General features: G+C 45.9%; 2 protein-coding genes across 4 annotated transcripts; one reads left to right on the forward strand and one right to left on the reverse strand.

Annotated features, from left to right (window-relative positions):
- Nucleotides 1–8,705: 8,705 nt before the first annotated feature.
- Nucleotides 8,706–28,636, reverse strand: LOC144821608 (uncharacterized). 2 transcript variants are annotated; one of them, XM_078678839.1, is made up of 2 exons: nucleotides 28,525–28,636; nucleotides 8,706–12,734 (listed from the first exon to the last, which is right to left on the reverse strand). In XM_078678839.1, exon 2 carries the CDS (start codon nucleotides 11,484–11,486, stop codon nucleotides 9,495–9,497), a length of 1,992 nt encoding a protein of 663 aa, XP_078534965.1. In that variant the 5' UTR covers nucleotides 11,487–12,734; nucleotides 28,525–28,636; the 3' UTR covers nucleotides 8,706–9,494. The 2 variants fall into 2 exon arrangements, with proteins under 2 accessions (XP_078534965.1, XP_078534966.1); XM_078678840.1 differs by having other exon boundaries at nucleotides 28,477–28,617.
- A 295-nt stretch (nucleotides 28,637–28,931) lies between these two features.
- On the forward strand, nucleotides 28,932–78,375 carry LOC144821610 (uncharacterized). 2 transcript variants are annotated; one of them, XM_078678843.1, is made up of 2 exons: nucleotides 28,932–29,510; nucleotides 73,269–78,374. In XM_078678843.1, the coding sequence occupies exon 2, from the start codon at nucleotides 74,517–74,519 to the stop codon at nucleotides 76,170–76,172; it is 1,656 nt and encodes a 551-aa protein (XP_078534969.1). In that variant the 5' UTR covers nucleotides 28,932–29,510; nucleotides 73,269–74,516; the 3' UTR covers nucleotides 76,173–78,374. The 2 variants fall into 2 exon arrangements, with proteins under 2 accessions (XP_078534969.1, XP_078534970.1); XM_078678844.1 differs by lacking the exon at nucleotides 28,932–29,510 and having other exon boundaries at nucleotides 74,321–78,375.
- Nucleotides 78,376–144,179: the final 65,804 nt, after the last annotated feature.

The raw sequence follows: 144,179 nt of genomic DNA on the forward strand, positions 1-144,179 counted from the left end.
GGTTCTTCAGTCGGGGCGGCTTCCGTCGGGGCGGTGGCCCGGGCGGCCATGGATCGGGTGGTCGCACAGACCCACTCGGGAAGGCCTAGTATCCCCAGATGCTCTCTCTGCTCGACGTGGGCCCAGGGGGAACTTTCTAGGTCGTTCCCGAGGAGGCAGTCCACGGGGGCATCGTCCCGGACGGTCACTTTCAGCATGCCCTACAGTCCTCCCCACTCGAAGGGGATACGAGCCATTTGGCACAGGTTCTCAGAATTGTCCGCCGACCGTACTGGGCACAGCACATTGGGCAGGATTTGGTCGGGGGTCACCAAGTGGCAACGGACGGTCGTTACGCTGGCTCCGGTGTCGCGGAGGGCTTCCGCCCGGTGTCCATTAATGGTGACCCAGTGGCGGTACTTCTGAGTGTTGCCCGGGATCGGGGCCCGGGGGGATCAGGTCTCTTTCTCCTAGGCATACTAGGGACATAGCAGCGGGCTCCCACTCGCTCTGATCGTGGTCGTAGTTTTCTTCTTCGCGCCTTTCTTCTCCCAGGGCGGCGGCAGCGATCTGGCGGTTGGGAGGGCCGGTGGTGCTGGGTCGTTGATTCATCGGGCAGAGGGGGTCATTAGCATAGTGACCAGGCCGCTGGCATCTGTGACAGGTAACGTTCGGGCGGGGCCCCGGCCGTGCTGGGGGGCCCCTCTTCTGGCCAGGGATGGCGAAGTGGAGGTTGGGGGCAGCCCCGCGGGGAAATCCCTGGTCCTGGTCTGGCCTCCTCCGCCGCCTCGCGGGCGGTGGTTCCCCGGAGGACCTCGGCTGTAGTCTCCCATCGGGCTCCGGGGGACCCGGGTGCTCACCCATCGATCGGCCTCGACGGCGAGTTTACGTGGCTCGGTCAGTTTGCTGTCGAGGAGATGCTGCCGGAGTTCGATGAAACAGTTGTTGGAGAGGTGTTCCCATACAATGAGGTTGAACAGCTGCTCGTAGGTGGTGACCTGGCTGCCTTTGATCCACCCCTCTAGGGCTCTGCTATAGAAGTTCACGTACTCCACCCATGTAGTACCGGGGATTTTCTTACAGTCTCGGAATCGCTGCCGGTACATCTCGGAGGTGAGTCCATAGCGAGTAAGGAGGGCAGCTTTCATGTGTTCATAAGAGGTCATCTCGGCATCTGGGAGCTCTAGCAGGGTGTCTCTCCCTTCGTTGACGAACTTCCCCCACAAGCCGGCACCCCAGTCTTTCGGGGGGACTCGATGAGAGGTCATGGCTACCTCGTAGGCCTTAAACCATTGTTGGATGTCGTCGTTTTTGTAGTATTCTTTGACGTGATCCTCGGGAATGTGGACCTTATTGTCTGTAGGAGGAGGCGGGCTCCGGTTCCCGGAGGCGCTGGCCTCACTATTTTTGGCCTGAATCTCAAGTTCTTTTAAGCCACACTCGTGCTCGAACGTGAGCTTCTTCTCCTCTAAGTCTCGCTGCCTTCGTTTCTCCTCCAGGTCTCCTTGCAGTCGTAGTTGCTCAAGGGCTATCTTCTTCTCGGCTAGCTGTAGTTCTCCGTCCAGATGGAGTCGGGCGAGCTCCAATTCGTGGAGCCGGCTCCTTTCTCGCTCTCAGGCGTCTTCGTGGGAGAGGCCCATGTCTACGTTGGTATTTCTTTCCACCGCTGTGGTTGCGAGGTTTCCCCGGTGCACATCTGGGACCGTGTTTTCTTCGCCCTGGGGTGGCATGGCTCCTGCCTCCACCCATGTTTGTAGGGCTAGCTTAAAATCTTCCTTTGTGCTTAGTCCAGTGGTAGCGATGCCCAGGTCCTTGCAGAATTGTTTCAATTCTTTATGATTATAATCTTCCATCCGTTCCTTCTGGAATTCCGCGGTCGGTCCGGTTTCTTAGGTAGTCATGGTTGCGGTGTGTTTCTGTCAGTAGTGGGTGAGTCACTATCTGTACGATTTGCGTCGGTTCGGATCCCACCGCTGCCACCAATGTTAGAAAGGCGGTCCCTGGGGAGGCAGAAGATGTCTGACTGACCACCCCAAGACCCCTCTCTCCGTATAGAGTTGGCCGAGCGCCGTCAAGAGGCCTCCTGGGTGAGGCTCCTCTCCTAGAATCGTAATAGCAGAGCAATCTCACCACTACAAAGGGACACCACACAAGAGGATCACTTCTTAGAATCTTTATCAGCAATACTGGTTGGTTCTCTCGGCAATATGTACAAAGGGATCGAGGGATCCTTAAAGTCTCGGTAACTGAGGGTTAGGGGTAGCGGGACAGTCTTAGGACCGGCAAGGTCGAGCCGCGGCAGCGCGAGCAGGCTCCAGAGGTGGTTTCAGCGAGGACGGGCCGCGGCAGCGCCAGCAGGCTCCGAAGATGGTTTCAGCAAGGTTGGGCCGCGGCAGCGCCGGCAGGCTTCGAAGATGGTTTTTAGCGAGGTTGGGCCGCGGCAGCGCCAGCAGGCTCCGAAGATGGTTTTAGCGAGGTTGGGCCGCGGCAGCGCCAGCAGGCTTCGAAGATGGTTTCAGTGAGGTTGGGCCGCGGCAGCGCCAGCAGGCTCTGAAGATGGTTTCAGCGAGATTGGGCCGCGGCAGCGCCAGCAGGCTCCGAAGATGGTTTCAGCGAGATTGGGCCGCGGCCGCGCCAGCAGGCTCCGAAGATGGTTTCAGCGAGGTTGGGCCGCGGCAGCGCCAGCAGGCTCCGAAGATGGTTTCAGAGTTCAAAGCAGCGAGTTCTTCTCGGGGTCAGCCGTGTCAGCGTCAGCAGGGCTCTCGACTCCAGGATCCAACTGCTGACCCATTCCAGAACTGCCCCAGATATAGGTCTGGAGTCCTTTGATGTCCGGACCCTCGCGCCTGAGGGCCAGAGGGGCTGGGATGAGAGTGTCCAGACACCCAGCAGGGGGGTGGAGCCAGCGCCCAGGGCGTCCGGGGGGCGATCAAAACCAGGCGTCCGGGGACGGTTGGGGGGCCATCGAAACTCCCCTCCTCCTTGATCTGTCAAGTGGCCGTTTTACCACCTGGTCGGATGTTGGTGCCTCGATGTCGGGGCTTCGCTGGGGTTGCGGCCGTGGACGGGCCGAGGCCACGTGGTCAGGACGTGGAGGTTCCAAGATGGAGTCGGGGCCTGAGATGGCGGCCCGGGGAGGCCAGGACCAACAGCGTGGGGCAAACAGGGGTCGCCAGGTCCCAGAGGGGGAGAGCCGGGGGTTGCCAGGAGGGGCGGCTCTCGTTGAAGGTTGGAGAGGTAGTTTCATCGGGGAGGACAGGGGCTGCTGCTGTCCAGGGCCCATCATGTGGGGGGAATGGGACCACGCCACGAGGCCGGGTCCAACACTACCTCTCCCTTGAAGCCCGAAAACAAGTCGCAGTGGCCCTTATAGCCTCCAGGCTGGACTACTGCAATGAACTTCACCTAGGCATTAACATCGGCTTGGTCCATCGCCTACAAATTGTGCAAAATGCAGCGGCCCGGTTTGTCATGGATGCCCCGAAACACTCTTCTGTTTCGGCCATCAGGAAGAACCTGCATTGGCTCCCCATGCAGGCTAGGATAAACTTCAAGGCCCTCTGCCTTACGCACTGTGCCTTGAATGGCACTGGGCCCGAAGACATTCGGTCACTTGTGTCCCCCTATGTCCCGGGCAGAGCACTTCGCTCCTCCAATAAAAATCTGCTCGTTGTTCATCGAGTCTCCAAGGCCAGATGGGGCGGAAGGGCCTTCCGAGCTCTCGCCCCCAGACTCTGGAACACCCTCCCTGATGACCTTAAGGGACTCGCCTCCCATACCCTTTTTCGCAAAGCACTTAAGACCTGGCTCTTTTAGGAAGCTTATCAATAACCCGCTCCCACTCCTCCTCTGACCAAACAGTTTTACCATCCTAAGCGCCTTGATGCCTTCGGGTTTAGTTACGCTCTACAAATGTATTTTCATTCATTCATTCATTCTAGAAGAATCCTACCTTCCTGCACCCACCCTCCATTTTGCTACTTCTATCAGGATCTTCTGTCTCTCATGTGCTTCTTCTCCTTTAGTGCTCCTTGTTTCTCTCCCCTCATCTGCTTCTTTGCCCTCCTCCCCAACCCAGGAAAAACATTTGTTTTATTTACTGATCCAAGTGGCATCCACCATCTTGGATAGTAAAATTAAAAAAACAAAAAAAAGAAAATGGTGACCACTTCATTCCGCTGGCACACATATGCCATCACACCATCTCATCTTTCTGTTTTTTCCAATGCTGTACATCGCCTAAAAGTACTTTTTTTCCCATTGCCGTAAAACATCAGGAAAAAGCACGGGAAAAGCCAATAGTCAACAAGGTGAGACCCATTGGATTGCCCAGTGCCTGTTTTCTTAGAATTATTTACAACAAGGGGTGGTGAGGGACAGAGTCTCTGAATTAAGCAGAATACTCTCACCCAGTCAAGAGATCAGGGCTAGATCCAACACCGTTTTTTAGCTCATTGCACCATCCCAGTTTCAGAACCTGGCTGTATGCAAATTGGTCTGTTCCTGTCCCAGTGCATGATGGGAACAGGGCAAACCAAACTACAAAAGCCAATTCTTACACTGGGAAGGAAACAAGCTTCCGGGGACCGGTTTCTGGCATTACAGCCGTCTTCGGCCCGGCTTGCTTGAATCCTGATGGTGCAATGAGCAAGGGACTCATGTCTGAGTATACCCTTCCACGCTTAGGGTGGACAAAATTATTTACAACAAGGGGTGGTGAGGGACAGAGTCTCTGAATTAAGCAGAATACTCTCACCCAGTCAAGAGATCAGGGCTAGATCCAACACCGTTTTTTAGCTCATTGCACCATCCCAGTTTCAGAACCTGGCTGTATGCAAATTAGTCTGTTCCTGTCCCAGTGCATGATGGGAACAGGGCAAACCAAACTACAAAAGCCAATTCTTACACTGGGAAGGAAACAAGCTTCCGGGGACCGGTTTCTGGCATTACAGCCGTCTTCGGCCCGGCTTGCTTGAATCCTGATGGTGCAATGAGCAAGGGACTCATGTCTGAGTATACCCTTCCACGCTTAGGGTGGACAAAATTATTTACAACAAGGGGTGGTGAGGGACAGAGTCTCTGAATTAAGCAGAATACTCTCACCCAGTCAAGAGATCAGGGCTAGATCCAACACCGTTTTTTAGCTCATTGCACCATCCCAGTTTCAGAACCTGGCTGTATGCAAATTAGTCTGTTCCTGTCCCAGTGCATGATGGGAACAGGGCAAACCAAACTACAAAAGCCAATTCTTACACTGGGAAGGAAACAAGCTTCCGGGGACCGGTCTCTGGCATTACAGCCGTCTTCGGCCCGGCTTGCTTGAATCCTGATGGTGCAATGAGCAAGGGACTCATGTCTGAGTATACCCTTCCACGCTTAGGGTGGACAAAATTATTTACAACAAGGGGTGGTGAGGGACAGAGTCTCTGAATTAAGCAGAATACTCTCACCCAGTCAAGAGATCAGGGCTAGATCCAACACCGTTTTTTAGCTCATTGCACCATCCCAGTTTCAGAACCTGGCTGTATGCAAATTAGTCTGTTCCTGTCCCAGTGCATGATGGGAACAGGGCAAACCAAACTACAAAAGCCAATTCTTACACTGGGAAGGAAACAAGCTTCCGGGGACCGGTTTCTGGCATTACAGCCGTCTTCGGCCCGGCTTGCTTGAATCCTGATGGTGCAATGAGCAAGGGACTCATGTCTGAGTATACCCTTCCACGCTTAGGGTGGACAAAATTATTTACAACAAGGGGTGGTGAGGGACAGAGTCTCTGAATTAAGCAGAATACTCTCACCCAGTCAAGAGATCAGGGCTAGATCCAACACCGTTTTTTAGCTCATTGCACCATCCCAGTTTCAGAACCTGGCTGTATGCAAATTAGTCTTGAACTGGGATGGTGCAGTGAGCTAAAAAACGGTGATGGATCAAGCCCTGATCTTTTGACTGGGTAGGAGTGTTCTGCTTAATTCAGATACTCTGTCCATCACCACCCCCCTTTTTGAATTGTTTTCTTAGAAGGCATGCACCTGTTGTTTCCAGTTCATAATAAATATCGGAAAAATGTGAGTGCCAAACAGTAATGAAAAGATTGCATTTTATAGGAACAGGCAACAGCGATTACTAGAACCATAATGTGTGGCATATCAAGCACTATATAAAGGTTACAATAAAATAATATATGGTCTTATTTGTGCAGGTCATGAGTACCATTTGTATATGTGTGAGGAAAGTGGTGCATTATATGGTGTGGTTCTGAGACCTTACCGACTGAAACACTCACAATACCGTCTTGGGTCGAATCAAGCTAGTTTGTAAAACCTGTTTCTCAACCCTGGCCAGCTGTGGCCTCGTGCTGTCATGCTCAGACTAAGGAACAAGTGTAAAGCATTTAGATTTCGAAATACCAAAACAACAAAATAAGAAAATCATACAACACAAAAGAAATCAGGTGGCAACTTATAATAATAGATAGTATTTTTATGAATTTTTAGACACCAAAATGAAAACAATCCGTCAAAGGGTTCTGGAGATATAGATTTTAAAGTAAAATGAAAATCACTGTAAAAATCCAACAAGCACTGGTAACTGTAAAGTTTGGAAACTTTGCAAAACTATTGTGAAGTTATGTTTGGCTATTCCAAACCATTTTGGCGAGTAACTCCGGCAGGGAGTAAATCAAGGCAGCCAGTAAGGAGGTATTGGACAGTTACCTTCTCACCAAAGCAGTCTCAAGTACATTTCAAGCTCTATTGTCGGGCTGTTGTAGACTTCATTGGAGTGGCCCTACTGCAAGGGATACAGGATGCTGAAGAGGCTGTAGGGTGCTAAGTGGGTCTTCCTGGGATCCCCCTCGGTCTATGGTCCATGTGGGGTGACTTTGGCCATAGGGGTTGAAGTCCCTCAATGTCCTTTTTGGTCCAGAACTACTGGCCTCAGGTCACAGCAAAACCAGTGGTTCCCTTTGGTGAAAGCTAGAGTTCGCCTTGGGTGACCAAACTGCACTCCAACAAGTCTTTCAGATTCAGCAGATTCGGGTGCAATTTTTGAGCATTGAGTTCCAACCTACCTGGCTGCATGTTAGTTGTCAGTGGCAATAAAGCAATTTTGGCTGCTGACTTGCTAGAACGGGCCTTATTCGGCTTTTGTGGCCCTGGTCCTGTCGCAGGAAGTCAGTCCAGTGACTCTTGGAGTTCACCTCTTTTGTCTACGGCTCGGGAACGACTTCCTCGAGCCCGGCAACACAGATCCAGTCCACTCTTTGCTAGCCCAAGGGTCAGCAGGTGCAGCCCAGCGGTTGGTCCAGTCTCTATTGCCAGGTCTAGGAAACAGCAGGGCAGTCCTTCTTTGGTCCTCTCTCCAGCCTCCAATGCGACCACAACACCGGCCCTCAATATCTCAACGGCAGAATCTCCTTCCACGTATCCATGAGGAACCTAAGATCCGCCGTCCTCGGTGAACCCCCGGGCATCCACAGAGCAAGAACGGGTGGAAGAACCTTCTCCTACATCACGACCAAGACCTGGAACGAGCCACTGATCAACATCATGCGCGCCCCCACCGTGCACATCTTACGGAAGACCTCCAAGACCTGGCTCTTCGGTTGACTGGAGCACCCCCTCCCACTCCCTGCACCATAAGACCCTCAAGGGTGAGTAGCGTGCTTATAATCTCCCTGATTGATTGATTGAGTCCAGATGTAATCCGAGGTCTCGGTGCCAGGTGTGCCCTCAGAGAATGGAGTGCTTACTAGCCAATAGGATACCAGTTCCCTCACCATCTGATGATGATTTCCTACAATGCGTGGCAACCAGCTATTCCAGAGTGCACTATTGTACGCACTCCAAGGGTAGCTGAACCCTTCTCTCGTCGTGTGGAGCTTGGTAGCCCCTCCAGAGATGTGACTACCTGAGGGCTACATGCCCACGGAAAAAACATTTGACAATCGTTCTCTCCTTTCTGTCCCCTTCTCCATGGTAAACAGCTGTGGTGTGTGCCGGAAAAGTTGGATATGAATCTATCCACCCTAACACGGGCAGTGGGGAAAGTATACAGTAGTTTTGTCCAGGAGAGGAATCTGCTACAAATGCTCATACCGGCCATAGTAGTGTAGAGAATTTACAAACTCAAGGAACTGACAGCTTTCTTGCTGTCAACCGCCAGTACGGCGGCCTTGGAGTAGTCCCTAAGTGGGGAGTGCCGTGCATGAACAAGTTGTTTAATATTAGTGATGGTACTACGATTCGGGATAAACCCAAACTGGCTGGGGTGCATCAGGATCGAGAGTCAAGGCAGCAATGGAGTGACTTGGATCTTACTAAATATTTTGTAATCCACATTTATTATCCTTAGTGGCTTGTTGGAGGAGAGTTGATCCACCTCCTTACCCTGTTTAAGGAGAGGGACAAACAGAGCTTCTCACATAGTGGGTGGGGAGGCAACACTCCCCTTTGCAAAGTTATAAATATTGGTTAATGGAGGAGCCAAAGTATCCACAAAGGTTGAAAAAAACTCAATAGGAAGTTCATCCTTTCCCTGTACCTTTTCCCTGGTCAGGGACGTAATAGCCTCTCCCACTTCCAGAACTTGTACGAAACAAGACATTTATGCCAAAGAAATTCATGGCTGCAAGGTGTCCCATTGTTAAGTGTGATACCTTCAGCTAATCATGACTACATACGCAACTGCAATTTACTGCTGGGATTTGCAAGCATATAATTACAACGTTTTTTTAAAAAACAACTCTTTTTACTGATCGCACATATAATTACAATGTTAAAAGCAAACTTTCAAGTCTCAGAATAGAATGTAATGCCTAGTAAAAGTTAGATATTTCTATGGCAGCTACAAATGTAAACACAACAGCGGCACCACCCTAATGTAGTTAGGCAAAGAGTGCAGAAAAGCATTGGTGAGCCAGCTTACATCATCAAGTTTCAGTTGCCTTAGAATGCAGGCCAGCAAATTAATCTATTGTAATTAAAAATGTTAACCAGTTGACGAGGTGTTATGCTGCTGGCAGGGTTGTCCACCCCTAAAATGTTATAATATTAAGTAAGGAGTAAGTGAATGACTACCACCTGAGTTATAGAATTTTCAAAAAGATTTGAATATAGCACTCTTACTTAATCCATTAACAGGAATGTAACCCAGAGAGAGTCCTAACAGAGTGTGAGAGATAATGAGATGTGAGAGAGGGTAATGAAGTGTGAGGGTGAGTGAGAGTGTAATACAAACTTTCTGTGCTTAAAACAGTCTAACGTAAGTCCACTGGACACACTGTCAATGGTAAGTCACTATCTAGTATACATTAGTCGCCTTTATAATAAATACGCTCTTTATAACAACATTTCATAAAGAGTGGAAAAAACATATATTTTGTCTATTCTGGGATAGACAAAGCTGAACAAACACTGATTAAGCACTGATATAAAAAGGTTTGGAACCCAATAAGAAAACACCACTGCAATCCACAAAACATAAACACTGAAAACTGGACGGCCTAATTATAACATTTACATGTTTTTACTCTGAGTGTGAGCTCTCAGGTGAAGGGATAGTGTAAACTTACGTTTGAAAGCCTTGTCACATTCAGAACATGTATATGGCTTCTCCCCCGTATGACACTTCTGGTGATAAGACAGTGTACCATTTGTTGCGAAAGCCATGTCACATTCAGAGCATTCATAGGGTTTCTCCCCAGTGTGAGTTCTCTGATGCACTGACAGCTCTCTTTTTGATCTGAAAGCCTTATCACATTCAGAACATGAATATGGTTTCTCGTCACTGTGAGTTCTCTGATGTATGGCGAGTGTACTTTTCTGTCTGAAAGTCTTGTCACATTCAGAACACTTATATGGTTTTTCCCCCGTGTGAATTCTTTCATGTCTTGATAAAACACATTTTCGTGTGAAAGCCTTATCACATTCAGAACACTTAAATGGTCTTTCCCCAGTATGTGTTTTGTGATGTGATGTCTGATGACCCCTAACTTTAAAAGCCATATCGCATTCAGAACATTTATATGGTCTCTCCCCTGTGTGAATTCTCTGATGTAATGATAGCTCTCTTCTTATCTTATAAGCTTTATCGCATTCAGAACATTTATATGGTTTCTCCCCAGTGTGATTTCTCTGATGTAGTGATAGCCCTCCTCTCATCCTAAAAGTTTTATCACATTCAGAACATTTATATGGTTTTTCCCCAGTGTGAATTCTTTGATGTATTGATAAAACACATTTTCGTGTGAAAGCCATACCACATTCAGAACATTTATATGGTTTCTCCCCAGTGTGAATCCTTTGATGTATGAATAGTGTAAATTGGTGTCTGAAAGCCTTATCACATTCAGAACATTTATATGGTTTCTTCCCAATATGAGCTCCCTGATGTTGCCTTAGTGAAAGCTTACCTTTGAAAGCCTTTTCCCATTCAGAACATTTATAAGGTGTATTCATAGTATAAGTTATCTGATACTGGATAGGGTAACCATTTTTATTAAAATCCTTGTCACATTTAGAAAATTTATATGGTTTCTCCCCAGTGTGGCACCTTTGGTGATGAGTTAGTGTACCTTTTTGTGCGAAAGCCTTGTGACATTCAGAACACTCATAAGGCTTCTCCCCAGTGTGCGTTCTCTGGTGTATTGATAACTCTATTTTTCTCTTGAAAGCCTTAACACATTCAGAGCATTTATATGGTCTCTCCCCAGTGTGAATTCTTTGATGAGTGGCTAGTGAACCTGTTCGTGTGAAAGCCTTGTCACATTCAGAGCATTTATATGGTTTCTCCCCAGTGTGAATTCTTTGATGTATTGATAAAGAGCATTTTCTTGTGAAAGCCTTATCACATTCAGAACACTTAAATGGTCTTTCCCCAGTATGTGTTTTGTGATGTGATGCCTGATGACTCTTAACTTTAAAAGCCATATCGCATTCAGAACATTTATATGGTTTCTCCCCCGTGTGAATTCTCTGATGCACTGATAGCTCTCTTCTTATCTTATAAGCTTTATCACATTCAGAACATTTATATGGTTTCTCCCCCGTGTGAATTCTCTGATGCACTGATAGCTCTCCTCTCATCCTAAATGTTTTATCGCATTCAGAACATTTATATGGTTTCTCCCCCGTGTGAATTCTCTGATGCACTGATAGCTCTCTTCTTATCTTATAAGCTTTGTCACATTCAGAACATTTATATGGTTTCTCCCCCGTGTGAATTCTCTGATGCACTGATAGCTCTTCTCTCATCCTAAATGTTTTATCACATTCAGAACATTTATATGGTTTCTTCCTCATGTGGGGTCTCTGGTGTAAAAATAGATTTCTCTTTCCAATGAAAGCCTTTTCATATTCACAACATTCATGAGGTTTCTCACTGCTGTGATTTATTTCATCTTGCAATACCCCTTGTGATGAATGTAAAACCTTGTCACATTCAGAAAATCCATTTGGTTTCTCCCAAGTACAAGTTTTTTGGTATACTGGGAGTGCCATCTTTCTCATGAAAGGCTTCTGACATTCAGGACAATTATGGAGGTTGCTCCCAGTATGAGTTCTCCGATGAATGGATACTGTCAACTTTCTTATGAAAGTCTTGTCACATTCAGAACATTCATAGGGGTTCTTCCCAGTAAACTCTTTGTGATGCACAGTTAGAGAGTTCTTTTGAATGAAAGCCTGAACACTTTTAGAACCTTTGCATGGTTTCTACCCAGTGTGAGTTCTCAGATGCTGGATTATTCATACAATTGTGTGCATAGTTACATTCAGAATATTCGTATGTTTTCCCTCTGGTGTGTCTTATCTGATATTCCAATAGCTCAGATGATATCTCGAAAACGTTGCCACATTCAGGACATCCATATGGTCTCTCTCAGTGCGAATTCTGATGTATAGATGGTGCAAGCTTTTGACTGAAAGCCGGGTCACATACAGAATATCCATATGGTTTTTCACCAGAGTCCTGTGATATTTTATCAACTGCTCCTTTCATTCAGAATATTGATAAAGACCTCCATTGTTGTGTGTTATGTTTTAATGATTATCCTTCCCTCTTCCGTATGTTCATATGGACTTTGCTTGAGATTGTGGCTCACTTGGATTCTCTCGCCAGGTTGGGTACATTGTGTATAAATGTATTATGTTTTGAATGTTCAGCAACGGGACAACCACCCTAACCAATCCACCATCATAGCTAGCGGTGGGCACCTTTTTACATTGATCTAGAATGGCAACATCCTCACCTTACGGGAATCAGATAAATATCTTTCATACAATCTCTAGATATGAAAGGAGTCTCTTTCCTGCAAGTTTTCTGGTGTCTAATTAGAGTTATTCATTCATATTGCCTCTTCAAGGATTGGCCTCAAGTTGATTTCATATTGCACAGTTAGTTGGTGATCTTTACATCGAAGATGTCACATGCAGAACATGTGCTCTCTACGGAGCATGAGATCGGACTTGTTAGAGTTTGTTACAGTGGGAAAGGGCATCAGATACGTGCGCTGCTTCGGAAACAACTGTGTGCATTAAAATATCTTCTCACATCAAAAACATTTGCAGAATTCCTTCAGTAAGTTAAATTCCCTCCACTCTGCATAACATTTTTCTAATGTTCGTGCTTCCAAGTCAGGTTCGATTGGTCGTTGCTTGAGAACATTTTAATGGAACTTTAACTGTCCTGACATTTGTTTCTCCAACACACTGTGATTCCCACTCTTCAGATTCCTTTCATAATGTTTTTCTTTTGACCTTCCAGAGTAAAAAAACAGAAAAAAGGATTTAGGACAATAAAGCCAATAAACAACTTCAATATGGTAAAACTAGTCATCACAGTAAGAATTAACATAGAAAACAGCATACTTGTAATACGTTGACTAAACCAACAGCATGGAAAACAGAAATCTAGACATCACTGGCCAATGACTACGCTACACATTTAGACTGAAACAAAAATACAAGAGAATCAGCCCCAGAGTTACAAAGATTTTGATTGGGGTTGCATCGTTTTTTGGAGCAGCCGCTATGCAAAATCTATTTTGAGATTAACAAAGCCTAATTTATTTGACTGCATGGCTTTCTTAAATTTTTTTTTAACTTTGAGGTACCTTACATTGAGAAGGCGTTACCTGGATGGCGCATGGGCATTCCCAATCATCCATCCACTCTTTTGACGCAAACCCATTTCTATTAATACAGATAAACATAGGTTTGAGCCAAAATGGTGCCCCTACCCAAGGCTGGCAGAAAGAGGAGAATTCTTTTTTTATTTCTGGTCTGTACTTCCACTTTGCATTAGTACTGCATTCTGCAGCACACATTGTCATGTGCCTAGTTAGGCCCAGTAGGAAATAATACCATTCTTGTATACACACAAATCTTTTTCTTAAAGTTGCCTTCTCTTTGCCACATTAACGTTTGACACACATTTTGCATTTTTGACGCTTGAATTTATATTCGCAGAAACACCGACCTTGTTGACAGAAAACACTTTGTTAGAATCCTATCACACAGCCTTGGCATAGTGCAAGGCCTCTCACGAGCGTAGTACAAATGTGTTTATTATTACATCCATATGGCAACATAGCTATCTGTAGAATACAAACAATGGTTGCCCGATTACAATATCGACTGAGGAAAGGATGCCATTTTCTATATATAGCCTTTTGTTTCCTAACATAATCAGAGGAGACACTTCTACTGTCTCAATCCCTTTTTTCGGTATAGTAATGATAGATATCCTCTGCAGCCCATCGCTTGACGGTCAACCCTGCATACCGGTTCCTCCCTATCCGCATACAACCATGCATTGACTGTACTCAACTGTGCTGCCCAGTAGTACTTCTTAATATCTGGGACTGCAGCTCCCCTTCATAAACCCTCCTCTGTAGCTTTGAAAGGGCAATTCTAGAGCTGCCCCCATTCCAGCGGAGACCACATAGCTCCCTATCTTCTGAAAGTAGTCAGGAGGAACTCTACATGCGGTATTTTGTGGGACATGAAGAAGGCGGGCAGGGCCATAATTTTAACGAGGGACGCTCTACCCATTAGGGATATTGGGAGGCCCCTCCAGTGTGCCACATCTGGCCCGAACCTCTCGATCAATGGAAGTAGATGATCTCTTTATGTAAATCAGTCTTGACCCTATTCCTCATGGGAACAGTCCAGCCTGAACTGCTAATAGCACAGACACCATAACGATTCATAAAACGGGGTGGTGATGGACAGAGCATCTGAATTAAGCAGAACACTCCTACCCAGTCAAAAGATCAGGGCTTGATCCATCACCGTTTTTTAGCTCACTGCACCATCCCAGTTCAGAACCTGGCTACATGCAAATTAGTCTGTCCCTGGCCCAGTGCATCATGGGAACAGGGCAGACCAAACTACCAAGCCAATTCTTTACTGGAAAGGAAACAAGCTTCCGGGGACCGGTTTCTGGCATTGCAGCCGTCTTCGGCCCGGCTTGCTTGAATCCTGACGGTGCAGTGAGCAAGGGACTCATGTCTGAGCATACCCTTCCACTCCTATAGTGGCCAAAACGATTCATAAAAGGGGGTGGTGATGGACAGAGCATCTGAATTAAGCAGAACACTCCTACCCAGTCAAAAGATCAGGGCTTGATCCATCACCGTTTTTTAGCTCACTGCACCATCCCAGTTCAGAACCTGGCTACATGCAAATTAGTCTGTCCCTGGCCCAGTGCATCATGGGAACAGGGCAGACCAAACTACCAAGCCAATTCTTTACTGGAAAGGAAACAAGCTTCCGGGGACCGGTTTCTGGCATTGCAGCCGTCTTCGGCCCGGCTTGCTTGAATCCTGATGGTGCAGTGAGCAAGGGCCTCATGTCTGAGCATACCCTGCCACTCCTATAGTGGCCAAAACGATTCATAAAAGGGGGTGGTGATGGACAGACCATCTGAATTAAGCAGAACACTCCTACCCAGTCAAATGATCAGGGCTTGATTCTATTACAGGACCGGAGGCTTCGGATTATGCTTCTCTTTCTTATATTTGCAACTCACAGCAGCCAATGAAAAACGTTTTGTATGCAAATAAAACTACATTTCTCATGATGCTTGTACATACATCACATCCTGTATAGCCCCATAAGAGCTGCTGTATCCTGTGTCTCCTCCTCTTTCTTTGCTGCTCACGCAGACAGTTAAGTGCTCACAGCATTATGCTATGGTTAAGGTCTTAGTTGACTGTTAGATTGCCTTTGATGTTATTGCCTGTATGTTTGCGCTCATATCGCGCTATTTTGAATGCTTTGCGCTTATATCGCGCTATGTGGAAATGCTCTGCGCTTTATCGCGCTGTATTTACTGCTCGTGACACGAAGGTGTTTTGATTCTAAACGTATAGTTTTTTGTCGACTTAAAACAGAATTGCCATACTTTGTCTTGAACCAGCGTTCGTGGGCGCCATTGATTGTTTTATGCTTAAGGCGGAGCGGCTCCCGCTGGGAGCGGCGTACTCCGGGGAAGCTTTTGCTTATTTGACTGTGCGGCCTCTCAGGCCGAGTTTTCCGTCCCCCGAAGGCCTGAGGGCATGGCCGTGTTTATCGAAGGCACGGCGTATGGGTGTTGAGCCTCTTCCCGCAGCGAGTCTGTGATTCCCTCTGTTGGTCCGTTCGGGCGCGACTTCTGTCCCTGTTGACCGCTGAACTTCACGGCTTCAGGGCTCTCTCTAAATAAAAGGCAGGCGCGCGTCGCCTCGTTGTCTCATCCTGGGACTGTGAGTACGGCGGTGTAGCCGCTACGCGGGTGGCCTTATCAGGCGTTCTGTACTCCCGCTGGTTCTCGAATGCCGCGCTTCCCTGCCGGGGTCTTCAGGCCTCATCAGCTTCGCCATTATTAGTTTACACGTGGCCTCGGGGCAAGGCTGTTGCCTCTTATCACCGTGGTGCAGGGTTCGATCCCAGGTGCCCCGAGTCAGTGTTTCTGATTATCAAAGGATGTTAAAGGTTTATAAATTCTATTTTCGTATTTTATTGCAATTTACGTTTAATATTCTCCTGGTGCATGTTTTCATTATTGATATTGGTAGCGTTTTTTTGTTTCACCCACCAATACAATTTTCAGATCGCTCCTGCTGGAGTAGTGAGGTCGCTTTGCTCTTGCCGGCGACATTAAGCCTCATGGGTGGCCTGGACTCGGCCGCAATCTACATCAAAGCTCCCTCAGGAGCAGAAATGCGGCGCTAGCGCTGCGCCATGATGAAATGTGTAATTATGGTTTGTGTCTAGACTTTTGGATCCTAGTTACGTTCCAACGATGCTGTTTCCACATTGCAAGAGAATTTCCTATCACTTCCACAGGGTTGTTTGAATTATTACGCGGTCCCGCGCTTTCTCCGCCAAAGGCTTTCCCTAGTAGCCGAGTGCGGTTATGGAGTCATAACGCTCCTGTGTGCGTAGCCCACTTGGGCACAATTTTGGGCTTAATTTTGGGCACTTTGGCTTACGCACGTCGCATGCGTCCCCTGTTTGTTTTGTTTCGAGGTCTCAGTGCCTCCTGCTTTACCTGAGCAGATTTCCTGGTAGCCTCCAGGCTTAACAATAGGCTGGCCCTCGGAGTGCGCACACGCTCTTTGTATTTTACATTGACTCCGACGCCCTTTGGGCTGGTATAATGACTACAGCTTTGCTGAGGAGCCGATACATTATTCATTTCTCTGTTTCAGTGTGCACAGGGTTGGCTCCCCCTCTACTCCTCCATTGCGTTGTGCTTTGCACTACTATACATGTTGAATATGGATATCCCTTGAGGGTGATGGTGGTATATATATATTGGAGGATGACAACTACCGATAGGAGCGCAAGAGCCTCCTGAACTAATTATGTTGACACCCAGGTTCTTCCCGTTCTTGTGTGGTCAACAGGGCCTCGAGTATGACGTTACCTAACTCAGGGTGACAGGGCTTGATTGAAGCCCCCTTTTTCCTTCTGCTACCACAAATCCTTGAGCATGATTTTTATTTTATTTATTTTTATTTTATCTATTTTATCTATTATTTTTATTTCGTGTTTCCTTTTCGCCAACACGTAAGGCAGCCGACGCGTGTGACGGGATTTAGCCTAGGGCGTTTCGCCCCCCTTTTTGGGTATAGCTGAGGAATTGCCCGACGGTGTCGCCAATCTTCTTTTTCCAGTCGTCTCGGAAAGGGATTCCCAGATTTGACAGGCTGCAAATCAATGTCGTAGTCGGCCACGATCGGCGGTAGGCGTCGGTATGACGCCATTTGCGCCAGATCGTCCGAGAGGCGCAAAGCCTTTCATACGGTTGGGCGCCAGGACATCAGGTCCAGGTAGGCCTTTTTGCGACAGGCCCCTATGGGACAGATTTATTATCGTTGAGTGTATAAAGGGTTGATGTTTTTGCTTGTGGTCACATTCATACTAGTTGGTCGGTTCCTTTTCCATCGTTTCCGCAGCTTCTAGCATATAGCGTTCAGGAGAGTGTCTGATGATCTCCTCCTTCCCTACGATGGCAGTTGTTCCGGTAGCGTTGTAGGTCATGCCAAGCTCTCTAGTACACTCCGAGTACCAAATTATTTTACCTTTCAAGTTAACTGGATACATATATGTATGGATAGGTCTATCTTAACAGGCCTTGGCCTCACATTTCCAGACATCGGATTGATGTGCTGGAATAGCCCGGTTATAGCCTTCATACATTTGTGGCTCTTAGTTTAGGTTCCAAGTTTATCTCAATCTTACGCGACTCAGTGGTTGTACGAACCAACCTACAGTGCGAGGTTGGCTTTCCGATGATATCAGTGCATGCGTTCCCCTTCATGTGAGTGCCACTGTAGCGGTGTGTTGGGCACCGTCATTCAAACAGTTTTCCGACCCTTCAGTTATTCGAGCTTTTTGTCGTGCACGCCTCTGGAGGCGTACTGATCAACATGCGCAATATCTCGACTGCGGGAACGATCAGCGGATATGGGCATATAGTTCATCTTTTAGTGGACTTGTTCCAGGACTCAGGCCATTCTGCCGAAACCTTCATATTTAGGTTGTTGAAACGGTATACCTCCTTAACCTACATGACAGTAAAGGATTGTTCCATCCGGTTCCTTTGTATTTCCGGCGACTGGGTCGTACCTTTCGGGCAGGGTGGACTCCATTTGAAATTCTAATGTCCCTTGGGTCCGCGGAGGCCAGCTCGGTTTCCTGCCCTACCTTACAATTTTCCCTTTTTTCTCATGAAGTAGCACTCATGTAGATCAGGGCAGATGCCTTTATGGTTCACCAGGGGCTACGGCCCGCAGATTCATCGTTGCTGTTTAATAAGCACGGGTCTGGGTTTGACACGTGGCGATGTGGTAAATACAGTTTTCCCTAGGTGGTAGGTATTCAGACTTTGCTTTACTTACAATCAAGTTTCTGGTATCTACAATACCTTCCTTGTATTTCGAACGTGCTGAGGGCGTTCATTTCGTATTTCTGGGTCCTTCCATTCCCGACACACGTTTCGGCGATAGAGGGTCGCTTTGTTGCTATGTGCGCCTTGGGCGGCTTTGTGAGGACTGATTTCTCTACTTGTCAGTTATTTACTAAATATTGTACGGGGACTTCGGTAACGTTCACCTTATAGCGTCCATTTTGGCCGGTTTTCTGCGGCTCATTCTCGGTTCAGGGCAAGTTGCTGAACTTGCGTCGGTTTTTTTCTTGCGAACTCTTTGATGGCGTAAATATTCCAAACCGAACTAATTCTCGTGATTTCCTTTTATTACTAGACATATAATAGTATGTCGACTGGACATTAAATATTGTCAGGCTGTGTTACGAAGCATTCCACCTTCAGGTGTTCCTATGGCGAGGCAAGCCCGCGTTTTATAGGTACAGTATATACTATAGGAAGTTGCTCTGTAAGCGAGGTCTGAACTGCATGTGGTCAGGGCCTGGTCACACGAATTCGAGATAATGCACTTTATGGGTGTTTCTTCACATGCCTCATGGCTTACAACGATGATTCTCGGATTTACTATCTGAGGTTTTCGAGTAGATGTTCATATGATTGTTGATGATTACTGACATTCTATATGTGAGTACGAGGCTATTACAGCCGATGATTGAGGGCCTTTGCCGGAATGGGTGTTAGAACCAATTGTGAGGCTCAGTTCGCTCAGGTACAATACTTTTCATTCTTGTTTAGATGATTCCATTGTTGTGCAAGTTTTAATTATTCTGATGGAGTTTCTCAGACTCTATTTAAACAGTATATTATGTGCCGGTGGGAGATTTAAGACTATGGTTATGTTGATAAGCGTTAAACTAGCATAATCCGAAGCCTCCGGTCCTGTAATAGAATCAAAAATTAGCTAGCATTCGCGCCAAGAATTTTCAATTCTATTAAGGGCACGGATGCGAGGATTATCCCGCCCGGTTTATTACAGTATTGGTAATAATTGCCCACCTGCATTTACTTGATATTCTGTATCAGCAGAAGTTACGGGTTTTTCCTGTCTCATTCCTTTCAGCTTCGAGTAAAGAAGAAGGAGCAGGTGTTCTTCTGGCTTAGAAGACGTGATCTTTCCAGTTGACGATGGTTCTCCATGTTGAAGGATGTTTATTGAGACTCAGATTCCGTGAAAAGGACTGGATTTATTAATGTTGGTTCTCCATGTTGAAGGATGTTTATTGAGACTCATATTCTGTGAAAAGGACTGGATTTATTAATGTGTGGACTGTATATGTTCGAGCAAAGAAAGAGGAGGAGACACAGGATACAGCAGCTCTTATGGGGCTATACAGGATGTGATGTATGTACAAGCATCATGGGAAATGTAGTTTTATTTGCATACAAAACGTTTTTCATTGGCTGCTGTGAGTAGCAAATATAAGAAAGAGTAGCATAATCCTCGCCTCCGTGTCCTTAATAGAATTGAAAATTCTTGGCGCGAATGCTAGCTAATTTTTGATCCATCACCGTTTTTTAGCTCACTGCACCATCCCAGTTCAGAACCTGGCTACATGCAAATTAGTCTGTCCCTGGCCCAGTGCATCATGGGAACAGGGCAGACCAAACTACCAAGCCAATTCTTTACTGGAAAGGAAACAAGCTTCCGGGGACCGGTTTCTGGCATTGCAGCCGTCTTCGGCCCGGCTTGCTTGAATCCTGATGGTGCAGTGAGCAAGGGACTCATGTCTGAGCATACCCTTCCACTCCTATAGTGGCCAAAACGATTCATAAAAGGGGGTGGTGATGGACAGAGCATCTGAATTAAGCAGAACACTCCTACCCAGTCAAAAGATCAGGGCTTGATCCATCACCGTTTTTTAGCTCACTGCACCATCCCAGTTCACAACCTGGTTACATTCAAATTAGTCTGTCCCTGGCCCAGTGCATCATGGGAACAGGGCAGACCAAACTACCAAGCCAATTCTTTACAGGAAAGGAAACAAGCTTCCGGGGACCGGTTTCTGGCATTGCAGTCGTCTTCGGCCCGGCTTGCTTGAATCCTGATGGTGCAGTGAGCAAGGGACTCATGTCTGAGCATACCCTTCCACTCCTATAGTGGCCAAAACGATTCATAAAAGGGGGTGGTGATGGACAGAGCATCTGAATTATGCAGAACGCTCCTACCCATGTCAAAAGATCAGGGCTTGATCCATCGCCGTTTTTTAGCTCACTGCACCATCCCAGTTCAGAACCTGGCTACATGCAAATTAGTCTGTCCCTGGCACAGACACCAGCACTACTAGGGGAAAAAAGGGCAAATACCAATGAAACTATTTGTCAGGTGTATGACGCCCCTGGACCCTGTGAAAGAAGAACATATGATATTTGACATACAAGCCCTTGAGATTAGATCAAGATAGACAATTCTAATAGCCTTTGACAGAACTGTGGGAATCAATTGTATTTATGGGCCCAGGAGTTAAGTTAGGAGACTTATCAGATGAAGAATTATTTGAGGACAACCCATTGAGCAAAAACGTGGTGTTTGAAATGAGCATCAATCTTAGAATACAATTAAAGTACAGTGTCAAGACATATGAAGTGCAGTTCAACACGAGAAAATGACTGGATATGAAGACCCGAGGGCACATGATGCAGTCCTAATGAAAGGGGCAGAACCTGTATGGATAGCTCTAAAACAAGGGGCAATACTGCCCAGGGTGCTCCAATATCCCTTAGCAGAGGAGGGCTTTTTTCTAACAGTACAAGCTTTATTAGAGCATGGAGTAACATACGTGGGTACTTCACCTGGGAACACCCCTATTTTCCCAGGTAAGGAGGGAAAGGGAGGAACTTGAAGGACAGTACAGGATTTCTGCCCCTTGAATGACATAGTGGTGCCTGAATTTCCAGTGGACCCTGACCCCTCAGTGGTTTAGACAAACATTCCTGCAGACTCCACCCACTTTTCAGAGATTGATTTGAAAAATGTGTTTTTCAGCATCCCACTGCAACCAAACTCAAATACTTGACCTCATTTGCATACAAAGGGACACAGTACCAATATTTGAGACTGCCCCAAGGGTATTGTGAGTCCCACAGCATCTTCAACAGGACACTGATACATGATTTAACAAACATCGTACACTTTTGAAATATGTGCATGACATTTAATATGCAGTCCCACAGAACATATATGTAGACAAGATGTAAATGTAAATGTAAATGTATGTGTCTTGTAAAGCGCACTGCTGCCCTGAGGCGTCGTGGCGCTGTAGACCGCTGGGGAACCCGTCCTGGCTATCCCTGTGAGATGGTCCCTACTGGGTATCTCCAAGGTGAAACCAGGCATCCCCGGCGAATGTGGGGGGCCATTGTAGAGATGAGGCAAGCTAATGCCCAGAGTTGCCGAGTGTGATCCCTGGTTAGAGTAGGCACCGAGGCGAGAATTATCGAGTCCGCTGACCCTGGTCCACGACCCTGCCGCATCGGGAATTGAACCCTGGTCCCGGGCTGTTCTCTGCTTCCAGGTCTGCCGCCTCTAACCAGTGAGCCACACCACTCCACCTCACCACAAGACACCATCAGTCTCCTTTGTTAGCGGGTAGAGAAGGGATACAAAGTAGACAAAGACAAATTGCAATACGTACAAACAAAAGTGCATTATTTGAAACAACTAATAATCCATTTTGGGAGGAGAGTGACACCTGATAGGGCAGAAAGAATCAGGAACATGCCCATCCCAAATACAGCTAAGGAAATGCAGCAGTTTTTAGGATAGTGAAATTATGTGAGACAATGGCTGTTTGGTTATGCCTCTTCTTTAACTACACCATTGTTGAGCACATTAAAAGGGTCCCAAACTAATAATGCAATGCCAAAGAGGATGATGGACGGAGTGTTGCACTCACCCCATTCAACTGATCTGGGTTTAATCCATCATCATTCTTTAGCTCACTCCACCACCCCAGTTCAGACCCAGCTATATGCAAATCAGTCTGACCCTGTGCCTCATGGGAACAGTCCAGGCCGAACTGCCATATCTTCCCTGGACCGGAAACAAGCATCCTGAGACCAGTTTCTGACTAATCAGCCGTCATCAGCCCGGATAGCTTGATCCAGTGGTAAACTGAGCAAAGAACCCAGTCTGGGCATACCCTACCAACTTAGGGCGAACAAAGCAATACCAAAGGGGATGGTGGACGGAATGCTGAACACTGCAAGCACTCACCCCCAGTCAACTGATCTAGGTTTAATCCATCACCGTTCTTTAGCTCACTCAGCCACCCCAGTTCAGACATGGCCATATGCAAATCAGTCTGACCCTGTACCTCATGGGAACAGTCCAGCCCGAAATGCCAAGCCATGTTTTCCCTGGACCGGAAATAAGCATCCTGGGACCGGTTTCTGACTAATCAGCCGTCATCAGCCAGGCTAGCTTGAATCCAGTGGCAAAGTGAGCAAGGAACCCACATCTGGGCATACCCTGCCAACTTAGGGCGAACAAAGCAATACCAAAGGGGATGATGGACGGAGTGTTGAACAGGATAAAACGGACCGATGAAAGGGAGATGGTATTTCAGGAATTAATAAGGCAATTACAAATGCTCCAATGTTAGGTACACTAGACTACGGTAAAAGATTTTAGCACTTCTGTGACTGTAACGGATTAACAATGACTGCACTATTGACTCAAAAGAAATCCATGCAATATGTGCCAATTGCATATTGCAGTGGTCTGTTAGACCCCATAATACAGAGTCACAGTCCTTTTGAGCAAGCACTGGCCACAACAGCATTTGCAGTCCAGAAATGCACTACCATAGTGATGGGATTGCCACTCACACTATGTGTAGAGCAGTCACTACCATAGTGATGGGATCGCCACTCACACTATATGTAGAGCAGTCACTACTATAGTGATGGGATCGCCACTCACACTATATGTAGAGCAGTCACTACCATAGTGATGGGATCGCCACTCACACTATGTGTAGAGCAGTCACTACCATAGTGATGGGATCGCCACTCACACTATATGTAGAGCAGTCACTACCACAGTGATGGGATCGCCACTCACACTATATGTAGAGCAGTCACTACCACAGTGATGGGATCGCCACTCACACTATATGTAGAGCAGTCACTACCATAGTGATGGGATCGCCACTCACACTATATGTAGAGCAGTCACTACCATAGTGATGGGATCGCCACTCACACTATATGTAGAGCAGTCACTACCATAGTGATGGGATCGCCACTCACACTACATGTAGAGCAGTCACTACCACAGTTATGGGATCGCCACTCACACTATATGTAGAGCAGTCACTACCACAGTGATGGGACCGCCCCTCACATTATATGTAGAGCAGTCACTACCACTGTGAAGGGATCGCCACTCACACTATATGTAGAGCAGTCACTACCACAGTGATGGGATCGCCACTCACACTATATGTAGAGCAGTCACTACCACAGTGAGGGGATCGCCACTCACACTATATGAAGAGCAGTCACTACCACAGTGATGGGTTCGCCACTCACACTATAAGTAGAGCAGTCACTACCACAGTGATGGGATCGCCACTCACTCTATATGTAGAGCAGTCACTACCACAGTGATGGGATCGCCACTCACACTATATGTAGAGCAGTCACGACCACAGTGATGGGTTCGCCACTCACACTATATGTAGAGCAGTCACTACCACAGTGATGGGATCGCCACTCACACTATATGTAGAGCAGTCACTACCACAGTGATGGGATCGCCACTCACACTATATGTAGAGCAGTCACTACCACAGAGATGGGATCGCCACTCACACTATATGTAGAGCAGTCACTACCATAGTGATGGGCTCGCCACTCACACTATATGTAGAGCAGTCACTACCACAGTGATGGGATCGCCACTCACACTATATGTAGAGCAGTCACTACCACAGTGATGGGATCGCCACTCACACTATATGTAGAGCAGTCACTACCACAGTGATGGGATCGCCACTCACACTATATGTAGAGCAGTCACGACCACAGTGATGGGTTTGCCACTCACACTATATGTAGAGCAGTCACTACCACAGTGATGGGATCGCCACTCACACTATATGTAGAGCAGTCACTACCACAGTGATTGAATCGCCACTCACACTATATGTAGAGCAGTCACTACCACAGTGATGGGATCGCCACTCACACTATATGTAGAGCAGTCACTACCACAGTGATTGGATCGCCACTCACACTATATGTAGAGCAGTCACTACCACAGTGATGGGATCGCCACTGAAACTATATGTAGAGCAGTCCCTACCACAGTGATGGGATCGCCACTCACACCATATGTAGAGCAGTCACTACCACAGTGATGGAATCGCCACTCACACTATATGTAGAGCAGTCACTACCACAGTGATGGGATCGCCACTCACACTATATGTAGAGCAGTCACTACCACAGTGATGGGATCGCCACTCAAACTATATGTAGAGCAGTCACTACCACAGTGATGGGATCGCCACTCACACTATATGTAGAGCAGTCACTACCACAGTGATGGGATCGCCACTCACACTATATGTAGAGCAGGCACTACCACAGTGATGGGATCGCCACTCACACTATATGTAGAGCAGTCACTACCATAGTGATGGGATCGCCACTCACACTATATGTAGAGCAGTCACTACCATAGTGATGGGATCGCCACTCACACTATATGAAGAGCAGTCACTACCATAGTGATGGGATCGCCTCTCACACTATATGTAGAGCAGGCACTACCACAGTGATGGGATCGCCACTCACACTATATGTAGAGCAGGCACTACCACAGTGATGGGATCGCCACTCACACTATATGTAGAGCAGGCACTACCACAGTGATGGGATCGCCACTCACACTATATGTAGAGCAGCCACTACCACAGTGATGGGATCGCCACTCACACTATATGTAGAGCAGCCACTACCACAGTGATGGGATCGCCACTCACACTATATGTAGAGCAGGCACTACCACTGTGATGGGATCGCCACTCACACTATAAGTAGAGCAGTCACTACCACAGTGATGGGACCGCCACTCACACTATATGTAGAGCAGTCACTACCATAGTGATGGGATCGCCACTCACACTATATGTAGAGCAGTCACTACCACAGTCATGGGATCGCCACTCACACTATATGTAGAGCAGTCACTACCACAGTGATGGGATCGCCACTCACACTATATGTAGAGCAGTCACTATCACTGGGATGGGATCGCCACTCACACTATAAGTAGAGCAGTCACTACCACAGTGATGGGATCGCCACTCACACTATAAGTAGAGCAGTCACTACCACAGTGATGGGATCGCCACTCACACTATATGTAGAGCAGTCACTACCACAGTGATGGGATCGCCACTCACACTATATGTAGAGCAGTCACTACCACAGTGATGGGATCGCCACTCACACTATATGTAGAGCAGTCACTACCACAGTGATGGGATCGCCACTCACACTATATGTAGAGCAGTCACTATCACTGGGATGGGATCGCCACTCACACTATAAGTAGAGCAGTCACTACCACAGTGATGGGATCGCCACTCACACTATATGTAGAGCAGTCACTACCACTGGGATGGGATCGCCACTCACACTATAAGTAGAGCAGTCACTACCACAGTGATGGGATCGCCACTCACACTATATGTAGAGCAGTCACTACCACAGTGATGGGATCGCCACTCACACTATAAGTAGAGCAGTCACTACCACAGTGATGGGATCGCCACTCACACTATATGTAGAGCAGTCACTACCACAGTGATGGGATCGCCACTCACACTATATGTAGAGCAGTCACTACCATAGTGATGGGATCGCCACTCACACTATATGTAGAGCAGTCACTACCACAGTGATGGGATCGCCACTCACACTATATGTAGAGCAGTCACTACCACAGTGATGGGATCGCCACTCACACTATATGTAGAGCAGTCACTATCACTGTGATGGGACCGCCACTCACACTATATGTAGAGCAGTCACTACCACAGTGATGGGATCGCCACTCACACTATAAGTAGAGCATGCAGTATTTGCCACCCTACAATAAGCCAAGGGCACCCTCCCTACCCTGAGGGCCTCCGGCTAGGAAGTGATACTTTCACTACCATCGCTGCTAGCGGTGCGCTGTAACACGGTCAATCCGGTAACATTGTTTGCACACCCAGATATGGACAATGAACAGGTGCATGACTGTGGCACATATATACCTGATGAAGTCAGGGTGGTAAGAGAAACCCCTATCCCAGGGAGCACCCTGCTCTTTGCCGAGGGTTCCTAAATTCCTTCATAGATCAGGAAACAGGGATCAGACATTCCAGAGCAGCAGTTGTCAAGGCTGAACAGCGGCATTCTTCCGATACGTTACACATTGTAAGCCAGATGTCACTGCCAACTCACTTTTTGCAACAAGCAGCAGAATTAGTGGGCATCATTGAAGCACTACACCAGGCTAAGGGGTTAGAGGTGTATCTGTTCAGACTCAGCATATGTTACCACTGCAATACACTCTGGTATTCACAGATGGGAAAGGAGGGGATTTCTCAAATCTGATGGGTGACCAGTAAGGCACAAAGACTTATTATCGCAGCTGATAAAAAGCCTCCAAAGTAACTGTGATAAAATGTGCAGCTCACACTAACCAGCAAGACCTCATCTCCAGGGTAACACCATGGCAGACTGGGCAGCAAAAGAGGCAGCAAAAGCATTTCAGCTATTTGCTGATTACGCCTCCACCATGATGACAAGTAGAGAACAGCCTGCTGTCGAACTACCACCTCCCTATACAGAGACAACAAGACTGCATCTGCGCAAGTAACAAGAACAGGCCCTGTTACATGGAAGTGAGTTGTGGGGGCGGCGAGGCTGCCCCCAGTCAGCATCATTTTATTTATAAGCAGGAGAGCACAGGCAAGTCAGTGATGCCACAAGCACTGTTGCTCACAGTCATAGATCAACTCCACCTCCCAGCACAGAACGCGAAGGAATATCCCCTGGCCACCCTGCAAGCAGACTGGTTCATTCCTCTATCAGGTGAAATGATTACCGTGTACATTGCGGAATGTGCAGTATGTCAACAGCACAGCAACAAATCCACACTAGAGGTGATTACTCCAACAATACCACGCCCGACATGCGCATTTCAAAATATGCATTTAGATTTGTAGACATGATTGACAGATGCCATAATTACAGGTATCTTATTGCGGTTGTTGGCCCATTCTCCCGATGGTTGAAAGCAGGACCTTGTGAAGCTAATGATGCTTAAGCAACAGCTAATTTCTTGATAAGAGAAGTAAATATCTAGGTGGGGCATTTCAGAAGCGATCCGTTCCGATAACGCACTCACTTTGTTGATACAATGTTACATCACATCTCTACCTCCTTGGGGATAAAACACAAACTGTCATCTGTTCATCACCCCCAAAGTAATGGCGTTGTGGAACGCCTGAACAGCCCCGCAAAGTTCATTTCTAATCAGCGATCAGAGAAGGAGAAGTGACCACTGCAGCCCGCCAGCCAGGTCCCGTATTCGTTGACCAACAAGTGTACAACCGTAATTTTGTTTAGAAATGGAGGGACCCGAGAATCAAAGGCCCCTTCTGAGTGACAATGAGTACCCCCACAGCGATCGAAGTGGGCGGCAGGAAGCCATGGATGCACCTGTCGGATGTTCGACTGGACCATGCCTTGCATCAGACACCTCCACAGACAGAAAACGAAAAAGAGAGGGGAACAGAGGATCAGCTGTAAAAACCCCTCCACAAGTAGAACAAGTTCTCGACTCTGCAAATCAACGGTTATTTATTTCTGCTTTATTTTGCATTTCTGATTTATTTTTATTTTTATGTCTTTTTATGTTGCTGTTTACCTTGCGCTTTGACAATGACCCATACCTCAGATCAGATCAAAATGTCATGCGCCTGCGGAGAGAAAGAGTTACACATAACAATGCATCGCATAGTATTCATGTTAACTTATTAGATAACATGCGGTACCAACCCATGACAGAGAAAGAAACTTCAAATGACTCATGCTTCTAGTGCTCACCGATACCCCATGCCACCGGGTCCGAGAGATTACATTCTATTAAAGACGTTTCTCCAAAGGTGGTTGGATGCCAAATACACCCATGTCTATGTAAGGTTCCTAGGCCTCTTTCTTCTCTGCGCATGCGCAGGAGAGCCCCGTGCTTCAGTACGCACGCTCAAGGAGCGCTTCTTTGTGTATGCTCTAGAGCAATGTTTCGTCTCTGCGCATGCTCTGTCATTCTCGCTACTGCGCATGCTCGAAGTGCAGTTTGGTTTCGTTTCCTCGCTCGGCCGTTGAGCCCTTCCTACCGTGCGCATACTCCGTGTGCGCGAACTTTGCGCATGCGCGCTAGTGCCAGATGCGCTGACCTTATCTTTTGCGCATGCGCGCCGGTGACAGGAACTCGTGTGCGTGTCCTTTGCGCATGCGCGCTGGTTCCGGATGCAGATACCGCACCATGGTCGAGTGCTGACAGCCTCCCTCGCCTGCTCCATCCTCTGCCGTCACTGGTGCTATCCAGGGGCCCTTGTGTGTCCTGGAGGGCTGAGAGGGAGGAGCGCTGCGGGCAGGAATAATAATAATAGCCCAGGCCCCTCAAAGGTGCAGCCCCGGGCCTCACAGGTGCACCCCCGGGCCTCGAGCTGGTGACGTCGGATGAAGTGAGAAGGAAGGGGCTCCTCAGCTGCTTCGTATGCAAATGAGTGCAAAGACTGTGCTCGAGCCTGGACTCACTGGGGGAGCAGTGTCTGCATCAGTGACCCCGACCCTTCTCTGAGAAGCAAGCCTTGGGGGGGACCGGGTATCACTGGGGGAGCAGTGTCTGCATCAGTGACAGGAGCCCCTCCCCTTTGCTGCTCTTGAACCCCCCTCTGGAAAGCAAGCCTTGGGGGGGCCAGGCCTGGCTCCAGAGTCAGCAGCCATCGGGGCCCTGGACCACTCTGCAGCTCCTGGACCGGACTCTGGGCCTTGGATCAATCAGAAGAAGAACTCAGCCACTCACCCAGGTATGGAAAGCATGAGGGGCCTCACCACCACAGGGGGTCAATCTCATTAACCCCTTCCACGCTGATGACGAGCTCAGCTCGTCATCAGGTACACCTCTCGTACGCTGATGACGAGCTGAGCTCGTCATGGACCGCGCGGTTCCACGATTCTCAGCGCACAGCGGGAAAACCCGCAGCGCGCGTGCGGTTAAAAACTGTGGTTACTATTGGTAAATAACGCCTGTCATTCACTGTATGCACCGCGGAAGAATCCATTCATGTCTTGAATGTTAAATGCCACAAAATGCCAATAACATGTAAACTCTGTGAAACAATGAAAGGCCTAAAGGTAGTACCTGGCACAGGTAGTGTTGATGTAGAACACAGAAATGCAGGAACGTCTGAGGATTGGGATGCCTTGGCACATGCAGGTGCACATCCAGTAGGTCTATGGAAGCCAGTAAATCCCCCTGACTGATGACTCTTACCGAGTCGTCATATTGAACTTACTATGAGGAATGCACCAGTTCACATTCTTAAGGTCCAAGACAGACCCGAACTTTTCATTAAAAAAGTATCAAATAGGTTCCACTTCCTCTTTGGTGCATTGGAACTGATTCAGTTTCTCCCTTTACCAACAATTTCTGGATGCCCTCTCTAAATGCCTCTTATTTCTCTGGATTTGATGGCACCGTGGTCCAACAGAAACATTCTGGAGGCCATGCACAGAATCTAATCTGAAAACCCTTCTCTACTAGGACCCATTGATCCCATATAGAGTTCTTCCAGACATAAAGAAAACAAGAGATTCGACCACCAACTGGTAATGCACTCCTGTTCCGATAGTCAGGACTTGGCTGGGGGCTTAGCTGAGCAAGCTGCGTACTGGGATTTGGACTTTTCTGTAGAAGGGACTCCCGGCCTCACCCTCTCCCTCGAAAGGGTTGACTCGCTTTGGCCTGAAAAGACTAACTAAATGCCGTTTTAGTGCCAAAAATCTTCCTGCTGTAAACTTGGCTGGGGCTGAAAGTGTCTATCCTCACTCGACCTCTTGATCACCTCCTCTACTTGAGATTCAAACAGCTTAGATGCTTAAAATGGAATCGTCATCAATAGTGCCTTTTGCAAAGCTTTTGCTTTCCAGAATCTAAGCCAAATGTGCCATCTGGCAGCTATAGAAGAACCAGCCATAGATTTCCATTCACTCAAAGTATCAATCAAGCAGTCAATTTGTAAAGCGCGCTCGTCACCCGTGAGGGTGTCAAGGCGCTGAAGGGAGAGTGGGGGGTGCCGCTATAGCTCGAATAGCCAGGTCTTGAGGTGTTTCCTGAAGGTGAGATGGACCTGGGTCAGTCGTAGGTGTGCGGGCAGAGAGTTCCATGTCTTGGCTGCCAGGTGGGAGAATGATCTTCCTGCGGTGGTGGCTCTGCGAATCCGAGGGACGGTGGCAAGGGCGAGGCTGGTGAGCGTATCATCAAAGACAATAGGCAAACTTGTTGTTCCATCATTGCAAAATGTTAACTAGGAAAAAATTAAAGACACAGGTCATTGACAATAGGAAATAGATGTACTCAAATAATGGCCAGAAGACAGTCATCTCTGTAGGACTAAAAACTGTCTCAACCTGCTGCACGGCAGACCGCTCCTTTTATTCACAAAAACCACAATGACTCCATGCATGTTATCTTACACAAACAAGTAATAAACAAGTCACAGAATAGGACAAGTCAGTTATATATTTTCACATACCCCACACCACTTGCATTAGTGACCTTCGTGCCTACCTGATCACTTCCCCTTATCCTGCAACCCTGATAAAGCTTTGAAGCTCATTATCCTTTAACCTGTCCTCCCGAGTGTGTAATATAATAATCCACATTTGTAAAGCGCGAACAATCACCCGTAAGGGTCTCCAGGCGCTGGGAGCCGTCGGGAAGATTAAGCAAGCTATTGCCCAGAGTCACATGGTGCTGGGCTAATCTGCCGCCAGGAATCGAACCGTGATCCCCAGATTCCAGCGTCAATCGCCCTGGCCATGGCGCAACACCTCTCCCGTGTGTGTTATTCTGCTGTTCTCAGGGTCTCTTATGTAGCGTATGTGGAGTGGTGTGGCTCACTGGTTAGAGGCGGCAGACCCAGGAGCAGAAGTCGGCCTGGGACCAGGGTTCAATTCCCGACGCGGCAGGGTCGTGGATCAGGGTCAGCAGACTCGACAATTATTGCCTTGGTGCCTACTCTAACCTGGGGTCCCACTCGGCAACTCTGGGCATTAGCTTGCCTAATCTCCACAACGGCCCCATCAACGCCGGGGATGCCTGGCTCCACCTTGGGGATTCCCAGTAGGAACCATCCCACAGGGAAAGCCAGGACGGGTTCCCCAGCGGTATACAGCGCCGGGACGCCCCTTTGCTGTGGCAGCTGTGCGCTTTACAAGTATACAACATTTAGCTTGAAACACTCTTTCAAGAGTGGGAGTGGAGGTACATGCTTATGTGCTGTAATCTTCAATTCTTTCAACTCTTTTTAATTATGTTTCTCTTTTTAACTGAAACTTTCTTATCTCGTGTTCTGCTCTCTCCTGAGCCTCCCAGCCGTACTCTGTCCTTGTGCAACCCAGGCCTCAATTGTCTTTTAATTACATAGAGTTTTACAGTGCTCTTTGCGGTCAGAGATGGTGGTAGTTGTTTTTGTCTGTCTAAGATTTCCTTGCATTTTATATTTTCCTTAACATTCTCCCCTGTGGTTAATATTTCAACTACTTCTAACTCCTGGTCAGTACTAAATGTAAACTGATATGTGTTCCTCAAGGAATCTGTTACCTGTTCTTGTGATTTCGCTATGTACATTCCTCCCACTTTAGTGCTAACTCTTTTACAGCATGCTATTACTGTTTGAAAGAAACAGCACTTCAAAAGTAAAACCACAACGATAGGCAACAAGGCCTTAAATAGTACTGACATCCAGGATTGTAGCCTATTAAACCAACCCTTAAAACATTCATCTGGGCCAACTCCTCCGCTCACAATTGTCTTTTGCAAATTGTGCAGAGTTTGTATTGCCTCCATCGGTGTTCCATCGTTAACATCATTAGCAGGGACATACGTACAGCAAGCAGTCCCTATTTTGCCCTCCCTCCCTTATTGCCATCATCTAATCTAGCACACACCTGTGCTGTATTAGCATTACCCTCATGGCTCGCAGTTCCTCATTCACTGAATTAAATCCATCTTCAGGGACATTTATTGCTTTCATCAGATACCACCTAGTTATCTGCAACTATCTGGTGGTTGCTTTTGTCTGAATAAACAGTAGACACTTCCGAAGAACAGCTGGATGTCGTTGAACAGCCTGTGATCCCGGGGGACATTTTCACAGACAGAAGTGCCATAACATTCTGCAGCTCTTTTCTTTCAATGATGGTGGAGCCGGGTAGTCGGACAGATCATGGGATGGTCATGGAACTTGGAAATGTTCACTCCTACTATTACCAGGTAGGGGGTGTGTAACCTGACCAAGAAACAGAGGCTATCCCCGTTCCGGTGAAAATTGCTCATAAGCCAGGTCTCTGTATTAATAATAGAAGTCCGTCATACTGGAGGTGCCTGCTGCATGTTGGCATTGTATATTGTGGTGTTGCAGTTGTGGTTTGTAAGAAATATTTCCAAGGAATCAGAGAAAACATGATCAGTTTCATGGTATGCACATGTTTCGTCTTCTCTCCTACCCATGTATACCCCTTGGCATAGCTGTCCAATGTTTCCCCTGCACTCAATTGATTCCTTGCTCTTGTGTGTGCCATTCCACAGAGGCGCTGCACTACAAACGAATGTGACGTTCCTATGCCATTTTCACTTGACAACAACCGAGGGCTGGTCTGGAGGCGCTGTCAGGCAATTTCATCTCGTAGGCTAGTTTGTAATTGTTGCACTGCATTGGTGGGTAGTTTTCACCAATGAACCCTTTCTCTAATATCTTTTTTACCCATCTTGAATCCCGAGGCCTCTGTCCCCTGAGCTCAAGTTCCTTAAATGCATTTTGAATGGCCTGAGTGCCCCTTAGTATTTGTAGACTGGCTGCTTTTCTGTCATACTTATTGGTGTTAACATCTGTCTCGGATGCTGCTATTTTTGTGAGCTGGATCTGTGCTTTAACCTTACATAGACATAAGTGTATTTGGCATTCAAACACCTTTGGAGAAACGTCTTTAATAGAATGTAATCTCTCGGACCCTGTGGCATGGGGTATTAGTAAGCACACGAAGCATGAATCTTTTGAAGTTTCTTTCTCTGTCATGTGTTTATACCACATATTATCCAATAAGTTAACATGAATACTATGCGATGCATTGTTATGTGTAACTCTCTCCGCAGACGCATGACATTTTGATCTGATCTGAGGTATTGGTCATTGTCAAAGCGCAAGATAAACAGCAACATAAAAAGACATAAAAGGAAAAATAAATCAGAAATGCAAAATAAAGCAGAAATAAATAACCGTTGATTTGCAGAGTCGAGAACTTGTTCCACTTGTGCATTGGATGGAGTTTTTGTTTTACAGCTGATCCTCTCTTCCCCTCTCTTTTTAGGTTTCGCCTATTATCATTCGCTTGCGAATGTAATAGGCGAAAATTCAAGGGCTTGATCCGACTCGTCAAACCACTGCGGTTTCTTCCCAGTGCATGTGAGTCACGTGACCACAAAAGCGGGTCACGTGACCACACAAGCACGCGCATCTCCCTAATCCGCCGGCCACACTTCTCTCTCCTCGCTCGCATTCCCGCCCCCCCCACCAGGCTCTCCCGCCCCCATCCGGCTTCCCTCCGGCCAGTTTTGTTTGTTTTCAATGGCTGTGAATCATGCTCCTCTCCTCTGCACTCCCCCCTCCCTTCTCCCCCTCTGTTTTTGTCACTTTCATTTTCCTCTTGTAGCCCAGTGGATTGTAGTGATGTGTTCCTGTTTTGTTTACTTCACCCGCAATGTTTATGCCCCGTTGCATCATTCTTCACGGCCGCCAAGCTCTCTTGTTTACTTTGAGCGCCATGGTGGTAAGTGTTTGTGATCGTTTACTTTGATTCACGGTATTTTATTAATTAACAATAAATACAAGGGAGAGCCGGTTCAAAGACTCCGCTCACGGCCTCCACTGACTGCATTATAAGGCTCAATTTACAGAGCCTCAGAGCAGATGACCTGATTGCCGAGCGCAAGAAGCAGGAGCACGCCATACATTCTTCTTGAGGCCAGCAGTGGTATTTCTGAGCTTCCCCCTGAGGTCGGGGAGGCACAGACAAGGATGTGCAGACGGAATTGTGCAGTCTTGCTCTCCTGTTTCCCACGTTATCACATGACCTGATGATGTTAACCAATTGAGCTGATATTGGTTTTCCTTTTACCCGCAGGAGTTGCCGAGGCGCTGCTCTTTTTCCGTTCTCTCTAACTTTCACTTCTGTAATACTATGCCGCTCACTTGCAGCGCTACGGTTTCCCTTCTTGTCCCTTGAGTCTAGCCTCTGATCCTCGCTGCAGTAGGGTAGTGTATGTCATTTAGAGACGCCTGCCCCGCCTGAGCTCACTATTGCGGTGGACGACCCTGCCTACTGCTGCAGGGCTGTGCTTGCCTACCCCTGCAGCAGTTTCACATGTTCCCTAATTTACAGTCTCTTTCTGGTCTCCCATCTGCTGCTTTCGATATCCTTCTCTCCTGCATTCCGCCAGCACCCTCTGACCCAATATTTCCTCCTCTATCCCGACGTCCGCTCTGCTCGCACCCCTTTGACTCTCACCACACACATGGGCAGAGCACATACGGGGTGTAACATGTGCTGGTTAAAGGCGGCGGGTCCTCGGCTTTCCCCTTTCATTGCCCTGAGGCTCTGGCTGTGAATACCGATGCAAGCAACACGGTTTGTCAGTGAGGGGTAAAAAGTCACGGAGGGTGGGGGGGGAAGTGCATTCAGAGGTGAGCACTGGAAGCCATCATTCCATGGAGGTCCGGGCTATATTTGGGAGAATACGAAATCACATATAGATCTCCGCATCCCTCACGCCGTTATTTAATTCTGCGTACACCGGGCCATCTCTCTTTATTACTGCCCATCTTACCCGGCAAGTGGTTTTTACTGTCGACAAAAGAAATTAATTTAAGTGCTGTGGCAGAGTGTTCTGTGTCGTACCTAATTCACTTAAAACAGCTCAATAAATCAAGCCACAAGCTTCACTGATCTATGTGTGACCTGCTCGTTACAGTAATATGAGCAACCTTAATTGAGTGACTAATTAGCATTGGACCTTCGAGTAAAGTTTAAAACCACCACGCTCTGACCTCCTGAGCAGGTGCTTATCCCACTGAGCTAGCTAGCACAAGTAGGACTTCCCGTGCCAGGAGTCAGTCCTGTTACTTGAAAGTTGTGCAGAGATCTCTGGAGCAAGCACCTCAACTCACTGTGCTATCTTATCAGCTCTGCTGGGAATATTGTAGCAAACGACTGGCAGTGGACACACAATTAAATATTGTCAGGTCCCACAGAATCGCTACTGTATGTCCTTCTAAGCAGGGGTATAGTACTCGAGCCATTCTAAAACCCAATCGGGTAAATGTTTGGTATCCTTGCCCCCTGTAAAATGACCCTCGGTTTTCTTGTAAATATCGCCAGTATCTGCAGCCTTACTCCCCTTGAAATTACTCATTTATTCATACCTGTAAATATACCAGATAGCTTGCCTAATTCCCTTTAGAGTAATCTAAGACCTTATCTTAAGATGGCCGCTGCTGTGGTCGTTTGTGGATCTAGAGCGCTTTAGCGGTCTAGTGTATGTGGAAGCAGCGCGAGTTTGTAACTGCGCACTTCAACGACGGATTTTCGTGAAGCCACAGTCGAAGTCCGTCGCTCCGCGTCAAGTTTTCCTGACGGGAGTTGCGGGACTTAATTTCATAATTAGCAGTTCCAGGGTTCACAGAACGGTGAGCCGTCCGTTCTTCAGAGCTTCTTCCTGAGTTTAGAGTTGCCGAAGGAGTCGAGTCTTCCGCCTGCAGTGTTCAGGTTGTTCCTCGTTCAAGACTGTCAGCTGAGAGACTTCAGAGGAATACCTGCAGCAAGACAGACAGTAAGACTGCCTTGCTGCAGGAATATTGCAACGTTGAGTTCACCTTCCTTCCTCTTGCGCTTCTCCTATCCTTTCCTTTTCCCCCTTGTACCTACCTTGTTCCTTTTTGCACGCTTCAGGAGGATAAAGAACTTCTGAGACTGAAAAAGAAAAGGTTTGATTCAATTCAGCGATATTCCTAACAGAACCCCAATACCTCACCAGAGCAGAAACCTTACAGGTATTTAGAATTCTCTTTAGCTCTAAATAACATGATAAAATAAATAGAATGAGAGAGTAATATAGTTCTCTTACAACCTAGAAAGAAGGTTCCTGCAGAACTATCTCCATTATCATGAAGAGTTGCAATTGCCTTGAAGCCCACTGGTAGGAACCACTCTTTACTTACAATAGAGTCTAGTAAGAATAGGTGGGTAGTTGTTTATTTCTCCCTTCTGTGCATTAGGTACTCCTTTGGACAGTCAGAAGAAGTCAGCCGCAGTCCAACAGGCAGTGCAGGTGGCAGGAATACAAGGTGTCTCTTCTTTCTCTTCCACTTCCCCGTTCCCTCCGGCTGGTGTACTTGCTCTTGCAGCGGGGGCACCGGTTGGTGGGTGACTGGGACTAGCTTCGGTGCTGCCCCTGTGAAGAGTTCGGAGCCTTCTGACAGATTGAAGTGCCCACGAAATTTTCTTCACCCGGGCAGTATGGCTGAAGGATTGGATTTGAAGTCCTTGAGAGCTATACTAGAGAGCATTCAAAGAGAGATAGGAGCAGTCCATGAGGAGAATAAGAGTATCAGAATGGATTTAGTAGCATCCCAACAGGAGACTAAGTTGTTAGCTCAGAAGGTGGAGGGGTTTGCGATGGGTAATCCAGTAAAAAGTATTCCCGTCCCTATTACCAGTAATCCCAGCACTGATCCTAAAACTGTGACTCAGGTTATTCATTCGGTCTCTCCATTAATTCCCCTAGCAGCCCCAGAAAGATTCACAGGAGATCCCCAAAAGGCTCAACTTTTCTTAACCCAATGTTCTTTACATTTTATGTGTCGGCCGACACTATTTCCTGACGCTCAGTCTAGAGTAGCTTTTATTTTATCATATCTTGGAGGGGATGCTGCCAATTGGGCTATGCCTTTAGTTAGCGGAGATGACCCTTTACTTTCTGATTTTACCCAGTTTCAAAAGGAGTTTCTTCGAATTTTTGACAGGAGAAGGATATCTCAGGCCACAGATAACGAGCTGCTGGAGTTGCGTCAGGGTTCCAAGGATTTAATTACCTACCTTACTCAATTCAACAAACTTATTTTGGAAACAAAATGGCCAGAGGAAAAGAGAGCTGCATTGTTTTACCGAGGCTTACGGGATGAGATTAAGGATACTTTGTCTCAAGTCCCCAATCGTCCTACAGAATTATCTGCTTTGGTGGATCTGGTGTTGGAATTGGATTTCCGTAATTCTGAACGAAAAGGAGAGAAAAGGAAGGATTGGAAGGTCAACATTCCCCGATTCGATCGGATGAAATCAGAGAGAGGAACAAGTGGAAATAATGATTCTGAACCCATGCAGATAGGAGTCGTTAGAGGTCACTTGAGTAAAGAAGAAAAGGAGATGAGACGTCAGAAGAAGTTATGTTTATACCGTGGAGGTTCTGGTCATTTTGTGAAGGAGTGTACCAAGCGACCGAAGACACCGTTTAAGGGAAACGATGTGAGCCATCAGTAGGCGGAGTCGCTCTGGTGGTGGAGGATCAAAAGTCGACTCCAGATTCTCATTTAATTTTAAATACTCTTCAGACTATGACTCCTCATGTGATTCTTCATATGACGTTAAGATTTCGTGAACATCAGATTTTGGGAGTGGCCATAATATTGGACTCAGGGGCCACTGGAAATTTCTGTGACATCAAGTATGCGCAGCGAATGGGATTCCGAGCCATCCAGAAGGATCAACCAGAAGCAGTACGTGCCGTGGATGGAACAAATTTGTCTTCAGGGCCAATAACCAGTCACACCGAAGAGTTGGAGTTAATTCAATCCGATGGCCATTGGGAAATTTTGCAATTTAACTTGATTGACGCTCCTCAGTTTCAATTGATTTTGGGGTTACCTTGGTCAACCACTCACAACCCAACCATCGATTGGGAGAATCGCACTGTGAATATGAAATCCAAATTCTGTTTGGAACATTGTTATGGTCCAAAGATAAGTGTTGAAGAATCTTCACAGGCTACTTTACTCTCTTTTGGAAGTCATTCTATTGGAGTCATCGCTACTGGAGAAATTCCTTCCGAGTATCAAGACCTTGATGTAGTCTTTAGTGAACAAGAAGCAGAAATTTTGCCTCCTCATCGTTCTTATGATTGTACCATAGACCTAGAACCTGGGGCCGTGCTTCCTTGTAGTCGGATTTATGCCTTGACAGTAGCTGAAAATGATCATCTCCGAGATTATTTGGATCGTTACCTCGCCAATGGGTTTATCAGGCCATCGCAGTCTCCGGTTTCTTCTCCCCTCTTTTTTATTCCGAAGAAACAAGAGGGAAGTTTGAGAACGTGTATAGATTATCGCGCCCTAAATCAAGTAACTATTAAGAACAGATACCCTCTACCGTTAATCTCTGTTCTGTTGGACCAAATCAAAGAGGCGCAAGTTTTCATTAAACTTGATTTGCGGGGTGCTTATCACCTTATTCGCATGAAAGAGGGGCATGAATGGAAGACTGCCTTCCGCACTAAGTTCGGTCTCTTTGAATACTGTGTGATGCCTTTTGGGCTGTGCAATGCGCCCGCTGTGTTTCAACACTTCATTAATGACATCATGGGTGACTTGATTGATAAGATTGCCATAATCTATTTGGATGACATTTTGATCTACTCCAAAAACACACAAGAGCATGTCCAGCATGTCAGAGTGGTGCTGGAACGGTTGAAGACGCACCATTTATTTGTTAAACTGGAGAAATGTGTATTTCATGCGTCTAAGGTTGAATTTTTGGGATTTGTAATCTCCTCTCAAGGAATCACGATGGATCCTGGAAAGGTACAAGCCGTGGAGAATTGGCCAGTTCCACATAATATCAAGGAGATTCAAAGATTCTTGGGTTTTGCCAATTTCTACCGACGTTTTATTCAAGGATTCTCACAATTGATTGCACCCATTACTCGTTTGCTTAAGAAAGGAGTCAAGTTTGATTGGTCTCAAGAAGCGGAACAGGCCTTTTTGGAGTTAAAGAAGAAATTCATTTCTGCCCCCATTCTCTTGCATGCGGATCCTGCTGAACCATTCTTTGTGGAAGCTGATGCTTCGGATCAAGCTATAGGTGGAGTCCTTTCTCAGCAACATCCTAAGACTGGCCAACTTCATCCGGTGGCATACCGTTCTAGGAAGCTTAATCCTGCAGAGTTGAACTACACTATCACAGAAAAAGAACTGTTAGCTGTTAAGGACTCCTTTGAAGATTGGAGACATTATTTGCTGGGAGCTAAACACACAGTTACCGTGTTTTCAGATCATAAGAATCTGCAGTTTCTAAAGACAGCCAAGACTTTAACTCCGCGACAATTGCGTTGGTCTTTATATTTTGCAGATTTTGACTTTGTGATTACTTATCGCCCAGGAACCAAGAATGGAAAGGCGGACGCCTTGTCTCGATTAAATACGGAGGAGTGTGAACATTTGGTGAACCCTCAACCAATTATTCCCGAAACAAAGATTGTTTGCACTCTTTCTGTAGACAATTTTCAAGAACAGGTTCGTAAGAGTTTGTCTCCGGAGGAAATTCAGGAATGGGTACAATTGGGAGAAGGAAGACGTTGTTTTCAACAATTACCTTATCAGAAAGAAGCCCTATACCTACCTACGTCCGCTCTCCAACAGAAAGCTATTCAAAATTGTCATGATCATCCTCTTACGGGCCATAAAGGCATTGCCAAGACCTTGGATTTGGTGCAGCGTTATTTTTGGTGGCCTGGGTTGTCCTCTCATGTCAAACAATTTGTGCAGTCGTGCGAATTATGTGCACGAGGTAAACCAAATAGACAATCTCCTCAAGGTTTACTGCAGCCCCTTCCTACTCCTACTCATCCTTGGCACACCATTTCTATGGATCTCATTGTAGAATTGCCTCTCAGTAAAGGTTTTGACACTATTTTGTTGATTGTGGACACGTTCACTAAGATGAGTCATTTCATTCCAATGTCTGGGAATCCTACTGCTTCTGAGTTAGCCAGAGCCTTCAGTGAAAATATAGTAAGGTTACATGGAGTTCCCAAAATTGTGGTTTCGGACAGAGGACCTCAATTCATTTCACGTTTCTGGCAGGCATTCCTAAAGGGGTTAGGAATTGAGGGTAGACTGTCCACCAGTTACCACCCTGAACCAGATGGTCAGACTGAACGCATCAATCAAGAGTTGGAGCAATATCTCCGCCTGTTTCTTATGGATCAGGGTGGTGATTGGTCAGACAGGTTGTGGATGGCTGAGTTTGCTAGTAACAATGCTAAGAGTTCATCTACTGGTTACTCACCCTTTTATTTGAATCTAGGGCGACATCCTAACCTCTTTGTTACTCAGGAAGATTTAGAGGTTCCTGCAGTTAAAGATTTGATTACAGATATAGTCTCCTTACATCAATCTGCAGAACAAAATCTCATGAAGGCTAAGAACTCTTATAAGAAATTTGCAGATAGACATAGAAAACCCGCACCACAATATCGGGTGGGAGATCAGGTTTGGCTTTCTACTAAGAATTTACATTTAAAGGGAAATAGGAAGTTTCAGCCTAGATTTGTGGGTCCCTATTCCGTAGAGAAAGTCTTGGGTCCAGTGACTGTGAGATTGAAATTACCAACCAAAATAGGGATCCATCCAGTCTTCCATGTGTCCTTATTGAAAAAGACTAAACCTCAGATGCGTTTGAGCAAACCTCCAGATCCCCTTAACATTCAAGGACATTCTGAGTATGAAGTTAAAGATATCCTGGATTCTAAATTGAAGAAAGGGAAACTGTTATATTTAGTGGACTGGAAAGGTTATGGCCCCGAAGACAGATCTTGGGAACCTGTATCTAACATTCACGCTCCCCAATTGATTAAGAGGTTTCATATTCGGCACCCGCTCAAGCCTGGACCGATAAATCGGTCTTTGAGAGGGGGTACTGTCAGGTCCCACAGAATCGCTACTGTATGTCCTTCTAAGCAGGGGTATAGTACTCGAGCCATTCTAAAACCCAATCGGGTAAATGTTTGGTATCCTTGCCCCCTGTAAAATGACCCTCGGTTTTCTTGTAAATATCGCCAGTATCTGCAGCCTTACTCCCCTTGAAATTACTCATTTATTCATACCTGTAAATATACCAGATAGCTTGCCTAATTCCCGTTAGAGTAATCTAAGACCTTATCTTAAGATGGCCGCTGCTGTGGTCGTTTGTGGATCTAGAGCGCTTTAGCGGTCTAGTGTATGTGGAAGCAGCGCGAGTTTGTAACTGCGCACTTCAACGACGGATTTTCGTGAAGCCACAGTCGAAGTCCGTCGCTCCGCGTCAAGTTTTCCTGACGGGAGTTGCGGGACTTAATTTCATAATTAGCAGTTCCAGGGTTCACAGAACGGTGAGCCGTCCGTTCTTCAGAGCTTCTTCCTGAGTTTAGAGTTGCCGAAGGAGTCGAGTCTTCCGCCTGCAGTGTTCAGGTTGTTCCTCGTTCAAGACTGTCAGCTGAGAGACTTCAGAGGAATACCCGCAGCAAGACAGACAGTAAGACAGCGCATTTTCAGGAATATTGCAGCGTTGAGTTCACCTTCCTTCCTCTTGCGCTTCTCCTATCCTTTCCTTTTCTCCTTGTACCTACCTTGTTCCTTTTTGCGCGCTTCAGGAGGATAAAGAACTTCTGAGACTGAAAAAGAAAAGGTTTGATTCAATTCAGCGATATTCCTAACAGAACCCCAATACCTCACCAGAGCAGAAACCTTACAGGTATTTAGAATTCTCTTTAGCTCTAAATAACATGATAAAATAAATAGAATGAGAGAGTAATGTTAGTTCTCTTACAACCTAGAAAGAAGGTTCCTGCAGAACTATCTCCATTATCATGAAGAGTTGCAATTGCCTTGAAGCCCACTGGTAGGAACCACTCTTTACTTACAATAGAGTCTAGTAAGAATAGGTGGGTAGTTGTTTATTTCTCCCTTCTGTGCATTAGGTACTCCTTTGGACAGTCAGAAGAAGTCAGCCGCAGTCCAACAGGCAGTGCAGGTGGCAGGAATACAAGGTGTCTCTTCTTTCTCTTCCACTTCCCCTTTCCCTCCGGCTGGTGTACTTGCTCTTGCAGCGGGGGCACCGGTTGGTGGGTGACTGGGACTAGCTTCGGTGCTGCCCCTGTGAAGAGTTCGGAGCCTTCTGACAAATATCAGCGAATGTGAAGAACTCTAATGGAGTTCTTCACACAAAAGAACAAGCACTGGCGTTGCCAATAGGTTTCGCATTTGGAAAGTTGGAGCTATTGGTTTTGTAAATGACATTTTATATTTATATATTGTTATTGACAATGCCAATAACGATATATAAATATAAAATGTCATTTACAAAACCAATAGCTCCAACTTTCCAAATGCGAAACCTATTGGCAACGCCAGTGCTTGTTCGTTTTCTGTCTGTGGAGGTGTCTGATGCAAGGCATGGTCCAGTCGAACATCCGACAGGTGCATCCATGGCTTCCTGCCGCCCACTTCGATCGCTGTGGGGGTACTCATTGTCACTGAGAAGGGGTCTGTGATTCTCGGGTCCTTCCATTTCCAAACAAAATTACGGTTGTACACTTGTTGGCCAACGATTACGGGACCTGGCTGGTGGGCTGCAGTGGTCACTTCTCCTTCTTTGATCGCTGATTAGAAAAGAACTTTGCGGGCCGTTCAGGCGTTCCACAAAGCCATTACTTTGGGGTGATAAACAGATGATAGTTTGTGTTTTATCCCTAAGGAGGTAGAGATGTGTTGTAACATTGTATCAACAAAGTGAGTGCGTTATTGGAACGGATCGCTTCTGAAATGCCCCACCTAGGTATTTACTTCTCTTATCAAAAAATTAGCTGTGGCTTAAGCATCATTAGACACACAAGGTCCTGCTTTCAACCATCGGGAGAATGGGCCAACAACCGCAATAAGATACCTGTAATTATGGCATCTGTCAAGCATGTCTACAAATCTAAATGCATATTTTGAAATGCGCATGTTGGGCGTGGTATTGTTGAAGTAATCACCTCTAGTGTGGATAGACAAGAAGGGATTTAGTTTCTGACAACTATAAAACATGACAACTTTGCTCTCCCTGAATAAGAGTGTATCTCTAGAGTCGTGTGAAAACAAAAGACAGCTATTTCACTCAGTCAATTAGTGCGTACTTAGTTTCACCAGATTGCAGAGAAAAAGAGAGACGGGCGTTTTCAATAAAAGGTGTTATTTATTGAGCAGTCTCCTTCCTCATACAAGAGAAACGAATCGCTACAATTGCAATACTTATAGTTAAGTAAAGTGCATATTGTAAAAGCAGGATTATAAAATAATACTGTAAAAGTATTGATATGGTTTCTTAGCCATATGATACTTTAAAATGGATAAAATAGATACATACATATATACATTGACTAATCGTACTCAACTGGTGCTTCTAACTACGCCTACCCCAGTGTACCTGACCTAAGCCTAATACGTGGGAAGGAGTAAGTAAGTAGCAGTTTAAGTTAAGTTTGTTTTTCCAAGAATCTGACTCAAGAATTCTCTGTAAGGGTTTAGTCAGTTCAGTACCTGGGTATTAGAAGGCAGGAGGGCTGGAATCTCTCTCTCAGGATTCCATATCTCAGTCACCCGCAAGGGTGGGCTGGAAACGCCAGAGGCTGGATTTCTCGGCAGGAGAAAAGACAGCGTCTTTCTCAGCGCGTCAAAAGGGAGGGGCAGCGTCCGTGGGCTCTCGCTTCAGCTTGGCTCTCGGCAAGTAGAAGCTGCTCCAGATTCATCACCACCGTGTGTTTGCTTAGGGCAGCGTTGGTATATTTATACCTGAGAGGTGCTGGGTTTGACGTAAGGCTGGACCTAAGACGTCAATAAAGATGTCACTAAGAACTGGTCGTTCTTACAGTGCTTTACAGGAGTTCTTCGGACGAAATCAAAACAAAGCAGCGGGGATTTCCCAGGTTGCTGGAGGCTTGGATTTGTTTAAGAACTCGGTGTGCTTTCTAGGGGGCTGGAGGAATAGGCTTGCTTAATGTGACAGCATGCGCTATGACTGAATTGTCAATAGGGTTTCTATGCCGTTGTAGGGATATTATTGATTTATAACCGGTCAAGGGCAAAGAATAGGAATATCGATTCAGGTACCTAGATAAACACACTACACCCACTCCACGAATTCATGTCCATAATTACTAAAACTAAGCAATAGTAAACATATCTAACGATGCATGTGTATACCGATCCACCCCAAAATACATTTTTTGCATTTGAAATGGCATATGCGAAATACACGAAAAATGAGTATAGGTACAGTACGTATTTCAAGCAGAGTAATCATTCATAAACTTGGATGCATATATCAGCGGAATGATTTTGCGAAATTACACATGAAATGGCTCTTAATACAGAAAAAAAAAGTGCGAGACCACTTCATCACATATAAATACAGTTATTTTGTAAATATGCTAGAGGCTGAGGTAATATATTGTCTCTGGAGTTCCTAAAAATAGAAGCTCTGTTCTCTAAGAATAGTTCTACTTTAAGCAGAGGATGAGTGCCAGAAAAAGTAAATATTTTGGAATCGGGGGAAAAAATAATTTTGTTTTTCAGGGGAAGAGAAAAAAAAACAGTTCCAAATATTTCCAGTAGCTGTTGTTTTTCAAAGCTGAAGGCCAAATTCAGAGTTCAGGGAACGCTGTGTTCTCGTTTGCTTAAAAGTTATTCTTTTCGTTCGGGGGAGAACATCATTTCAGACAGACTTTCAAAAAAGCAGTTTACCGCTTCAGGTGAAAGTTCGACCAAGTTGGAAAATGTCGCTACCATGCAGTTTCGAGCATGATCGCTTTCATCGATGTAATGATCAGCATTGCTTACAGAAGGTCGTACCTGGTTGATGCTGCTCTCATCTTGCTCTTCACTACCCTTTAATCGCAGTGGTGAAGTTTCCACGAATGCCGTCATTAGGATAGGTAACCGCTGGGGACAACACGATGCATGAGCCTTTACGGGATTTAGCAAAGTATCTGTATCCAATGGTACTTCTGATTGTAGTGTGAAACAGATGTCCAACACGCATTCTTCTCCGCACAGCATACATCTTAACACAGGCAAGATACAATTCTGCCAGGTGGGTCTGAATGAAAGAAACCAGGTCATATTCAGATCTCGTAGCCGGGCTAATCCAAGGACTTTAGTTATGCGGTCCCGATAGCGTATAGCTAGGATCGTTTCTTCCATTGTTGCTGGAGTCTTGTCTGTGACATGGCTTGCCATAACGAAGCAGGAGTATCAAAAATAAAATGCCTGCTACGAGTCCCAACAGGAGTGGAAGGCCGCCAAAAATCGAATGGCCAAAGTTTGGAAAAATGCCCAGGACTGCTTTGAACGGTGTCAACAGTCCCGAAAAAATTGTCTTAAATACATGTGGGATCCCATTCGTATCTGACATGTTCAAGATTTGGCTTAGCATTTCCGAGAAATGTAAGGGGCAATTTGTTGATAATAATGCATGTATCTCTGTCGTTGTCCTTGCAACTTGGAGATCATACGTTTCTTTCGATGACGTCAAGGGCACAGGCGTCTGTAGAAGAACAGACTTCATTCTGCTTAAAGTATCAATTCGAATAGAAGAGATTTTCAAACTAGGCCAAATTTTTCCCTCCCTGTCTGGAGTGTCGTTCGGATACAATACTTGCATACAACAAGTGACCATGGACGAAACGCTTACAAGATAAGCTTTTCCTGGCACCAAGCCACAACATCTGTGGTCCACTATTAGAATGTAGCTCCCGTTAGAAAGCCGTCTAAAGAATGGCTCTATTCGAGTTGCAGGTGTGCCAAGCTGGTGGCATAAAAGGTTATTTGCAGTCCCCTCACAGGCCCCATGAAGATTTATACCCTGACACAGAAGTATACCACTTAGTGATTTTTTACAATTATTACCACTAAGAAATACATTCTGTCCTTTTTCACTATAACATGTGTGTGTGTAAGGTAATTTCCATGATGACTTAATGTATCCTTTACCCAACCTTTCATACTGGCCTGCCTGTATATACTTTTGGCAGTATTGAAATTGGAAAGTTGTTATCGGAATAGTTATGATTCCGTGTATTATCCATTCAATGACAGGTAGTTCTGACATTGTCAATGGTAATCTCTCAAATTTTTCAATGCTCAGAATTGTATATTCTGATCCTTTTTGTGCCAAGCTGATTTGTGTATCAGTAAGGTTAAAGATAGAGAATAATGACGTTGTGTTGATTAAACGCCAAGGCACGTAGCCTGAACGCAGATTTTGTAACGTCCAGCCAAGCTGTACAATAGAACGTAATTGGGACTGACCATGTTGTAACATTAGTAAGTCCTGCTCTATTATATCAATTGCAGATGATACAATACTGTCCAGTGAATATATTCTGGAAGACAGAGTCATTAACCCATTGTCCACAACAGAAAGTGATTTTTCCAAATTGATACGGTCAATTTCCCGTATTTTTTCTGCTGTTTCTATTTGTGTTTCTTTCCAAGCTTCGTTGTATGCTGCATATATAGAGGCCGCTATGAAACGTTTTTGACGCTGTTTGCGTGGTCCCTGTATGAAATCACGCAAGTCAGCACCTTCTTTAAGTAAAGTCAAGTGTTGCTTAATTTCTTCCAGTGTGGATGTCTGTAGCCATTCGAGGCAGAGTTTTCCTACACTGTATGTTGTAATTATCCCTGGATGTTGTCTCTGGGAGTATCTAGGGTCTGGCCTGGTCAATTTGAACCCCTGTATTTTGTTCAGGAATCTATCTTGACAGTTATTTGTGTCTGTGGGCCAGATCAACCATTTTTTCCAATCAGGATGTGTTCTGTTTTGGTTTAAAATATGGGATACGTCTATCTCAACATCTGTAGTGCTATTACTGTCAGGTATTGGCTTTGGAATAGACGGTTTGTTTAAGTCTTTAATTTTGGCTAGGCCAAGACAGGTTGTCTGTTGAATTGTGTCATTCAAAAATATAATTTGTTCTGGGATCATGCAGGCTCTGAATAATGATTCTATACCTTGGACCTGCCAATCTCTGGTACCCCAGATGGTTTTCGTTTCAATGTTATTTTTCCAAAAATCAAAACCAAATGTATTCATTTTTTCAAAAAAAAATTCTGAATAGATTAATTTTGTATTTGTCAGCATGGTTTTCATTCCTGTCTTATTTAACAGTTTGAAATAAAACGTTTCTACTTCACTTGTGTTAAACCCTGAGAAGTATGGGAATTTATCATAAAATGTTTTTGAACTGCCTTTTGGTGGAGTTGCACAATGTTCCCATTGATTATAATTAAAAACATTTCTAGGTTGAGCAGATTTATGCAAATAATGGTTAGCATAGTGATTGTAGCAGTACATCTGTTCATAATTAGATGAACCCTGTAAATAATCATGTTCTGTAAATTTTGCTGACATAACTAAGTCTGACATCATATCATTAATACTTTCAAAGTCCCAATCATCAGAGAATGTGCTCGGTTTTACAAAGTCCAGGGGTGTGGAATTTAATGAAATATGTACTTGTCCAAGGGACAAGTAGCTTCATAAATCTACTTGTCCTGTAACAAAACCCACTTGTCCCTTTGGTGCCACATAGTGCGCCGTAAAATAATGGCAGCCATCTCAATATAGAAGAGCTTTGATAGTAGCCTCTCTGGTTAATGTCAGGCTAATACTATAAAAGGATTTGACTGTTGGGGGTTTTCACTAGCTTTTCTCTAATCTTTTCCCATACTGAGAGGTTGGAAATTTACTTCCCCTGACAATGACCGAAGTAAAGTTTCTTCCAGGGCTGGGAAAAATGTGGTTCGAGGAAAAGTGAACTTGTAAACACTCAGATTTCCACTGGGGCACATTCATCTTTGCTCATGCTAAAATGCAATTCACAAATGTTTTCTAGAATTACGGTTTCCTGGCCTACTTAAGGAAATTCATGTGAATTCATGAAAAACGTAAATCTGCATTAATATAAGGACATATATCCTGGTTGCACTTTTGTGACTTTCTTTAACATTTGAGCCCCTTATTCAATCTGAGTTAACCAAGACTTTTTGTTTTTATTTAAATGCTTTCTCATCCTATCTATCGGCTGGCTTGATTGTGTGTGACAACATTCTGCTATTTTACAAAGTAGTTTTGTTCAGTACCAGGAATTTCTATGGCACTGCGGTCTTTATGAGACCAAATACTGGCTGTCTAGTAAGAACGTGCTGGCGAACAGCACCACACCTACCTGATAATCCCCAGGTAGAGAAAGGAGCATAGTGCAGGCCAAGTGAGTAACCAGAAAATTGAAATACCCCCCACTTTGATCCAAAGCTCTTATGCCACCAAGCAAGCGAAAAAGTCACTAGAGTCCTCTCCAGAATTGCTCCGTCTCTTCCATCTAAGCATCCATCCATTCATCCTTTCACCCACTGATATCTAGCATTTCATCTTTACATGGTCATCCATTCATTATTTCATCCATTAGCCTTTCACCAATGTGTTCGTCCATCTGTGGATTTGTCAGTCCATCCGCTCATTAATATCCAAACCTACCCATCCATCTCCAAACCTAACCATTTCAGCCATCTGTCCATCCTTTTGCTCATCCATACAGCCACCCTTTCCCTCCATCCATCTATCCATCCATCCTTTCACTTATCCATCCATCCTTTCACTCATCCATCCACCCTTTCACTCATCCACCCATCCATCTACCAATCCATCAATCCATCCTTCCCCTCAGCCATTTATCCTTTACACTCATCCATCCTTTCGCTCCCTAATCCATACACCCTGTAACCCATCCATCCATCTTTTCCTTCATTATAACATCCTTTGTCCATCCACTATCCCCGTCCCTCAACCATCCCTGTCACTCATTCATCCATGCATTTAGCCAGCAACACTTGCACTCACTCATCCTTTCACCCACACATTCATCCATCCTTTCACTCACACCCACCCTTTCACATTAATTATGAGCCTTTGTCTGTCGAGCTGCAGACAGAAGAGGCCCATCAAGAGCTCCACCTCTACAGTAGCTGCTAAAGTGGGGTGTTCACGAAGCCCCTGTTCATTCCTATCCTTCCATCTCCAAACCTATCTACCAAACTCATCCATCCCGCCTTCCTTTCACTCATCCATCCTTTTGCGCATCCATCCTTTCACCCCACACATCCTCCTTTTCGCTCATATTCATCCACCCTTCCACTCATCCCTCCACCATCCTTTTGCTCATACATACATCCTCCTTTTCACTCGTATATCCTTCCACCCTTTCACTTCCTCCATTTACGCTTTAGCTCATCCATCCACCCTTTTACCCCATCCATCTTCCATTTCGCTCATATATCCATCCACCCACCCTTTCACTAATGCCTCCATCCACCCTTTCACTAATCCCTCCATCCACCCTTTCACTAATCCCTCCATCCACCTTTACACTCAACTATCCACCCATCCATCCACCCTTCCACCCAGTTAGCGACCTACCCACCCACCGATTCACCCAGCCATCCATCCATTTATCTACTCTCTCGCAACCATTAATCCCCCTTTCATTCAGCCATCCATCCTTTCACTCATCCATCCACTTTCACCCCATCCATCCACTTTCACCCCATCCATCCACTCAGCCATCCATCCTTTCACCCTTGCCCATCCATTCTTTCACGCATCCTTCCTTACATCCATCATTTCACTCATTCATTCATCTATCCATCCATCCTTTCACTCCACCCATTCATCCATGCACCTATCCATCCAACCTTTCACTCATTCATACATGCATCTATCCATCCACACTTTCACTCATTAATGTATTCATCTATCATCCACTCTTTCACTTATTCATCCATCCACCCTTTCACTCATTCATCCATGCATCTATTCATCCACCCGATCACTCATCCACCCACCCCTTTCAAATCCATTATGGGCCTTTGTGTGCGGACCTGCAGACTGAAGAGGCCCATCAAGAACTCCACAGCTGCTGTAGTTGCTATGGCAGTGTATTCAAAATGCCCCTGGTGTATGCACAAAGTGAGATGAGAGGCCTAGTGCAAGGACAGAAATGGGGGTGGCCTTAGGCCTGCGTGAAAGCCTCATGGAGAAACTTACGAGCTTTAATGTAAGCCCTGAATGACTAAGAAAACGAGAGGCCAAGGGGAGCAGGTCCGGGGTGTCAAGGTTTAGGCACCGGGTGAAACAAAGTGTACAGGAAAGACAAAGTGCAAAGAAGGGGGTGCACGGGGTGCATGAGAAGGGAAAGCGCTGCTCTTGGGGCCGTATGAGGCCCAAGAGTGGAGCAGAGATTAAAACGCAGGGGTCATAGAGTTCAAGTCAGAGCAAGGGGCCAAGAGGCAGATAAGGCAGCCTCTTACATGCCATTGCTGCGAGTGTTCTGGAGCTGCAGAAGCACGATGTTTGTCTCCTGCTCAAAGAAAATAAAAGGAACAGGGGCGGGCCTGGGGGGCACACAAGCTTATGGAGCTGGCTGCAACTTTGAGCTCTGCTATATCTCTGTTGTTGTTCTGCTCTTGGGAAATTAAAGTGCAGGCCCCAGCACCATTAAACTGTCTACTTGTCCTTTGGACAAAATGCAAATTAAAACCTCTTGCCCTCCTAAGAAATCTAGATGTCTCGGGCGTCGGGAGATAGGAATTCCCCACCCCTGCAGTCACTTAATGAAACCTTAAATTGATGTGGATACTTCAAGAGCTCGACCGGGCCATATATTTCGTAATCAGTTTTGTCCCAAGCTACCCCACCGGGTATTGGATTGGCTGTGAAATTTACTGAAGATAGTTCTCTTTTCTCGATGTGCGAAGACTTGTGTGGCTTTAGGACCAAGTTGATGTTCTGACTTGCTGTGTCCATTTTTTTTTAGGTGCCATGGGCTTATAGGCGCCACGCACCCCTCCCTCCTTGCTCCGAATGTGATGTGAGTTGTGACTGGTGAGTGGTCTGATATGCCTCGCGTCAGGAGCGACGCCTCTCGCACTATTGTGTGATGCTGCAGGACGGTGAGAATGTAGTCGAGGCGTGAGAAGGTATGGTGTGGCCCCGAAAAGAAGGTGAATTGACTGGCCGTGGGGTGAAGGTGTCGCCAAACGTCAGTGAGTCCAAAGGCCTCAAGAAACTCGGCCAACCATTGCTGTCCCTGGGGTATGGTTCTAGAGGGTCGTCTATCCATCATGCCCGACACCACCGAGTTGAAGTCCCCTCCCAGGACTAACTGACCTTCGGGGAGGGAGAGTAACAATTTGCCCAGGTCTGCAAAGGCGGGAGCCTGCAATCCCGGCGGGACATACGCCGAGAGTAGGTTCAGTACGTACCCCTCCCATCTGCCTGTGACCACCGTAAAGCGGCCCTGTGGATCTGATGTAGTGCCATCTATATGGAGGGGCAAGGAGCGATGGATGAGGATTCCCACCCCTCTTGAGCCTGAGGTGAAGCCGGAGTGTGAGGCGAGCGTGTAACCCCACCTGTTGAGGGCTTGACATGCGTTTCCCAGCAAATTAGTTTCTTGCAGCAGTACTATGTCAGGTTGGTGTCGTTTAATGAATTGCAAGACTATAGTACGCTTGAGTCTGTCCCCCAGTCCATTCACATTCCAGCTCATTATTTTAAGGCTCGTTTCCCAATTCTTAGCCATAACCATTACTTTGAAAGCAGTCCCTACTCAGCACTCCTGAACCAGTCAAGTCTTCACGGGCATAGATACTGTACGACCAACACATTCCCAATACTTCCCAACCCTCCCCGGATCCCCCCCAGCAGCACAACTCCCATCCCTCCCCGGCTCCCCCCCAGCAGCAAAACTCCCCAACTCCGCTGTCCACCCTGGTACCCCCCCCCAAAAGCTCTAACAGTGCAAACAGTATTATGCATATCAGACATGTGACTCCATGCTTTTCTCCCCATATCGACCCCTAACATCCCGCCCACCTCTGTGAAAACAAAGAACCCCCCCCTCCCTGCCCCCTGCTCCGTGGGTTTCAAACTACCCACCACCCCAATTAGCAGAGCGCCTGTCGCCCAACCCTACCCCGGTGGAAAACCGAGGAACTTCTAACTCGGGATTAACGAGGCCAGCTCCGTCCCCGTCGCCCTCCCGCAGTGTCCCGGGTCAGTCAGTCCCTCAGGCCAGGGGTGTACGAGTACTATAAGGGGCCCATCCCTGAAAGCATGGGCAGGCCCTGCGCTGTCCCCTCGGAGTGCCCAGGCACACAAACAATCACACTGTATACATTACAGTCCGGCTTCTTCCAAGTCCAGCGTGTGCCGCCTCATCGCGCCGTGTTATCTCCGGGTGAGTCCCAGCGGGGACTATTTGATCTCGAACGCCAGGATCTTTGGCTCGGCTCACCATTCTCAGCTCTCCCAGTCGCCGATCCCGGGGAGGGGTGTCCTGTGTCTCTCCACTGTCTGCCATTTTGAAGAGGGTGGGCCACTGCCAACGTTGCGTCAATCCATTCCTGCACTGTCGCTGGCGAGGTGAAAAAGTGGGACTTGCCGCCATGTATACCCTTTAGTTTTGCGGGAAAGAACATCATATAACGGACTCCATGTTCACGTAGTGCCGCCTTGACCCCTTGGAAGGAGCGCCTCTCCTGTTGCACTTGCAGCGTAAAGTCAGGGAAAAAACGAATTGTAGATCCCTCATACTGTAGGTCCCCGTGTTGTCTGGCAGCCTGGAGGATCGCATCTCGGTCCCTATAGTTGAGTATTTTGGCAATAATTGTTCGCGGTGGGGCTCCAGGCTTGGGTTTGGGAATCGGGGCCCGGTGGGCCCGCTCAATAGTGAATATCTTGGAAAGCCTTTTGGGTTTAAGGTGGCGGAGTATCAAGTCTTCGAGGAATAGTTCCGTACTGTCTCCCTCCAGTTCCTCCTCTACTCCCACCACGCGTATGTTGCTCCTCCGAGCCCTACCTTCCTGGTCATCGAGCCGAATCGCCATCTGTCGGTGCTGGTGGACAAGTTCACTGACCCTGCGTTCGAGCTTTTTCTCCGACTCCTGAAGGGCCTTAATGTCCACTTCGTTAGTTTTCGAGCGGTCCGTGGTCTTTCCCAGGTCGGTGCGGAGCAGATTTACTTCAATGGTAATCTTGTCTATTTTCGTTTCGAGGTTGGTACCAAGGTTCTGGATCGCCGCCATTATGGATGTAAGGGAGGGTTCCGCCTGCCCCGGTCCATCCTTCGCTGCCCCCCCGGCCTGCGTCTGCGTTTTGGGCACCGTATACTGATCAAGTTTGTTGGTTTGGGACACTACACCCACTTTAGGCCGCATGGTCGAACTGATGTCCTTGGGGTTGGGTGGTCTGTCCCCCACCGTCTTTCGGGCCGTCGCCAGGTCAGATTCACTCCCCGCTCCAACTGACCGCTACCAAGACTGTAGGCACTGCCAAGGAGCTATGGTAGCGTGGGGCCTGCTGCCAGTGGTGTACACCGAGACTTCTGCAGAGTTTTCAAACTGGCCCGGTCTACAGTCGCTGTCAACCGGTCCACCTTTAGGTCGATGTCCCGTGACCCTGGCGCCTCCACGTCCGTGGGTATTTGCCCCTTTCCAAAGCGCGCCTTCGTGCAGCACTCAGGGCCAGCAGCACCCCGTCAGGCCGAGGGCACTGCGGGCCGATCACTTCCCCTGCACGCCCTATGGCAGTAGCGCTGTGGGTGGCAGCCCTCCTTACTTCTGTGTTGGGCGCTGTGCCTCGAGTCCCGGTGTGAGGGTCCCTTGGGTCCAGAGGATCTCGCTGGCCTCCTAGACAGACTATCCCAGTGCGCGAATCTCCTGCGCCGCTTCAGAGGCAACGCCCCCCGTTTTCGCGCCCTTCGGCCGCGGTCCGCGGCAGGCCGAAAGCCGGGACCTCGAGTAGAAGAGGCGGCGGCTCCCGGGTTCCAATTGCGTGACGCCGGGTTGCCGCCGCGAGTCGCGGCCGCCTCACGGAGCCTCCGAGGGTCCTCAGAGCCTGTAAACCGCTCCGAGGTCTCACCCAACCTGAGGGGGTCGGGGGCTGCCTTCAGATAGCCTCCCGGCAAGGATTAAGAGCGGATTTCTGAAGGGACACTGGCGGTCGCGGCGGAGATGGGGAATCAGGCGGCCATTACCCTCGGCGCCTGGCCACGCCCCTGCTGTGTCCATTTTAACATATTTTCCCTCAATGAAGTGTCCCAAGCATAGTACCATGATGAGCCAAAGCAGGAGGAAAAGTACACCTAGCACCACCCAAAATTCAATCCATGGAGAAATCAGATAGGTTGCTTTGAGATGATGAAAGAGTTCTTTCGCTTTGTCTTTAAAAGTCTTTGATGTTGTTGGCTGTTCCTCAGGTTCGCTTGGATCCTCAGAAAAGTTATCGAAATTGATGAAGTAGCCTGATGCAGTTCTGTCAATTGTTGGAATTGCTTCTGGATTTTTATTTTCTTTTGGAATTTTCTTCGTTTCATTAGCATAGTCTGTGGCAACATCGTTGTAGACAGGTGTTTCTTGACGAACTGTTGCAATTTGGGTTTTAAGAGGCATAAGTTCCATGGCTTTGTTGCATAGTCCTTGTTGTTTTACTGTAGGTTTATCAAATGTGATTAGTCTCTCAGTTTGAACCTCTGTGTTTGTAGCAAACTTTGGTGTTCTGCTATTTCTTGGGAGTCCACTTGGCCTACTACTTATTATTGACCACATGATTGTGGTTTAACCAGGTCGATGGATACAACTCGGTTCTCCTTTTTACCAGCAAGGGGCGGTAGTACAACTGATCTTGTTCCGTTGACAGCTAAGACAGGTACTGCTTTTCTGTAAGAAGGCCCAAATTCCTTCTTCACCGCGATTTTCTCTCTGACCAGATCCCCAATCTTTGGAATCCAGACAGGCCTTGCTGGGACAGGTGGTTTCTCTACAGTGGCTGTTGGCTGCTGTTTCAATTTTATGTTGCTCAGGTCTTTTCTCGTTTCATTTAAGTCCTGTAAAATAGCCAAACGATCTTTAATATCAAAGCATTTTCTTTCTACCACTGAAGTCTGACTATCGAGGTCCTGGATATGCATTCTAGTCCCGAACAATAGTTTGTACGGACTGAAACCTTTTAGAGAATTTCTTGGCAGATTGTTAAGACTACGTTGGACACTTATTAAATGTTTGACCCACCCAACACCCGAACCTAATACCTTTGCCGTTATAGATTGCTTTATGTCTCGGTTTTTTCTTTCCACAATCCCGTTTCCCTCAGGATGGAAGGGACAAGAATACCGCAATGCAATGCCCATGCTGGTCATGGCCTCCTTATAAGCTCGAGAGCTAAAAGCAGGACCCTGGTCAGAATGTAGCATGCCAATTGCGTATGTGCCTATAAAGACTCGCAAATCTTTTATAAACGTTCTGGCGTCAGCCGAGCGCTGGGGCCACATCCAAATGAATCTCGTGCAGGAATCCACTGCGACCATGATATATTTATAGTTGCCATCCCTTTATAAGGGACCACAGTGGTCCAGGTAAACACACGCTAATGGTTTATCTGAGATCAGAAGGGGCGTCTGTGCTGGTCGTTTCACTGTAGAAACTTTAATCTTTTGGCATATTTCACATTCTAGAACATAGTTCCTAGTTTGTTTTCTCATGTGTGGCCACCAGTATCTCTGTTTTAATAATGATACTGTGACCGAAACACCAGCGTGTGCAGAAGCGAGCCCTTCGTGTGCAGCTATAATTAGTCCTAACCTATGTTCCATGTTTGGAATTGCCCTATCCCCCACTCCAGGGATTCGAGCAAATGGAACGTTATTCGCATCAGTTATGTATGAGTACTTTACTGGAAAGCCTTTCGGGAGTAATTTTATCGCATTTTTTACTGTAGCGCTGACAGCTTGCAATATCTCGCTGTCTATTTTTGTTTTTGACCGTGTGATAGCAGCTACGCAAGCCGTTTGCACAGCTGCCTTCGCTGCCTCATCAGCCAATGAATTCCCTGCAACGTGAACGCCATCACGTTGATGACTCAGTGTATGTATCACTCAATCAATCAATCAATCAATCAATCATGCCATTTGTATAGCGCACTACTCACCCGGGAGGGTCTCAAGGCGCTTGGGGGGAGGGATATGCTACTGCTCGAACAGCCAGGTCTTGAGTTGTTTCCTGAAGGCGAGATGGTCCTGGGTCAGCCGAAGGTGGATGGGGAGGGAGTTCCAAGTCTTGGCAGCCAGGTAAGAGAAGGATCTTCCTCTGGCGGTGGCTCTACGGATGCGTGGTACGGCTGCAGGGCGAGGCTGGTGGACCGTAGCTGGCGGGTGGGCGTGTAGAAGGTCAGGCGGTCGTTGAGGTACTTGGGGCCCAGGTCGTGGAGAGACTTGTGTGCGTGGGTGAGGAGCCGGAACGTGATCCTCTTGTCGACGGGGAGCCAGTGCAGGTTCCTCAGGTGGCTGGAGATGTGGCTGCGTCGGGGGACATCCAGGATGAGTCGGGCGGAGGCGTTCTGGATGCGCTGGAGTCTTTTCTGTAGCTTGGCTGTGGTTCCGGCGTAGAGGGCGTTTCCGTAGTCCAGTCGGCTGGTGACGAGTGCCTGGGTGACATTCTTCCTGGTCTCGGTCGGGATCCAGCGGAAGATCTTGCGAAGCATACGCAGGGTGTTGAAGCACGATGAGGAGACGGCGTTGACTTGTCTGGTCATCGAGAGGGAGGGGTCCAGGATGAAGCCCAGGTTGCGTGCGTGGTCGGTTGGCTTGGGTGCGGTGCCCAGGGCTGGGGGCCACCAGGAGTCGTCCCAGGCCGAGGGCGAAGATCCCAGGATGAGGACTTCCGTCTTGTCCGAGTTCAGTTTCAGGCGGCTGTCCTTCATCCACTCGGCGACGTCTTTCATCCCTTCGTGTAGGCAGGTTCTGATGGTGTCGGGGTCTCTGGTGAGGGAGAGGATCAGCTGGGTGTCGTCTGCCTAAGAGATGATGTTGAGGTTGTGCTGGCGTGCGATGGCTGCGAGAGGTTTCATGTAGATGTTGAAGAGGGTGGGGCTGAGTGAAGATCCTTGCGGGACTCCGCTGATGACTTCGGTGGCCTCGGAGCGAAACGGGGGGAGGCGGACTCTTTGTGTTCTTCCGGCAAGGAACGAGATGATCCACTCCAGTGCCTTCTCTTGGATACCGATGTTGCTGAGGCGCTGGACTAGGGTGCGGTGGCAGACCGTGTCGAACGCAGCGGAGAGGTCCAGGAGGATGAGGGCCACTGTTTCCCCCTTGTCGAGCAGGGTCCGGATGTCGTCGGTGGCTGCGATGAGGGCGGTCTCAGTGCTGTGGTTGGCTCTGAAGCCGGACTGCGAGTGGTCGAGGGATCCGTTAGTCTCGAGGAAGGCGGTCAGCTGTCTGTTGACGATCTTCTCGATGACTTTAGCAGGAAAAGGGAGGAGCGAGATGGGGCGGAAGTTTTTGAGATCGGTGGGGTCCGCTGTAGGTTTCTTCAGGAGGGGCGCTGATCTCGGCGTGCTTCCAGCTCTCCGGGAAGGTGGCGGGGTTGAAGGAGGCGTTGATGATGTTCCGGAGTTGGGGTGCGATGGTGGAGTCGGCCTTGTTGAAGACGTGATGTGGGCAGGGGTCGGTCGGTGATCCGGAGTGGATGGTGTTCATCGTGCGGGCTGTGTCTTCGGTGGTCACCGTGGTCCAGGTGCGAAGGGTGGCGGTGGGGGGCGTTGGTTCGACGGTTGGGTGCGTGGGTGGGGCGCAGAAGCTGTTGTGGATGTCGGCGATCTTGCGGTGGAAGAACGAAGCGAGGGAGTCGCAGAGTTCTTGTGACGGAGTGATGTCGTTGGTGCCGGTGCTGGGGTTGGAGAACTCCTTGACGATAGTGAAAAGCTCTTTGCTGTCGTGGGCGTTGTTGTCCAGTCGTTCCTTCAGGGATTTCCTCTTGGTGGTGCGGATGAGCTGGTGGTGCTTGCGGGTAGCGTGTTTGAGGGCGGTCATGTTGTCGGTGGTCCGGTCGAGGAGCCAGGCTTTCTCGAGGGTGCGGCAGGTCTTCTTGGAGTCCTTGAGGTCGTCGGTGAACCAGGATGCCTTCTTGTTCTGGGTCTGCTGGGAGGGTTCTTTAGTGGCGCGAGGTCGTCGGCGCAGGCGGTCAGCCACTGTGTGAAGTTGCGGACTGCTTCGTTGGGGTCTGTTGTGTTGGCGGGTGGGCTCTGGCTGAGGGAGGTGGTGAGCTGGTCTGCGGTGATCTTGCTCCAATTCCTGTGAGGTACCTGTTGCGGGTGGTGGTGGGTCGTGGATCTTTTGAAGCTGAAGTGGACGCAGCTGTGGTCGGTCCAGTGGAGTCCGGTGGCGTGGCTGAAGGTGATGTACTTGCTGGAAGAGAAGACGGGATCAAGAGTGTGGCCGGCGTAGTGGGTGGGGGTGTTGACCAGTTGCTTGAGTCCGAGGTTGGCGAGGTTTTCCAGCAGGGCGGTGGTGTTGCGGTCCTTGTTGTTCTCCAGGTGGAAGTTGAGGTCCCCGAGGAGGATGTAGTCAGTGGAGGAGAGGGCGTGCGGGCTGATGAAGTCTGTGATGTCTCCGCTGAATTGTGTGCGTGGTCCCGGGGGTCTGTAGACGAGGGTGCCTCTGAGGGTCGTCTTAGGGTCGGTGTGAATCTGGAAGTGGAGATGTTCGGCTGCGGCGAAGGAGTCGTTGTCGTCGGTCGTGATGCGGATGGTGTTCCTGTGGACGATGGCGATGCCACCTCCGGTCTGGTTGATGCGGTCCCTCCTGATGATCTTGTACCCGTCCGGGATGGCGATGGCGATGTCGGGTGCAGAGGAGGCGTTCATCCAGGTTTCCGTGAGGAAGGCGACGTCCGGTGATGTAGCATCGAGGAGGTTCCAGAGTTCCACGGCGTGTCTGTGGACGGAGCGGGTGTTGATCAGGATGCACTTGAGGTGGTTGCTGCTGGTGTTTGTCTTGGCGGGTGCGGGGCAGGTTCGGAGGCAGGTGAACTTGCAGGTGCAGCAGGTGAAGGGTCCGTGGGTGCGTCTCGGGGTGGCTCGGCAGCAGGCGTGGTTCCGGCCGGCATTGAGTGCGTTGAGAGTGGCGGCGTCGTAGGTCAGTCGGGTCGTCTTGCCTCGGCGGGGAGGGCCAGGGGTCCTGGCGCTGGGCGCGGGCCAGGCGCAGACGGGCTTACCTTTGGCGCACCTTCGGCGCTCAATCGGCGCTCCCGCTGCGCGCGTCGGCTACGCGGTCGCTCTGGTGGCGTCATAAGTAAGGAGCCGGGAGGGAGGAGCAGCTGGGTGGCGGGAGCGGGGCGGCGAATGGAATCACAGGGGGGCGGGGCCGCAGGGAGGCAGCGGCCGGAAATTCCAAGAAGCAGCGGGCAGCGGGAAATTCCCTGGAGCAGCGGGAAATTCCCAGGAGCAGCGGGCAGCGAGCGAAGGAATCTGCAGGCAGGAGGCGGCAAAGGCAGGCAGGAGCGGCAGCAGGGAGTGGGGCAACCAAGACGTCAGTCTTTTGTAGTTCTTTCTGTAAAAGAACTACTTGTTCCCAAAGCGTTTTATGCTTGATTGTGCCACCCTTTGCATCTTTGAAACCATTTAGAACCCAGTTCTGCAAGTATTCATTATAAGACTGAACGCAATAATATGAATCGCACACTAGGAGTGTGGGGAATTCGCGATCGGTATTTTCAAGCGCCATCTTAAATGCTAGTAGTGCAGCTTGCTGAGCTGTACAATCTCCTAGAGATTGTGTTTTAGTGACCAGTGGTCTAAATTTTCCTTCATGCCAACGACCTTTAACAATCGCGCACGCAGCACTGTAAGCTTGTTTACCCCCAACTGCGGGCTGTGCTGATCCGTCTGTATATATTATACAGCCGTAGTGTTCAAGAGGCAAGATTTCGATTGGCAGAGGACATTCAAATTCATATTGGAGAAATTCTTGTGTTTTTAAATTAGGATCAAATTTGTATACCACGTCTGTTGCAGCAAGAGAATTAACCCATTGTATCCATCTCGGATGTAGTGCTTTAGCATTTGGAATGCTTGCCTTTGTTACCGCTTCTAGAGCTGGTACTGGTGTAACGATGATTATTCGTTTACCTTGTGCTAGGGAGGACCGCGGTTAGAATTTTTTCAGTTGAGCTAAATTTCATTTCAGCTTTTGTGTACAAATGTGATTTGTATGCTATTGGTGCCGTTTCTCCCTCATTAGAGGTTAGGTATGTGAATCCGCATCTTCCTGGGATGACTCGAATCACAAGGTTGCGTGTGTTATCATGTGTTTGCAATTTTGTTTTAGCTAACATGTCTGTTTTCAATGATCTCAAAATTTCTGTGTGTTTTTGAGTCCAGTTGATTGTTTTAAAATCTGGTTTGATTAGTTCGTAGAGAGGTTTAACCCTCTCTGCATAATTTAGAATGTAAGTTCTTCCGAAATTCAGGAAACCTAGAATTGATCGTAAGTTTTTCAGCGTTCTTGGTGCTTGGATTACAGCGCATTTTTCTAAGAAATTGTCTGCCAGGCTTTTGCCTTCGCTTGATAATTCATATCCTAAAAATAGGACAGTTAGATGGGCAATTCGTGACTTTTTAAAGTTGAATTTGTAACCCTCTGCTGCGAATCCAAGTATTATGGTGTTCACTCTTTTCAAGTGAGTATCCAAATCATCATCTGTTAGATAGATGTCATCGTCATAAGATAATGCCTCATCATCATACATTTGTAGTAACTCTGTTACTCTTGCTGAGAATAATCCTGGGCTGTTCTTGAACCCCTGTGGGAGTCGACAGAATTTTTTTTCTGCGAGCCCATTATTGAGAAAGCGGTCAAATATCTGCTTTCAGGTGCTATGTTTTGACAAAAGAATCCATTAGAGATGTCTTATGTTGTTTTGTATTTTTTGCGCACGATGTTATTCATTAGTGCTGCACTGTGTGAGTTTTGTACTGCAAAAGTTTTGCAACATGAGTCAAGGTGTCTGTAGTCCAAAACTAGACAATATGAATCGTCTGGCTTGGAGACAGGAAACAAAGGATTGTTCATTTGTGAGGTGCAAGTTTCAATCACCCCCTGGTATTCAAGTTGATCTAAGATCTCCCTGACCTGTTTTTTAGCTTCTTGCTTAATTGGGTACTGCCTCTGTGCAGTTGGTTGACTTTTTAACTGGATTTTGTGAGGAGGAGAGTCCTCATCTCATCCAACATGGTTTTTATATAATGCAGGAGCTTGGGCTACCGCCCACTTTCTTGCAAGTGTATATTTTTTATGAATCGGAATATGATTTGAGAAGGCAGGCATCATTATTTCTTCGCCATGAGGGCACTCCCTGACAAACTCCGGTGGCCAGTCTTTTTCAGCTAAAAGGATGTCATAGCCTTTGGAGAGGTTATCCCAAAATAGACCCCTTATTTTCCTAGTCTTATCTTCCTCTATACGTAATGTTATTTTGTATATTTTATGAGGTTTGCTAACTCTGGTATCTGCAGTTTCCACCTGAATGTATTCATTCGTGTCCACTGTCTCCAGATGATTCATCAGGATCTTGCGAGCTATGCTCACTTCTGCTGCGCTGTCTAGCATTGTCTGAGCCCACTCTCCGTTTTCAGCTGTGTCCTCAGGATCCTCTGCATGTTTAATTACTTTAATACTGGCTACCTTCTTTTTTGGAAATTGTAATTTTTTACTTTGATGAGCAGGTTCCTTGTCTTTGGACTTGACGTGCTCTTCCCTTTGTTCTGACCGTCCTCTTCTTTCCGATTTCTGCAAGGAAGTCTGAAAAGATCGAGAGGGACGTGTATCAATATCTTGATATCTATCAGGTTTCTTCAAATTATCCCTATTTCTAAGGTTGTATCTTTTCTCAGAGGGCTCCCTCTGGGGAGACTTGTGTCCTTGGTCCGGAGATCTTTCTCTCCGCCGAAGAGACCTTCCTCTGGACTGGAATCTTTTTTCTTTTTTGGAGTGTTTAGATTATTTTTAATAAATATTTTTCCAGGATTTTCAGTTAGTTGGGGTTTTACTGGTTTCCCACCCAAACTATCTCTTCCTAGTTCTTCATAGGATTTTTTCTATGATTCTGGCAAGTTCAAATGGTTGTTCTGCTATATCTGTTTCTTTCAATTTCTGGAGGAAAGTTATATCCTCAGTTGCCAATTGAACTAAGTCTCTATATGCCTGTGTTAATTCTTTTATTTTAACTAAGAGTTCTTCGCTTGACATTTTATTAATGTCATGATGTGGTGTGTAGCTGGCTAGAACCTTCCACGTTGCTCCTGGTCTACCTAGTGGACCGAGCCTGGTGATGTGATTATTATGTTTTAGGGCGCCTTTAAACCAGAGCAGGGGGCGCCTTTAAACCAGAGCAGGTGCTCTTGGTATTTTAATGGGATTTCCACCCCCTCGAACGGAGTGTACTTTTCCGGAGGTTCCTCTATTTTGTAACAGTGGAACTCACGTGTGACAGCGTTTGCTGCTGGAAAGTTTATCCATGAATAGAATACCTCTGTCTGCCGATATTCATGTGCCTCAACTACGAATATGACTGTACCACCTCTTGGTGTTAGTCCATTTTCTATAAGTTTAAGTGTTATAGTTTTTCTTATGTTGACCGGGATGAGTATTGCATCCGGGTCGGTTTGCAGGAGACTATTGTCATCCGCTAGGAGTTGAGCTGCTATTCTAGCTGTCTCCCTTTCTTCTTCACCGTCTGACATTTTTACTGACAGGAAGGTTTTTGTTGCAGATCAAGTTTTCAAGGAAACAAAGATTAGGTGCACAATATTTTGGAACACTGTATCCTTCAACGTTGAATAAACCAAAAACTATACATAGAAATCTCTTCCTACTAAGTTCCGGCGGATTTTTACCTTTGACCCACTCCAGACGTCTTTGGAATATTTACGGGAGAAAGGGTCTGTGTGAAAAATCACGACTGAGTTACTCTAACGTCTTGCGTTAGATTTATCACCTTACCAAACGTTTGGGCGCCATGTAGTGTAGTTCCTATAGTCCCAATAGGCTCTGCGCATTGGAATAATATCTTCAGTAGTGTAGTCGTAGGACTGAGGTCGACTAGGTCTCTACTGACTATATTAGACTTAAGTTTTTGCCAGCTAGCTCAGAGTTCACTAGAAACTTTCTCGAATAGGCGAGGAAGAGTTTAACCTCCCTGGATAGACAAGAAGGGATTTAGTTTCTGACAACCATAAAACATGACAACTTTGCTCACCCTGAATAAGAGTGTATCTCTAGAGTCATGTGAAAACAAAAGACAGCTATTTCACTCAGTCAATTAGTGCGTACTTAGTTTCACCAGATTGCAGAGAAAAAGAGAGACGGGCGTTTTCAATAAAAGGTGTTATTTATTGAGCAGTCTCCTTCCTCATACAAGAGAAACGAATCGCTACAATTGCAATACTTATAGTTAAGTAAAGTGCATATTGTAAAAGCAGGATTATAAAATAATACTGTAAAAGCATTGATATGGTTTCTTAGCCATATGATACTTTAAAATGGATAAAATAGATACATACATATATACATTGACTAATCGTACTCAACTGGTGCTTCTAACTACGCCTACCCCAGTGTACCTGACCTAAGCCTAATACGTGGGAAGGAGTAAGTAAGTAGCAGTTTAAGTTAAGTTTGTTTTGCCAAGAATCTGACTCAAGAATTCTCTGTAAGGGTTTAGTCAGTTCAGTACCTGGGTATTAGAAGGCAGGAGGGCTGGAATCTCTCTCTCAGGATTCGATATCTCAGTCACCCGCAAGGGTGGGCTGGAAACGCCGGAGGCTGGATTTCTCGGCAGGAGAAAAGACAGCGTCTTTCTCAGCGCGTCAAAAGGGAGGGGCAGCGTCCGTGGGCTCTCGCTTCAGCTTGGCTCTCGGCAAGTAGTAGCTGCTCCAGATTCATCACCACCGTGTGTTTGCTTAGGGCAGCGTTGGTATATTTATACCTGAGAGGTGCTGGGTTTGACGTAAGGCTGGACCTAAGACGTCAATAAAGATGTCACTAAAAACTGGTCGTTCTTACAGTGCTTTACAGGAGTTCTTCGGACGAAATCAAAACAAAGCAGCGGGGATTTCCCAGGTTGCTGGAGGCTTGGATTTGTTTAAGAACTCGGTGTGCTTTCTAGGGGGCTGGAGGAATAGGCTTGCTTAATGTGACAGCATGCGCTATGACTGAATTGTGAATAGGGTTTCTATGCCGTTGTATGGATATTATTGATTTATAACCGGTCAAGGGCAAAGAATAGGAATATCGATTCAGGTACCTAGATAAACACACTACATCATGTGGCAGGGCCTGTTCTTGTAACTCGCGCAGATGCAGTCGTGTTGTCTCTGTATAGGGAGGTGATAGTTCGACAGCAGGCTGTTCTCTACTTGTCATCATGGTGGAGGCGTAATCAGCAAATAGCTGAATTGCTTTTGCCGCCTCTTTTCATGCCCAGTCTGCCAAGGCGTTAGCCTTGGAGATCAGGTCTTGCTGGTTAGTGTGAGCTGCCCATTTTATCACAGTTACTTTGGAGGCTTTTATCAGCTGCGATAATAAGTCTTTGTGCCTTACTGGTGACCCATCAGATTTGAGAAATCCCCTCCTTTCCCATCTGTGAATACCAGAGTGTATTGCAGTGGTAACATATGCTGAGTCTGAACAGATAGACCTCTAACCCCTTAGCCTGGTGTAGTGCTTCAATGAGGCCCACTAATTCTGCTGCTTGTTGCAAAAAGTGAGTTGGCAGTGACATCTGGCTTACAATGTGTAACGTATCAGAAGAATGCCGCTGTTCAGCCTTGACAACTGCTGCTCTGGAATGTCTGATCCCTGTTTCCTGATCTATGAAGGAATTTAGGAACCATCGGCAAAGAGCAGGGTGCTCCCTGGGATAGGGTTTTCTCTTACCACCCTGACTTCATCAGGTATATATGTGCCACAGTCATGTACCTGTTCATTGTCCATATCTGGGTGTGCAAACAATGTTACCGGATTGACCGTGTTACAGCGCACCGCTAGCAGCGATGGTAGTGAAAGTATCACTTTATAGCCGGAGGCCCTCTGGGTAGGGAGGGTTCCCTTGGCTTACTGTAGGATGGCAAATACTGCATGCTCTACTTATAGTGTGAGTGGCGATCCCATCACTATGGTAGTAACTGCTCTACATATAGTGTGAGTGGTGATCCCATCACTATGGTAATGACTGCTCTACTTATAGTGTGAGTGGGGATCCCATCACTATGGTAGTGACTGCTCTACATATAGTGTGAGAGGCGATCCCATCACTGTGGTAGTGACTGCTCTACTTATAGTGTGAGTGGCGATCCCATCACTGTGGTAGTGACTGCTCTACATATAGTGTGAGTGGTGATGCCATCACTATGGTAGTGCATGCTCTACATATAGTGTGAGTGGCGATCCCATCACTATGGTAGTGAGTGCTCTACATATAGTATGAGTGGTGATCCCATCACTATGGTAGTGCATGCTCTACATATAGTGTGAGTGGCGATCCCATCACAGTGGTAGTGACTGCTCTACATATAGTGTGAGTGGCGATCCCATCACTATGGTAGTGACTGCTCTACATATAGTGTGAGTGGCGATCCCATCACTATGGTAGTGACTGCTCTTCATATAGTGTGAGTGGCGATCCCATCACTGTGGTAGTGACTGCTCTACATATAGTGTGAGTGGCCATCCCATCACTGTGGTAGTGACTGCTCTACATATAGTGTGAGTGGTGATCCCATCACTGTGGTAGTGACTGCTCTACATATAGTGTGAGTGGCGATCCCATCACTGTGGTAGTGACTGCTCTACATATAGTGTGAGTGGCGATCCCATCACTATGGTAGTGACTGCTCTACATATAGTGTGAGTGGCGATCCCATCACTATGGTAGTGACTGCTCTACATATAGCGTGAGTGGCGATCCCATCACTATGGTAGTGACTGCTCTACATATAGTGTGAGTGGCGATCCCAATACTGTGGTAGTGACTGCTCTACATATAGTGTGAGTGGCGATCCCATCACTGTGGTAGTGACTGCTCTACATATAGTGTGAGTGGCGATCCCATCACTGTGGTAGTGACTGCTCTACATATAGTGTGAGTGGCGATCCCATCACTGTGGTAGTGACTGCTCTACATATAGTGTGAGTGGCGATCCCATCACTATGGTAGTGACTGCTCTACTTATAGTGTGAGTGGCGATCCCATCACTGTGGTAGTGACTGCTCTACATATAGTGTGAGTGGCGATCCCATCACTGTGGTAGTGACTGCTCTACATATAGTGTGAGTGGCGATCCCATCACTGTGGTAGTGACTGCTCTACATATAGTGTGAGTGGCGATCCCATCACTGTGGTAGTGACTGCTCTACATATAGTGTGAGTGGTGATCCCATCACTACGGTAGTGACTGCTCTACATATAGTGTGAGTGGCGATCCCATCACTGTGGTAGTGACTGCTCTACATATAGTGTGAGTGGCGATCCCAACACTGTGGTAGTGACTGCTCTACATATAGTGTGAGTGGCGATCCCATCACTGTGGTAGTGACTGCTCTACATATAGTGTGAGTGGCGATCCCATCACTGTGGTAGTGACTGCTCTACATATAGTGTGAGTGGTGATCCCATCACTGTGATAGTGACTGCTCTACATATAGTGTGAGTGGCGATCCCATCACTATGGTAGTGACTGCTCTACATATAGTGTGAGTGGCGATCCCATCACTACGGTAGTGACTGCTCTACATATAGTGTGAGTGGCGATCCCATCACTATGGTAGTGACTGCTCTACATATAGTGTGAGTGGCGATCCCATCACTATGGTAGTGACTGCTCTACATATAGTGTGAGTAGCGATCCCATCACTATGGTAGTGCATTTCTGGACTGCAAATGCTTTTGTGGCCAGTGCTTGCTCAAAAGGACAGTGACCCTGTATTATGGGGTCTAACAGACCACTGCAATATGCAATTGGCGTATATTGCATGGATTTCTATTGAGTCAGTAGTGCAGTCATTGTTAATCCGTTACAGTGACAGAAGAGCTAAAATCTTTTACCGTAGTCTGGTGTACCTAACATTGGAGCATTTGTAATTGCCTTATTAATTCCTGAAATACCATCTCCCCTTCCATTGGTCCGTTTTATCCTGTTCAACACTCCGTACATCATCCCCTTTGGTATCGCTTTGTTCGCCCTAAGTTGGCAGGGTATGCCCAGATGTGGGTTCCTTGCTCACTTTGCCACTGGATTCAAGCTAGCCTGGCTGATGACGGCTGATTAGTCAGAAACCGGTCCCAGGATGCTTATTTGCGGTCCAGGGAAGACATGGCTTGGCAGTTCGGGCTGGACTGTTCCCATGAGTCACAGGGTCAGACTGATTTGCATATGGCCATGTCTGAACTGGAGTGGCTGAGTGAGCTAAAGAACGGTAATGGATTAAACCTAGATCAGTTAACTGGGGGTGAGTGCTTGCAGTGTTCAGCATTCCGTCCACCATCCCCTTTGGTATTGCTTTGTTCGCCCTAAGTTGGCAGGGTATGCCCAGACTGGGTTCTTTGCTCAGTTTACCACTGGATTCAAGCTATCCGGGCTGATGACGGCTGATTAGTCAGAAACCGGTCTCAGGATGCTTGTTTCCGGTCCAGGGAAGATATGGCAGTTCGGCCTGGACTGTTCCCATGAGGCACAGGGTCAGACTGATTTACATATAGCTGGGTCTGAACTGGGGTGGTGGAGTGAGCTAAAGAATGATGATGGATTAAACCCAGATCAGTTGACTGGGGGTGAGTGCAACTCCCCGTCCATCATCCTATTTGGTATTGCATTATTAGTTTGGGACCCTTTTAATGCGCTCAACAATGGTGTAGGTAAAGAAGAGGCATAACCAAACAGCCATTGTCTCACATAATTTCACAGTCCTAAAAATTGCTGTATTTCCTTAGCTGTATTAGGGATGGGCATGTTCCTGATTCTTTCTGCCCTATCAGGTGTCACTCTCCTCCCAAAATGGATTATTAGTTGTTCCAAATAATGCACTTTTGTTTGTACGTATTGCAATTTGTCTTTGTCTACTTTGTATCCCTTCTCTACCCGCTAACAAAGGAGACTGATGGTGTCTTGTCTACATATATGTTCTGTGGGACTACATATTAAATGTCATGCACATATTTCAAAAGTGTACGATGTTTGTTAAATCATGTATCAGTGTCCTGTTGAAGATGCTGTGGGACTCACAATACCCTTGGGGCAGTCTCAAATATTGGTACTGTGTCCCTTTGTATGCAAATGCGGTCAAGTATTTGAGTTTGGTTGCAGTGGGATGCTGAAAAACACATGTTTCAAATCAATCTCTGAAAAGTGGGTGGAGTCTGCAGGAATGTTTGTCAAAATCACTGAGGGGTCAGGGGCCACTGGAAATTCAAACACCACTATGTCATTCAAGGGGCAGAAATCCTGTACTGTCTTTCAAGTTCCTCCCTTGCCCTCCTTACCTGGGAAAATAGGGGTGTTCCCAGGTGAAGTCCCCACGTATGTTACTCCATGCTCTAATAAAGCTTGTACTGTTAGAAAAAAGCCCTCCTCTGCTAAGGGATATTGGAGCACCCTGGGTAGTATTGCCCCTTGTTTCAGAGCTATCCATACAGGTTCTGCCCCTTTCATTAGGACTGCATCATGTGCCCTCGGGTCTTCAGATCAAGTCATTTTCTCGTGTTGAACTGCACTTCATATGTCTTTACACTGTACTTTAATTGTATTCTAAGATTGATGCTCATTTCAAACACCACTTTTAGGTCTCGTGGCGTAACAGCGCGTCAGCGCTGTGTCCGCCAGGAGATCTTTTGTTACTGACTGTGCTTCCCAGGAGACAGCACCTGGCCGCTCGCATTGCCTGTTGAAGGAGGCGATTTCCGCGGGCCACGCGCACAAGAACGCGCTCAGCTGCTGTCTCCTGGGAAGCTCCAACACCCCACACGCATGCGCATACTCAGAGACACACACACGAGCGCCCATGCACGCACGCACCCACACATACAGAGAACCCACCCCCGCTGTCGCATACACACATGCCACACACACACGCACACACGCACACACACGCACACACACACAAGTGCACCAAGCGCCCCCCCCTGCCCACTTACCGCCACTCCGGTCTTCAGCCGCCACCCTCGAGCATGGGAGCCCCGCGTCACCAGCACTGCTTCTCTCCGTGGGCGTGGCTTCTCTCCGTGGGCGCGTGCGCGGGCTTCCGAAGCCGGAAGTCCCGCCCTCTCCGAGACGAGAGGCAGCAGAGGGGCTCGTGAGAGTCTGAGACGAGAGGCAGCAGAGGGGCTCGTGAGAGTCTGCTCCGCTGCTGGTATTGCGTATGCCCAAAAAATGACTTGACACCTTCTGGTAATGTTAGCGCTATATCAACTCGCATTAAATAATATAAAATAAACACCGCGGCTCCTTCCGCTTCCAACGACACTCCTTGTTTATTTAATCTACGGGGTTGAAATGCTAAAAGCGGCTGGTCTCGAAGTATGTGTATGTGAAGGCCCAAATACTGCTTTCTGGTAAACGTCCTCTTAGCCATAACTGGAGCAGCGTGCCTTGGGTTGAGCCCTCACAGCTAGAGTATCCCACTGTCATCATTTTTATTATTAATCGATATGCCATTTGTTCGTCTCTTCCCTTTCCGGTTTATTTTGGTGGGAGCGGCTTTTTGTGGCATATTTTTCGTCTTCAATCAACCCTCTTCATCCCTTCAGCTGGAGAAACGCCTAGGCCGTCATTACCTGTGACGCAGTGTCGGGTGATGTCTATCTCACATATGTTGTCAGCGATGGTTTTGTTATTTAGTGCGCCGCCGCCGTGAAAAAAAACCCACAGCTTGATCTATAATTTTTCCCATGAGCAACAGACATCAACATGCTGCCGTGCGCACCTGAGCAGGAGGTTCTCGGTTACAGAATAACCTTGGATCTCTTCATAAACCTGTAGGTCATGTCCTTCACATCAGCTGCTCATTCTTCCTTCTGCCTAGTGAAAGCATGAAACGAGTTCACCCAAACCCTGCAACACGGAAGTGTCATCTCCATCTTGCTACACATTGGCTTCTGGGCACTAACGAGTGACCTATTTAAATGCTCCTGACAGTCCACAGAAGATTTCGGAATCCTTGCTTTCAAGTTCTTCTTGCATGTAATTCAGCCATGCGGAATTACATTTTAGGACAGGAAAAGGTACTGCAGAACTCAATAACAAGCCAGAGCCATAATCTGACGTACTATCTACAACTGCACTGAGAGGATGTTGCTGTATACTCAGAAACTCCTGCCACAATGCTGTTAGATCCGGCCCAATGACAGGTAGCTATCTGCATCAGTGGAGCACTTTATGGACTCAGTGTAGCAGAACAATAACCAGCATTCAGGTTGGATACTTTTTTGACTTCAAAAGTATTACTTGATTATAAATACTCATACCTTCTTTAAATACCACACCAATCTTATCTGAGACCTTAACTCACTTTACAAAAATGTCAGAAATACAAATACAACTGGATATCATTTAATTACCTTATTGGCTGGGTAACCTGGCTGATAGTTGACTCTTCATTATTCTAGTTTTAGAGATGTTACTGCCAGTGCCTTTGAAGATATATTTCTACATGACCAACAGGATGTATCAATACATCTAAGTCACGTAAATACAACACAAATTGCAATAGAAATGCTATAGGTGTCACATTTGCAAAAGTTAAAAAATATTGGCATTGTCATACACAATGTCAATAACTCAAACTTTAATGCTGCGAGACCTATTGCATTGTAAATGCTTGTTTGCTCAATGGGTTGTCCTCAAATAATTCTTCATCTGATAAGTCTCCTAACTTAACTCCTGGGCCCATAAATACAATTGATTCCCACAGTTCTGTTAAAGGCTATTCGTATTGTCTATCTTGATCTAATCGCAAGGGCCTGTATGTCAAATATCATATGTTCTTCTTTCACAGGGTCCAGGGGCGTCATACACCTGAAAAATAGTTTCATTGGTATGTGCACTTTTTCCCCCTAGTAGTGCTGGCGTCTGTGCTATTAGCAGTTCAGGCTGGACTGTTCCCATGAGGAATAGGGTCAAGACTGATTTACATGAAGAGATAATCTACTTCCATTGATCGAGGAGTTCGGCCCAGATGTGGCACACTGGAGGGGCCTCCCAATATCCCTAATGGGTAGAGCAGCTTTCTTCATGTCCCACAAAATACCCCATGAAGGGTTCCTCCTGACTACTGTCAGAAGATAGGGAACTATGTGGTCTCCGCTGGAATGGGGGCAGCTCTAGAATTGCCCTTTCAAAGCTACAGAGGAGGGTTTATGAAGGGGAGCTGCAGTCCCAGATATTAAGAAGTAGTATTGGGCAGCACAGTTGAGTACAGTCAATGCATGGTTGTATGCGGATAGGGAGGAACCGGTATGCAGGGTTGACCGTCAAGCGATGGGCGGCAGAGGCTATCTGGCATTACTATACCGAGAAAAGGGATTGAGACAGTAGAAGTGTCTCCTCTGATTATGTTAGGAAACAAAAGGCTATATATAGAAAATGGCATCCTTGCCTCAGTCGAGATTGTAATCGGGCAACCATTGTTTGTATTCTACAGATAGCTATGTCGCCATATAGATGTAATAATAAACACATTTGTACTCCGCTCGTGAGAGGCCTTGCACTATGCCAAGGCTGTGTGATAGGATTCTAACAAAGTGTTTTCTGTCAACAAGGTCGGTGTTTCTGCGAATATAAATTCAAGCATCAAAAATGCAAAATGTGTGTCAAACGTAAATGTGGCAAAGAGAAGGCAACTTTAAGAAAAAGATTTGTGTGTATACAGGAATGGTATTATTTCCTACTGGGCCTAACTAGGCACATGGCAATGTGTGCTGCAGAATGCAGTACTAATGCAAAGTGGAAGTACAGACCAGAAATAAAAAAAGAACTCTCCTCTTTCTGCCAGCCTTGGGTAGGGGCACCATTTTGGATCAAACCTATGTTTATCTGTATTAATAGAAATGGGTTTGCGTCAAAAGAGTGGATGGATGATTGGGAATGCCCATGAGCCATCCAGGTAACGCCTCCTCAATGTAAGGTACCTCAAAGTTACATTTTTTTTTTTTTAAAGAAATCCATGCAGTCAAGTAAATTAGGCTTTGCAAGACCTTGTTAATCTCAAAATAGATTTTGCATTGCGTGTATTCCAAAAAACGATGCAACCCCAATCAAAATCTTTGTAACTCTGGGGCTGATTCTCTTGTATTTTTGTTTCAGTCTAAATGTGTAGCGTAGTCATTGGCCAGTTGTGTCTAGATTTCTGTTTTCCATGCTGTTGGTTTAGTCAAGGTATTACAAGTATGCTGTTTTCTATGTTAATTCTTACCGTGATGTCTAGTTTTACCATATTGAAGTTGTTTATTGGCTTTATTGTCCTAAATCCTTTTTTCTGTTTTTTACTCTGGAAGGTAAAAGAAAAACATTATGAAAGGAATCTGAAGAGTGGGAATCACAGTGTGTTGGAAAAACAAATGTCATGACAGTTAAAGTTCCATTAAAATGTTCTCAAGCAACGACCAATCGAACCTGACTTGGAAGCACAAACATTAGAAAAATGTTATGCAGAGTGGAGGGAAGTTAACTTACTGAAGGAATTCTGCAAATGTTTTTGATGTGAGAAGATATTTTAATGCCCACAGTTGTTTCCGAAGCAGCGCACGTACCTGATGCCCTTTCCCACTGTAACGAACTCTAACAAGTCTGATCTCATGCTCAGTAGAGAGCACATGTTCTGCATGTGACATCTACGAAGTAAAGATGACTGACTAACTGTGCAATATGAAATCAACTTGAGGCCAATCCTTGAAGAGGCAATATGAATGAATAACTCTAATTAGACACCAGAAAACTTGCCGGAAAGAGACTCCTTTTTATATCTAGAGATCGTATGAAAGATATATGTCTGATTCCCGTAAGGTGAGGATGTTGCCATTCTAGATCAATGTAAAAAGGTGTCCACCCCTAGCTATGATGGTGGATTGGTTAGGGTGGTTGCACCGTTGCTGAACATTCAAAACATAATACATCTATACACAATGTACCCAACCTGGCGAGAGAATCCAAGTGAGCCACAATCTCAAGCAAAGTCCATATGAACATACGGATGAGGGAAGGATAATCATTAAAACATAACACACAACAATGGAGATCTTTATCAATATTCTGAATGAAAGGAGCAGTTGATAAAATATCACAGGACTCTAGTGAAAAACCATATGGATATTCTGTATGTGACCCGGCTTTCAGTCAAAAGCTTGCACCATCTATGCATCAGAATTCGCACTGAGAGAGACCATATGGATGTTCTGAATGTGGCAACGTTTTCGAGATATCATCTGAGCTATTGGAATATCAGATAAGACACACCAGAGGGAAAACATATGAATATTCTGAATGTAACTATGCACACAATTGTATGAATAATCCAGCATCTGAGAACTCACACTGGGTAGAAACCATGCAAAGGTTCTGAAAGTGTTCAGGCTTTCATCCAAAAGAATTCTCTAACTGTGCATCACAAAGAGTTTACTGGGAAGCACCCCTATGAATGTTCTGAATGTGACAAGACTTTCATAAGAGACTTGACACTATCCATTCATCGGAGAACTCATACTGGGAGCAACCCCCATAATTGTCCTGAATGTCAGAAGCCTTTCATGAGAAAGATGGCACTCCCAGTATATCAAAAAACTCGTACTTGGGAGAAACCATATGGATTTTCTGAATGTGACAAGGTTTTACATTCATCACAAGGGGTATTGCAAGATGAAATAAATCACAGCAGTGAGAAACCACATGAATGTTGTGAATATGATAAGGCTTTCATTGGAAAGAGAAATCTATTTTTACACCAGAGACCCCACATGAGGAAGAAACCATATAAATGTTCTGAATGTGATAAAACATTTAGGATGAGAGGAGAGCTATCAGTGCATCAGAGAATTCACACGGGGGAGAAACCATATAAATGTTCTGAATGCGATATGGCTTTTAAAGTTAAGAGTCATCAGGCATCACATCACAAAACACATACTGGGGAAAGGCCTTTTAAGTGTTCTGAATGTGATAAGGCTTTCACAAGAAGATTTTCTTTATCAATACATCAAAGAATTCACACTGGGGAGAAACCATATAAATGTTCTGAATGTGACAAGGCTTTCACACGAACAGGTTCACTAGCCACTCATCAAAGAATTCACACTGGGGAGAAACCATATAAATGCTCTGAATGTGTTAAGGCTTTCAAGACAAAAATAGAGTTATCAATACACCAGAGAACGCACACTGGAGAGAAGCCTTATGAGTGTTCTGAATGTCACAAGGCTTTCGCACAAAAAGGTACACTAACTGATCACCAAAGGTGCCACACTGGGGAGAAACCATATAAATATTCTAAATGGGACAAGGCTTTTAATAAAAATGGTTACCCTATCCAGTATCAGATAAATTATACTATGAATACACCTTATAAATGTTCTGAATGGGAAAAGGCTTTCAAAGGTAAGCTTTCACTAAGGCAACATCAGGGAGCTCATATTGGGAAGAAACCATATAAATGTTCTGAATGTGATAAAGCTTATAAGATAAGAAGAGAGCTATCATTACATCAGAGAATTCACACGGGGGAGAAACCCTATAAATGTTCTGAATGTGATAAGGCTTTCAGACACCAATTTAAACTATTCATACATCAAAGGATTCACACTGGGGAGAAACCATATAAATGTTCTGAATGTGATAAAACTTTTAGGATGAGAGGCGAGCTATCACTACATCAGAGAAATCACACTGGGGAGAAACCATATAAATGTTCTGAATGCGATATGGCTTTTAAAGTTAAGAGTCATCAGGCATCACATCACAAAACACATACTGGGGAAAGACCATTTAAGTGTTCTGAATGTGATAAGGCTTTCACAAGAAAATTTTCTTTATCAATACATGAAAGAATTCACACGGGGGAAAAACCATACAAGTGTTCTGAATGTGACAAGACTTTCAGACAGAAAAGTACACTCGCCATACATCAGAAAACTCACAGTGACGAGAAACCATATTCATGTTCTGAATGTGATAAGGCTTTCAGATCAAAAAGAGAGCTGTCAGTGCATCAGAGAACTCACACTGGGGAGAAACCCTATGAATGCTCTGAATGTGACATGGCTTTCGCAACAAATGGTACACTGTCTGATCACCAGAAGTGTCATACGGGGGAGAAACCATATACATGTTCTAAATGTGACAAGGCTTTCAAACGTAAGTTTGCACTCTCCCTTCACCTGAGAACTCACACTCAGAGTAAAAACATGTAAATGTTATAATTAGGCCGTCCAGTTTTCAGTGTTTATGTTTTGTGGATTGCAGTGGTGTTTTCTTATTGGGTTCCAAACCTTTTTAGATCAGTGCTTAATCAGTGTTTGTTCAGCTTTGTCTATCACAGAATAGACAAAATATATGTTTTTTCCACTGTTTATTAAACATGTTATAAAGAGCGTATTTAATATAAAGGCGACTAATGTATACTAGAAAGTGACTAACCATTGACAGTGTGTCCAGTGGACTTACGTTAGACTGTTTTAAACATAGAAAGTTTGTATTACACTCTCACTCACCCTCACGCTTCATTACCCTCTCTCACATCTCATTATCTCTCACATTCTGTTAGGACTCTCTGGGTTACAGTCCTGTTAATGGATTAAGTAAGAGTGCTATATTCAAATGTTTTTGAAAATTCTATAACTCAGGTGGGAGTCATTCACTTACTCTTTACTTAATATTATAACATTTTAGGGGTGGACAACCCTGCCAGCAGCATAACACTTCGTCAACTTGTTAACATTTTTAATTACAATAGATTAATTTGCAGGCCTGCATTCTAAGGCAGCTGAAACTTGATGATGTAAGCTGGCTCACCAATGTTTTTCTGCACTCTTTGCCTAACTACATTAGGGTGGTGCCGCTGTTGTGTTTACATTTGTAGCTGCCATAGAAATATCTAACTTTTACTAGGCATTACATTCTATTCTGAGACTTGAAAGTTTGCTTTTAACATTGTAATTATATGTGCGATCAGTAAAAAGATTTTTTTTAAAAAGAACTTTGTAATTGTATGCTCGCAAATCCCAGCAGTAAATTGCAGTTGGGTATAAAGTCATGATTAGCTGAAGGTATCACACTTAACAATGGGACACCATGCAGCCACAATTTTTTGGGGTATAAATGTCTTGTTTCGTACAGGTTCAGGAAGTGGGAGAGGCTATTAAGTCCCTGACCAGGGAAAGGATGGACTTCCTATTGAGTTTTTTTCAACCTTTGTGGATACTTTGGCTCCTCCATTAAACAATATTTATAACTTTGCGAAGGGGAGTGTTGCCTCCCCACCAACTATGTGAGAGGCTCTGTTTGTCTCCTTAAACAGGGTAAGGAGGTGGATCAACTCTCCTCCAACAAGCCACTAAGGATAATAAATGTGGATTACAAAATATTTAGTAAGATCCTAGTCACTCCATTGCTGCCTTGACTCTCGATCCTGATGCACCCCGGCCAGTCTGGGTTTATCCCGAATCGTAGTACCATCACTAATATTAGACAACTTGTTCATGCACGGCACTCCCCACTTAGGGACTACTCCAAGGCCACCGTCCTCGTGGTTGACAGCAAGAAAGCTTTCATTTCCTTGAGTTGGAAAATTATCTACACAATAGCCAGTATGTGCATTTGTAGCAGATTCCTCTCCTGGACAAAACTACTGTATACTTTCCCCACTGCCTGTGTTAGGGTGGATAGATTCATATCCAACTCTTCCGGCATAGAGAGGGGTACTAAGCAGCGTTTTCCGCTCTCACCACAACTGTTTGCCATGGTGATTGAGCCGTTGGCCATAACGCTTCGTCAGGGCGACTCTTACCAAGGGCTGCAGCGGGGGGGGGTATAACCCATTATGTTTCGGTATATGTGACTGGTTGGTTGGTTAGTAACTTTATTCGATCTTAATTGATAAGGTCATAAAAGTATACAGATCATACATTATTCAAAATATATAAGAAAGAAATAATCATAAACAGTATAATTAAAACGTCACAGAAATCTACAGGCAAGAACCAATTAAGATAGTAATACTGTTCATTAAGTTATTCAGTACTAATCATTCCTTTTGTAAACAATACCAATTAAATTAATAAAGTACATTGTAATGGCGAATATATGAGTTATAAAAGACATTTTAAAAATAGTTATTGAATTAGTCTCCTTCCAATCAGTTATTATAAAGTATTAGTTAATGCTTTTTTCTTTAAACGATCTAATGCCTCACTAACCTAATTTTTTATAGAGCCGAACATAAGTACAATGCTACACAATGGTTGGTATATGGATTAGGAGCATTTGGTGGAAAAACAGGGCAGGACAGCAGTGGACAAAGTTATATTTTAACAGTAATGGACAAATATACTTTTTCTGAATACATTAATAGAATTTGCAAAAAAATTGCAAATGTAAGTTAGATTGAATAGATATATTGTCACAGGGACAAACAGGAAGTTCATTCTCTGAATAAGTCGCTGCTGGATATCCTAACATACAGGGGATAAAATTTAATGTAAACATTAACAAAATAAATCTATGTCGGGGGTTTGTTACATATGTCAGGTATGTATTAATTTCTCCCAAAATACACGGTTGGGCTAAGTACAATACAACTGTATGTTTAGCACAATTTAAATTCGCTCTTTCATTTTCTCTACATTCTTAAGCACATGCCTTGATTACAGCTTTGGGTCTACCCCTGCAGACAGATGGATCTAAATACAGGGTCTCTAAACCCAACTTCATCAGTGTGTTTTTAACGTAGCGCAACCAAGGGACTCGGTTTACCTTATCCAACAGTATACAATCTTGGATGATATCTTGGGTAAGTCCTACTGTATCTCTCATTCATATTGAATCCCAAAATAAAACTGTGGCTAAAGAAGTCAGGTCAGTTACAAAAGGTACTTGTAATTCTTGATGTATAATGTAATTGGAACAGCCTTTGGGGATAGCAAATAACTTTTTAAAGAATATATCTTCCTTTTTAGGTCTCGGACCGACGACTGGCTTGCCAGCCGGAAGTCAGAGATATTATGACTTTCAGTAAGGGGGCTTGAACCCGCCTCTCTCCTCCATTGGCTGGCTTCCTAAACATAGAATAAATTATAAAGGGTTGGAAGCGCACTCCTATTATTCAATCTAAACAACTTTAGACCTGGAGTGTGTGGACTGATTTTCCTAAACGGAGGCCAGCCATTGGAGGAGAGAGGCGTCCCTCGAAAGAAGCTCCGTCTCTTTCAGATTCGGGGGCGTGTTGGTGCTGTTCTTTCCACTTTTAAGCCCCGCCCCTTTTGGGGACGGCCAAACACGCCCCCGAATCCGAAAATGTTGGTCCCTTGCGGCCGCCATTTTTTTTTTTCTCGTCTGCCGGTGAGGATCGTCTTGTTTGTCCTGAGCTGCAGCGTCAGGGTAGCACTTTATCCAATTCAAAATTCACCATTTTGTTTCCTGCCTGCCGGCTGTTCTCTCTCCCCTTTCTTTCTCCCAGCCTGCGCAGTTCCCCTCCTCAGCCACCCTTCTCCCCCAGCTCCACTTGTGCTCTCCCCGCGCTGCCTTTCCCCCGTTAGCCGGTCTCTCTTCGCCGAGGCTCCGCCCGCCCTCCCCCGCTCTACCTGTATGTATGTGTCTTGCTGCCCAAACTTAGGCCCTGAAGCCATAATAACGTGGTGAATGCTGCGGGTGTTCTGCCGGCTCTTTCCACGTTTGCATTTTGGAATTGTGACTCAACAATTAAACGCGCGTTTGAGGGAAATTTTCAGATCCGACTTCAGCTCATAGCGATTGTTGTTAAATGTTGCACGTTTCATGGGTGGTCTGTGCCCATCAGTCTGTCTTGTGCTCGGTGTCGGATGCCAGTGCGACAGCAAGAGCACTTCAGGCGTTCACACGTACTTTTAAGAGCACAGCGTGGCCCGGCAACCGCGTGCGTGGCTTCAGAGTCGGTGCTCCAACCATTTCTCCTCCCAGGGAATTAAACTGGTTCAAACGATAGATCTGAAGTCCTAAAACTCGAAGAAATCGCTTTCTGTGACTAAAAATGTTGCTGTTGGCGCTACAGTCCTGCAAATTTTGAGGTGATGAGTTTGATGAGACTCAGTTTTGGCACCTGTGCAGGTATGTGCTCAGCCTACGGAATCATTTTGGAGGGGTGAGTAAAAGGGGCGGTGCACTCGGTGAAGGTAGGGACGGGGTGGTTAGACAGTGCGCAGAGCGAGAGAAAGAGGCAGTGCAGTGAATGAGGCAGAGGCTTTACTGGGTAAGTGAAAGGGACATTGTACTAGGTGTGAGAAAGTCAAAGCAGTGAGTGCACACGGTGGGGAAAGAGACTGCGTACAGGGTGAGAGAAAGTGAGGGCGCACTCCCGCACCCGACATTGCCATCTTTCCTTAAGGGCGTCGTGTCCACCGGGACTGGAGTTGGTGAGAGCGCAGTGGCATGCCGTTTCTGCTTTAGATTTCCCTGTAGAAAATTAATATCGCTCGACAATGGGCATGGTTGCTTTTGTAGTGAGCGTTCCACGCTTTCTTAAATCTACCGAAAACTGAGCATGAGTTCTTGGAACCTGTGTTGCTTCTGAGGCGTGAAATACAGCAATTGTGTTCTATGCCTGTTTCTTTACATTTACGACTGTTGTACGTTGAGAGCTGTGAGAGCTGTGTGGGCTGTGAGAGCTGTGTGGGCTGTGAGAGCTGTGTGGGCTGTGAGAGCTGTGTGGGCTGTGAGAGCTGTGTTGGCTGTGAGAGCTGTGTTGGCTGTGAGAGCTGTGGGAGCTGTGTGGGCTGTGGGAGCTGTGTGGGCTGTGAGGGCTGTGAGAGCTGTGTGGGCTGTGTGGGCTGTGAGAGCTGTGTGGTCTGTGAGAGCTGGGGGCTGTGAGCTGTGTGGGATGTGTGGGCTGTGAGAGCTGCGAGAGCTGTGTGGGCTGTGAGAGCTGTGTGGGCTGTGAGAGCTGTGAGGGCTGTGAGAGCTGTGTGGGCTGTGTGGGCTGTGAGAGCTGTGTGGTCTGTGAGAGCTGGGGGCTGAGGGCTGTGAGAGCTGTGTGGACTGTGAGAGCTGTGTGGGCTGTGAGAGCTGTGTGGGCTGTGAGAGCTGTGTGGGCTGTGAGAGCTGTGTGGGCTGTGAGAGCTGTGAGAGCTGTGAGAGCTGTGTGGGCTGTGAGGGCCGTGAGAGCTGTGTGGGCTGTGTGGGCTGTGAGAGCTATGTGGGCTGTGAGAGCTGTGTGGGCTGTGAGAGCTGTGTGGGCTGTGAGAGCTGTGTGGGCAGTGAGAGCTGTGTGGGCAGTGAGAGCTGTGTGGGCAGTGAGAGCTGTGTGGGCTGTGTGGGCTGTGAGAGCTGTGAGAGCTGTGTGGGCTGTGAGAGCTGTGTGGGCTGTGAGAGCTGTGTGGGCTGTGAGAGCTGTGTGGGCTGTGAGAGCTGTGAGAGCTGTGTGGGCTGTGAGAGCTGTGTGGGCTGTGAGAGCTGTGAGAGCTGTGTGGGCTGTGAGAGCTGTGTGGGCTGTGAGGGCCGTTAGAGCTGTGTGGGCTGTGAGAGCTATGTGGGCTGTGAGAGCTGTGTGGGCTGTGAGAGCTGTGTGGGCTGTGTGGGCTGTGAGAGCTGTGTAGGCAGTGAGAGCTGTGTGGGCAGTGAGAGCTGTGTGAGCTGTGTGGGCTGTGAGAGCTTTGTGGGCTGTGAGAGCTTTGTGGGCTGTGTGGCGCTCTGTGTGTGTGGCGCTCTGTGTGTGTGTGTGGCGCTCTGTGTGTGTGTGTGTGTGTGTGGCGCTCTGTGTGTGTGTAGTCTGTGTGGCACTCTGTTTGTGTGTGTGTGGCGCTCTGTGTGTGTGTAGCGCTCTGTGTGGGTGTGTGTAGCGCTCTGTGTGTGTGTTGCGCTCTGTGTGTGTGCGTAGCGCTCTGTGTGTGTGTGTGTGTAGCTCTGTGTGGATAGCTTATTTTGTAGGCGGCTCTATGTGTGGGTGACTGTCTGTGTGAGAGAGGCTCTAAGTCATGAGCAATGCCAATAGCTCTACCTTTAATAATGCCGAGACTATTGCATTGTAAATGCTTGTTTTGTAATGTATCGGTATTAGCTATACCCCATATGCCTGCGTCATATGTAGCAGAAGCAACAGCTCTGGTGCCATAGATTTTTTTAATTGGTTCTACCGGTTTAGTGGCCAATTTTTTTGTGAAAGATCGAATGGCCATGGTATTTTTTTTCTAAGGCGTTACATCTATTCGCCACCATGTCTTTCCATGTCCCTTCACTATTAAAAAGTACCACCAAATATAAAAACGTTTTTGTTATTTCAATTTTTCGTGTGGCAATGTAAAAAGTTGGTAATTTTCTTGGCTGCTTCCCCACTGTTAAAACAAATGTTTTAGTTTCATTTACTTGCAAGTCTAGGCCCGCCATATAAGACACATAACTATTTATTAATTCTTGTAAGGCTACGCCAGTTCTTGCCACCAAGACGGCGTCATCTGCGTATATTAGTATGGGAAGTTGTGTCTTACTTACCCTAGGTACATCGATAACATCCACATTTACTGCTGAATCTACCCCATTAGTGTACATAGAAAATAAAAGAGGGGCTAAAACACAGCCTTGCTGTAGTAATCTATCTTCCATGTCTATTATTGTGCATGTTCCCACACTGTCATTCCTCTCCTATGGTTACAGTATGTTTATGTTGGAATATTCTCTGCGGAGTCTGGTTTGGCAGTTTCTTGGGAGCTGTTGGACAAATGGTCAATAAAGTACTTCTTTCCTATTACTTGGAAGTGTTAGGAGTTACTTCAAATTGGTGACGAGGACTGACCATTAGTACCATTTACCCACGTGTGTTGCAGCTACAACTACCACTTGAAATAAATTGAGGACTTTCTAACTACTTATTACTGATGGGATCTTGGAGCTCAGTAATCAAGGAACTTTGAATACTCTGAAGTGGTGTGGAAGTGGTTAATTGAAGCAGTAATTGTCCGGGAACAGTGTGAGGAAGCTAAATCACATTATTAGAAGTCTGACGATTTGGCAGAGCAAAGAGGAAAAAAGCACTGTCTGAAAATTTGATTGGTTACATGGCGATTTAAATCCGGTGCTGTTTGGCGATATTATGAAGAAAAAGAGAACTGCTTATGACTAATTTTCGTGAGTTATTGGTTTGAGAAAATACAACTCACTTTGGTTTGGACATCTACTATTACGATATCAGGAAGAGCACAAAGTTTTTCTGCCAGTAATTTAAGACTCAAGCTCCTCTGTTTCTTATACTGGCATTTGGAAGATTTACAGTGTCACAGAGAACTGCCGATAACTTGTACGGTGAGTCATTAATACATAAAGATACAACTCACTGTTGTTATGTCAGTTTTGCCAACGGTATTCAGAGGAGTCCAACGGTTTCCATCGATGTTCACTGGTCGGCGGAGGGAGTTTCACTGATGACGTATAAGAATCTTCACGCCACTTGGTGATTGCTGCAATCGTCAGAGCGGATCGTCACAGCGGAACAGACTGACTGGGACGTTCTCGACGTTACAAGCGTATCGTACGTGATAGTCCATCTTTCATTACTGCATCAAGGAAGTCAGTACGTCCATGGCGTTTAGAAGACGAGAGTGTGTCAACAGCGCAGCAACTTGCTCTAACCCTTTGTATTCTGGGCAACAGTGCGCATTAGCCACAGAGTGATTCAAGCCCTAAAAAGCATTTTTTAAAGTAAAGGTTGAAATCTGTTCGATATCAACTTTGCGGCGGTGAAGTATTTTTGGCAGTAATTTTCACACATCATATTTCAATGTAAAAAAATGTTATTAACATGTAATTCTGGTTTCTGACTTATTGAAAAGGAAGCCTTTAAGAGTGAATGTATTTTAATATATTGACAGAAGTCTGTGACAGAGGAAAAAAAAGTAGGTACAGTAGTTTAACATGAGTTTACTACATTTTTATTTATTTAAAGACTAAGTAGTAAGTTATTTAAACGTTGTGAGGGGGTAAAGTGTGTTAATATTACTTGGAGTGTAGTTTCAAATTCATTGTTGAAATGCAGAATGTTCAGGCACCTCCTCCCTTTTTACAGCTCCCAGGGGATCCACCAGTGGTTTGGAAAGTATGGTTTCCTGCATTTGAAAAATATTTGGGTGCAATTGGTGGTAGTAGATTCAGTGCACAAAGGAAAAAAATTATTTTGGAACATAATTTGGGATTTGAAGGACAAGCTGTTCTTGAACACCTTCCTCCAATTGTCGTGGGGGAAGGAGAAGATGAGGTAGATGAATTTCAAAAAGTAGTTTTGAGTCTACAAAAACAATTTGATGTGGAGAAAAGTTTGGTGGTAGCACGACATAGGTTCTTTACTGGAGAAGAGGAGAGAGACAAAAGTATAGTTGCTTATGTAGCTGCATTACGCATACTTGCATCTGAGTGTGAATTTGAACAGTTCACATGTCAATTAATTCGTGATCAGATAGTGGTTCACACCAATAATGGGAAAGTCCAAGAAAAATTACTCACCCTTAAAAATCCGTCATTAGATGAAACAATATCTATAGTTAAAAGTATTGAGCTTTCTCAAAAATCAAACAGAGAATTAAAACCAGAGAAAAGTTTGGTTAATATTGTGGGAGAAAATGAGGAGAAAAATGTGAAATCTCAATCTCAAATTAAGCCACAAAATGAAGCTACGGGTTCTAAATTCGTACCCAAAAAGTTTGAAAAAAAGAATTTTGTATCTAGGAATTCGTGCAAAAAATGTGGGTTTGCAACTCATTTTGTAAATGTTTGTCCAGAGAAAAATACCACTTGTCACAAGTGTGGTAAACAAGGGCATTTTGCACGGGTCTGTAATTACAAGAGTAAGGAAGGTGTAGTTTGTGATGAGCAAAGTGAGAGTGTGTCAGAAGTGGTAAGCTCTTTCTCAGATTTAGTGGTGGTAGTAAAAGACGAAACAGAAGACTATGTTGATCCTATAGTAGAGATTGTGGTAGATAACAAACCACTTAATTTGTTAGCTGATTCAGGGGCACGCATAACGATGATAACACATGAGTTATTTGAGAAAACTTGGGACGATAAACCACTCAGTCCACCTGACAGAAGCCCAGTTTCTTATGAGGGTAGAAGAGTTGAATTATCTGGAGTGTTTGAAACTTCATTGGTTTTTAAAAACAAACGCATTCAAGGTAAGGTTTACGTAGCGAAGAAAGGCCTCAATATATTAGGGTGGTACCGCCAAGGGTTGTTTGGTATGACATTAAGACCAGGCACTAGATAACAGGTTTCCATAGTGGAAGATTTGATGGTTGAGAGTTCATCTACATCATGGTTTACTAAATTTCCTAAGGTTTTTGGGAATGATCTGGGATGTATTTCTGGTTTTAAACATCTAATTAAAGTAAAGGAAAATGCTGTCCCTGTAAAGCAAAAATTGCGTAATGTTCCATTTAGTGTGAGGGAAGATTTAGCATCGGAACTCAAGAAAATCTGTGTGTCGGGAGTAATCGAACCGATTGAATCTTCACTTTGGTTATCTCCTTTGGTGGTAAGACGCAAACAGTCTTAGGGTTTGCATAGATCTTCGCAGTGTTAACAAAGAAATTTGGGTGGATTCTCATCCTCTTCCTCGAATTGATGATATTTTATCAAAGTTTGCTGGGGCAAAGGTTTTCTCTAAAATCGACTTAGCCTCAGCATATCTCCAAATTCAATTAGACCCTTCATGCAAACATGTTACTGCTTTTGTTCCACCGATTAGCTCATTTCAATTTAGAAGGATGCCGTTTGGACTGGCTTCGGCGGCATCCGTCTTTCAACACATAATGGAAAAGGTTTTGGAGGGTGTTGACAACACAGTGGTTTACCGAGACGACATATTGGTAGCAGGTGACAACGAAGAAATACACAATCAAAATTTGTCAGCGGTATTGAAAAGGTTGGAGGTGAATGGAATTGTGGCAAATAAACAAAAATGTATTTTGGGGTGCAGTCCATTGAATATCTGGGGCATCAGATTTCAGGCGAAGGTATTATACCTAGGGAAGGTTTGGTACAAGCAATCGTTGATGCTCCTAGTCCCACTACTAAGGAAATGGTCTCATCTTTTCTAGGAATGTGTGAATTCTATTCTAAATTCATCCAGAATTTCTCAATGAAGACTGTAAATATGAGACAATTACTAAAGAAAAGAGCTATTTTCAGATGGGACGAAATTTGTGAAAAGCAGTTCATTAATTTGAAAAAGGAATTAGGATCGTGTAAAATGCTCACACCTTTTGATCCAAATCTAAAATGTACTGTATCTGTTGATGCGAGTTTGTATAGATTGGGGGGTATGATTTCTCAGTTTAAACTGGGGAGAGAACAAACTGTGGGATTTGCATCAAGGGCTTTGCGTCCAAGTGAAAAAAATTACTCTGTTATAGAGCGTGAATTACTTGCATGTTGTTGGGCCATTGAAAGATTTAAGTGTTTTTTGTGGGGGAGAAGTTTTGACCTATTGACTGATCATAAGCCTCTTGTCCCCATTCTCTAAGGGAAAGTCATAAAGGAACACACACCACGAATTGCAAGACTCAGCGCCAAATTACTACAATACAGTTTTAAGGTGGCGCATATATCAGGGGGTAAGAACACACGGGCAGATTTTTTATCTAGATTTCATATTCCTATTTCTGCTCATGAGTTGAAAAAAGACATGGATGAGGATTGCCTTATTGCAGCTATTGATGTTTGTTCAGTGGGTTGTTTTAATGAACTTGAATGGTTTTCAGCCATGGAAGTAGATTCCACTCTTAAACAAGTTAAAGATCATATTGTCAAGGGTTGGCCCAAAGAAAAACATCTAGGGAAAGACTTACATCCATGTTCAAAGATTGCTGATGAACTTACTGTGGAGGAAGGTGGTATGGTGATGAGGGGTGATAAGTTTGTTCCACCTGAGAAGTTGAGAAATTGCATTATCAGATTTGGAAATGAGGGCCATTTGGGTCAAACTAACACTAAGAAGAGGATTAGAAATTTTTATTGGTGGCCATCTATGAATCGGGAAATAAATTCTGTGGTTGAAGATTGTTTAACTTGCAATGCCAGTGATAAAGTGGTGAAAATTGTGTCTCCACCTATACAAGAGGTTCCCAGGCCAGACGGTCCTTGGTTAAAATTGGCAGTGGACTTTGTAGGTCCATTCATCATCTTGCCAAATAAATATAAATTTGCTTTGGTGGTGGCTGATTATTTCAGTAAATGGTGGGAAGTACACTTTATGCCAGATCCTAATTCGTTGGAGGTCATTAAATTCTTTCAAAGTCTGTTTGCAAGGAAAGGCTTTCCTAAGGAGATTGTGTCAGACAATGGAGTACAATTCACTTCTAAGGAGATGGTGAATTTTTTATCACAGTCAGGTATTAACCATAGAAGGGTAGCGCTATATCACCCACAGGCAAATGGTTTTATTGAGAGGACAAACCGTATTTTGGTACAATGTATTCAGTGGGCTGTTTCATCAAAAATTGACATTAAAGAAGCGGTCCAAAGCATGTTGTGGGCACATCGCACTACACCAAGTAATATAACTGGTTCAAGCCCCTTTAAGCTTTTGAGAGGGCGGGAAACGTCTTTCCTTTTATGTCCTGCATGGATGAAAAAATGGGGATCTATTCTTAATGTGAAGAATCTGTTAGAGAAGTAACAAATGGGAAGGCTGGAAGCAATAATCAATCTAAACTGAATACAGTTCAGACTTTTGCTTCCAAAATAAAAGTGGGAGATTGGCTCAAAATCAAATCACCTCATAATGTGCCCAAAGGATTATCTAAATTCAGTTCTCCTGTAAAAGTAGATGCTGTGGCTAGGTGTGCTGTTAGGGTCAATGGTAAGAATTGGTGGAATCTTTCACACATCTACAAATTGCCAGAGAAGGTGGTTTCACAAATGGGTGTTGATGAAATTGATGACAAGGAAAATTCAAGTAGTAATTGTAAGTTAGAATATGTTCCTCCTAGGAGGAGTAGTAGGATCTGGGTTATACCTAAACGGATGGATTTATGATTTGTATGGTGTTATTATCCTTTCTCAACGATTAGCAGCACCTGAGTTTATTCATTAATTGAATGTTGTTTATATTCCTGTTTTCTTTAATTTTCTTTTGTATCTATTTTCTTTATTTTATATTTTACATGTTAATTTTTAGGTTTACTTTTGCATAACTTTCATTATTTTGTTGTTGTAAAGAAGGGAGATATTGTAGTAATCTATCTTCCATGTCTATTATTGTGCATTCTCCCATGCTGTCATTCCTCCTATGGTTACAGAATGTTTATGTTGGAATATTCTCTGTGGACTCTGGTTTGGCAGTTTCCTGGGAGCTGTTGGACTAATGGTCAATAAAGTTCTTCTTTCCTATTACTTGGAAGTGTTTGGAGTTACTTCACTTGCCCAACCCCACGGCGAATTTGGAAAGCTCTTGTACATTCACCCTGGGAACCGTATCTGACACAAGCTGTGGATTGAGAATATAACTGTCTGATAAAAATGATAATATTTTACTCCACGCCCATCTCTTTTAAAATAAACCCTCATTTCTTGTGTGAAACTGAATGAAACGCGGCGGGGAGATCCATGAACGCCATAAAAATATTCCCATCCTTCGCGTTAGTATGTTTTGCCACAATTAGGTTTAGATTTAGACACTGGTCGAATGTCCCCATCCCTTTTTTAAAACCATATTGTGTAGAAATTAAAATATTTTTGCCAGCTGCCCATTCCTCAATTCTATTTAAGACAAGGCAACCCATTAATTTGCAGGTGCCGTCTATAAGTGAAATTGGTCGATAATATTTTGGCAGTGCTTTGTCTCCTTTTTAAAAACAACGGTATAATTACTTTAGTTTTCCAAGAAGCAGGTATAAGGCCTTTTGCAATAGCGTTAAAAACATTAGTGAGAAGTGGAATCCAAAGTCCCAATGGCTCAAAGAAAAAGTCAATTGGAGCACCGTCAGGACCTGGAGCCTTAGAGCTGCTGCACTGTTTTAATCCCTTTTCCACCTCTACCATTGTAAAAGTGATTGGTGTATCTGTTTTAAGGCTAATAGAATAATCATCATTCGGATTTACCGAACCGAAAATTGCAGTATAGTGGTCCACCCAGGCTTCGTCTCCCACTGTGTGAAGACTCAGATCCCTCTATAAGTACTATAGAGGGATCTGAGTCTTCACACAGGAACGGGGAATTTACTACTCCCCAAAATTCTTTGGAACTTTTTAAGAGGGAGGCCGCCCGAAGTTTTTCCCAAGCCTCTTCTTTTAGAGCCATTAATCTCACCTGTCTACATTTTTTGTATTCGCCTTGTGTTAGATTTGGAGGTCTCTAGTTGGCACAGGTAGGTACTTGTGACAAATAGGGACCCTCTGCTCTAGTCAGGATAAGGGTATTACACTCCTAAAATAACCCCTGCTCACCCCCTTGGTAGCTTGGCACAAGCAGTCAAGGCTTATCTCAGAGGTGTTGTAAGTTAAGCAGTTGTGACCACATATAGTAACCCAGTGACAACACTACAAATGGACACCACACAGGTTTTATATAAAAAATAAGTAGACTTCATAAAGAGTTACCACAAGACCATAAACAACAAAAATACAGAATACTATTACTTTAAGATGGTAGATTTAAGCTTAGTTCAGTTCTTAGATGCAACACTTTGCGTTATGCTTCCACAACAAGCAATGTCGATGCGATGGGAAATGCGGCAAAGTTCAGATACAAAGAAATAAAGACGTGAAGCTCTTCCAGATGCGGCAAGCTTCTCGGGGATGCGAGAAGTTCTCGGTTCGATGTGTGGACTACAGGGGCGACATCTACATTGCGATGGCAGCAGCCCTAGTGTCGACGCTCTTCTCCCACGATGCGTTAAGCTTCGCACAATGAGACAAATACAGCGGTGACATCCAAGATGCGACGGCAGCAGCTCCGACGGCGGGGCGCTTCTCGGGGATGCGAGGTGCTCTTCTTTGATGCGGTGCAGTGCGACCGTTCCAGCTGCGACACCCTCCTTCGGAGTTGCGACGGAAGGCACAGCGACGGCAACACACTCCAACCTCGTTGCGAGATTCTTCTCCTGATGCGGTGCAGTGCGACAGCTCCAGTGGCGACACCCTCCTTCGGAGTTGCGACAGCAGCAGCAGCGACGGCGACACGCTTCCTCTTCGTTCCAGCATGCTTCTCTATGATGCGGTGCAGTGCAACAGTTCCAGCGGCGACACCCTCCTTCGGAGTTGCAACGCCAGGCCCAGCGATGGCGACATGCTTCTCGTTGAGTCGCGCTTCCAGCTCCTTGCGACACGCAGTCCCTCAGAAGGCCCAAAACAGCAGCAGGCACTTCCAAAGAACTCTGGGGAGCTGGGGGTGAAGTCTGTTGTCCCTGAGACTTCAGCAGGAGGCAAGCTCTTTTCCAAGCCCTTGGTGATCCTTCACAAGTTGAAAGCAAAGTACACAAAGTTTCTTTCTCCTTCCTTTGGCAGTAAGGCAACTGCAGGACAATCCCCCAAGCAGCACTTCAGCTTGGGAATAGTCTCTGTCACGGTTTCTTCAGGTTCGTCTCCTCAGTAAAGGTTTCTTCTTGTAGTCCAAAAGAGATCTAATTTCATGGGATCAGGGTCCCAATATTTATACCCCAAAATCCTTTGTTCTCTGAGCGGAGGGGGCCTTTGTCCAGTCCAAACCAGTTCTGATAGCACTCTGTTTACCAGGGCAGGCACGTCAGGCGCCCCACAGGAGGTGGAGCCAGCATTGTGGAAGGCAAGTACAGTCCTGGATCCATGTGTTTACAGGACTCCTTCTCTTCTTTCAGTGTGCAGGGCATTGACATCGGCCGCTCCCCAGGGGGTGGAGCCAGCATTGTGGAAGGCTGGCACAGCCCTATTCAAGGTTCAGATGCAAGTCCTCCCTACCATCTAGATGCAGATCTCTATATTCACCACTGGGTGACTCAGCCTGTCTCTTGGAATCCCCCAGCCCTGTCACTCACAAAACCCTACAAAGGAATACACAACCAAGCAGAGTCAGGTTTTAATGGTTAGACAAGCAAATACCTACTTTCTAAAAAGTGATATTTGCAAACACAGAATATTAAAATAAACTTCACTAAAATATGTATTTTATTATTCTGAGTCCAGGCATACTAAACTCGAATTTCTACCATGTTCTCTGAGTCTGTTAGGATTATAAACATGTAATAATCTAACAGCTCATTCTGGCCTATGGAGAACAGGTAACCTTGCAATAGTGAAAAAAAGAAAATGGCTGTAATTCACTATTAGGACATGCCACACACACCAGGGCTTGTCCTACCTTATACTTACAATGCTCCCTGCCCTTGGGCCTACCATAGGTGTGACTGATATGAAGAAAAGTGAAGGTTTAGGGACTGGCAAGTGAGTGCACTTGCCCAGTCAGCATGACAGTACCAGGCTGCACGCAGTCTCTGCAATGGCAGACCTTAGACACGTTTTACAAGGCTGCTTCTGTGGGTGGCACAACCAGTGCTGCAAGCCCACCAGCAGCATTTAGATTTACACGCCCTGGGCCCACTCGGTGCACTGTACTAGGGCCTGACAAGTAAACCAAACATCCAGTCATGGAATCACTAAACCATATATCAATTTACAATAGGGAGCACTCGCACTGTGGCACTGGACATCAGTGGCACAGTGCCCAAAGCATCTAACACCAGCAAAAATACATGAGGCGACAGCAAAAATGGATGGGCGACCCACGCCAATGGTGCCAGGTCTAACACATCGTAAGAGACTCACCAAGCAATATTTCTTGGCTTTTCCTTTAAAACATTTAAAAGTCTACTCAGAGCTTTTGTGCAGGACCTATCAAACCATCGCAGAGTTTTCCCTACACTTGCCTTGGAGTCAGATTTTAAATTCCCATCCACCACATTTAACAAAGTAGCAAAAGCTTTTACTATGCTTTGTGGATCACCTTGCAAGGCGAGGCAAATATCAATTTCTTCCTCGGTATGACCAATTACTTTAGGGATTAAAGTAGCTTTATTTATTTTTGTCCATTTAAGCACTATACCATTTTTTCTAGCTATACTTGGTGCCACAACTTTTTTAATTTTGCTACTAAAGCAGTCCTTCCATTTCAAAATAAAAATCAGAGCGCCATGATCACTAAAATTTGATACAAAAGTTCCTATCTCTTAAAAATATCTTGAAGGCAATTGCCACTACAAGGTAGTCAAGCGTTGATCCATTACTCGGATCCCCAAACGTTTTTACCAGTGTACCAGTTTCTTCCTCTACAGGGTTACAAATCTCCAGATTCCTAGTAACCATAAGTCTATTTATTTCCTCCCCATATTCATGGTGATATGGTATATCCTCATCCTCACCTACTAATCCACAAACTGGCCTTGTAATTTTTGGACAGCTGTGGCAATTAAAATCACCTACCCATAGAATATGCAAATGTTTGCGATGACTTCCTGTAGCTTTTTCTATTTCATTTCCAAGAGAACGGATTATATCTGCCATGTTGCCTACGAAAAGTTTATTATAAAAATGTACTAGTAAAATATTTACCTGACGATCCCCTCTAAGAATTAATAGGTGATAATATGGTGATAGCACATTTAAATCATTTATTTTTATAGCTAAGGCGTTCTTTACCATTATTATGCCGCCTCTCGCTCTTCCAGACCGAAACGGAATCGCGGGGGTGTGGAATATACGGAACCCATCATAAAACACAGTGCCACCTCCCATGTTTCCTGGAGGCACACTAGGTCATACTCATTAATTATTTCTAACCAGTCTTCGTTATCCTTCTTAGATCTAAGCCCCTCTATATTCCAACCAATACTTTCATATTATCCCTTTCTTCAGCCTGCAAGTAAAGTACTCTAGTGCTTGGTATCTCCTGATCTATTTTAGGGCTCATGGTCTCTCCTTTTTTCCTATGTCAATCGCATGCCTCTAAATCCTCCAAGGGCACAAACCTATATGTTAGGGGTATATCAAGGACATTTGCTTCTCCGACAAAAGGGGGTGCTGCAACTTGGGTAGAGAAAGGGGGAACAACAGGCCCCTGGGAGCAACTCATCCTAGTCGCCATCATGAGATTTGGCTCCAGTGGTCTGTAAAAGAAACCCAAAGTTACAGCAAAGGTTTGAGTAGATGCCCTAGGAGAGTTAGGGGTCATACCCAAAAGATATTTCACATAGTGTTGTTTCTTAAATGTTATTACTACACAATCTCCCTCAATTCACTTAAGAGTGTTTCCCTCCCATGATACTCTTCTAGCCATGTTAATTTGATTGCCAATATGCAGACTGCAGGAAGTGGGTTCACCAGATCCCCGGGGGGGTAGCATGGACCGAGCAGGCAGGCACCCGAAGCTTAGGTGCTAAGTGACCATACAACACACTCATCCACTGAGACAATAAGTGCATGCAAAGACTGAGTCCACACCAGAATGCGTGTTGCAGATAAATAAGTTTTATCTGGATTCAAAATCAGGTCAGTCAAAAATCACAGCAGCATTAACTCATTGCTTTTCCTTAAAAACACATACTTTCCATTTCTTGGCCATAAATACTTAAATAAATAAATATTAAATAACAGGAGCACCCCCCGCACAGGTGTCAGAGCCGGTCCCGGTCCTCCCTCGGTGCTTGCAGGGACCGGGAACCAATGGGAGGCCCAGGCGACCAGCGACCGCCAAAGCAGAGCGGCTCGCGGGTCACAGCACAGGGACTCAATCAGCACACGGTGGGGCGGAGTCAACACGGGCGCCCCCGTCACGTGATGCCGGATCCAGGCTTCAGGCCTAGCGAGGCCTACTGCGGCCTGACAAGATTTCACGGCGGCCCTCTCCTTGCTCCGGGGGCCGCCGAGGGGATGTGAAGGCGGCGTTGGTGTCTCGGGGAACGCGCCGGGCCGCGGCAATGTCGGTGAGGCTCAGAGGGCCCCTGGCCTGAAGCAGTAAGTTCAGGGGCGCACTCGGTGGAAAGTGCGAAAAGAGGTGGGGGGCACAGCTGAGAAGCGCCTGGTAGCTAAAGCGCTTGGTCCTCGTAGCGCTTTGCGGGCAACTCACGATCGCGCCTCGGGCAGCTCTCTTTGGGCCCACAGCGGGTCTCCGCGCAGTAGCGCTTCTCAGCGGGGGCACAGCGCTTGCCAGTCAACAGTTCACAGCGCTTTTCGGTGGGACCATAGGAAAGCGCTGGATAGGGGAATCAGACAGAGTTGCAGGTCAGATAGCCCAGGACAGGCCACACGACAGTGGCAAAACAGCAGAGGGGACCCAGGTGAAGTCAGGGAGCGCAGGGGGTGACACAGCGCTAATACCTGGTTGATTCCCCACCAGTCCTGTGGGCAGTGAGAAGGTCTTCTTGGCGCTAGCTGTTTCCTACGCCCTTGTTAGAAGTTACTTGAAGAGGGGGGGGTTTGAGTTGAAGGCTTGTCAAGTTTCCTCAGTAGATCACTTCAGGTGGTCCCTGGGTTCCCCTCCCGCTGGGCCAGATCAGTGGGCTAGTTCAGTGTTCCTCACACAGCTTGGTGGGCAGCGCCTAAACCCTGTCACCCCCAGTGGCATAGGTTCCTGACTAGGCCCTACCGCCTAAGTCTCCTGCGAAGGGTCCCCCAGGTCAGTGATGCCCCAACTGACTCAACTGACTAGAAAGTTTCCCACCCTTTCCTTTTATAGCGTCAGTTGGCAGTTGGCAGTGGCAGTTGGTGTCCACTCCCCTATTCTGGAAGGTTCCAGGAGCCTCCTCACTCTAGCTATGGGCAGGCTGGCAGGCTGGTATTGCAACAATGTTTAAGGGTTCCAGTTGCACCTATAACAACCACGCTGCAGTAGCAGGGGTCAGTGGCAGCCATGTTGGGGGAAGAGAGCACCTGCACCTTAGCATTGATAAGCAATGGGAAGGTGCCCAGAGACCTAAGGCCAACAAAAAGTAGGTGGGAAAAATGAGGCAAAAGTGGAAACAAATGGGGAAGACCACCCTAAGGCTGACAGGTCTAACATGCGTCCCCCCCAGCTGAAAGTGGGGAGAGCTACCCAACCTCTATGGAGTTCTCGTCACTAAGGCGGAAAAACCGGGAGAGACTGTCAGCATTGGCGTGGTCAACACAGGGTCGATGTTCCACCCGAAAGTCCATCCCCCGTAGGGAAATGGACCACCTTAGCAACTTGGGGTTTTCGCCTCTCATTTGCATGAGCCAGCGAAGGGGTCGGTGGCCGGTTTGAATCAGGAAGTGAGAGCCAAACAGGTATGGCCTCAACTTCTTCACAGCCCAGACTACAGCGAAGGCTTCTCGCTCGATGGTACTCCATTGCCGTTCCCGAGGGAGGAGTCTTCTGCAGATGAAGGCCACAGGTTGGTCTTGGCCATCGTTGTTGAGTTGCGAAAGCACAGCGCCTACGCTGTGCTCAGAGGCGTCCGCCTGCACGATTAATTCCTTCGAGAAGTCAGGTGTTGCAAGCACTGGAGCGATGCACATCGCGTGCTTCAATTTCTCGAATGCCTCTTGGCAAGCAGCCGTCCAGATCACTTTTCGTGGCTGCTTCTTGGACGTCAACTCAGTCAAGGGGGCTACGATGGTGCCATATCCCTTGACGAACCAGCGGTAATAGCCAGTGAGGCCGAGGAAAGCTCTGACCTCAGTCTGGGTTTTGGGGGGCTCCCAGGCCAAGATGGTCTCAATTTTGGCCTGGAGGGGTTGCACCTTACCCCCACCCACCAGGTGTCCCAGGTAGACGACAGATCCCTGTCCAATCTGGCACTTGCTAGCCTTGATGGTCAGGCTAGCACGGTGCAAAGCCTGCAGCACCTCCTGGAGATGCTGCAGATGGTCCTCCCAGGTGCTACTGAAGACAGCTATGTCATCCAGGTACGCCGCTGAGAAGGACTCCAGGCCAGGCAGCACCTGGTTCACCAACCGCTGGAAGGTGGCCGGAGCATTCTTGAGCCTGAAGGGCATCACTCTAAATTGAAAGTGGCCCTCGGGGGTGGAGAACGCTGTTTTCTCCTTTGCTCCATCGGCCATGGCAATCTGCCAGTACCCTGATGTTAGATCAATGGTGCTGAGGTACCGGGCTGCTCCCAGCCGGTCAATCAGCTCATCCGCCTGTGGGATCGGGTGAGCGTCTGTCTTGGTGACAGAGTTGAATCCCCGATAGTCCACACAGAACTGGTGTGGTGCCCGGTGGGGCCGCTTTCGGCACCAACACAACCGGACTAGCCCACGGGCTGCTGGAAGGTTCAATCACCCCCAGCTCCAGCATTTTAGCCACCGCACCCTGGATGCTGTTCTTCACTTTCTCGGTCAGCCGGTAAGATTTGGTTTTTACAGGCGGGCTGTCCCCTGTATCCACATCATGGGTACACAGATGTGTGATTCCAGGCGTGAGGGAGAACAACGAGGCATGCTGCTCCAACACCTGGCGGCAGTCCCTCTGTTGCTCTGGGGTCAAGGATGGGGAGAGGACAACTCCCTCCACTGAACCAACCTTCTCCTGGGCCGCCAGAGGTCAGGAAGAGACTCAGGGCCATATGTATCAACACATTTCCCCATAGACGCAGAATGGGAAAAACCCTTTGATACATCTGGCCCTCACTCTCTTCCTCCTCGCTCCCATCCGTCACCATGAGGAGAGCAAGCTCAGATCACTCATGGTGAGGCTTCAGGCGGTTGACGTGGAGCACCCGATGGGGCTGACGGGGGGTCTTCAAGTCAACGACATAGGTGGTCTGGTCTCGACGCTCCACAATTTCGTACGGACCAGTCTACCGGTCCTGGAGGGCACTGAGCTCCCCAGGCACCATGACCCACACCTTCTGTCCAGCGTCCAACTCCACCGTCCGAGCGTTGCGGTCATACCACTCCTTCATGACGGCTTGGCTAGCCTCCAAGTTGTCTGAGGCTTCCTTCCACAGCTTGGCCATCTGGCTGCGGAACGCCAGCATGTAGCTGATGACATCACGGGGAAGCTTCTTCGAAGTCTTCTCCCACCCCTCCTTGACAAGACTGAGGGGCCCCCTAACGGGATGGCCATAGAGCAGTTCGAAGGGGCTGAACCCGACTCCCTTCTGTGGCACCTCGCGGTACGAAAACAGCAGGCAAGGGAGGAGGATGTCCCATTTCCACCTCAAGTCCTCTGGCAGGCTCCGGGTCATCCCCTTCAAGGTCTTGTTGAAGCGCTCTACGAGCCCGTTATTCTGGGAGTGGTAAGGAGTGGAGAACCGGTAGGTCACTCCGCATTCCTTCCACATGGCCTGCATGTAGGCCGACATGAAGTTCGTGCTCCTGTCTGACACCACGACCTTGGGGAAACCCACTCTGGTAAATATCCCCATCAGGGCCCGCGCCACCACAGGTGCAGTGACGGTCCTCAGAGGAATAGCCTCCGGGTACCGAGTGGCATGGTCCACTAACACCAAGATGAACCGGTGTCTCGCAGAGGTCGGAGGGTCCAACGGCCCAACGAATCCGACCCGCTCAAAAGGGGTCCCGACCACCGGGAGCGGTTCCAAAGGGACCTTCACTTTAGTCCCAGTCTTGCCACTTGCCTGGCAAGTCTTGCAGGTCTTGCAGTAGGTGTCAGAGGCAACTCTCATCCTGGGCCAATAAAAATGCGGGACCAACCGCACAAAGGTTTTGTCCTGGCCCAGGTGTCAAGCCAAAGGAATCTCATGCGCCAGTTCCAATAAGAAGGCCCGGTAGCATTGGGGGGCCGCTAAGGCCCTCGAGGATCCATGCACCAGAACCTTAGGCTTACTGTAAAGGAGTTATTATTCAAGAACAGGGGTCCTTAGCATTTTAGATAAAACAAATAAGATATAGGCCATAATTGGAGACTATATTTTGTCACTGTCCAGCCGGACAGTACGTTTTATTTTTCAACAATGTAACTCTTGTGAAAAGGATAACAAGGCACAATCCTGTACCACAAAAAAGAACACAAGAAACTGAAGAATTAAAGAAAAATAGAATAAAAGAGAACAGGCAAAAGAAAGAGCAAATGTTGGCCACTTTTCAAATCAGTGTTACATTCAAGGTATGCCAACCAACTGCCAAAACACAACAAAATTTAACACAATGGTTTAGGTTGTGAAGGCAATCTACATAGTCGACGTTTCGATCCCTAGTGCTCAATTAATTGGGACCATCATCAGGACTGACAAATTTACATTATTTGCCTGTCAGTATATATTGTTTAACGCCTGTAGGGAAATAAAAGGAGAAAGAGGGCGAAAGAAAAAACTGTTTTAGGGTTCAAACAATTTCCGCTTGAAAAATGTGTTCATTAGACCTGAATATTCATGGATCACACATGGTAACATAACTTGTGTACTCGGATCCGGCATGTTCGTGCCTATATCTGTGATGCACTCGTGGTGGGTTTATTTAAATTAAACCGACGTGATAGTGACTTTGTGAGCAGCTCCTTGTGTCATAATAATTAAGTAAATTTTTTTTTCTCCTTTGACAACACCTACTACCAACAGATCAAGGGGACATCTATGGGGGCTATTTTTGCCCCCAATCTGGCCGTACTATTCATGGACCAGCTAGAAACAGGCTCAATACTGGTGCCAGGCAATCCATTCCATCCGGGCATAAAACTCTGGCGTCGCTACATAGACGACATTTTTATGATCTGGACTCAGCCCCCTGAGACATTACCACAGTTCCTCCATTGGCTCAATAATAACTGCCTTGGTCTTACCTTTTCCCTTACCCACGACAACTCCTCAATAGCATTCCTAGACCTCACCATTTACCATGCAGAAGGTGAGCTTCTCACAAAGCTATTTCGCAAGCCCACAGAGCGTAACACGCTTCTGAACTATAAAAGCAATCACCCCAGGGCCCTCAGAGACTCATTGCCATACTCACAATTTCTGAGGATCAGGCGAAACTGCTCTGATAAGAGAGACTATTTCAGAGAAGCCGAGGTACTGTCCACAAAACTGAGGGAAAGGGGCTACCCAAAACGAATAGTGAAGCAAGCTTCCAAACGTGCATGGTACTGCCCGCGGGAAGTGTTGTTAATCCCAAAAGAAAGAACTCAAAAAGAGAGAGTAGCCTGTGTCACCACATTCTCTCCAGTATCTAACAGAATCCGTAAATCGATTCTTAAGCATTGGCCTACTCTAAATGTGGGGAGTATCAAGATTGACAAACCCCTCTTCGCATTTAATAAAAATAAAAATCTGAAAGACCATCTAGTGAGGGCAGCTCTCCCAGTTGCTACGCAAGGGAATACACTTGAAGCAGCATGGGGCTTGCCACCCATTGTAGGTCATGCTAAATGTGGGAAATGTATTGTTTGCGACTTCACGGTGGAGGGCACAAAATTCACGCACCAGCACATCACATTTGAAAGACGATCTTTTTCAAATTGTAACACATCAAATGTGATTTATGTTATTGAATGCCCCTGCCCCAAACTCTACGTGGGACAAACGACGCAGAAAGTAAGGACTAGAATCTGCCAACACAGAAGCCGGATCAGATGCAATACTGCAAATGCCCCTCTGGTGGACCACTATAATGCAGCAGGACACACTGAGAACGACATCAAATGGTCCATCCTCAAAGTCGTGAAACTTCCCCCAAGAGGTGGTAATTTGGCTCAGCTACTGAATAAGGAAGAGCTAAGAACAATGATCCAATTTGACACCATTCGGAATGGCCTAAATCGCCTAGAGGACTGGACTAGCCTGCTTTAAAAGACTATACTAAATGCTGCTTTTTCTGGAAGTATTGTCAAAACTACAGAGACCAAACTCGTAGATGTTACTTATTGGTCGAACAAAATGATAAGTTTTAATGAAATGGTCTGTTGAAATGTCACTAAATTATCTAGCACCTGCACTGTAAATAAACACCTTTTCACCACTATATGCATTGATGATTTCACAAATGTCACCCCCTCTGAGTCCCCTTTACAAGGCGCGTTAACTGAACCCCTATGTTCGTCTTCCAAGATGGTGCTCCCTCTAGCTGCCCAAATTCTTAGCTTTGACCAACCTAATATGGCGCTTAGATTGTGCCATTTACTCCCATTCCAAGATGGCGCCCATTGTTGACGTCCACTGACGGACGCGCTGCACGCTGTCTCCTGACGGACGCCCTGCACTTGTACTTAAGTGTAATGGCCCCCAGTGGAAAACAGCGCTGTACAGGACATTGACTGCCCGCCCGCTGCTCCACTATGTCGATCGAGACATAGCCTGAATACTACACGCCCTCAGGTAAGACCGCACTAAGCCAGTGACTCTACGAGGTCCCGGCTCCCCATTACCCAAATCTGTGCGCCCTTGTTGTTATCAGACCACTATCTGATGTTAATTCATTGCCCAACAGGGAACGTGCTCAACCCATGAGCACTTGGATACCCCAGACGGAGGTTGGACCACACGAGTCCTTAAGGTAACTTTGCGCCCCGGCGTTTGAACCCCGCACAGCCCCGCCCTTAGTAGCATTCCATCCTAAATATCACGCTTATTTCAGGTCGATGACCCACAACTCCTTCCCTAAACACCACGAACAGGGTCGCTACCCCCGCCGACCCAGGGTAAGTCCATACTGCCCGCCCCTCTAGTCACCTCACAAAGGACGCCTACTGCCTGTATTAGCCACATAGAACAACTCCAAAGGAAATGTTAGCGTAAATAATATTCTTTATTTACTTAATTATTATGACACAAGGAGCTGCTCACAAAGTCACTATCACGTCGGTTTAATTTAAATAAACCCACCACGAGTGCATCACAGATATAGGCACGAACATGCCGGATCCGAGTACACAAGTTATGTTACCATGTGTGATCCATGAATATTCAGGTCTAATGAACACTTTTTTCAAGCGGAAATTGTTTGAACCCTAAAACAGTTTTTTCTTTCGCCCTCTTTCTCCTTTTATTTCCCTACAGGCGCTAAACAATATATACTGACAGGCAAATAATGTAAATTTGTCAGTCCTGATGATGGTCCCAATTAATTGAGCACTAGGGATCGAAACGTCGACTATGTAGATTGCCTTCACAACCTAAACCATTGTGTTAAATTTTGTTGTGTTTTGGCAGTTGGTTGGCATACCTTGAATGTAACACTGATTTGAAAAGTGGCCAACATTTGCTCTTTCTTTTGCCTGTTCTCTTTTATTCTATTTTTCTTTAATTCTTCAGTTTCTTGTGTTCTTTTTTGTGGTACAGGATTGTGCCTTGTTATCCTTTTCTCAAGAGTTACATTGTTGAAAAATAAAACGTACTGTCCGGCTGGACAGTGACAAAATATAGTCTCCAATTATGGCCTATATCTTATCTTGTTTGTTTTATCTAAAATGCTAAGGACCCCTGTTCTTGAATAATAGTATCTACCCACGGTCCACAGCTAACTGGTTGGGTTACCTTGTTACGAATAAATTACTGTAAAGGAGGCCATCCTCCCAGTACACGTAAAAACTGCTGGTCTCCTGATCGGTCGCTTGGGCTTCGGCCTGTCGGCGCATGCCTTCAAGCGTGGGGCACTCCTTCTGCGCCCGACAGAATTCCTCCCGGGTAGGCCCTCCTTCCACATGTCACTCGGCAAGGGTCGGCAAGTCCCCCACGGGAACAACATCCACCTCCACGGACTCCGGGGGTACCTCCACGGACTTCGGAGGTACCTCCACAGGCTCCCCATCCATCACACGGGGTGTGTTATTCACAACATTCTCCTCTTCAGGACCAGCATTGGGTTGGCCCGTTGTCTCAAGCTCCAACCCAGGTTGAGTTCCTTGCCGGGCAGCCATGGACCGTGTAATCACGCGAGTCCATCCTGGTAACCCCAGCATCTCAGTGTGGGCCTTAAACTCCACTTCCTTCCAGGCGGTATGTTCCAGGTCGTTTCCTAGCAGACAGTCCACAGGCAAGGCAAGGCTTATGGCAACTTTCAACGGGCCTCTCACTCCTCCCCACTCAAAGGGAACCTGAGCCACGGGATAGTAGCTCAGACTGCCATCAGCCAACACGGCCGGATGGAATACATCAGGTATTACTTGCTCAGGGGACACCAGCCGCCTCACTACGGTGGTCATGCTGGCACCTGTGTCCCTCAGAGCGTCCATCTCCTCCCCATTGACCCTCACCCTCTGCTGGTACTTAGCAGTGTTAGATGGTAAGGGCATCACTGGGACCATCGCTCTATCCCCAAGTGAAACCAGGGTCAGGCCTGTCCACTCCCCTTCCCTATCTAGGGGCAGCTCCACCCCAAACGCTACCCTAGCCACCCCGGGACTCTTGCCACCTGTGGGGGCTGGGGGTCGTTTGCGACACTGGGCATCTCTCTTGTAGTGTCCAACCTCCCCGCATTCATAGCACCGGACAACTTTTGGCTGCTGACTCTTGTCAGGGTAAGTGAGCTTTGGGGAACTGGACTGAGGTGGGGTACCTACTCCTCTCCCAAACTGTCTAGTTTGCGGGCCTCGTGAGAACTTCTTTTTATCTCCCCCCTCTTTCTTCTGGGGGACGCCCTGTCCGCCTTTCGGGCCATCTCCCCCGGGGCCCTTGTGTGACACCCGGGTGCTAACCCAAGTATCTGCCTCCTCCGCAAGCTCACGGGGATCAGTCAGCTTGCGGTCCACCAGATGTTGGCGCAGCACCGGAAAACACTTATCCAAGAGGTGCTCTCTCAAAAATAACTTGTACAGGCCCTCATAATCATGCACCTCGCTGCCACGCACCCAACCATCCAGAGCCTTACGGGCATTATCAAAGAAATCCACCCAATTCTGCGTGGACAGCTTATGGCTGCCACAGAACTTTTGGCGATACCTTTCGGGGTTGAGGCCAAACTTTTTGAGAAGTGCTTCTTCATGGGGGAATATCTGAACTGATCCGCCTTATCAAGATACAGGAGGGTGTTCCTGACATTGGGAAGTATGTAACGATAAAGGCCACCTCCCCAGTGTTTCTCTGGCACCCCATGGGCTGTCAAGGCCACTTCCTATGCCTCCAACCATTTGACGATATCATCCCCCTGAGTGTAGCTCGCTATCACCTCCTTGGGTAACCAAAACCTAGGCTCTTGTTGAGCCCCTGGTACGCTGCCACCATTGGGACTTGCTGGCGCACTCAATTGCAAAGCTCTCAGCTCCAACTCCTTCAGCTGAAGCTTGTGCGCCAGCTTCCTTTCTTCCAATGCAAACTGTTTATCTTCCTTTTCTCTCTCCCTCCTGTGCTCTAACTTGGCAAGCTCCCACTTCAATTGCCTCTCCTCCCTCCTGTCCTCATATTCCTGTGACGACGTACTCCTTCTAGACCCACTACCAATTGCCCTGGAACGTCTTCCTGGCAACACATTTTCAGACACATCAATGTTGAGTAGGTCTAGTTCTCCTGAAGCACCCTCCTCCTCCTGTGTGACCTGCCCCTCCTGTTCCCCATCCCCTCTCCCCTCTGGGTGGGCCACTACCCATGCCCTCAAAGCAGTACGGAGTTCCTCCTTTGCGGCTCTCCGCCCAACCGGCACCCCCCATCCCCTGACAAAATTCCCTTAACTGCACCACCGTATACTCTTCAAGGTTGGCCAGCTGGAACTCCATTTTGACAGGTGGGGACCCAGATAAATAAAGGAAAGATTCTAGGACGTAGGTAGCAGGATTAGGTCAAAATAGGTCTCTATACACTCAGGTTAGACAGTGGGGGTCAATTGTGTAGGATTGCACGCAGGATAGGTGTCTAATCTAATTGCAGCGCACTCTGTCCCACTGGAGGGTGCTGTATAGTCACAGGTCCTGAATCCCACCGCTCGCCACCAAATGTAGGAACTGGGTTCGCCAGATCCCCGGGGGTAGCATGGACGAGCAGGCAGGCACCCGAAACTTAGGTGTTAAGTGACTATACAACACACACATCCACTGAGACAATAAGTGCATGCAAAGACTGAGTCCACACCAGAATGCGTGTTTCAGATAAATACGTTTTATCTGGATTCAAAATCAGGTCAGTCAAAAATCACAGCAGCATTAACTCATTGCTTTTCCTTAAAAACACATGCTTTCCATTTCTTGGCCATAAATACTTAAATAAATAAATATTAAATATTAAATAACGGTAGGCCTGGTAACAGCCTTACTCCTAGTCAGCACCTGCAAGGATTTCCCTTTTAAAACATTTAAATAACATTTCATTACTCAGCAACGGTCACTTCGTCGCTGCAGGCATCGGCATGTCAATAAATAGGGGGTAAACATTTCCTAGCTGCAAAGATAAGCCAGTTATCAGCAAATGTAGTGCATCTCACAAGGCTGGAATAAAGCAGTTCAATAATTAGAAATTAGCGTTACTTTTAGGTAAACTCCAACAGTTCATTAGAGGGACAACAGGCACTAATAACCTTTCCTGCCGGCAAAATTAGCATTTCTTTTGGTCAGAATAGGCAGGACATTCCTCTCAGGAGCTAAGCATGACAATTCCAATGACAATCAGGCCACTATAACAGAATAACATTTCCCCTACTAAGGGGTTAACTTGTTCCTAGGGATAGTCACAAAAGCCCCCTGGAGGGCTCCTCAAATGACACAGGGCTCCTGCCCAGTCCACAGTACTTATCAGGGCCAACGGGGCCCAACTGCAGTCTCCCGCGGGGAGGGTGGTCTTGGAGCCTCCCCGGGGGTTTACCTTACTTCTTCTGCCCCTTCCCGGGCCCTTGCGGAGGTTCAGCACGCTGGGGTTGAGTCCCGGAGGCGCGCTCTCACTACTGCGCTCTCCGGTGAAGTCGGGGACAGGCGGGGGCTCCGAGACTCTTCGCGAGCCCCCCGTGCAGGTGTCAGAGTCGGTCCCGGTCCTCCCTCAGTGCTTGCAGGGACCAGGAACCAATGGGAGGTCCAGGCGCCCAGCGACCGCCAATAGCAGAGCGGCTCGCGGGGCACAGCACAGGGACTCAATCAGCACACGGTGGGGCGGAGTCAACACGGACGCCCCCGTCACGTGATGCCGGATCCAGGCTTTAGGCCTAGCGAGGCCAACTGCGGCCTGACAATATTTCACGGCGGCCCTCTCCTGGCTCCGAGGGGATGCAGAAGGTGGCGTTGGCGTCTCGGGGCAATGTCGGTGAGGCTCAGAGGGCCCCTGGGCTGATGCAGTAAGTTCAGGGGCGCACTCGGTGGAAAGCGCGAAAAGAGGTGGGGAGCACAGCTGAGAAGCGCCTGGTAGCTAAAGCGCTTGGTCCTCATAGCGCTTTGGGGGCAAATCACGATCGCGCCTCGGGCAGCTCTCTTTGGGCCCACAGAGGGTCTCCACGCAGTAGCGCTTCTCAGGGGGGCACAGCGCTTGCCAGTCAACAGTTCACAGCACTTCTCAGGGGGACCATAGGAAAGCACTGGATAGGGGAATCAGACAGAGTTGCAGGTCAGATAGCCCAGGACAGGCCACACGACAGTGGCAAAACAGCAGAGGGGTCCCAGGTGAAGTCAGGGAGCGCAGGGGGTGACACAGCGCCAATACCTGGTTGATTCCCCACCAGTCCTGTGGGCAGTCAGAAGGGGGGGGTTTTAGGTGAAGGCTTGTCAAGTTTTCTCAGCAGATCACTTCAGGTGGTCCCTGGGTTCCCCTCCCGCTGGGCCAGATCAGTGGGCTAGTTCAGTGTTCCTCACACAGCTTGGTGGGCAGCGCCTAAACCCTGTCACCCCCAGTGGCATAGGTTCCTGACTAGGCCCTACCGCCTAAGTCTCCTGCGAAGGGTCCCCCAGGTCAGCGATGCCCCAACTGCCTCAACTGACTCAACTAACTAGAAAGTTTCCATCCCTTTCCTTTTATAGCGTCAGTTGGCAGTTGGCAGTGGCAGTTGGTGTCCACTCCCCTATTCTGGAAGGTTCTAGCTATGGGCAGGCTGGCAGGCTGGTACTGCAACAATGTTTTAAGAGTTCCAGACAGCTCCTGGCTACTAGAGTGCACCTATAACGACCACGCTGCAGTAGCAGGGGTCAGTGGCAGCCATGTTGGGGGAAGAGAGCACCTGCACCTTAGCATTGATTAGCAATGGGAAGGTGCCCAGAGACCTAAGGCCAACAAAAAGTAGGTGGGAAAAATGAGGCAAAAGCGGGGATAAAAATGGGGAAGACCACCCTAAGGCTGACCGGTCTAACACAGACCTTCTAGGTTCATAGGAAATGTAGATAACCAACACATGGCTTTATTTATTAATTGTTGGGTGGTTTCCGTTTGGTTAGTTTTCAAAGGTAGAACATTTACTAGGATCCTTACATAAGGACATGCCGCTGGGGGGAGATGGAGATTAAACTTATGGGGGGGGGGGGAGTTGATATCCTCGCTGATTCCTATGAAGGTCCCTTTGGGCCGGGATTCAAGGCAAGATTCGACTGGCTGTAGCCTTACTTGGGTATATACCTTGCTGATTTTGAAGCAGTATACTACCATAATTTTCCATATGACTTGAATTTGCAATGTTAGCCACATTGGTAGGGGGGATACAGGAGGGTGTGATCTGGCGGTAACACATTTATGTTAGGACAAAGAGTGTTTACATTTCTCATTTCCAGGGGTTCTCCCATCCCGCGTCTATCACATGTATTGCCGGTATATTGGCCCCTCCCTCCCATTTCCATTCTACTTCTGGTAGGTAGGGCAGAGGGCATTAATATAACTGGTTGACAATCAGACTCAGTGCTAGCCGCTAACTGTACCTCACTAAAATGTAAATGTAGTGCTTATATAGCACACGTATCACCCCCGAAGGGGTCTCAAGGCGCTGTACACATACCACTGTGGAACCCTTCCTGGCTTTTCCCTGTGAAGTGCCCACTCCTGGGCACCCCCAAGGTGAAGCCAGGCATCCTAGCGCTGTTGGGGCCGTTGTTTGCCACATTCACATACACCTGTTGTATTCACCCTCTGTACCATAGTGCCACCATTAGTACAAACAGTTTCCCCTTTAACAATGATTTTTGCCAACTGGCCCTCAATGCTTTCAAGTCTCTTCAACACTAGTTGAAGCGGGTCAGAGTAACTTCAAAGTCTTGCAGGGGCTTACCAGGCTTTTCAGGGCCAAAAGTAGTATTTTTGGATGGGCCCTTACCCCCCAGCTATCGTCATAGTTGGAATTGGCTGACATTGTGATTTTTCTCCTCCTTTTTTTATTCCCCGGGGGTTCAACAGGAGAACCTGTAGAGTTTAGGTAAACTGTACCATTCGGGTTAGAGTCTGGAATCCGTCCTGGGGACCCCGCTCGCGTAGTAGGAACAGTATTTACATCCACCTGATCATTTATGGCTGAATTATTATGAAGTGCTAACAACACAGGATCCTTCTCGGCTCCTGTCAGTCTCTCCTCTGCTTTCTCAATTTCCTTTGACAATGCGTCTGCTGCCTTCATGAGGAAAGAATTCAAAGTATTTACAGCATCCCCCCCCCTTGATCGCACATTGGTATTTTTCTTTTCCCCATATTCTTACCTCAAAGTTAGAGGGGTGCCCAGCCCAGCCTCCTCCAGTCCTGACCTGTGCGGGCCAGTGCCTCAGCAGCCCTCCCTGGCTATGCCCTGACCTCTTACCTGCCTCAACGTGGGTTGCTGGGGTCGCGGGTGGGGTACTGACACCCCTGGCCTGTGTCCTGTCTTTGAGAGGCAGCCAGCTGACCTGTGATGGACCACCTGGCATACATCATGGCGGATGCGCTGCCACTCAGATCGGGTCTAGTTCAACAAACTTGCAGCAGTGTTTTTTTCAACTTTAACCCTGGGTTCCCTGCCACTGATGTGTATGTTCAGTTTAGTAGTTGCATCAGTCGGGGGGAGGGATTGGGAAAACCACCAAATGAAAGAGAAACACCGGAGTCAGTTCTTAATGTGGCATTTGAGGTCACACTGCTGTACATCGGACGGCCGCTGCGGAGTTCGTCCCAAGCGGGTGCAGGATAATTGCCGTGGTGCATGCATCCCACGGGCTGGGGGAACGTTCAGCTATGCTATTTCTCATCCTTTGCACTATCAGTGACACCGTCTCATAGGCAACATGGGTGTAATTTCTGATATTTATATGTTTCCCTGCCCTCCATTGGTTGATTTTGTTCAAGAGCAGTGTGTAAAGATGAGCCGCAGTCGAACGCGCCTCCAAAGTACTTTATTTCTCTTGTCCTACAGCAGACGCCTGCACTCCCAACCGGCACCCAGTCCTAACCTCACTACATTCCCTCGAACATCATTCACTGCCCTTTCCATCTGCACATTCGCCCTTACATACCTGCATTCCAAAGAAAAGTAAAAACATTCTTAAAAGAACATAACTAACATAACTACGAGATACATTAAATGAATTAGCATATCACAATTCCAGTAAACCTACTGACATACACGGTCTTTCAGTCTGGTTGGTGTCCTTACAATCCTCCCAAACCTCCCAGTCCTACTTCCAATCTTTGCCGTGCTTCCCTCAGGAAACATGAACCCTCCTGCGTCACCTGCGTTAACCTCTTCTCCACTCACGGTGGTTTCCTTCATCACATGGGGTTCCCATGTCATGTTAGTATTGTCACTGGCTTCCTCGTCATCTGCCCACCACTCACAGACTCTTTTCCCCTTTCCATTAGTATGTGCACCTGCTTTGTTGCAAACTGACGAAGCACTCAAATTGTCATACTTTCCCGTTGCTCAACAATGCAGAATTGCAAAACATTTTAACCACTTTATGTGGTCTCAAAACCTGTTCTACCCACTTCTAAACACTCCTGTCCTGTTAACTCTCACTATATCTCCCACATGCAAATGAACACATTTACAACCATGTTTCATATCATAATACTCCTTCTATACTGCTTTAGCTTTAGCAATACATCCTTTCACCACTTCAGTACCCAATTCACTCTTCTAGGACTCTGCATCCATCCAATGTTATCTTTCTTGAGAGCGGTCCTCCCTCTCATTAGCTTGAATGGACTATGTCCTGTTGAGGCACACAGCACATATGGAACGAAATAATTAAACCTCCTATTCTAATCCATTAGCCTTAGCCAGCTGTTTAGCACCCTTTATTACGTTATTAAATCGTTCTACAGCACCATTTCCAGCTGGGTGATAAAGTGACGTGGTACAATGCTTCACTCCGTTACGTTTCAAAAACCTTTCAATAAAATAATTCATCAACACACGACATGCTGGAACGACTCTTAATGACTTATGGAACATGGGTGTAATATTACTACAACATTGAAAGTTGTAATTGATCTTTTTTTTTTTTTTTTTTTTAAACCTTTATTGTGCAGTAAGGAATAAACAAATACGGGCCTACAACCAGTCAGGCCGGCCACGACACAGTACGAGCAGCCAATGACTCCGAAACGATAGTCTGGGAGAAGCCAACAGTACAGAAGCAATCAAGTCAGGCTAAAAAGGATAGGTACGGCCATCGAACAGGAGCAAATAAGGTTATTTTTATAATAAGGAGTATCACAGGATCAAATGAAGTATATGTATATCCGAGTTCCCATAGCGGGCCACTGAGTAACAACAAAAAACATAAGGGCATCGATACGGAGAATTATCAGCAACATTTTACACCATTCAGAAAACAGATGCCATAGACCAAAGCAACACCCACCGTGGCTCATCTCTTGTCTACATCTCACCCAGTTACACTTTATAGACAGAACAGAGGAACCGGAATAGCGACAATGAATATAATCACCTGCCATACTAGCCTAGTGGAGAAAAAGGGGGGAAAAGGAAGGGGGAAAGGAAGAAATAATATGAGCAAAAAGGAGAGAACGCCGCGCCGATGCAAGCGCCCCACAGCAATAAGCGCGCAAAAAAAAGTAAGGATATCTCCAGCGAGGTGGGCATGCGAGTCGTAATCGAATTGTGGCAAAACCGCAAGAAGAAGAACAACGTACCTCTAGTCCCCACCCTCAATCACACCATGGGAGACAGGGACAGACGCGGCGCTCCTATAAAGGAATACAAAAGGGCCATAGAACCAAGGAAAAGAAAACAGCAAAGAAGCCCCAACCCACCCATCCCACCCTGCACCCCTGCAGAAGGCTACGGCCTACCCCCCCCAGCAGCGTGCCTGTCGCCCTAAACAGAACCCGAAATATAGAGAAGGCAAGAAGAAAGAGAGGAATAAGAGGCAAAAAAAGGGGGAAGAAAGAAATCAAGAGGGAGGGGTAAGGGGACCATCTAACGAGGCATTCGGCCCCAGCCCCCCGCCCACCCACACAATCATACAACATCTGAACGAGATCGACACAGTCTCTGGTATCATAAACTCACAAGGGGATAGTCCATATTATCAGAAGTGGGGGTTATCCGCATCACAATTCGGTCACCGGTAGTCCTCAGGATTCAGTTCGGCTCATCCCTGGCCTTTCTTAGACATCGCTACCGCACATAAAGTAGCAGTGGGAAGCAAACACATCAAAATGGAGGGGCCATCCGATCGGAACAAAGCAAGGCAAGGGTGCAGACCAGGGGGCCCCAGTAGCCAGCCACAAGACAAGAGGCCAACTCTGCAGTCTAGGTCTCTCAACAGTGACAGCAAGAGCAACAAAAAACAGGAGTTCAGTCTCGACGTATAAGACAGCAGAGGTTCCCCCGCAGGACAACAGCACGACCTCCCCAAAGTAGATCGGAGCAGCAGTCCACAACGCTCCCCGGACATTCGGGCAGGATCGGGCCCCAACACGGAGCCCACGTCCCCACACTCCACACTCAAAACCGCCAGAAGAGTCGGGGCCGCAGATTTGCAGACTTGTCGATGGACAGCAGTAGCACTCCTCGCAGCGATCGATGGGGACGAAGCAGCGTCACCACAAAGCCGAGCCGCATCCATGAAGAACGGTCCATCAAAGATGGCGGCGGACCGCATGCCTTTCAAGGGGGCACCGGGGGCCAAGGCCGCATGTAGGGAGTGCAGGGCATCAAGAACATCACCAATCAGAGGCTCACGCTCACATGTCCAGGCCCCCGCGCAATCCAGCCACACAAGTCCGCCGTCCTGAGGAAATCCGTGTCCCAGGTCGCCGGCCGCCATTTTACGGGTTCAGCCGCGTCACCACCCTCCGCGACTCCCGGAGTGGGCACTTAAACGAGGACCCCCCTGGAGTCCACACAGGACCCGCTAATGGCAATCTTGGTGCAAAAAGGGTCGCCACAAAATTCGGGGGGTCCGTCTGCACCACCACACGCAGGCTGCACAAGCCAACTCCGGGCGCAGGGCTTCAGGATGGCCGAACGAGGTAACAATGGGGGGCACCCCCCAGCACGGTCATCTCCCGTCCGCGGTGCACCGCGCCCCACACTAGGCCTTGCTGCCGCCGGAACAGGCCCGGTCAGTATCCACCGGAACAATCGCACAACGGCCTCACGCAGCCGGTCCTCTCTCCCGCCGGGGGCCGCCGCTGATACCTTCACCCCGGCTGATCCACGCAGGCGAGGCCCCGGTCTCCGCACCGCGGAGGCCCCGGACTAAGCAGGAGCACAACTTCGGAACCACAACACACAGGAGCCCCCAGGTCAGACGGTGAGTATGGGCGAGGCTTTACGTTTCCATTTCTTCCAGAGTGTGTCGTCTCGGGGCAGGATATTTGACAGGATTTGCGTGTTGGGCAGGAAGGCTGACGGAGCCGAGCTACAGAGCGGCCATTGCAGTCACGAGCTTGCCGAAAGTGTAATTGATTAATCTTATTCTGATTAGAAAAGATAAGATTCGATATAACAATAAATAGTGGGTGCTGATCTATTTGATGTACAAGTGTGTTGATTATTTCCAACTATGGGGACCCAGGAGGCTGTTTTCCCTTGATCTGAGCACCGCTCATTTACAATATACCCCACAGTTTGATAGGTGCGGTATCTAGAGTCTATGCCTTCTTTTGTAAATCGTTTGCTGTAACTTGACATTTGTCTGCACTTTAGCTTAGCACACCCTCCCAGACCTTCCTTTCAATGCCCAACCCCATTCTAGGCCACCAGGACAACTCTTTAAGTCTTCGCAATTCCTAAATGCCCTTCATGACACAAATCAATAATTCTGTTCCTTAACTTTTCTGGTGGAACAATCTTACTATACCACACTATCTTGTTGTCTTCTACGGACAACTCTGTCTCAATTCCCAAAACACCTTCAACTCTGAAGGAACGCAGTTCTTAGCAGGCCACCCAGCCGTGATTCTGGCCTTCCTTAGTCTCTGCCAACACCACATCTTCCTCGTAAGCCTTACACCATTCTTTTGATGGAATAACACTTGCCTCCTTTCCTAAGCATGCTACACTAAACTGTTTAATGTTTTCACCCTGTACATCCGACACAGGAAGTGGCAATCTACTCAAGAAATCTGACACCTTATTACGTACTCGAGACATGTATTGCACACTGTACATAAAATCGAGGAGCTATACAGATAAACTTACTAACCCGGGGGAGGCATTATATAACCCCATAGTAGACAAAATTTGGTGAGCGGTTTATAGTCCAGTATAATCCCCAAGTCTCCCTGATCTCCCCAGCCTAGAACAGACGGTCCTGATGCCGCCACATACAACTCACACATAGCCTCTCTGTCTTTAAACTTAAACTCCAATTATCTCACTCCCATCATTTTAATGTCCTCCCCGTGAACATCTTAGGACAGACTTCTGTGGATTCCAGAACATCGCCTAGGATAGGAATGATTGTATAGGGTAAGACGGAGTCTGCTGTAACTGTGAAGAGTACCCCCCACATAACGTTGTCACACTTGCTACTCACCCATTTTAAGTATGCCTTCATCGACATTCAACACACGCATGTTAACATTGTCATCTGCAGATTCCTCTGAATCCGTTGTAGAATCCTGCATGATAAGATTCACTTCCTCACGCCCCCTTTCTGTCTTCTGCACACCTTCTGGAAGTGTCCAATAATACCGTATCCTGAACACTTTTGGTTCATGGCAGGACATCTCTTATCATTCGCTAAATGCCCTTTGTTTCCGCACCTACAACACCTGCCTTTGAATGTAGAATGATCAAACTGTGTAAAACATTTCCCTTCTTTCACGACTTTCTTTGGTTCATATTTAAATATACTCAAATGTATTCTTCGTCTGTACCTTTGCCACAACTCCCTTCTCATTATCCTCACCCATTCTATCGCTTTCTGTAGAATAACAGCTTTGGCACACAAAGCAATCAGTTCTGCTTTCTTCACAACATCTGCTACTTCCTGGAGTGACTATATCCCCCATAGTCCACAATTTATCCTAAATGTTGGAATTTGCAAAACACAGAACAATTTGATCCCGTATCAACTCATCTTGTAAATTAGTAAATCTACATGTCAATGCCAAATTTTTCAGGGCAGCCACATAATCTTCCACTGACTCCTCCCGCTCTTATTTCCTATGAACGAATCTGTAGCGATCTACAGATACACACACTGTAGGGTCGAAGTACGAATCTAAATCTTCCAGAGTATGTTTATACACGTTTCATCGCCCTTGCCTGACTTTCTTTTGTATGGGATTGTATATTTTCAGAACACCTGCAGCAAAGCAATGTAACAAACTTTTCATCATCAGTTCAGGTGTCAAATCATCATCTTCTTTAAAAAGTGAAATATAATTCTCAAAATACTCCTTCCACTCATTCCATTTATACGCAGGTTCCCCTTACCCTGCCAGAAACGCCTGTGGTGGTGATAAATTCCACACATTGCCTGAAGCCATAGTAACACGCGAATTAAACTACAGTAGCGATGAATTAAATACAGTGTGAAAAACAAAAAAAATAGTATGTGTATATTGGCATTGATGTGTGCACGAATAATAAAACTGTATTATGTTGTCCAAGCGTGCCTATCACTGTTACCATGAATCAATGACAGGCACAGAGTATTCATAGCGTGTTTGACGCTGTTTAAAATGCAAGGCTGCAGTATTTCAAAAGGTGCCAATTTCCAATATACAAAAGGTCAAGTAGAGCGCGCCTGTTGCTGAGTAAACGTGCACTTAGAACAGACAGGCTCTGTATATCACACGCGTGCCCGTCACTGTATACAATGTAACAACCAATTCATGTGGAAATGACAAGCTGTTCTTCTCCAAGCATGCCCGTTGCTGTACTTTCACTATTCCCAAAATATGGCTGCTGTGCGTGTAACGGCGTGCTTTCAAGAGGAATGCTCTATGTCCTCTTCGCAGCTGATGTTTGCACAGGAGCCCGTCACGAAGAATGATGCTTGCACAGAGTTTCACTTGTAACTTGAAGCCGACGTGTACACGGGAGCTCGTCATAAAGAACTGACGTGTACATGGGAGCTCGTCATAAAGAACTGACGTGTACACGGGAGCTCGTCACGAAGAACTGACGTGTACACGGGAGCTCGTCATAAAGAACTGACGTGTACACGGGAGCTCGTCATAAAGAACTGACGTGTACATGGGAGCTCGTCATAAAGAACTGACGTGTACATGGGAGCTCGTCATAAAGAACTGACGAGTGCACAGGAGCCCGTCACGAAGAACTGATGCTTGCACAGAGTTTCACTTGTAACATGAAGCCGACGTGTACACGGGAGCTCGTCCTAAAGAACTGACGTGTACATGGGAGCTCGTCATAAAGAACTGACGTGTACACGGGAGCTCGTCACGAAGAACTGACGTGTACACGGGAGCTCATCATAAAGAACTGACGTGTACACGGGAGCTCGTCATAAAGAACTGACGTGTACACGGGAGCTCGTCATAAAGAACTGATGTGTACATGGGAGCTCGTCATAAAGAACTGACGTGTACATGGGAGCTCGTCATAAAGAACTGACTAGTGCACAGGATTTCGCTTGTACCGTGATCCAAGTGCTTAACCTTCCATACCTTCCTCGCACTGCTGTCCTCACCCTCCACCTCGTGCTTAAGTTGCTGTAAACTCCTCAAGTCACGCGCTAGGCAACTGCCCCGGGGATGAAAAGGTAAACAAACGTCAATGTTTTATCATGTTTAAGGGTAGTGGAAGAACGATGTCTGCCTCAATGGTTGTGGTGAACGTCTATGCTGGCACTGCATCAAACATGCGTCCGGTGTGGGATGATGACCAAATTGTAGCCACATTTTTTATGTAGTAAACATGAAGAAGCGGTGGTTGTCCTCAAAGATGATTTATTACGGTTACATGAAGTAACATCATCCCGACAGTCAGCATGAACTACAGCTGGGCGACTCCACAGGTGACTTCAAGTGTCAGCTCACAGAGCCACGCGATTAGCGTCAAACAACCCCTCACGAGCCGTGACATCACACAATGCCCATGTGTGTGGGGGGGGGGGGGTGCTCGTGTGATCAAGACACTACAAGTTGACTATTCCTTTACTCCAGAACCTGCTGTGTTCGAACAAGTGGAAGGGTTTGAAGTAACGTCTGCGCTTCTGAATATTGTCCGTGCGTCGCGTGGGTCCTCTGCACCAGGACGGCTCCACGTCGTCACCCAGTTCTGTACAGATGAGCCGCAGTCGAACGTGCCTCCAAAGTACTTTTTGTTTCTCTGGTCCTGGTACGGACCGGGCCGGCGGCTGCACTTGTGACCTCACAAGAGTCTCTGTAACATCACCCACTGCCCGTCGCATCTGCAGAGTCCACCCTGCACTCGAGGGGCCCGGACAGGATCACAACAGAGGGCCTCTCAGAGTCCACCCTCACACGCCTGCACTCCAAGGGCCCGGACAGGATCACAACAGAGGGCCCTCAGAGTCCCTGAGACGTCACTCATCGTGACTCTCAAATGATGCAAATGTCACGCATGGAATCTGAACCCTGGGCCTTCATATGATAAACCAGTCGCAGCAGGAGTGCCATGAAGGCGAGGCCCAGCTCTGGGGGGGCAGCAGGAGTGCCATGAAGGCGAGTCCCAGCTCTGGGGTCTGGGGGGGCCGCAGGAGTGCCATGAAGGCGAGTCCCAGCTCTGGGGGTCTGGGGGGGGCCAGCAGGAGTGCCATGAAGGCGAGTCCCAGCTCTGGGGTCTGGGGGGGCAGCAGGAGTGCCATGAAGGCGAGTCCCAGCTCTGGGGTCTGGGGGGGCAGCAGGAGTGCCATGAAGGCGAGGCCCCGCTCTGGGGGTCTGGGGGGGGCAGCAGGAGTGCCATGAAGGCGAGGCCCCGTTCTGGGGGTCTGGGGGGGGCAGCAGGAGTGCCATGAAGGCGAGGCCCCGCTCTGGGGGTCTGGGGGGGGCAGCAGGAGTGCCATGAAGGCGAGTCCGAGCTCTGGGGGTCTGGGGGGGCAGCAGGAGTGCCATGAAGGCGAGTCCCAGCTCTGGGGTCTGGGGGGGCAGCAGGAGTGCCATGAAGGCGAGTCCGAGCTCTGGGGGTCTGGGGGGGCCAGCAGGAGTGCCATGAAGGCGAGTCCCAGCTCTGGGGTCTGGGGGGGCAGCAGGAGTGCCATGAAGGCGAGTCCCAGCTCTGGGGTCTGGGGGGGCAGCAGGAGTGCCATGAAGGCGAGGCCCCGCTCTGGGGGTCTGGGGGGGCCAGCAGGAGTGCCATGAAGGCGAGTCCCAGCTCTGGGGTCTGGGGGGGCAGCAGGAGTGCCATGAAGACGAGGCCCAGCTCTGGGGTCTGGGGGGGCAGCAGGAGTGCCATGAAGGAGAGGCCCAGCTCTGGGGGTCTGGGGGGGCAGCAGGAGTGCCATGAAGGCGAGTCCCAGCTCTGGGGTCTGGGGGGGCAGCAGGAGTGCCATGAAGGCGAGGCCCCGCTCTGGGGGTCTGGGGGGGGCAGCAGGAGTGCCATGAAGGCGAGGCCCCGCTCTGGGGGTCTGGGGGGGGCAGCAGGAGTGCCATGAAGGCGAGGCCCCGCTCTGGGGGTCTGGGGGGGGCAGCAGGAGTGCCATGAAGGCGAGTCCCAGCTCTGGGGTCTGGGGGGGCAGCAGGAGTGCCATGAAGGCGAGGCCCCGCTCTGGGGGTCTGGGGGGGGGCAGCAGGAGTGCCATGAAGGCGAGGCCCAGCTCTGGGGGTCTGGGGGGGCAGCAGGAGTGCCATGAAGGCGAGTCCCAGCTCTGGGGTCTGGGGGGGCAGCAGGAGTGCCATGAAGGCGAGTCCCAGCTCTGGGGTCTGGGGGGGCAGCAGGAGTGCCATGAAGGCGAGGCCCAGCTCTGGGGGTCTGGGGGGGCCAGCAGGAGTGCCATGAAGGCGAGTCCTAGCTCTGGGGTCTGGGGGGGCAGCAGGAGTGCCATGAAGGCGAGTCCCAGCTCTGGGGTCTGGGGGGGCCAGCAGGAGTGCCATGAAGGCGAGTCCCAGCTCTGGGGTCTGGGGGGGCAGCAGGAGTGCCATGAAGGCGAGGCCCCGCTCTGGGGGTCTGGGGGGGGCAGCAGGAGTGCCATGAAGGCGAGGCCCCGCTCTGGGGGTCTGGGGGGGGCAGCAGGAGTGCCATGAAGGCGAGGCCCCGCTCTGGGGGTCTGGGGGGGGCAGCAGGAGTGCCATGAAGGCGAGTCCGAGCTCTGGGGGTCTGGGGGGGCAGCAGGAGTGCCATGAAGGCGAGTCCCAGCTCTGGGGTCTGGGGGGGCAGCAGGAGTGCCATGAAGGCGAGTCCGAGCTCTGGGGGTCTGGGGGGGCCAGCAGGAGTGCCATGAAGGCGAGTCCCAGCTCTGGGGTCTGGGGGGGCAGCAGGAGTGCCATGAAGGCGAGTCCCAGCTCTGGGGTCTGGGGGGGCAGCAGGAGTGCCATGAAGGCGAGGCCCCGCTCTGGGGGTCTGGGGGGGGCAGCAGGAGTGCCATGAAGGCGAGGCCCAGCTCTGGGGGTCTGGGGGGGCAGCAGGAGTGCCATGAAGGTGAGTCCCAGCTCTGGGGTCTGGGGGGGCAGCAGGAGTGCCATGAAGGCGAGTCCCAGCTCTGGGGTCTGGGGGGGCAGCAGGAGTGCCATGAAGGCGAGTCCCAGCTCTGGGGTCTGGGGGGGCCAGCAGGAGTGCCATGAAGGCGAGTCCCAGCTCTGGGGTCTGGGGGGGCAGCAGGAGTGCCATGAAGGCGAGTCCCAGCTCTGGGGTCTGGGGGGGCCAGCAGGAGTGCCATGAAGGCGAGTCCCAGCTCTGGGGTCTGGGGGGGCAGCAGGAGTGCCATGAAGATGAGGCCCAGCTCTGGGGTCTGGGGGGGCAGCAGGAGTGCCATGAAGGAGAGGCCCAGCTCTGGGGGTCTGGGGGGGCAGCAGGAGTGCCATGAAGGCGAGTCCCAGCTCTGGGGTCTGGGGGGGCAGCAGGAGTGCCATGAAGGCGAGTCCGAGCTCTGGGGGTCTGGGGGGGCCAGCAGGAGTGTCATGAAGGCGAGTCCCAGCTCTGGGGTCTGGGGGGGCAGCAGGAGTGCCATGAAGGCGAGTCCCAGCTCTGGGGTCTGGGGGGGCCAGCAGGAGTGCCATGAAGGCGAGTCCCAGCTCTGGGGTCTGGGGGGGCAGCAGGAGTGCCATGAAGGCGAGTCCCAGCTCTGGGGTCTGGGGGGGCAGCAGGAGTGCCATGAAGGCGAGGCCCCGCTCTGGGGGTCTGGGGGGGCCAGCAGGAGTGCCATGAAGGCGAGTCCCAGCTCTGGGGTCTGGGGGGGCAGCAGGAGTGCCATGAAGACGAGGCCCAGCTCTGGGGTCTGGGGGGGCAGCAGGAGTGCCATGAAGGAGAGGCCCAGCTCTGGGGGTCTGGGGGGGCAGCAGGAGTGCCATGAAGGCGAGGCCCAGGTCTGGGGGGGCAGCAGGAGTGCCATGAAGGAGAGGCCCAGCTCTGGGGGTCTGGGGGGGCAGCAGGAGTGCCATGAAGGCGAGTCCCAGCTCTGGGGTCTGGGGGGGCAGCAGGAGTGCCATGAAGGCGAGGCCCCGCTCTGGGGGTCTGGGGGGGCAGCAGGAGTGCCATGAAGGCGAGGCCCCGCTCTGGGGGTCTGGGGGGGGCAGCAGGAGTGCCATGAAGGCGAGGCCCCGCTCTGGGGGTCTGGGGGGGGCAGCAGGAGTGCCATGAAGGCGAGTCCCAGCTCTGGGGTCTGGGGGGGCAGCAGGAGTGCCATGAAGGCGAGGCCCCGCTCTGGGGGTCTGGGGGGGGCAGCAGGAGTGCCATGAAGGCGAGGCCCAGCTCTGGGGGTCTGGGGGGGCAGCAGGAGTGCCATGAAGGCGAGTCCCAGCTCTGGGGTCTGGGGGGGCAGCAGGAGTGCCATGAAGGCGAGTCCCAGCTCTGGGGTCTGGGGGGGCAGCAGGAGTGCCATGAAGGCGAGTCCCAGCTCTGGGGTCTGGGGGGGCAGCAGGAGTGCCATGAAGGCGAGGCCCCGCTCTGGGGGTCTGGGGGGGCAGCAGGAGTGCCATGAAGGCGAGTCCCAGCTCTGGGGTCTGGGGGGGAAGCAGGAGTGCCATGAAGGCGAGGCCCCGCTCTGGGGGTCTGGGGGGGCCAGCAGGAGTGCCATGAAGGCGAGTCCCAGCTCTGGGGTCTGGGGGGCAGCAGGAGTGCCATGAAGACGAGGCCCAGCTCTGGGGGTCTGGGGGGGGCAGCAGGAGTGCCATGAAGGCGAGGCCCCGCTCTGGGGGGGCAGCAGGAGTGCCATGAAGGCGAGGCCCAGCTCTGGGGGTCTGGGGGGGCAGCAGGAGTGCCATGAAGGCGAGGCCCAGCTCTGGGGGGGGGGGGGGCAGCAGGAGTGCCCTGAAGGCGAGGCCCAGCTCTGGGGGTCTGGGGGGGGGCAGCAGGAGTGCCATGAAGGCGAGGCCCAGCTCTGGGGTCTGGGGGGCAGCAGGAGTGCCATGAAGGCGAGGCCCAGCTCTGGGGGTCTGGGGGGGCGGTGTGTCCACCCCCCTTGTCTGCCCTCTGGAGACTCCTCGCACGTGGACAGTTTCTCTGGACTCTGGCCCTCCTCCCATTCCATCGTCCTTTAACCCTTTTCCCCGTGGATGATCCTCAAATGTTCCCTCCCTTTTCTGCTTCCCCTTCTCTCCATACCCTTGCATCCCTCCCACCCTCCCTCTGTGCTGTGACTGCATTCACACTTATGGAACTCTGCTTTTTGAACTATTGTAATAACTCTAATCAATTGTATTTTCTTTAGACCTTGCACCATATACCATTCCTATGTGACTCTTAGAGTATATCCGGTCTTATCCCTCCCTATGTATATAGAGATAACTCTAATCACTAGTATATGCGCAGACCTTTGTACTCTCTTCCATTCCTATGTGACTCTTAGAGTATATCCATTTGTATCCCTTCCCTATGTATATAGAGATAACTCTAATCACTAGTATATGCAGTAGACCTTTGTACTCTCTGCCATTCCTATGTGACTCTTAGAGTATATCCATTCGTATCCCTTCCCTATGTATATAGAGATAACTCTAATCACTAGTATATGCGTAGACCTTTGTACTCTCTGCCATTCCTATGTGTCCATTAGAGTATATCCGGTCTTATCTCTTCCTATGTATATAGAGATAACTCTAACGACTAGTCTCCTATTTTACTCTTAGAGTATATCCATCCGTATCCCTTCCCTGTGTATATAGAGATAACTCTAATCACTAGTATATGCATGAGACCTTTGTACTCTCTACCATTCCTATGTGACTCCTAGAGTATATCCATTCGTATCCCTTCCCTATGTATATAGAGATAACTCTAATCACTAGTATATGCAGTAGACCTTTGTACTCTCTACCATTCCTATGTGACTCTTAGAGTATATCCATTCGTATCCCTTCCCTATGTATATAGAGATAACTCTAATCACTAGTATATGCAGTAGACCTTTGTACTCTCTACCATTCCTATGTGACTCTTAGAGTATATCCATTCGTATCCCTTCCCTATGTATATAGAGATAACTCTAATCACTAGTATATGCGTAGACCTTTGTACTCTCTACCATTCCTATGTGACTCTTAGAGTATATCCATTCGTATCCCTTCCCTATGTATATAGAGATAACTCTAATCACTAGTATATGCAGTAGACCTTTGTAGTATCTACCATTCCTATGTGACTCTTAGAGTATATCCATTCGTATCCCTTCCCTATGTATATAGAGATAACTCTAATCACTAGTATATGCAGTAGACCTTTGAACTATCTTCCATTCCTATGTGACTCTTAGAGTATATCCATTCGTATCCCTTCCCTATGTATATAGAGATAACTCTAATCACTAGTATATGCAGTAGACCTTTGTACTCTCTACCATTCCTATGTGACTCTTAGAGTATATCCATTCGTATCCCTTCCCTATGTATATAGAGATAACTCTAATCACTAGTATATGCAGTAGACCTTTGAACTATCTTCCATTCCTATGTGACTCTTAGAGTATATCCATTCGTATCCCTTCCCTATGTATATAGAGATAACTCTAATCACTAGTATATGCGTAGACCTTTGTACTCTCTACCATTCCTATGTGACTCTTAGAGTATATCCATTTGTATCCCTTCCCTATGTATATAGAGATAACTCTAATCACTAGTTTATGCAGTAGACCTTTGTACTCTCTACCATTCCTATGTGACTCTTAGAGTATATCCATTCGTATCCCTTCCCTATGTATACAGAGATAACTCTAATCACTAGTATATGCGTAGACCTTTGTACTCTCTGCCATTCCTATGTGACTCTTAGAGTATATCCATCCGTATCCCTTCCCTATGTATATAGAGATAACTCTAATCGCTAGTATATGCGTAGACCTTTGTACTCTCTACCATTCCTATGTGACTCTTAGAGTATATCCATTTGTATCCCTTCCCTATGTATATAGAGATAACTCTAATCACTAGTATATGCATGAGACCTTTGTACTCTCTACCATTCCTATGTGACTCTTAGAGTATATCCATCCGTATCCCTTCCCTATGTATATAGAGATAACTCTAATCACTAGTATATGCGTAGACCTTTGTACTCTCTACCATTCCTATGTGACTCTTAGAATATATCCATCCGTATCCCTTCCCTATGTATATAGAGATAACTCTAATCACTAGTATATGCGTAGACCTTTGTACTCTCTGCCATTCCTATGTGACTCTTAGAGTATATCCATCCGTATCCCTTCCCTATGTATATAGAGATAACTCTAATCACTAGTATATGCGTAGACCTTTGTACTCTCTGCCATTCCTATGTGACTCTTAGAGTGTATCCATCCGTATCCCTTCCCTATGTATATAGAGATAACTCTAATCACTAGTATATGCGTAGACCTTTGTACTCTCTGCCATTCCTATGTGACTCTTAGAGTATATCCATCCGTATCCCTTCCCTATGTATATAGAGATAACTCTAATCGCTAGTATAAGCGTAGACCTTTGTACTCTCTACCATTCCTATGTGACTCTTAGAGTATATCCATTCGTATCCCTTCCCTATGTATATAGAGATAACTCTAATCACTAGTATATGCATGAGACCTTTGTACTCTCTACCATTCCTATGTGACTCTTAGAGTATATCCATCCATATCCCTACCCTATGTATATAGAGATAACTCTAATCACTAGTATATGCAGTAGACCTTTGTACTCTCTTCCATTCCTATGTGACTCTTAGAGTATATCCATTCGTATCCCTTCCTTATGTATATAGAGATAACTCTAATCACTAGTATATGCGCAGACCTTTGTACTCTCTTCCATTCCTATGTGACTCTTAGAGTATATCCATTTGTATCCCTTCCCTATGTATATAGAGATAACTCTAATCACTGGTATATGCGTAGACCTTTGTACTCTCTGCCATTCCTATGTGACTCTTAGAGTATATCCATCCGTATCCCTTCCCTATGTATATAGAGATAACTCTAATCGCTAGTATAAGCGTAGACCTTTGTACTCTCTGCCATTCCTATGTGACTCTTAGAGTATATCCATCCGTATCCCTTCCCTATGTATATAGAGATAACTCTAATCACTAGTATATGCCTAGACCTTTGTACTCTCTGCCATTCCTATGTGACTCTTAGAGTATATCCATCCGTATCCCTTCCCTATGTATATAGAGATAACTCTAATCGCTAGTATAAGCGTAGACCTTTGTACTCTCTACCATTCCTATGTGACTCTTAGAGTATATCCATTCGTATCCCTTCCCTATGTATATAGAGATAACTCTAATCACTAGTATATGCATGAGACCTTTGTACTCTCTACCATTCCTATGTGACTCTTAGAGTATATCCATCCGTATCCCTACCCTATGTATATAGAGATAACTCTAATCACTAGTATATGCAGTAGACCTTTGTACTCTCTTCCATTCCTATGTGACTCTTAGAGTATATCCATTCGTATCCCTTCCTTATGTATATAGAGATAACTCTAATCACTAGTATATGCGCAGACCTTTGTACTCTCTTCCATTCCTATGTGACTCTTAGAGTATATCCATTCGTATCCCTTCCCTATGTATATAGAGATAACTCTAATCGCTAGTATAAGCGTAGACCTTTGTACTCTCTACCATTCCTATGTGACTCTTAGAGTATATCCATTCGTATCCCTTCCCTATGTATATAGAGATAACTCTAATCACTAGTATATGCATGAGACCTTTGTACTCTCTACCATTCCTATGTGACTCTTAGAGTATATCCATCCGTATCCCTACCCTATGTATATAGAGATAACTCTAATCACTAGTATATGCAGTAGACCTTTGTACTCTCTTCCATTCCTATGTGACTCTTAGAGTATATCCATTTGTATCCCTTCCCTATGTATATAGAGATAACTCTAATCACTAGTATATGCATGAGACCTTTGTACTCTCTTCCATTCCTATGTGACTCTTAGAGTATATCCATTTGTATCCCTTCCCTATGTATATAGAGATAACTCTAATCGCTAGTATAAGCGTAGACCTTTGTACTCTCTACCATTCCTATGTGACTCTTAGAGTATATCCATTCGTATCCCTTCCCTATGTATATAGAGATAACTCTAATCACTAGTATATGCATGAGACCTTTGTACTCTCTACCATTCCTATGTGACTCTTAGAGTATATCCATCCGTATCCCTACCCTATGTATATAGAGATAACTCTAATCACTAGTATATGCAGTAGACCTTTGTACTCTCTTCCATTCCTATGTGACTCTTAAAGTATATCCATTCGTATCCCTTCCTTATGTATATAGAGATAACTCTAATCACTAGTATATGCGCAGACCTTTGTACTCTCTACCATTCCTATGTGACTCTTAGAGTATATCCAGGTGTATCCCCTCCCTAAGTAGATAGAGATAACTCTAATCACTAGTATATGCGTAGACCTTTGTACTCTCTGCCATTCCTATGTGACTCTTAGAGTATATCCATCCGTATCCCTTCCCTATGTATATAGAGATAACTCTAATCACTAGTATATGCGTAGACCTTTGTACTCTCTGCCATTCCTATGTGACTCTTAGAGTATATCCATCCGTATCCCTTCCCTAAGTATATAGAGATAACTCTAATCACTAGTATATGCGTAGACCTTTGTACTCTCTGCCATTCCTATGTGACTCTTAGAGTATATCCATCCGTATCCCTTCCCTATGTATATAGAGATTACTCTAATCACTAGTATATGCGTAGACCTTTGTACTCTCTGCCATTCCTATGTGACTCTTAGAGTATATCCATCCGTATCCCTTCCCTATGTATATAGAGATAACTCTAATCACTAGTATATTCGTAGACCTTTGTACTCTCTGCCATTCCTATGTGACTCTTAGAGTATATCCATCCGTATCCCTTCCCTATGTATATAGAGATAACTCTAATCGCTAGTATATGCATAGACCTTTGTACTCTCTACCATTCCTATGTGACTCTTAGAGTATATCAATTCGTATCCCTTCCCTATGTATATAGAGATAACTCTAATCACTAGTATATGCATGAGACCTTTGTACTCTCTACCATTCCTATGTGACTCTTGGAGTATATCCATCCGTATCCCTACCCTATGTATATAGAGATAACTCTAATCACTAGTATATGCAGTAGACCTTTGTACTCTCTTCCATTCCTATGTGACTCTTAGAGTATATCCATTCGTATCCCTTCCTTATGTATATAGAGATAACTCTAATCACTAGTATATGCGCAGACCTTTGTACTCTCTTCCATTCCTATGTGACTCTTAGAGTATATCCATTTGTATCCCTTCCCTATGTATATAGAGATAACTCTAATCACTAGTATATGCAGTAGACCTTTGTACTCTCTGCCATTCCTATGTGACTCTTAGAGTATATCCATTTGTAGCCCTTCCCTATGTATATAGAGATAACTCTAATCACTAGTATATGCGTAGACCTTTGTACTCTCTGCCATTCCTATGTGACTCTTAGAGTATATCCATCCGTATCCCTTCCCTATGTATATAGAGATTACTCTAATCACTAGTATATGCGTAGACCTTTGTACTCTCTGCCATTCCTATGTGACTCTTAGAGTATATCCATCCGTATCCCTTCCCTATGTATATAGAGGAACTCTAATCACTAGTATATTCGTAGACCTTTGTACTCTCTGCCATTCCTATGTGACTCTTAGAGTATATCCATCCGTATCCCTTCCCTAAGTATATAGAGATAACTCTAATCACTAGTATATGCGTAGACCTTTGTACTCTCTGCCATTCCTATGTGACTCTTAGAGTATATCCATCCGTATCCCTTCCCTATGTATATAGAGATTACTCTAATCACTAGTATATGCGTAGACCTTTGTACTCTCTGCCATTCCTATGTGACTCTTAGAGTATATCCATCCGTATCCCTTCCCTATGTATATAGAGGAACTCTAATCACTAGTATATTCGTAGACCTTTGTACTCTCTGCCATTCCTATGTGACTCTTAGAGTATATCCATCCGTATCCCTTCCCTATGTATATAGAGATAACTCTAATCACTAGTATATGCGCAGACCTTTGTACTCTCTTCCATTCCTATGTGACTCTTAGAGTATATCCATTTGTATCACTTCCCTATGTATATAGAGATAACTCTAATCACTAGTATATGCAGTAGACCTTTGTACTCTCTGCCATTCCTATGTGACTCTTAGAGTATATCCATTTGTAGCCCTTCCCTATGTATATAGAGATAACTCTAATCACTAGTATATGCGTAGACCTTTGTACTCTCTGCCATTCCTATGTGACTCTTAGAGTATATCCATCCGTATCCCTTCCCTATGTATATAGAGATAACTCTAATCACTAGTATATGCAGTAGACCTTTGTACTCTCTACCATTCCTATGTGACTCTTAGAGTATATCCATCCGTATCCCTTCCCTATGTATATAGAGATAACTCTAATCACTAGTATATGCGTAGACCTTTGTACTCTCTACCATTCCTATGTGACTCTTAGAATATATCCATTTGTATCCCTTCCCTGTGTATATAGAGATAACTCTAATCACTAGTGTATGCAGTAGACCTTTGTACTCTCTACCATTCCTATGTGACTCTTAGAGTATATCCATCTGTATCCATTCCCTATGTATATAGAGATAACTCTAATCACTAGTATATGCGTAGACCTTTGTACTCTCTACCATTCCTATGTGACTCTTAGACTATATCCATTCGTATCCCTTCCCTATGTATATAGAGATAACTCTAATCACTAGTATATGCGTAGACCTTTGTACTCTCTGCCATTCCTATGTGACTCTTAGAGTATATCCATTCGTATCCCTTCCCTATGTATATAGAGATAACTCTAATCACTAGTATATGCGTAGACCTTTGTACTCTCTACCATTCCTATGTGACTCTTAGAGTATATCCATTTGTATCCCTTCCCTATGTATATAGAGATAACTCTAATCACTAGTTTATGCAGTAGACCTTTGTACTCTCTACCATTCCTATGTGACTCTTAGAGTATATCCATTCGTATCCCTTCCCTATGTATACAGAGATAACTCTAATCACTAGTATATGCGTAGACCTTTGTACTCTCTGCCATTCCTATGTGACTCTTAGAGTATATCCATCCGTATCCCTTCCCTATGTATATAGAGATAACTCTAATCGCTAGTATATGCGGAGACCTTTGTACTCTCTACCATTCCTATGTGACTCTTAGAGTATATCCATTTGTATCCCTTCCCTATGTATATAGAGATAACTCTAATCACTAGTATATGCATGAGACCTTTGTACTCTCTACCATTCCTATGTGACTCTTAGAGTATATCCATCCGTATCCCTTCCCTATGTATATAGAGATAACTCTAATCACTAGTATATGCGTAGACCTTTGTACTCTCTACCATTCCTATGTGACTCTTAGAATATATCCATCCGTATCCCTTCCCTATGTATATAGAGATAACTCTAATCACTAGTATATGCGTAGACCTTTGTACTCTCTGCCATTCCTATGTGACTCTTAGAGTATATCCATCCGTATCCCTTCCCTATGTATATAGAGATAACTCTAATCACTAGTATATGCGTAGACCTTTGTACTCTCTGCCATTCCTATGTGACTCTTAGAGTGTATCCATCCGTATCCCTTCCCTATGTATATAGAGATAACTCTAATCACTAGTATATGCGTAGACCTTTGTACTCTCTGCCATTCCTATGTGACTCTTAGAGTATATCCATCCGTATCCCTTCCCTATGTATATAGAGATAACTCTAATCGCTAGTGTAAGCGTAGACCTTTGTACTCTCTACCATTCCTATGTGACTCTTAGAGTATATCCATTCGTATCCCTTCCCTATGTATATAGAGATAACTCTAATCACTAGTATATGCATGAGACCTTTGTACTCTCTACCATTCCTATGTGACTCTTAGAGTATATCCATCCATATCCCTACCCTATGTATATAGAGATAACTCTAATCACTAGTATATGCAGTAGACCTTTGTACTCTCTTCCATTCCTATGTGACTCTTAGAGTATATCCATTCGTATCCCTTCCTTATGTATATAGAGATAACTCTAATCACTAGTATATGCGCAGACCTTTGTACTCTCTTCCATTCCTATGTGACTCTTAGAGTATATCCATTTGTATCCCTTCCCTATGTATATAGAGATAACTCTAATCACTGGTATATGCGTAGACCTTTGTACTCTCTGCCATTCCTATGTGACTCTTAGAGTATATCCATCCGTATCCCTTCCCTATGTATATAGAGATAACTCTAATCGCTAGTATAAGCGTAGACCTTTGTACTCTCTGCCATTCCTATGTGACTCTTAGAGAATATCCATCCGTATCCCTTCCCTATGTATATAGAGATAACTCTAATCACTAGTATATGCGTAGACCTTTGTACTCTCTGCCATTCCTATGTGACTCTTAGAGTATATCCATCCGTATCCCTTCCCTATGTATATAGAGATAACTCTAATCGCTAGTATAAGCGTAGACCTTTGTACTCTCTACCATTCCTATGTGACTCTTAGAGTATATCCATTCGTATCCCTTCCCTATGTATATAGAGATAACTCTAATCACTAGTATATGCATGAGACCTTTGTACTCTCTACCATTCCTATGTGACTCTTAGAGTATATCCATCCGTATCCCTACCCTATGTATATAGAGATAACTCTAATCACTAGTATATGCAGTAGACCTTTGTACTCTCTTCCATTCCTATGTGACTCTTAGAGTATATCCATTCGTATCCCTTCCTTATGTATATAGAGATAACTCTAATCACTAGTATATGCGCAGACCTTTGTACTCTCTTCCATTCCTATGTGACTCTTAGAGTATATCCATTCGTATCCCTTCCCTATGTATATAGAGATAACTCTAATCGCTAGTATAAGCGTAGACCTTTGTACTCTCTACCATTCCTATGTGACTCTTAGAGTATATCCATTTGTATCCCTTCCCTATGTATATAGAGATAACTCTAATCACTAGTATATGCATGAGACCTTTGTACTCTCTACCATTCCTATGTGACTCTTAGAGTATATCCATCCGTATCCCTACCCTATGTATATAGAGATAACTCTAATCACTAGTATATGCAGTAGACCTTTGTACTCTCTTCCATTCCTATGTGACTCTTAGAGTATATCCATTTGTATCCCTTCCCTATGTATATAGAGATAACTCTAATCACTAGTATATGCATGAGACCTTTGTACTCTCTTCCATTCCTATGTGACTCTTAGAGTATATCCATTTGTATCCCTTCCCTATGTATATAGAGATAACTCTAATCGCTAGTATAAGCGTAGACCTTTGTACTCTCTACCATTCCTATGTGACTCTTAGAGTATATCCATTCGTATCCCTTCCCTATGTATATAGAGATAACTCTAATCACTAGTATATGCATGAGACCTTTGTACTCTCTACCATTCCTATGTGACTCTTAGAGTATATCCATCCGTATCCCTACCCTATGTATATAGAGATAACTCTAATCACTAGTATATGCAGTAGACCTTTGTACTCTCTTCCATTCCTATGTGACTCTTAAAGTATATCCATTCGTATCCCTTCCTTATGTATATAGAGATAACTCTAATCACTAGTATATGCGCAGACCTTTGTACTCTCTACCATTCCTATGTGACTCTTAGAGTATATCCAGGTGTATCCCCTCCCTAAGTAGATAGAGATAACTCTAATCACTAGTATATGCGTAGACCTTTGTACTCTCTGCCATTCCTATGTGACTCTTAGAGTATATCCATCCGTATCCCTTCCCTATGTATATAGAGATAACTCTAATCACTAGTATATGCGTAGACCTTTGTACTCTCTGCCATTCCTATGTGACTCTTAGAGTATATCCATCCGTATCCCTTCCCTAAGTATATAGAGATAACTCTAATCACTAGTATATGCGTAGACCTTTGTACTCTCTGCCATTCCTATGTGACTCTTAGAGTATATCCATCCGTATCCCTTCCCTATGTATATAGAGATTACTCTAATCACTAGTATATGCGTAGACCTTTGTACTCTCTGCCATTCCTATGTGACTCTTAGAGTATATCCATCCGTATCCCTTCCCTATGTATATAGAGATAACTCTAATCACTAGTATATTCGTAGACCTTTGTACTCTCTGCCATTCCTATGTGACTCTTAGAGTATATCCATCCGTATCCCTTCCCTATGTATATAGAGATAACTCTAATCGCTAGTATATGCATAGACCTTTGTACTCTCTACCATTCCTATGTGACTCTTAGAGTATATCAATTCGTATCCCTTCCCTATGTATATAGAGATAACTCTAATCACTAGTATATGCATTAGACCTTTGTACTCTCTACCATTCCTATGTGACTCTTAGAGTATATCCATCCGTATCCCTACCCTATGTATATAGAGATAACTCTAATCACTAGTATATGCAGTAGACCTTTGTACTCTCTTCCATTCCTATGTGACTCTTAGAGTATATCCATTCGTATCCCTTCCTTATGTATATAGAGATAACTCTAATCACTAGTATATGCGCAGACCTTTGTACTCTCTTCCATTCCTATGTGACTCTTAGAGTATATCCATTTGTATCCCTTCCCTATGTATATAGAGATAACTCTAATCACTAGTATATGCAGTAGACCTTTGTACTCTCTGCCATTCCTATGTGACTCTTAGAGTATATCCATTTGTAGCCCTTCCCTATGTATATAGAGATAACTCTAATCACTAGTATATGCGTAGACCTTTGTACTCTCTGCCATTCCTATGTGACTCTTAGAGTATATCCATCCGTATCCCTTCCCTATGTATATAGAGATTACTCTAATCACTAGTATATGCGTAGACCTTTGTACTCTCTGCCATTCCTATGTGACTCTTAGAGTATATCCATCCGTATCCCTTCCCTATGTATATAGAGGAACTCTAATCACTAGTATATTCGTAGACCTTTGTACTCTCTGCCATTCCTATGTGACTCTTAGAGTATATCCATCCGTATCCCTTCCCTAAGTATATAGAGATAACTCTAATCACTAGTATATGCGTAGACCTTTGTACTCTCTGCCATTCCTATGTGACTCTTAGAGTATATCCATCCGTATCCCTTCCCTATGTATATAGAGATTACTCTAATCACTAGTATATGCGTAGACCTTTGTACTCTCTGCCATTCCTATGTGACTCTTAGAGTATATCCATCCGTATCCCTTCCCTATGTATATAGAGGAACTCTAATCACTAGTATATTCGTAGACCTTTGTACTCTCTGCCATTCCTATGTGACTCTTAGAGTATATCCATCCGTATCCCTTCCCTATGTATATAGAGATAACTCTAATCACTAGTATATGCGCAGACCTTTGTACTCTCTTCCATTCCTATGTGACTCTTAGAGTATATCCATTTGTATCACTTCCCTATGTATATAGAGATAACTCTAATCACTAGTATATGCAGTAGACCTTTGTACTCTCTGCCATTCCTATGTGACTCTTAGAGTATATCCATCTGTAGCCCTTCCCTATGTATATAGAGATAACTCTAATCACTAGTATATGCGTAGACCTTTGTACTCTCTGCCATTCCTATGTGACTCTTAGAGTATATCCATCCGTATCCCTTCCCTATGTATATAGAGATAACTCTAATCACTAGTATATGCAGTAGACCTTTGTACTCTCTACCATTCCTATGTGACTCTTAGAGTATATCCATCCGTATCCCTTCCCTATGTATATAGAGATAACTCTAATCACTAGTATATGCGTAGACCTTTGTACTCTCTACCATTCCTATGTGACTCTTAGAATATATCCATTTGTATCCCTTCCCTGTGTATATAGAGATAACTCTAATCACTAGTGTATGCAGTAGACCTTTGTACTCTCTACCATTCCTATGTGACTCTTAGAGTATATCCATCTGTATCCATTCCCTATGTATATAGAGATAACTCTAATCACTAGTATATGCGTAGACCTTTGTACTCTCTACCATTCCTATGTGACTCTTAGACTATATCCATTCGTATCCCTTCCCTATGTATATAGAGATAACTCTAATCACTAGTATATGCGTAGACCTTTGTACTCTCTGCCATTCCTATGTGACTCTTAGAGTATATCCATTCGTATCCCTTCCTTATGTATATAGAGATAACTCTAATCACTAGTATATGCGCAGACCTTTGTACTCTCTTCCATCCCTATGTGACTCTTAGAGTATATCCATTCGTATCCCTTCCCTATGTATATAGAGATAACTCTAATCACTAGTATATGCAGTAGACCTTTGTACTCTCTTCCATTCCTATGTGACTCTTAGAGTATATCCATCCGTATCCCTTCCCTATGTATATAGAGATAACTCTAATCGCTAGTATATGCGTAGACCTTTGTACTCTCTACCATTCCTATGTGACTCTTAGAGTATATCCATTCGTATCCCTTCCCTATGTATATAGAGATAACTCTAATCACTAGTATATGCATGAGACCTTTGTACTCTCTACCATTCCTATGTGACTCTTAGAGTATATCCATCCGTATCCCTTCCCTATGTATATAGAGATAACTCTAATCACTAGTATATGCAGTAGACCTTTGTACTATCTACCATTCCTGTGTGACTCTTAGAGTATATCCACTCGTATCCCTTCCCTATGTATATAGAGATAACTCTAATCACTAGTATATGCGTAGACCTTTGTACTCTCTACCATTCCTATGTGACTCTTAGAGTATATCCATTCGTATCCCTTCCCTATGTATATAGAGATAACTCTAATCACTAGTATATGCGCAGACCTTTGTACTCTCTTCCATTCCTAAGTGACTCTTAGAGTATATCCAGTCGTATCCCTTCCCTATGTATATGGAGATAACTCTAATCACTAGTATATGCGTAGACCTTTGTACTCTCTACCATTCCTATGTGACTCTTAGAGTATATCCATGTGTATCCCTTCCCTATGTATATAGAGATAACTCTAATCACTAGTATATGCGCAGACCTTTGTACTCTCTTCCATCCCTATGTGACTCTTAGAGTATATCCATTTGTATCCCTTCCCTATGTATATAGAGATAACTCTAATCACTAGTATATGCGCAGACCTTTGTACTCTCTTCCATCCCTATGTGACTCTTAGAGTTTATCCATTCGTATCCCTTCCCTATGTATATAGAGATAACTCTAATCACTAGTATATGCAGTAGACCTTTGTACTCTCTTCCATTCCTATGTGACTCTTAGAGTATATCCATTCGTATCCCTTCCCTATGTATATATAGATAACTCTAATCACTAGTATATGCAGTAGACCTTTGTACTCTCTACCATTCCTATGTGACTCTTAGAGTATATCCATGTGTATCCCTTCCCTATGTATATAGAGATAACTCTAATCACTAGTGTATGCAGTAGACCTTTGTACTCTCTACCATTCCTATGTGACTCTTAGACTATATCCATTCGTATCCCTTCCCTATGTATATAGAGATAACTCTAATCACTAGTATATGCGCAGACCTTTGTACTCTCTTCCATTCCTAAGTGACTCTTAGAGTATATCCATCCGTATCCCTTCCCTATGTATATAGAGATAACTCTAATCACTAGTATATGCAGTAGACCTTTGTACTCTCTACCATTCCTATGTGACTCTTAGAGTATATCCATCCATATCCCTACCCTATGTATATAGAGATAACTCTAATCACTAGTATATGCGTAGACCTTTGTACTCTCTGCCATTCCTATGTGACTCTTAGAGTATATCCATTCGTATCCCTTCCTTATGTGCATAGAGATAACTCTAATCACTAGTATATGCGCAGACCTTTGTACTCTCTTCCATCCCTATGTGACTCTTAGAGTATATCCATTCGTATCCCTTCCCTATGTATATAGAGATAACTCTAATCACTAGTATATGCGCAGACCTTTGTACTCTCTTCCATCCCTATGTGACTCTTAGAGTATATCCATTCGTATCCCTTCCCTATGTATATAGAGATAACTCTAATCACTAGTATATGCAGTAGACCTTTGTACTCTCTTCCATTCCTATGTGACTCTTAGAGTATATCCATTCGTATCCCTTCCCTATGTATATATAGATAACTCTAATCACTAGTATATGCAGTAGACCTTTGTACTCTCTACCATTCCTATGTGACTCTTAGAGTATATCCATGTGTATCCCTTCCCTATGTATATAGAGATAACTCTAATCACTAGTGTATGCAGTAGACCTTTGTACTCTCTACCATTCCTATGTGACTCTTAGACTATATCCATTCGTATCCCTTCCCTATGTATATAGAGATAACTCTAATCACTAGTATATGCGCAGACCTTTGTACTCTCTTCCATTCCTAAGTGACTCTTAGAGTATATCCATCCGTATCCCTTCCCTATGTATATAGAGATAACTCTAATCACTAGTATATGCAGTAGACCTTTGTACTCTCTACCATTCCTATGTGACTCTTAGAGTATATCCATCCATATCCCTACCCTATGTATATAGAGATAACTCTAATCACTAGTATATGCGTAGACCTTTGTACTCTCTGCCATTCCTATGTGACTCTTAGAGTATATCCATTCGTATCCCTTCCTTATGTATATAGAGATAACTCTAATCACTAGTATATGCGCAGACCTTTGTACTCTCTTCCATCCCTATGTGACTCTTAGAGTATATCCATTCGTATCCCTTCCCTATGTATATAGAGATAACTCTAATCACTAGTATATGCAGTAGACCTTTGTACTCTCTTCCATTCCTATGTGACTCTTAGAGTATATCCATCCGTATCCCTTCCCTATGTATATAGAGATAACTCTAATCGCTAGTATATGCGTAGACCTTTGTACTCTCTTCCATTCCTATGTGACTCTTAGAGTATATCCATTCGTATCCCTTCCTTATGTATATAGAGATAACTCTAATCACTAGTATATGCGCAGACCTTTGTACTCTCTTCCATTCCTATGTGACTCTTAGAGTATATCCATTTGTATCCCTTCCCTATGTATATAGAGATAACTCTAATCACTAGTATATGCAGTAGACCTTTGTACTCTCTGCCATTCCTATGTGACTCTTAGAGTATATCCATTTGTAGCCCTTCCCTATGTATATAGAGATAACTCTAATCACTAGTATATGCGTAGACCTTTGTACTCTCTGCCATTCCTATGTGACTCTTAGAGTATATCCATCCGTATCCCTTCCCTATGTATATAGAGATTACTCTAATCACTAGTATATGCGTAGACCTTTGTACTCTCTGCCATTCCTATGTGACTCTTAGAGTATATCCATCCGTATCCCTTCCCTATGTATATAGAGGAACTCTAATCACTAGTATATTCGTAGACCTTTGTACTCTCTGCCATTCCTATGTGACTCTTAGAGTATATCCATCCGTATCCCTTCCCTAAGTATATAGAGATAACTCTAATCACTAGTATATGCGTAGACCTTTGTACTCTCTGCCATTCCTATGTGACTCTTAGAGTATATCCATCCGTATCCCTTCCCTATGTATATAGAGATTACTCTAATCACTAGTATATGCGTAGACCTTTGTACTCTCTGCCATTCCTATGTGACTCTTAGAGTATATCCATCCGTATCCCTTCCCTATGTATATAGAGGAACTCTAATCACTAGTATATTCGTAGACCTTTGTACTCTCTGCCATTCCTATGTGACTCTTAGAGTATATCCATCCGTATCCCTTCCCTATGTATATAGAGATAACTCTAATCACTAGTATATGCGCAGACCTTTGTACTCTCTTCCATTCCTATGTGACTCTTAGAGTATATCCATTTGTATCACTTCCCTATGTATATAGAGATAACTCTAATCACTAGTATATGCAGTAGACCTTTGTACTCTCTGCCATTCCTATGTGACTCTTAGAGTATATCCATTTGTAGCCCTTCCCTATGTATATAGAGATAACTCTAATCACTAGTATATGCGTAGACCTTTGTACTCTCTGCCATTCCTATGTGACTCTTAGAGTATATCCATCCGTATCCCTTCCCTATGTATATAGAGATAACTCTAATCACTAGTATATGCAGTAGACCTTTGTACTCTCTACCATTCCTATGTGACTCTTAGAGTATATCCATCCGTATCCCTTCCCTATGTATATAGAGATAACTCTAATCACTAGTATATGCGTAGACCTTTGTACTCTCTACCATTCCTATGTGACTCTTAGAATATATCCATTTGTATCCCTTCCCTGTATATATAGAGATAACTCTAATCACTAGTGTATGCAGTAGACCTTTGTACTCTCTACCATTCCTATGTGACTCTTAGAGTATATCCATCTGTATCCATTCCCTATGTATATAGAGATAACTCTAATCACTAGTATATGCGTAGACCTTTGTACTCTCTACCATTCCTATGTGACTCTTAGACTATATCCATTCGTATCCCTTCCCTATGTATATAGAGATAACTCTAATCACTAGTATATGCGTAGACCTTTGTACTCTCTGCCATTCCTATGTGACTCTTAGAGTATATCCATTCGTATCCCTTCCTTATGTATATAGAGATAACTCTAATCACTAGTATATGCATGAGACCTTTGTACTCTCTACCATTCCTATGTGACTCTTAGAGTATATCCATCCGTATCCCTTCCCTATGTATATAGAGATAACTCTAATCACTAGTATATGCAGTAGACCTTTGTACTATCTACCATTCCTGTGTGACTCTTAGAGTATATCCACTCGTATCCCTTCCCTATGTATATAGAGATAACTCTAATCACTAGTATATGCGTAGACCTTTGTACTCTCTACCATTCCTATGTGACTCTTAGAGTATATCCATTCGTATCCCTTCCCTATGTATATAGAGATAACTCTAATCACTAGTATATGCGCAGACCTTTGTACTCTCTTCCATTCCTAAGTGACTCTTAGAGTATATCCAGTCGTATCCCTTCCCTATGTATATGGAGATAACTCTAATCACTAGTATATGCGTAGACCTTTGTACTCTCTACCATTCCTATGTGACTCTTAGAGTATATCCATGTGTATCCCTTCCCTATGTATATAGAGATAACTCTAATCACTAGTATATGCGCAGACCTTTGTACTCTCTTCCATCCCTATGTGACTCTTAGAGTATATCCATTTGTATCCCTTCCCTATGTATATAGAGATAACTCTAATCACTAGTATATGCGCAGACCTTTGTACTCTCTTCCATCCCTATGTGACTCTTAGAGTTTATCCATTCGTATCCCTTCCCTATGTATATAGAGATAACTCTAATCACTAGTATATGCAGTAGACCTTTGTACTCTCTTCCATTCCTATGTGACTCTTAGAGTATATCCATTCGTATCCCTTCCCTATGTATATATAGATAACTCTAATCACTAGTATATGCAGTAGACCTTTGTACTCTCTACCATTCCTATGTGACTCTTAGAGTATATCCATGTGTATCCCTTCCCTATGTATATAGAGATAACTCTAATCACTAGTGTATGCAGTAGACCTTTGTACTCTCTACCATTCCTATGTGACTCTTAGACTATATCCATTCGTATCCCTTCCCTATGTATATAGAGATAACTCTAATCACTAGTATATGCGCAGACCTTTGTACTCTCTTCCATTCCTAAGTGACTCTTAGAGTATATCCATCCGTATCCCTTCCCTATGTATATAGAGATAACTCTAATCACTAGTATATGCAGTAGACCTTTGTACTCTCTACCATTCCTATGTGACTCTTAGAGTATATCCATCCATATCCCTACCCTATGTATATAGAGATAACTCTAATCACTAGTATATGCGTAGACCTTTGTACTCTCTGCCATTCCTATGTGACTCTTAGAGTATATCCATGTGTATCCCTTCCCTATGTATATAGAGATAACTCTAATCACTAGTGTATGCAGTAGACCTTTGTACTCTCTACCATTCCTATGTGACTCTTAGACTATATCCATTCGTATCCCTTCCCTATGTATATAGAGATAACTCTAATCACTAGTATATGCGCAGACCTTTGTACTCTCTTCCATTCCTAAGTGACTCTTAGAGTATATCCATCCGTATCCCTTCCCTATGTATATAGAGATAACTCTAATCACTAGTATATGCAGTAGACCTTTGTACTCTCTACCATTCCTATGTGACTCTTAGAGTATATCTGTTGAATAGTCCTGAGAGCACTCCTGACGCTTCCTCCAAAGCTGCAAACTCCCAACTCCCTCAGGAATAAATCAACGCAGTCAGGAAATCAACACTGACTGATTTAACTTTTCCCAAAGGGAAAGGGGAAGTGGACCGAGAAAACAAACATACAACAGATAAGAAAATGTTGTCTTCAGAAATAGTTTTCTCTTGTTTTGTGCTCCAGGCCGTCAACTGTTTACTTGGTACGTGCTACTGATTCCACGTAGTATTCTGAAGTTAAAAGATTTACCATCAATAACCCTCCAAAACATCTACTTTAAACAGTGATGACTAAAAACTCTGTTACTGACCATCAACTCTTGCGGCCTTTGTTCACACATTCTTTAACTCAGTATTACTCAGCGTCATTCTCTAGACCCTTGAAAATGAGATTAAAGTCAGAATGTGATCTCTCAAAAAATAATACGTTAACTATTTAACAGGTTAGTGAACTTAACAGAATTCTTCATGCAAACATTTGTACCTGAAGTCTTCAGCACTCTCTTCTATGTATGGGGATCTGCAGTAGGAAGATAAAAGGAAAGAACAACCCTTCCCTACTGTAATTATACAGGTTGCCTAAGTTTAGAACAACCTTCAAAACAGTTTCAAACAATTTGCTATTGTCCTTACATTAAACTCTATATATTCAAAAGTTTACAATAACCTATTGAACAATGGTTTCCTTGAGTTTGCCAAGGTTTACTTCTTAGTTAAGATCAAGTCACTATGTCTCTTGGCTTATTACTCACACCTAACGCTCAACTTCTGTTCACCAATGTCTTGTATTGCCAAGGTTTGTAGTTTTACCAAGACTGTGCGCTTTTAAAACTTAAACTGAAGTTCTGTCTTTTTTTTAAAACAATTGTAGCATTGTTGTAGTTCTTAAATTAATTAAGACATCAATATCTAATCTGTAAAATAAGAAAAAATCTTACTGTCCTTTCATAAGTTTCTGGGCAGACTGGAGTCTCGAACTGCCTGCAGGCACAGGGGAAAGGTAACCGCTATTCCAGCTGACTTGCTGGGAAAGGAGCGGAGCTTCGTTTTCTAAGAAGTCTCCGCGCTGTCTAACGTGGACTGAAGCAGCCTCAAACTGCCTGCAAGCGCCGAAAGGAGGGGGCGCTGTCCCAGCTGACTCGCCGGGTGGAGAAACGGAGCTTCGTTTCTAGAGAAGTCTCCGCGTTATGAACGTCGACTGAAGACTCTGAACAAACGCCCGCAGGCGCGAGGGAAAGAAAAGCGTAGACCCAGCTGGCTCGCCGGGAAAGGAAACAGAATCTCCACGCTGGGAAATGGCAAGCGGCTGAGCGACGAAGAGCGGGGAAGTATAGGCGGAGAGTTCAAGGATTCAAGGCGGGTGACTGAATCACGGACAAGGCTTGAAGGAACAGGAAACAGCGGCGCGCTGTCAGAAGCGCTCGTCAGGGAAATCAACTTCAGACGAAGCGCTGACGGTTGGGAAAGACATCTATTTATAGATGCTCTCCTGCACGCGAGCCAACACGCGCTCTTTATCCAATGAATATCAACCACGAGAAATAGCGCGAGCCCTACCCTCAAGGGGCTTACAGTCTAGACCTAAACAGAAAGCTCAATAAAAACATAAATACACAATAAGCATTGTCAAAATCAAATTAAACCCTCCAGTTTAACCTCAACAAGAATTACAGGATTAACATGAGGTTACTAACTAATAATTTGAAATTAAATATTAAATAGTTTTTTAAAACAGATTCACAATGCTTAAACTGCCTGTAGACAACCTGAATTATGTAAGACGAACTGTATCACCCCTAACAGTTCCCCCCCCCAAAGGTCGTCTTACAGGACGAGGTTTATCAGGATGTAAAGCATGAAAAGACCTGACAATTCTAGGAGCATGAACATTCCTTTCAGGTTCCCAAGATCGTTCCGAAGGATCATACCCCTTCCAATCGACCAAGTAAAACAAGGTACCCCGAATTCTCTTCGAATCTAAAATAGCTTTAACCTCATACTCAACATGATCCCCAACAACCACAGGCGGAGGTGGGTTATCAGGTCGAGTAGATGGTTCAAAAGGTTTCAAAAGAGATACATGAAATACAGGATGAATATTATATTCATCAGGTAACATTAACCTTAAAGACACGGGATTCAGAATTTTTTCAATTTGAAAAGGCCCAATAAACCTAGGTTTCAACTTTCTGGGACCCTCCAACTGAATATTCCTTGTAGACAGCCACACCCACTGACCTTCTTTGTAAATAGGTGAAGACCTGCGATGAGAATCAGCAGTTCTTTTCATAGTTATTTTACTTTTAATCCACTGTTTCCTAGCCTTTTCCTGAATACTCAACAAAGCTGTCAATCTCTCAGACACAGCAGGCATGAATTGCTGGTCCTCAGGTAAAAGAATAGGAAGAGATCTGGGATGTTGACCAGTGAGAAAATAAAAAGGGGAACAACCCAAAGCAGAATGAGTGGTATTATTATAGGAAAATTCAGCCCAGGGCAAAACTTCATCCCAATGACCATAGGAATTAGCCAATAAACATCGTAAACCCTGTTCAACATGCTGATTAACTCTTTCAGTTTGACCATCAGTTTGTGGGTGAAAGGAAGAAGACAAGGCCAACTCAATTCCCAATTGTTTGCACAATTGTGACCAGAATTTAGATATAAACTGAGGGCCTCTGTCAGAAATTATCTTAGATGGAAGACCATGAAGCTTAACAATATTTGATAAAAACACGGTACTAAATTCCACAGCTGTGGGAATTTTCAGTAAAGGAATAAAATGTCCCATTTTTGACAACAAATCAACAACCACCAAAATAGTAGTAAAACCATTAGATTTAGGTAGATCAGTAATAAAATCTAGGCTGATAGTATGCCAAGGCTGAGGAGGAAGAGTCATTGGACGAAGTAAACCCATAGGAACTGCATGTGAAGCTTTTTGTCTAGAACAAACTGGACAGGCTTTAACAAATAACTGAATTGCAAGAATCATTTTTTCCCACCAAAAATGACGCTGACACAGATCCAACGTCTTATTAATGCCAGGATGAGCAGAAATAGCCAAGTCATGGTTCCAATGCATAACTTCATCTTGTAATTTTTTAGTAGGAACATATAATTTATTATCATGAAAAAACAAACCTTCTCTGACTGAATTCCCTTTTTGAGATAACCATTCTTGAATATTAAATTTCTTTAATTCAATTTTAACAGACTCTAAAAACCCCTCAGAATGAATTTCCGCAGCTATTTTTTCTTTAGGTAAAATACTTGGTGGTTCATTTACAACATTTGTATCCTTTTCACAAACTAATCGTGACAGAGTATCAGACAGCAACTGCTTATTTCCTGGCCGATAGGTTATCAAAAAATCAAATTCACTAAAAAACTGTAACCACCTCATCTGTCTAGGAGTGAAAGCCTTCACAGTGGAGTAAAACTGTAAGTTTTTGTGGTCAGAAAATACTGTTATAGTATGTTTAGCACCTAAAAGATGGTGTCGCCATTCCTGAAACACATCTTTAATAGCTAAAAGTTCTCGTTCAGCAATAGTATAATTCTGCTCAGCTATTAATAGTTTCCTAGAAAAGAAAGCAATTGGATGTAAATGACCAGAATTCGAATCCTTTTGAAGCAACACTCCACCAATAGCAGTTTGGGAAGCATCTGCCTCAACGAAAAAAGGTCTATCTGGATCAGGATGAACCAAAATCGGGGCTGAAGTAAAAGCCTTTTTCAACAAGGAAAAGGCTTGATCTGCTTCTTCTGTCCAAGAAAATTTCCTCCCTTTTTTCAATAACTGAGTAATAGGAGTAACGATTTCAGAAAATTTAGAAATAAACCGTCTATAAAAATTAGCAAAACCCAAAATTCTCTGTGTATCCTTAATAGAAACTGGAATTGGCCAGGTTATAATTGCTTCAACCTTTTTAGGGTCCATATGGATACCTTCAGGAGACAAACAATAGCCCAGAAATTCCACCTTGGAAGCATTAAATACACATTTTTCGAATTTAGCAAACAGGGAATGATCTCTCAACCTTTGTAAAACAGCTTGAACGTGTTGCACATGTTCCTCAGAATTTTTTGAGTAAATTAAGATGTCATCAATATAAACTATACAACAGACATCCAATAAATCATGTAAAACCTCATTAATAAAATATTGAAAGGCTGCAGGGGCGTTGCAGAGACCAAATGGCATGACAGTATATTCGAAAAGACCAAATTTCGTACGAAAAGCGGTCTTCCACTCATCACCTTCCTTAACTCTAATCAGGTGATAAGCACCTCTAAGATCAAGTTTGGTGTAAATGCTGGAACCCTTGATTTGATTAAGAAGTACAGGAATTAATGGTAACGGATATCTGTTTTTAATTGTTGCTTTGTTAACAGCTCTGTAATCGATACAAGCTCTCAAATCTCCCGACTTCTTGGCTACAAAGAAGAGTGGAGACGAGACAGGAGAAGTGGAGTGCCGAATAAAACCTAACTCTAAGAGCTCGTCTAAATATTTTCTCAAATAATCATTTTCAGGCTCTGTTAACGCATATATCCTGCTACAAGGTAGAACAGCTCCTGGAACCAGATCTATTCTACAATCATAGACTCTATGAGGTGGGAGTTTAGTTGCTTCAACTGGATCAAACACCTTAGCAAAATTCTTATACTCAATAGGGAGACTACTAATCTCCGCATCAAGAGTGGCACAAAAAAGCGGCATCACTGGATCTCTAGTTTCCTGATAACAATGTAATTTGCAATATGAAGACTCAAGAGTAACAGTTCTTTTAATCCAATCTATTCTGGGATTATGTAATTCCAACCAAGGAATACCCAAAATGACCCCAAAGGTCGGCGCATCGATTAGATCAAAGACTACCTTTTCAGTATGACCATTGTCTGCCACTAAAGTCAATGGTTCGGTGTTAAATCTAATCATTCCAGAAGATAAAACCGAACCATCAACAGCCCTCACGGGCTCTGGTTCTTTCTTGGCAATGAATTTTAAATTCAACTTCTCGGCAAAACCAATATCAAAGAAATTTCCAGTGGCCCCAGAATCCAATAAAACAGGAATACTATGTCTCTGAAGTGTAGTTAGAATAAAAACCATTCGAATAGTGAAATGTTTAGGAATATGTGTAGTAATATTAGTAACAAACTGAGAGATCTTAGACGAAGAATTTCTCAAGGAAACGACCTCGGCTTTCCTCGAGAATTTCAGTTTTCCGACGGTTTTACCACAGAAGTTTCAATTGCCAAGACTTTTTTCTTAGTAGGTTTAACAGTACAGTCTTTAGCAAAGTGTCCAGGCTTGCCACAATACAAACACAAATTACCCTTTCGCCTACGTTCTTTTTCTTCAGGAGTTAGTGGCCCCTTAAACCCACCCGATAGAACAGGTTCAACCAAAGTACTCTTAACTTCTAATTCTTTTTTCTCCACTCTAAAAGAACTTCTAAACTCACTTCTCGACTTTTCGTTTTTACGCTCACCCAACCTGTGATCGAGTTTAACCACCAGATCCTGAAATTCTTTAAAATCCTCAGGTAGATTAACTATATGTGCCAGAGAATCCTTCAATTCGTCTCTTAAACCTCTATAAAATAAAGAAATTCTTTTTTCTTCTGGCCAATGAGTTTCAGTCAGAAGCCTATTGAAAGTAGTTATATAGGAAATAAGATCTTTTGCTCCTTGACGAAGACTCAACAACTCATTATCAGATGCCTGAACCAAGGTATGTTTTGCAAACAAATTGGACATGGCTATCTTAAAATTTTGCAAATTATGAAGTAACGGATCATTATTATCTACCAAAGGCATCGCCCAATTTGCAGCTACTCCTCCCAGATAAGAAATTATAAATGCTACCTTGGAAGTATCTGAAGAAAAAATTTGGGGTTTACACATGAAATGTAATTGACACTGACTAAAGAAAGTTGCAAACCTACTGTTATCTCCAGAGAACCTTTCTGGATTAGCCAATGGAACAGGTGTAGGAGTAACTACAGTGACCTGAACTGGTTGCCCTTCTAACTGATCTCCCGAAGAATGCGGCTGACAAATGTCAGCTCCAAACCTTGTCGGCGCTAATACTGGTCTT

This window comes from Lissotriton helveticus, chromosome 2_2, assembly GCF_964261635.1.
Source record: "Lissotriton helveticus chromosome 2_2, aLisHel1.1, whole genome shotgun sequence".
NCBI lineage: Eukaryota > Metazoa > Chordata > Amphibia > Caudata > Salamandridae > Lissotriton > Lissotriton helveticus.

Coding starts and splice junctions, on each gene's coding strand:
- LOC144821608 (XM_078678839.1), bottom strand. CDS start 11,486: ATGAGAAAGATGGCACTCCCAGTATACCAAAAAACTTGTACTTGGGAG.
- LOC144821610 (XM_078678843.1), top strand. CDS start 74,517: ATGAGAAAGATGGCACTCCCAGTATATCAAAAAACTCGTACTTGGGAG.